This window comes from Cydia splendana, chromosome 2 (genome assembly GCF_910591565.1).
Source record: "Cydia splendana chromosome 2, ilCydSple1.2, whole genome shotgun sequence".
In the NCBI taxonomy this organism is placed as follows: domain Eukaryota; kingdom Metazoa; phylum Arthropoda; class Insecta; order Lepidoptera; family Tortricidae; genus Cydia; species Cydia splendana.
The window spans coordinates 21,154,766-21,298,944 of NC_085961.1; the positions used below are offsets into that span (position 1 = coordinate 21,154,766).

At 36.9% G+C, this 144,179-nt stretch overlaps 1 protein-coding gene and 1 long non-coding RNA gene across 2 annotated transcripts; both read right to left on the bottom strand.

Annotated features, from left to right (window-relative positions):
- Positions 1-9,677: 9,677 nt before the first annotated feature.
- On the bottom strand, positions 9,678-112,341 carry LOC134805068 (peroxidase-like). Its single transcript, XM_063778355.1, has 15 exons — positions 112,191-112,341; positions 45,476-45,689; positions 44,026-44,070; positions 42,613-42,803; positions 40,962-41,138; positions 38,257-38,286; positions 37,066-37,262; positions 35,494-35,692; positions 31,260-31,457; positions 29,836-29,986; positions 28,278-28,454; positions 24,587-24,737; positions 22,124-22,325; positions 12,454-12,562; positions 9,678-9,858 (listed from the first exon to the last, which is right to left on the bottom strand). The coding sequence occupies exons 2-15, from the start codon at positions 45,682-45,684 to the stop codon at positions 9,780-9,782; spliced, it is 2,115 nt and encodes a 704-aa protein (XP_063634425.1). The 5' UTR covers positions 45,685-45,689; positions 112,191-112,341; the 3' UTR covers positions 9,678-9,779.
- Positions 32,012-33,509, bottom strand: LOC134805544 (uncharacterized). The gene is made up of 2 exons (XR_010146318.1): positions 33,326-33,509; positions 32,012-32,198 (listed from the first exon to the last, which is right to left on the bottom strand). It is a non-coding gene; the product is annotated as an uncharacterized LOC134805544 (long non-coding RNA).
- Positions 112,342-144,179: the final 31,838 nt, after the last annotated feature.

The window sequence follows — 144,179 nt, forward strand, 5'->3', positions numbered from 1 at the left end:
CACATACACACGCATGGGGGTAGTTCGCGACAACTGCTTTTTAGGTCGTTCAAAGAAGCTATCGATATTGTTTCCTGAACGTTTCTTTGCGATGGCTTGTTTAACTTTGAGACCAAGCGTACCCTCTTCATCGCTTGATTCGTCTTTATTATCATCCGGGTAGTAATAGTTCTTGAAAGTATTTTCAGTGAACTGAAACAATATAAAACAATAATTTACACACTGTCTACAATCTTGATAATTAAAACACAAAGAACACAAGTGAAAACAAAACAAAGTAAGTTACGGTAATAAAAGACATACTTACATCCATTGTTGGGTCTTTCTATAAACACTTAAACACTTCACTGTTGAATTAACACTATATTTCTATATACTGCAGTAGATACAAGGAGCTCTGATACAGAGGACTGCCACGACAGTAATACTTACTCAAAGCCATTTCTCTTCGGCTTTTATACTGTGATAGTGAGCATGATACAGTATCGTTCAAATCATGTCTCAACAGGTTCATCTAATACAGACGCTCTCTTTACTAAAACCCAAATTCAAAAGCATAATAGGAAACAATAAATCCATTGTCAGTATAAAATATAATAGATGTCTACCAATAAAGCAATTATGCTGTTATAACAATGAATACCGACACACAAGAAATGCCGACGTATTAGACTAAATCATGTTGAAACCAGTTGACACGTCTCGTTATTTTTTTAAAATCATACAAAGTAACATGTCTCAACAAGTTCATCTAAACAGACGCTCCCTGTACTCAAACCCAAATTATATCCACATAATAATCCATTGTCAGCATAAAATATAATAGACGTCTATCAATAAAGCAATTAAGCTGTTATAACAATGAAAACAAGTGCACAAGAAATGCCTCACACGCCTAGTTATTATTTTAATAATACAAAGAAACAAGTAGCTACGAGTTTACTTTCTATCGTGTTACAAAGAACATAAAAATGTATGTGAAAATAAACTATATAGTATTAGATAATGAGACATACTTACATACTAAGTTTAAGAAGATAGAATAGTTTAAGAATAAAAAAGGCTACATTAGGTTGAATTGCATTTATCGCAGACAAAAATAATGAGTTAGAAATAGGTAAAACTAAATAAAATAACACAATACAATATGCACAATATAGGTAAGTATGTATACGATATGTAGGATGCTTTAGTTTGGATAGGTAAGAAGTTTAGGTATTTAGGTTAAAACATAACTTGAACGAAGACTAGGTGAAAGCAGGTTAGTTTGAAATGAGAAGTTAGGTTGATTTTAGTTAGGTTTGATCAAGTTAGGTTTGGTAAAAGAAGGTTTAGGTTAGTTTAGGCTACCGACGGATTACTTGTGTAAATTCTAATTAGGTTAGGTTAGGTTAGAACTGTATTCCTTATAAATCGAAATAGCTCCAAGAGGTTGTAAGATAATAAGATAATGAATCGCAAATAAGTACCTTTTGCAAATACCTATCGGTAATACCTATTGCAAATACCTATCGCTAATACCTATTGCAAATACCTATCGCTAATACCTACAGTATAATACACACATAAAGAAGGCATGAATGAAGACGTCGGTGGGTGAAGGGTCCATCCAGGTAGTATGCTCGGTAACACAATAACGCGCCCGAGTCGAGATCGAACAATAGAAAAGGGTCGATAAGCCTATTGTTACCGTGGTGAGCAAGGTGTATTGTTTAATTAGCGTATTTCGTAAGTACCTGAAGGAGGCGCCGGGCACTGCTGAGACCTAGCGCAATCAATTCAAATGGGGGGCTTTTTTTTTTTTTTTTTTTTTTTTTTTTTTTTTTTTTTTTTTTTTAGGTTCAGCGGGGGCGGTGGATCGGCCCTGGGGTCAGGATCGGTGACCACTGAGAGGTGGGGCCAGAATCGGGGAATAGTTTCTACTTGCGATGCAATGGTTATGCGGTTACACCTGAACCTTCCTCAATAATCACTCTATTGATAAGTGAAAACCGCATGAAAATCCGTTCTGGAGTTTTTGAGTTTATCGCGAACAAACACACAAACAGACAGACGCTGCGGGGGACTTTGTTTAATAAGGTGTAATTATAGTGATATAGGCATACATACTCGTATATCGATTTTAGTATTTTGATCAACAAACCAAGCACTTTCATTCAAAACAGTGCCATTTGATGAAGTGGAACTACTAATTATGACCAGAACGGGATTCTTTACGAGTAACAACGCATATTTCAATTTTGGCGATTTGTCCTCTTCGTTATATTTGTTAAGGAAGTATAGCGAGGGAATGCTGCCATCATCTGTGGCCCAATGCCGCGGGGGCCTTTTTTAGATTTATTTTAATTTAGATTAGTTTAGTTTTCAATTTTAGTTTTAATTTTAGTTTTTTAATTTAAGATAGTATATGGTGTTTGATATGTTCGAGTAGAAAATTAGAACTTTATTTAAAAAATGATTTAATATTCGTTTAAGGAAGTAAGTTCTGAAGAAACATTTGTGTTAAGGTCTAGTTCTGATGATGGGTTCCATGAGGTCCAACTCCTCAAATATTGATGATTTCAGATCCAGACCTTGAAACTTGAAACGTATACCCGAACCGCAAAATTGTTTAGTGACATGACAGTTTGGCCAGGCAGATAAAAAAAAACTAAAAATTTAAAAACATAATCCCTTTTTTTTGCCGTGTCTCCACTACCCTAAGGTTGTCTGGAAGAGATCGCTCTTTAGCGATAAGACCGCATGTTGTCTACCATAGTTTAAGTTATGCTTAATTTGTATATCATGTTCTTTTTCATATTGGTGAGCAATAAAGAATATTTGTATTGTATTGTATTAAATTAATCTTAAAAAAAGTAAAACCGAGTTTTTAAAAGGATATAATAAAATATTATCCGTTTTATATGGGCTATACAAAAAGGGTTTTATTTGGCTTGGCACCGACTTCAAGCGTATCCGTTTTCTAGCGCATATAAAACGGGATAATATTTTATTTTATCGTGTTGAAGTAATTTAAGTTTTTTTAAGATAATTTTTTTCTTCTTTGACTTTATAGCGATAATTAAAAAGAAAAACAATGAGAAAATTTTAATTATTTATTTTACGGCTTATATACGAGATCCATAGAGCTCGCTGAAAAACAGACCGCTAGACGAATAGATAGATGGACGGCGAAAGCTCAGTAATAAATAATGGCTTATTATTAACCGGGCAACTAAAATATTAAACAGGAACTTTCATTGGGCATATAATAATATAATTTGGCTGTGCATTAATATTTTAGCGCCATAAAAAATATATTAGCCTCAAATATAAGCATCATATTATTAAAAAATCTGGCAGCAAAATCAAGCCACCCAAAAAAAATATAGGGAACTTAAAGTGATAGGTTGGTGACTAAAATAATAAAATGGCAACTAATATTGTAAAGCGATCATAAAATTTAGTTGTCATCTAGTTGTTCACACCTAAGTAATCAACTATAGTCATAACTGAGCATGTCGTTTCAGCTAGGTAGTATTTTAACACGAAAGCAGTTAAATTTAATGAATATTGGTCACTTTTTACACAAAACACCTCAAATTAATTTACCAATACGTAATGGTCAGTATACTTGTAGTCGAAATTTCTAATCATGAAACGCCTAATGGCCATTATACCATTAGATCTTTAAATTTTTAATTACTAATTTCAATAGTTACCACTGTATTCTGCTAGAGTCAACAGATAGGTGCGACGACGAGCAAAGCGAGGAGGAGCGTGTTAGGTTGACCGTGTAATGACCAAACAAAATATTTTTAAAGAACTTCATTTTTGAATTAATAGATAGCCGTTTTCTTTTTAAAATGTGCTTCATAAATGGTCTCCAATATAATAAATATAATAATTCAGTTGCCAAATAAATACTTGCTACCTGCCTAAAAATAATCAAAAGTTGTAACGGCATTAAAATACAACTCATATTGATATATTTTAAGGCTCCGTTTTTGTTGCCAAACTATTAATTTTAGTAGCCATTTTTTTTTTAGAACTACCCAAATTCGATTATTTAGTTGACCGGTTAAATACGTGCCATAAATAATGTACCTACGAAACCCTTCAAATAAATTCAAATAATACAACAACAAGTAGGTAAAGTATTACTGTTTATTTAATAATAAAATTCGTCAATACGATCCGGTATGCACATTCGTAATCAATCATACTTTAACATAGGTACAAGACATAACTTTTATGTAGGTACAATAAAAAAAAACATACACGCGAACATGGAACCTCCTCTTTTTGGAAATCGGAGTAAAAAAATCAATATCTACTCACTTAAAATGACACGTTTTCCCACATTTTTCAATTACTTAAAATCGATAACTAACAAACTATGTAGGTACCTACATATACCTACATAGTTTATTAATTATCTATGAATCGTCATCATACTATCTGAGCTTAATGGTATTTATGGCGTATTAAACTTTACTATGAATTAGAGCTTGGCAAGTAAAGTTATTGAAAAATAGGGGGAAAAAATAGAGTGCGTAGTTGTTGAGTAGATACTCAACACCTGGTGTGCAATGGGCTAAATGGTCTTCCTTGTTCGCTTGAACAGTACAATAGACATTTCTGTACTGCCGGCCTTTATAGTAGTTAATTGTACTAACACAATGCACGTACTTGTACAGTCATTTGGCAGCACCTTGGTAGCTCAAATATCTAATGGTGACTGTACCACCTATTTCACAAAAATGCAAGTGGCAAAACATTTACACAAATAAGTTAAATATATAGTTAAATATCAAATGGCTCACTCGTCATACATAACGTCTATATGTACATACGAAACTATTTCAATCTCGTAAGGCCCACCATACAAAATTTTCTTATTTTTTATTTGAACCTTTGTTAAATTAAAACTAAAAATTATTTATTCAATCAACAGTAGTTTACATGGTATATAAAGTGATGGTACCTCTTTTTAAGTAAATCATTACCTGTGTTAAGAGGTACTGCTCTTAGATGGTAAATTTAAACATATTGATGAATAATAATCAAACAAGAACTCTTTATTATAGTAAAAATTAAAAATTTAATGTATCGCAAATTATAACAAAAAATATCTCTAGAAGGATATTAAAACATGAAATTAAATTTATACAGCGTGTTTTAATTGAATTAAGTTAACTTCGGGGTATGGTTAAGTACGTTAAGAGAACTAAATGGCATAGTTACATACTTTGCAAAAAAAAAGTTTAAAAAGTCATTAAATGTAGCATATAGCGTTGTTGTAACACCGGCATTACATTTATGAGTTAAACAATTGAAATCTGCGACATATCAATGTCAATTCGAACATCGATCGACCGAGATTGTACTTAAGTTTAGTAGCAAATGTATGAACTCATTCTAAACACTAATCAATATGTAAACCGGCCCTAAGGCAAGTGTACACACTTGTAGAGGTCTTATAGGAAAAAAATAAATTATTGATTATCTCCGAAATGGAGTTAATTAGAATATCGGTGTCTTTGAGAAAGTTACTTGATTAAAGCTCAGGAATGCACCCTTGAAATTAACGGAAATAAAAAAAAACACGGTGTATATCTATGTAGGTATGTACTATCCTTTTCGTATTAGATATGACATTTGTGTATAATATGTAAATCAGTATTAAATTTCAACAACGTTTTGTACTAAGTTTTCAATATTATGATATGTTTTTGTGGTATGTAAATTAGTAAATTTGTTTGAAAAAGCAATGAAACCAAAGAAATGGTACTTTAATTGGTTCATGAAATGTTCCATTTAGATTGCAACGAATATGTACAATGTACATTGTAACGTACATTGATCCTTATGACTTTAAACTTATTAATTAATACCAAAAATAATCTCTTAATTTGAAAGTACCGATACCGATACGAATGCTGCAACAATAAAAACATACTTACCTACTTTTACATAACAATCATATAGGTAAATATTTCTCATTTCTTCCTTGGAAAAAGAAATAATGGGAAGAGGGCATATATTATGAAGGCAAGATATATAAATTCCTTAAAACTATTGGGTGGTACCCTCAAATATTACAACTGATTTGTTATGTCAAATAATAATCACAACCATTGGGTAACTTAGTGTTTCAATAAATCTAGGGACATTAAGAGCGCTATTACATTTCGGCGTTGAGCGAGTTTAGGTATTTTACGCGCTGCGGCAGGCCGTGCGAGCTCAGTACGCCGATCCCTTCTACCACACTCGCACTACAATGATGGATTAAACATTCTTGATCCTTCGCGAAGCATATTGAAATCAACCATAACAAAACTAACTGTACTTAACTTTTAAAGTTCTAAAACTGTTATTTGGTAAGTACGAAAATACTAAATGCAGTGCAAATGTACATAGGGGCTGTTCATAAATTACGTCATCTATTTTTGACGATTTTTGACCCCCCCTACCCCTCAAATCATCCAAAAATCAAGCTTCGGATGAATCTGTTTCCTCCTACGTCATGTTACCATCATCCGATGTCCAGACCCCCCCCCCCCCCCACTCCTCCCATTTGAAACGACGTAATTTATGAATAGCCCCATACTCGTACTTATGAAGGTATATTACTCGAAAGAAATTATAGGTACCTACTCGCTTATTTACATGTTTCGTCATTGCATTTGGTACCTATAGGTTGTAAAGTTTGTATCAACGAGGGTTTAAAAACGAACTGGTACTGAGGATCTGATGATGATTAAGGTGGTCACGGATACCAATCAACCATGTAGTAACATTATTAGGCTCGTTTGATTCGTCTCAACAAGATCTTTGACACTGAAGATACACAGGGTCTGATGATGGAGCTGGAAGGTGGCCACGGGTACCAGTCTATCATGTAACTAAACAACTTCGTGTTTGGGCTCGTTTGATTCGTCTCAACAAGATCTTTGAGACAAGACAGTACTCAGGGTCTGGTGATGGAGCTGGAAGGTACCATTACCAATCAACCATGCAACTAAACCACATCGTGTTTAGGATCGTTTGATTCGTCTCAACAAGATCTTTGACACTAGGTGATACTCAGAGTCTGATGATGGAGCTGGAAGGTGGTCACCGGTACCAATCAACCATGCAACTAAACCACTTCGTGTTTAGGCTCGTTTTATTCGTTTCAACAAGATCTTTGACACAAGATAGTACTCAGGGTCTGATGTTGGAGCCGGAAGGTGGTCACCGGTACCAATCAACCATGCAACTAAACCATTTCGTGTTTAGGCACGTTTTATTCATCTCAACAAGATCTTTGACACAAGGTAGTACTCAGGGTCTGATGATGGAGCGCGAAGGTGGCGACGGGTACCTGTCAATCATCATCAGCTCCATCATCAGACCCTGAGTAGTATCTTGTCTCAAACATCTTATTGCGAGGAATCAAACGAGCCCAAACACGAAGTGGTTCAGTTACATGGTAGACTGGTACCCGTGGCCACAGTCCAGCTCCATCATCAGACCCTGAGTACTAACTTGTGTCAAAGATCTTGTTGCGACGAATCGAACGAAGCCAAACACGAAGTGGTTTAGTTGCATGGTTGATTGGTACCGGTGACCACCTTCCGGATCCATCATCAGACCCTCAGTACTACCTTGTGTCAAAGATCTTGTTCCGACAAATCAAACGAGCCCAAACACGAAGTGGTTCAGTTACATGGTAGACTGGTACCCGTGGCCACAGTCCAGCTCCATCATCAGACCCTGAGTACTAACCTGTGTCAAAGATTTTGTTGCGACGAATCGAACGAAGCCAAACACGAAGTGGTTTAGTTGCATGGTTGATTGGTACCGGTCACCACCTTCCGGATCCATCATCAGACCCTCAGTACTACCTTGTGTCAAAGATCTTGTTGCGACAAATCAAACGAGCCCAAACACGAAGTGGTTCAGTTACATGGTAGACTGGTACCCGTGGCCACCTTCCAGCTCCATCATCAGATCCTGAGTACTATCTTGTGTCTAAGGTCTTGTTGAGACGAATCAAACGAGCCTAAACACGAAGTGGTTTAGTTGCATGGTTGATTGGTACCGGTGACCACCTTCCGGCTCCAACATCAGACCCTGAGTACTATCTTGTGTCAAAGATCTTATAGAAACGAATAAAACGAGCCTAAACACGAAGTGGTTTAGTGGCATGGTTGATTGGTACCGGTAACCACCTGCCGGCTCCATCATCAGACCCTGAGTACTATCTTGTGTCAAAGATCTTGTTGAGACGAATCAAACGAGCCTAAACACGAAGTGGTTTAGTTGCATGGTTGATTGGTACCGGTGACCACCTTCCGGCTCCATCATCAGACCCTGAGTATTATCTTGTGCCAAAGATCTTGTTGAGACGAATCAAACGAGCCCAAACACGAAGTGGTTTAGTTGCATGGTTGATTGGTACCGGTGACCACCTTCCGGCTCCATCATCAGACCCTGAGTACTATCTTAAGTCAAAGATCTTGTTGAGACGAATAAAACGAGCCTAAACACGAAGTGGTTTAGTTGCATTGTTGATTGGTACTGGTGACCACCTTCCGGCTCCATCATCAGACCCTGAGTACTATCTTAAGTCAAAGATCTTGTTGAGCCGAATCAAACGAACCCAAACACGAAGTGGTTTAGTTGCATGGTTGATTGGTACCGGTGACCACCTTCCGGCTCCATCATCAGACCCTGAGTACTATCTTGTGTCAAAGATCTTGTTGAGATGAATAAAACGAGCCTAAACACGAAGTGGTTTAGTTGCATGGTTGATTGGTACCGGTGACCACCTTCCGGCTCCATCATCAGACCCTGAGTACTATCTTGAGTCAAATAAATACATATAGAATGTCAGGTCGTTTCAAATATTTTTAATCCTGTCCGGTAGTTTATTAAACTGTACCATTATAAATTATAATACTATAAAAACAGTGCTAGGATCAAAGTCTCTCGTTGCGGTTTACACGCACACAGTATAGCGTTTTACACGGCGCCCGCCGCACACAATGATAAAAAACCTCGTCGTCGCCGTTGAAAATGTGCGGAGCCGACCGACACACGTCCTGCCTCTACAAGCTCTGCCGCGGCACTGAGCTGGCGCAGCGCGCGTCATCGGTAATATAGAGTAGTTTTCAAAAAATTGCCAAAAAATTATAGTAGAATTTCATAAACACTAATGTATACCAACAGTATAAGCAAACGTTGCAGATTGCTTGAGTATGAAAATGACTTCGATATTAAGTAGATTTTCGTAGGAATTGACACTTGTTTCGGAGAGAAAATCGAGTTCGTTTTACTTTGATTTTCTCTTTCTCAAAGGTATGTAGGAAAAATATAGTTTGATATGCCTAAAGTACAGGGTATTAGTAATACAAAATAGCCAGGTTTAGCAGAGTAAAATTCTCAACATTTCCAAATAAGAGCTCGCCATTCAGTGCTTCACAGGGTTTTTCGGAAACGACCTTCAGAAAAAAAATCATTACTAATTTAATAAGTCCTTTTTCTAATATTTACAACGAAATTTATAAAGATAAGAAGACGCTTTTACTGGAACAAGTACTCATTGTTTCTAATAATGAGCGCAAAGTCCTGAATTTCGTCGACTAGTATCATTAATTTTGCATTATTTCGACTTTTCTTGTAAGAGCGCTCTTAAATACAACGCCCCTAATAGGAAATAGTTCAGTGAGGTCTACTGTCATGTATTTCATACATATATATATATTTAATCTTACATGTTGCTCACCTTACACAATTTATCAACCGAATTTTCATTTGAACGATCCGGTGGGATCCTTCCATAACGAGAGATCGATAGATGGCAAGTGGTCGCACGGCATTAGAGGGTTTCTGCGGAAATCAAAAAGTGAAATCATTATGAGTAAAATCGATATTTGCCAAAGTAACGATGATTTAAAAGCATTTCTACAAGATTAGAAATAATGTTGTGTAATACTGTAGTGTCTGTGTAATGTAGTGAAATCTTATTATAACCACATCGATGAAAATTAACCATATCTGTATGTAATATAGGGTCAATTTAGTTACGATAATTTGGAATATTCATAATCGATAAGGTAATACAATAACTACACTCGTAATATCTAATGTCGTGATTTTATACCTTATTTAATACTGATGAACACCCACCTACTATCCACTTAAATAACAACATCTAGGGTTTCTGCTTGAGAATTCTCGAGGCGAGAAATCTCGAGAAATTTCTCCTAAGTCGAGACGGAAAAAAAACTCAATGCCTCGAGAACTCGAAAAATAAATATTAACATATCTTATTATAAGTAAAAAGAAAACACGCGTATAAACACGTGATGAGTCTATAGTGTTATTATTTAGGTAGTTAAATAAATGTAAACAATGTTTTTTTTTTACATTTTCATGTAATTAGAACATTTATTAGGTAGTTAACCAACCAAATAAAAAACTGCCTAGATCCGTCCCCTATCCTATCGTTCTGGCTTCAAGCGATTTTCATGTTTTGAAACTTTTTAACTGTCACGACATGTATTTTTATTAAAAAACGCTTTTAATAAATTATTGGCTGTTACTTATGAAAGCAAAATAATGTAAATTATCGAGGATGATTTGTAATTGTTACATATTTGCGGCGATTTAATTTTCAAAAGTGTCTTCAAAAAAAAGACACGTCAAAATCGCTTATCTTATTTCTAATGCTAAAAAACTAATTATAGGTCCATGTAATAACAAATATAGTAAATTACTATTGATAAATCAAATCATTCCGATATATTCCTAGTAGCAAAATATCACAATTTTAGCAGCTTCATTTTTACGTTGAATATTTCGTAGAAAAACTTCTGTAAGTTTGTCACATCGAGTTAAATTTATTGACTTGAATATTCTTTCCTAATAAAATACCATAGGTATTGTGGTTTGATTACATTTTGTTAAATACCTAAAGAAATACACTATAGCATATCACGGCGTTGTTGAATTTATGATTGTAAAGTGCAATTTATGGTAACTAAAAATTTACCATGTTTGATTATTGATCTCACCTACGATTCCTATGAATCAGATATGAAAGCAAAAAAATTAAACATAACATGGTGATTTTTGAAACTTTCAAAATTTCTCGAGATACTCGAGAAACTCGAGAAATCTTGGTCGGGAATTCCCGTGCCTCGAGAAACTAAAAAGGTCGAGAAACCAGAAACCCTACAACATCACAAAGCCACGAAAATACGTAGGCTGTGTCCTACCTTCAAATACATCAATGATATTCCATTCTATTATAAATGTCAAAAAACATGCGATTGGTGTCCTACTCGACCTTAGTAAAGCCTACGAGTATGACAGAGTTTAGCATTAAATTTTCCTACGAAAACTGTATGACATCGGCGTGAGGGGCTGCTTAAGAGTAGATTTCCGCCTATATTACGAATCGTACACAATTTCCCGGTATTCCGGATGAATCTTTACGAACTTTAAATACCTACAAATTCTTGTTATCAACAAATTGTTGTTGTGTGTTGTTGTGTTATTCTTTACAAAGTGTTGTTATCACCGGCTTTACTAATATGTTTTTTTTCTGTTTTTCTCAATAGAACTGAACATTTCAGTCATTATGGTAGTTTTAGCAACGTAGAATAACTATTGGCTTAGAAGAAAACCGGGAAAATGGCGGTACGACCTTAATAAATTCTTGTAGCCTTAGATCCTTTAGGATAAAAACGAGCAAAAACACAGAGACCCAGCTGTGGGACTCGCACTATAAGATATAAAAGTGGTCCAAACAGCTGTCCTGTTTTAACTATGAGGATTTTGAGGAAATATGTATTAGGCAAATATATAAGATTATATTTCGTAAGCAGTTCGGTTCGATATAGTCAACAAACTTAATCCTATATCTAAACATTTTAGGACTGAGATTATCTGTAAACGCACGCCCACAATTTTCTATTGAATTTAAAAGTCCAGCAGCGAAACATTTATGTTCTACGTCTGTGGGAATTTGTTTTGAACTTTTAAACATCTCTAACCGAATAGGTACAGAACTATCGAAACTGCTACGAAACAAGTATTACACAAACGGGGCTCAACTAAGGAAAACTAAGGAATTAGAATGGCAATCGAAAAAATATATAATTATGTTACGTGTAATGTTAGAAGGTTAATTAAACTCAAGTTTCGTTACCCGCCAAGTAGTGAAGTATGGCGCGGCCATACATTGTGCAGTGTCCAGTCTGTGTGAACTTAGCTTGATCGGAATATGATAATAATAAAAAGTAATGTACCCGTGAATGGGTTCCAGCAGGCGTTCTACATGACATCAAATCTCTCCAAACGGCCTCTACGTGTTGGATCCATATCCCCACGCACGCCTTATAAATGACCGGGCTCGAAAGACCCGAGAGTTTTAAAACGGAGATAAAAAGTAATATTTTAAACTTGAGTAGAACTCACCCGCTTCTAATCTGCTCGAAGGCCTTGGGCTGCATGATGTGGATGCCGTCGGCGTTGTCACACAGCAGCCGCGCCATCGAGGCGCCGCGGCGGATACTCTCCAGCTGACCTGTTACAGCAAAAACATTTTTTTTAATACTATGTTGGTGGCAAACAAGTATTCGGCCGCCTAAAAGACAGAGGTTATGGTGTGGACGCGTGCAAGTATGAATAGTAAGTATTAGGTATACGCTTTAACCTATTTATATTTATAAAAGTTTTTTTTGTCAGGTTCAAGTTTTCATTGTAGGATTTCTCTAAATTCCCTTTATTGATTCTTTTTTCGCGATCATAATATTTATTATGTGTTCCGTTCTACGTCCGAGGTGTTTATTGAGAGAGTTACGCCGCAGTCGGCCGATAGATGCCGCTAGCGTCTATGTAGTCGCTCCGCCTGACGCCGTGACGTAGATTCCGCTTCCCCACCTGCAAACAGAGCTGCACGCGCGCCTCGCTTCGCCGCCATTACATTGTTGCGTCGACCGTCTTAGCCGAAGGTCCGTATATTTCGTTGGTATTTTTTGCAGCATGGTTACGTGAAAAGTTAATTCATTTAATTTCTATCTATCTATAGTGGTTATTAGAACTTCCGTTCAAGTTATTCGTTTATCTAAAGTGGCCTACAACGTTCGGATTCGTTAAATTTTATAAACATTTAAGGTAAACGGCCCCAAGTTCGTGTTAGTACGTTATTTCGTTAGTTTTGTTTCTGGAGCAAATAATAAGGAATTCAATTATTTTTTATTCTAATTATACATATGAAAAAAATCTGTATTATTTAATCTCTTCAATAAAGTAATAACCAATATTTTAGTAATTAAACTGAGAGTAATACGACGGTCGAAACTGTCAGAGGGCCGCGAACAGCTGTGTTGTATGCGTGCACTTTTTTTAGGCGTAAGGTGCGCGCTCTCACTTGTTAAGCTTATAGGAAGGAAAAGCTAAACCCATTCGAATAAAAGTTTCTGGGAGTGTTTCTGTGGGTTCCTTAGTAATTGATTTGATAAGAAAAAAGATTGAATATATGCGTAGAAATAACTTAAAATTGCAATAAATCGACTCACGAAATAGCGGTCATTTTATTTTTCGTGTGTCTCCTATTTCGTGCCACTAACGAATCAAGGATTTTCTAGATACATTTTGAGTGCTTGTTTTTAAATATAACAACGAAGATAATTAAAAAAATTAATTAGTAAACAATTAATGTATTTCATGAAGTTTCGTATGAGCGAAATTCGGTATATGTTTTTTTCACTAGAATTCTCATAAAACGAGTTTGAATGTGACCCGAGTTAAAAATTTTAAGGTATATTCCACGTATATTCTCATATTAACTACTAGCACAATTTTATTTATTATTCAATTTATTTGATTTATTTTTGTGTATGTTTATATTTAACGTATAAGATAGTAAATTATTTTTTGTAAATAATTTTTATTTTTTAATTTATTGTAATTTGTAATTTTTATTTTATTTATTTAAATAGTTTGGCTCTTAATCACGTATTAAAGTACCCATATGGTTTACAAAGTCTTAATTCAACCATTAAAGACGACGAGTACAAAAAACTTTAAGCTAGCTCTCAATTTTTTTTTTTTAATATTATTTTTAATTTGACCATACAATTATTCGTAAGTAGGTAAGACCGTTAAATATAAATGATTATCAGCAAATTATCACCAATTACTCTAAGAAAACTTTATGCCGAAACAGGGGACACGAATTCACGAACTTAGGAGCTGACCTAAATTTGTATCACGAAATGGGAGCCAAATAAGAGGTTCACGACAAAATTCATATAAAATAAAGTTTCAACTAAAACCCTACAGTTTATACATTAAATTATCAACAAAGAACTAATATAACTTATTCAAAAGCTTTCAAGGTAATGATATGCTTAGTAATATTTAAAAAAATATACAAACTCTCAACTCACTCTCAAGAGCCTTAACCTGCCGAAACAGGGGCCCTTTACCTTAGTTAAAAAATTTCCGATCCTAAACTTGTTCGTTCTAAATATGTTTTATTTCGCCAGAGGCTCCTTTTAGTCCTTTTAGCGATCTTGCGAACGGAAACTTTGAACAACGTTTTTCAAATCTACCCACTTTTTTTACGAAATTTTCCATGACTGCTTAAATTGTTACCGTTAGTCAGTTTTTACGTAAATCTATTCGCATTTCCGAGATTAAAGTAGGAAATGCGCCAGTTTTTAACTAGTGTTTTCTAATACAGTTAAATATTTTCATGATGAGCGGTAACGCAAGTCGCTCCGCGTCCGAGGAGAGAGATCGCGCTTCGAGGTCATCGTGCCGGCAGCAGCGAGCGCGGCGCTCGGGGTCCAGCTCGGAGGACTACCGACGTGCGCGCAGCCGGAGCTGGCGCTCCAGCACGCGGGCGTCGGAGCCCGCGCGGCGGCGCGAGCGGAGCCGCGCTCCCAGCAGCGCTTCGCGGCGGTCAACGACTTCGGGACTGGAAAGGAGGTTTGAATTCCTTTCGAACCAACTGGTGAGCCAGCTCAATGACATTTTAGCCACCCAAGTGTTCGAGTCTAGTAAAGGAATACCGCCCCCGCCCGTGGCGCTGCCGACGCCGGCCGCGTCGGGCCCGGCGCCTCCCACGACGGTGACGGCCGCCACGACGGCACCGCCAGCCGCGACGGTGTCTACCGCTACGATGGCGCCACCTACCCACGCTCAGTCCGCGGCTACGCCGCCGCTGACTTATATGCTACCGTCCACCATGACGACGCCGGCGACTACGCTGATCCTGTCCTCCGCGCCGCCGCCGGCCGCGGTCCCGCGCGGCACGCTGCCGGCGCTCCCGGTCCGCGTGGTCCCGATTGGCGCGCGCGCGCCCGTGCCGGTAGCTGCGACACAACACGAGCAGATCGCTGATCTCTCGGTCTCGATCAAGGAGCCCCTCGTTGCCAAGGCGAATGCGGAACGGCTCGCGAGGAGCTGTGCTCTATCGCGCCTCGACTGCCCAGAATGGAAAGCGGTACGTTACGCGGACACTCAGAAGAAGTACATAGCGTCCCCGGGCTTCACCGAGGTGCTGATCAACGAGGAGCTGCGTCGATTTGAGGGTCCCTCGACTTCGCGAGGCTCGCGTGCAACCCAATCGGAGCGAAGCTTCGCGGCGCTCTCCAATGCGGTAATCGCGCAAAATGAAGCGCTCAACGAGGCTCTACAAAATTTAATCGAGTGGTCTGGCACGCCGGAATCTGGATCGCCTGGCGCACTCTATAATAAACTCAAAGACCTATTCGACAATGAATCAAATTACAAGGTAATCTCTCACGATATCTTACAAATAGTCTCCGGGAAGCGAGCCGAAGCCATAGCGGAGCGAAGGTTTGATTTACTGCGATCGATCAAGGATAAATACGTAAGAGAAGACATAGACAAGATCCCTCCTACATACGAATACATCTTCAATCCGGAGAAACTGTCAGCATACGTGCAGAAGATCGGTGGCATCGATAAGGTGGGAAAACAACCCTCGCATAACTCCTGCGCTCGCCAGCGCTCCCCTGCTCAGGCTCCGTCCCCCAAAGACAAGGCCTTTCGCCGCACTGCTAATAAACAAAAATCGGACAAAAAGCCCGCCGCGCATAAAAAAGCTCGAGACTCCGGGTCTAAAAGGAAGGGGTCGGGAGGAGATAGCTCGAGACGCCGCGACACTCGTCGCAGGAGATGACTTCCGAGAATTTTCAGCTGGTTGTTTGCAACACTTCCGAAACAGTTGGAAAAAATTAAAAGCTCCGAATATAATTCTAGATTTGATTTCATCGGTACGAATCCCATTTATCAAAAAACCCCCGTTGATTTTACCTACACTAGATGTCCTTCACAAGTTTCGCACTCCGGAATCTCCTCAAATGACAGAAGAGATAGAAAACATGACCCGGGAGGGAGTCCTAGAGCATGCTCCGCTCACCCCCAGCTACATTTCACCCCACTTCCTGCTGCGGAAGAGCAACGGAAAAGTAAGAACTATTTTCAATCTAAAATCCCTGAACCAGTATATGAGAACGTCCCACTTCAGACTATTCAATCATTGTCACATGCACAACTTTCTACAAACCGGAGACTGGTTAGCCAAATTCGACTTGAACCAAGCATACTACCATGTCCCTATTCTAGATCAACACAGATGCTTCCTTCGGATAAGCTATCAAGGTCGGCTGATGCAGATGACATGTCTCCCGTTCGGAATATCTGTAGCTCCGAAAATATTCGCGACCTTATCAAATTGGATAGCGCACTTCCTGAGATCGTGTGGCCTTCGCGTAGTAGTCTACCTAGACGATTTCCTAATAGCGAACCAGTCGAAGAAATCCCTTCTAGAGCAGGTATTGATTGCCAAATCAACCCTAATAAATTTGGGCTGGCAAATAAATTACCAGAAGTCCGTCATGATACCCACTCAGATCATAGAGTTCCTAGGCATCACGTGGAACACGCGATTCAACTCCCGGTCTCTGCCAGCAAAGAAAGTAAGCGCTCTGCGTCGCGACCTGCAGACCTGTCTTGCTGCCGAGTCGCTCACGGTGAAGAAGACCCAACGTATCCTGGGCCGTCTCAACTTCGCGAACTTCGTGGTCCGCAGAGGAAGGCTACACTGTCGCAGTCTCCAACAATATCTCGGACAGCTACGGAAAGCCCCGTGTCACCTCCCTCCTCGTCTTCCGCCTGCAGTTCGGCAGGATCTCCAATGGTGGATCGACAACGCAACTCAACAGACCCACATTCACGAGGAGGTAAGAACGACGAACTTTATAGTCACGGACGCATCGGACCACCAGTGGGGAGCAGTCGTCAACGGAAAGCCGTTATGCGGTCCGTGGAGCCACCAACAGAAGAATTGGCACAGCAACCTCAAAGAGCTATACGCAGTATTCGCTGCGCTGTCAATAGAAAGCCAAAGCTTAAGGAATTCCCGGGTGGTGCTACAGACGGACAACCGGACCGTTGTAGCATACATAAAAAACGAAGGCGGGACCAAGTCTCTTCCTCTCCTACAGCTGACGCGAAAACTTCTAACGCTAGCGGACCGCCTACGGGTCAATCTGGCCCCTTACTACCTACCAGGTCGGTACAACCCCGAGGCCGACGGACTGTCAAGGGGACACTTCGTAACCGAATGGCACCTGCGCCCAGAAGCCACGGAGAAAATCTTCGCGCGCTGGGGTACCCCGTCCATCGACCTCTTCGCCTCCGAGAGCGCTCACGTCGTGCCACGGTATGTTTCAATCGATTCGCTCGACTCGAACGCCTGCTATCACGACGCATTCAGCAACTACTGGCACTACGACCTGGCGTGGATATTTGGCGTCCAAAATTCGGCTCTAAATCTGATAATGGGTCTTATCAACAGTCTGACTGGACTCTACTAGAAGCACCGGAACAGAATATAAGCCCAGTATTCTGGATACGTCAACTTATTAAAATTACAGAAAATGTCAGGGAACACTGCTCTAACTTATTTGTATCAACCAGAGCCCCATCCAAGCCTGCCTCGCCCACGATGATTGGAGGTTGGCTTAAACGTCTCTTAGCAGAGGCTGGTATTGAATCAACTCCGGGTAGCTTTCGATCCGCGGTATCATCCTTAAACTGGCTGGAAAAATATCCAATCAATGATATTTTAGCTAAAGCTAATTGGCAAAACGAATCTACCTTTAGACGTTTCTACCATCGGGATATCCGCGGATCGGACGCGAACTCAACTGAGAAGTCTCTGTCAAATTTATTTAAAGTTTGATTCTAACCTAGGGTTACATTATTTACCAATTACCTATAATACATAATTATATTGAGTTACTGCGATTACATATGTATGTTACAAATACTATGCGTATGTATTATTTTCCTAGCCAGTAAGTGTAGCCCTATCGCTCGCGCGCCCGCTGATTCGCCACCAGGAGATAATAAACAGGTCTCAATAAACACCTCGGACGTAGAACGGAACACATAATATAAAAATTTTACCTTCCAATAAAATTGATATTATGTTTCCTGAGACGTCCGAGGTGAAAGTAATGTCTTCCTGGTAGCCCGTTTTATACCGACGGTACTTCTCCTCAACAATGTAATGGCGGCGAAGCGAGGCGCGCGTGCAGCTCTGATTGCAGGTGGGGAAGCGGAATCTACGTCACGGCGTCAGGCGGAGCGACTACATAGACGCTAGCGGCATCTATCGGCCGACTGCGGCGTAACTCTCTCAATAAACACCTCGGACGTCTCAGGAAACATAATATCAATTTTATTGGAAGGTAAAATTTTTATATAATCTCCAAATGATTTGTGTACCTACGAGTATATGTATATATATTATTACACCTATATGTTCGATTTCATGGAGCGGGCACAATCGCTAAGCAAAATCGGTGATCTCCTTTTGACAACTATTACGAGTATGACATGACTTTAACAAATTTCGTATCAGAAGTCTAAAAATTGGTTTCTAAGCAAGAGACTATAAAAGCATCGTCATTTTATTTTTCATATATCGCGGAACTCTTGTTTTTTTTTGGCAAAGATAACATTTCTATGATAAGAATAACAAGTAGGTAAAACCGTTTTAATAAAAAAAAGGTGCCCGTTGTTTGAGTGAAGTACCGAAGTCTATAATACCCTTTTTCGAATCACCAGGCCATGAGGCCATGACATAGTATTTTAACATAAAACTAGCTAGCAAACTAGCCTTATGGTAATGTCGCCAACTTCTGTCCCTTTTTCAGTCCAAGAAGGTTCTAGGAGGACGGTGGAAATAATTATGTCTTTTATTAAAAGATTAATTTAAACTAACCTACCTCATTTGTTATCATTAATCATTAGGTACTAAGAATTATTAATTAATCTTAATTTGTTATAGCGGTTATAATAGCTACTAATAAAATATTAGAGTATTATAAAACAAAGGTAAGATACTGAGTAGATACTTCGGTTTTCCAATTTTATTAACATTTTCGTGTAACCGCCAATCTGTCTAAATTGATTGCAAAGCCTTCATAGGTAATAATAGTAGATTGTTAACCAAGGGTTGAAAGGCACCCATTTCTGTCGAGGTAGTTTGGCGCTCGAACGCAGTGAGAGCGCCAATAGTCCGAGACGGAAATGGTGCCTTTCACCCGAGTTAAACACTCTACTTTTCATATCGAATGCGAGGAAACCAAACAAGACAAGGCAATTTCGCAAAATCAGTAATTGAAGTACCCAATATACCTACGGCCATGATTTTTTTCCTTAGGACTTACTTGCAATCGGAGACTTTACATGTGTGAAGATTAATAAACCCTAGCGAAAATCATTCAGATTGCAATATTTACGAAAACACACATTTTTTAACAAACTGCAGTAATTTTAAAATGATTTGTTCATTATAGGGTGAAAATCAGCGGGATTGCCTCATACTTTTTAATTTTATACTTTTTCGTTCTAAAAGCCGCCACAGACTACCGGACCGCACCGCGACCTTGGTACGCCGCACCACGCAATAACATAATAAAAGTATTTTAAATATTAAATAACAATGTAATTAATAATATAAGAAATTTTTATCTTGTATTTTATTTTATTTTTATGAATATAGTGCTAAATAACTTTAAAAACCAATTTAATATCGTACAAACGTTTAACTGTGGCTGTATAAGATTCTGCCTTTGCTCATTTACGCAAGTGTAAGGTTTAAAAAAATATTTATGGTGTATTCCTTTTGGTTCGAGTCTTATGAAATCGAGTAAATAGAATTCAACGAAAGAAATTAAGAATAATTTGTTTTTAACAATTTACTTTCATCGTTTTTTATAAAAAAAAGGATCAACGTGGGATTAGTAAAATTAAACAATTACCAATTGTTACAGGCGAGGAAATAAAGACACTATTTTTCCATTTTGTTTCCACCCAGTTGTTCGTGGGACGGGGACGCAGGGAGTACACCACTTTTCTGCGCTAGAGCATAAACGTATCACTTTCTGCGCACCTTTTAGAACAACAACGACCCACTTTCAGAGCATGAGATATGAAAAATATATTAATGAACATTTTCGGTAACGTCACGGTCATAAATCATAAACATCTATGTATAGGTACACGTTTTCATCTTATTACAATGAGATAAGGTTAAAATGTATATATTACAAATCATTGGCCTTGAATGTAAACGTTTTTTTGTTTTGAATGTAACGGAGGCGTTATTAATAAAGAAGAAATAATTTGTAGGGAAAGGATTACAAGGTTCATAACGATAACGTGGTCGACGGCGCGAATTAAGATCACTTCGTTCACTTCTAAGAAGGGTCGATGTTACTTAACTATCCGCGAAATAGGTTTTGTTATCCTTTTCACCCCTTTTAATTCCGTAGGTATATTTATTATGTTGGGGCTTATTTTTAGTAGAGGAGCTGCGATTTCATGTAAATAGTATTCAAGTTGGTACCAAAATCATTGGCCAGTAAGGTCCGGGCTTAATTTGTCCTTATTTTCTTTTCTTCTCTTTTTTATATTATTCCGAGCCGGCTGAAGTACTTTGCCAAAGAGATAAATTCTCGTAACCACTTCAATTATTAATCTTATCAAAGCACTTTTCATAATTATATCCAGCTGATGACACTTTTATTCCGTGCAATTTACTTGCTTTTATATCCATCACAAAATGCAATAAAAATAAGGAGATTTCAGGAATTGAAACATTTTATCCCGGACGATAGTACGTTGTATATTGCTACGAGTACTTATACTGTGACTACAATCGAATCTGTTCGTATTTTCCACTGACCGAACTTTCTATAGGTTTCAGCGGCGATTAAGTTTAAATGAAGTCATACTATATACAAATAGTGTATACATATAATATGGATCTATATCCATACCATGGGTATACTATCATAATACACCTACTTATGTTATACACTTTTTATCTGTTCATTATTAGAAAAAAAGATTATCCATTAGTTGTTATGGATAGAGTAAAATGTTACATATAATTATAACGTGTTTAAGTATGTACCTGACATAGGTACATAATCAGTGGGTATTAACTAACTACAATTTCTATTAAGAAGTGCTAATGCAATTTTGTACCGAGATGTCATATTGTGAATTCGGTAATATTGGACAATCAGGGATGGAATCGACTACTTAGTATAAATTGTTCTGAAACCCGTTGTTGGCCGCCTATAATTGAATCTTTTGTTTTAATTTGATCAACGTCAAGGCACCGAGGTCCGAGATAGATATTATTTCATTTACTGCCTATCAAAGAAAGTACTTTAAGACAACTGGATTTAAAGTTTCCAACAGCAATTTTGCACTTTTAAATAAGTTTTTATCTGATTTCTAAGTATATATTATCTCAAAGCAAAGATCTGTTTAAATGTCACGTATATTTATTTGATTTACTTAGTTCAAGTTCTAACTATCGCTGGTAATATTTTGTGAAAAATATCTGAGTGAATTCGGAGAAGGCATAAGCTAGCGAGAAATTGCGACGTGACGACCGTGACCTTGCGTGGGAGGCAACACTTACGTTGAGTCGTACAGTAAATTAGATTTCAAACTCTGTAAAGGTACATTGTCACAGAGCTATTAATATTCTATGTGGTGCAGTTTCTATGTTCGTGCTTACTTGGCGTGAAGGCGGTGACGTGGTCAGCGCCGTTCTCGTAGAAGAAGCGGTCGCCGACGCGCGTGCGGTAGAACTGCTCGGTGAGGATGCAGAGGAACGTGGGGCCGGCCTGCGCGCCCGGCACGTTGCGCTCCAGGGAGCCCGCCACCACCACGTCCATGTCCTCGGGGCTCGCGTACAGCTGCTCTAGCACTCGCACGTTCTGAACAGGAAAACGCAATTTTAGATTGAAGTTATTCCATAGCATAGTATTACAAAATCAATACATGTACTTCACATATTCACAATAATCGTTTAGTGCCTGCTGGCATGTTGTGCTCAACATCCTACTTACTTGTAAATTAGTTTGGATGTCGATTGTTAATATCTACCTGTCAACGCAAATCAAGGCCTTTACATTGTCGAGACGCCTGCCTTTGATGAAACAAAAGTGCTGATTTTATCGAACGCACGTAACTCGATTTTGCCTGAATTATAGCTTCAGATTTTTTTTTCGTTTTTCTGCCGCTTTTGAAGATTTAGATCCTCGTGTTTAATCCAAATTAATAGGAGATTGGAACATAATTTTGTTTAATTTGGTAGGTAGGTACATAAGTACATAGTCTGTTGTTGTCATTTTTAGGGTTCCGTACCCAAAGGGTAAAACGGGACCCTATTCTAAGACTCCGCTGTCCGTCCGTCCGTCCGTCCGTCCGTCTGTCACCAGGCTGTATCTCACGAACCGTGATAGAACAGATCTGATGTTGTATTTCTGTTGCCGCTATAACAACAAATACTAAAAAGTACGGAACCCTCGGTGGACCAGTCCGACTCGCACTTGTCCGGTTTTTTTTAACTAGGGTACATTGCCACGTAGGATTTCAGAAATAAAGTTTAAGAAGTGAAGGCCATTTACCCGTGTAACTTCAAACAAGCTCAGCCCCTCAATTGAAAATGTATAAAATGTAAAATTATTCAGAAATGGGAATCTGCAAATGATTCTGTACACGTTTACGGCAGACTGCTCCCGACTCGGTGCCTTCTATTGGCTAAACGTGTTCAAAGTGACGATCAAATTCATTTCAACAAGATTTTCAAAGGGCTGGTGACCAGAGGGCTGGCCACTATTTCGCCCAGCGCATTAGTATAGCCATACAGCGGGGAAATACGGCCAGCCTTCTGGGCACCTTGCCCATTGACGGCGATCTAGACCAATTTTTTTATCTGTAGATTTTTAAGTTTCATTATGTTTGTTTATTTCTTTCTTTGTATTTGACTGTATTTAAAATAAATTATATTACATTTAGAAAAAAAAAGATTTTCAAATCAATTTCTACTCGATTATTACAAAAACGACGAAATCTGGGTTCCTTGAACATAGATTTAAACTATATTTATTTCACTATATAAGTAGTAAATTACAGACATTTAGACTTTAGACGTGTCAAATCCCTTCCCATTTTCAAAACTTTTTTAAAAAGTCATTACCTCTCGCTGTATTAACTTGCATTTATTTATTGTATAATATATGTACCTATGTATGTACCTATATATGTACTATATTAAAGTATATAATTCTTTGCGTCTTCAGTTCATTGAATTATCTATTCCCAATGGCCAAAGTTTTTAGTCGTGTACAAGCTTGCCTTGTACACGAACCCTGTAAAATAAGTATTTAACATAATGCTTAAGTTTAATGTTTTAATAATTTCGATCTATCCTAAAATAAATAAATTGGCACCATACTGTCCATGATTGTGGAAAAAATTGTTTAAATTCATTAATTATGTTGAAACCACTTGCAGTATTTCGTTAAACATGTCGAAAGCATAAAAGTATCCTTAGTATCCTTTGCAGGTGTATTACAGTAAATGCCAATGTTTTTACGCTTCATTTAAACTATATTTGGGACTACAGACTTAAAAATAAAAATCAAAATAGATAATATATCTTAAAACGTAAGGGAGAGACACGTAAATATAGTGCCGATAGATGCAATCTAATGAGAGCTGTCAAAATTGCCATACTCACAAATTGTAAATTTGTTTATTGAATGACAGCAGTTTGATACATGCATTTTGCAACTCAAATTTTGAGGCCGATTCGAACACACCCTGAGATCAGAATGATATCTGAATGATGTACTTAATTTAATTATCGTGCATCACGCTCGCGCCAATACACAGGTATAAGCGAAATGCATTATTGTTAAATGACATAATTTGGATGACATTTTAATGTCAGTGTACGTTCAAATTGGCCTGATCATTTCACAAACATTCAAATGTTTCAGCAAATAAAACGGGGATATTTGTAATGTTTTGCTGCAAGAAAGGTTGCCAGAGCTCAACGAGGGTGCGGGGTTAACACTCCGCTAAATAGTTTGGGGTTGCAGGCTACCATAGACTACGGTGACCGCTTGCAATCAGGTGGGCCGTATGCTTGTTTGCCACAGACGTAGTATTAAAAATAGTAGCGTCTCACCTCTGGGGATATGTAGTCGGTCATGTCGTGGAAGGTGGCGGGCACGGGCAGGCCGCACGCGGCGCGCGTCGCCGCGTAGTTGGCCAGCCCGTGGTCGCGGCCTCGCTGGATATCGGTCGCACGCAAATCGCCTCCGACAGTGTTGTTCCGTCTGGCAAACATTTTTCAAATTTAATTCATGCATCCCGATCACAGTTGCCAAAGCAATAAGGTACACAGCTACACACTATTTTCAAATTCCTACTGTTTTCTGTTTTCGGGTATCCTATTACTGCATAGTTTTATCACACCATGTCCATCATCATATGAAACACAACAGTATATTATATGAAGAATAACACTGTACATTATAAGTACCATTGCATTATGAAAAAAATATGAATATCTACTTATAAGGTAAATTAATAGTGGAGCAAAACAGAAATAGCATAACGGTATGGTGATTCGGAAATATACACTTTAAGAAAAGCGCGATGATCATAAAAGTTTTAAAAAGGCTTTTAAAATAAAGGAGAAGAAAATTAAGTTGTTATTTTGTTCAATCGTCATATTGTCAATAAGTTCATTTACAAACAAGATATACTTATACAGTAATAGGAAATTAATAACTTGCTTAAATCTAAATAAAATAGGCCCTTGAGGCATTGTATCAAGGATGCTGGCGGCATTTCCTCGCTGTATCGCAATGCTGATACGTTGTGCGAGGTAGCCGCCAGCTCTTCGGTCACCAGTTAACCAGACGCTTCGAGATTTCTGCGAATGCGAACAACTTCTGCGCGTGCTTATCTATAAGTAGGTACATTTATATTTTTACAAGTTAATCTAGGAGCGATCACTAGTACATGGGAAAAGTATCGATAGTTGAGTTTATCGATATAGAAACTCCCTACCTGTCATTTAATTTTACCCCCTAAAATCCGATGTCTCTCCATGACTTAGCACTTTAAATTGCAGATGTTTATTTTAACCCAGCGGATAGAATCATTTGCTTCTCTAAATACAATACAGAATCATTTTTGGCGTATATTTAGCTGTGTGTACATATAACACCTTAATTACATATTCGTGTTTTCCTCCCAGGCGATTGTTTCCTGCTCACACGAGTCGAGTTGTATAAATATGGAACAAGGATTTATTTACTCGTCTCTAAATTATTAGGTACAGTCACCTGCAATAATATGTTACACAACGAAGCCAGCAAAAATATCTGACACGACCTTAGTAAAGTTGTAGAGCCATAAGAGCGTGTCACATATTTTTGCGGCCTTCGAAGAGTAACAATTATTGCAGGTGACTGTACAAAATAATTATTGTTCGTGCTATAAGATGAGTGTTTGCCAGATCGTTTGTCAGAAATGTGTAGATGGGTAGAAAGGCCCTTGCCTAACAGTTGTGGCCCAATTAAAACTTTACAAGTCGAATTTTTTTCGAATGTAGGTTAGAAAGCCCTTTAATTTGGCGAGTGTATAATTAAAAGTTTTCAGGGCATGTTTCCAATTAGTTGAGTTATTGAGGAACGGAGAAGATATCAAAAATTGATCGGCAACTTTTTTACTAGGTCGGGCTCGTATTGCGGAATGCTCAGACATATCTAACGTCGGGTGAGAATACGTTTGTGCCATACGCCACTTACATTGGTTTGCAGGAGAGCGAAAAGAAGCAAAAAAAATTTTTTTTTCGATAAGTTTTTTATTTAGGAAATATTGAACTTATTTATCATTTATACACATATGTTTACTAATTATAGTACCATACAAATTTTGTAAATATAGTGGTAATCATAAAATAAAAGCATTTTTAGTATTGCCATAATCCGTTTTTGATGAGTAAATGTTAAACGTATAATGTATGATATGACACAAACGTTTTGGATATGTCACACTTTTGTGATAATTTTCTATTAAAAGAGTGTAATTATCCTATAGCAAAATGCGGATATGACACAACATTTTTCAAAAATAGTTTTTTTCAAAAACCGATTACTGTTCAAATAACAAGATATAGTACTTGTTGTTTATGGTTTCGAGCGGGTGATGGGAGTAGAAGTCAAACACCTTATGTGTGATAGTATAAGAACGTATATTCTCTAAATGCCTGCCTATATATACACGTTAGGTTGCGCTGACACAAGCAATACGCGTTTATGTCGCAGTAAACCAAAGCGTTACTGCTAAACACTAAAAGTGGACAATCGCCATATTACACTGTCAATTATAGCATATTTTTTGTTATTTTAGAAATTATTAAAAATCGATTTTGCCAAAAATGGATATGGCACAAACGAATTCTCAACCGGCGATAAGATAAAGGGGTAATTGAATTATCGGTTAGAACCTCGCTAAGCGCCTTTGGGGGCATTCAGTTTATTTGAAAGCGATAGGAGTAACAAACAGTACTGCACAAAAGCGGGTACTTATGAGTTATTCAATTACCTACTTACAATATATATACAGTGGTACTACTAAACGAAATTAATAACTACTCATCTTCTCTAATTTTCTTTTAAATAAAATTCAGCCGAACCCTCTAACCCCCTAAATTTCCCCCTAAAATCAGAAATAAGCAGTTTCGACTTATTCACAGTGTTAGTGATGGTACTTGCCATAACTATTCCAAATTTCAGGTACCTACATCAAACGGTCTTTGAGAAAAACGCATTTAACCGATTTGCAAGACCGAAGTGATCCCATAAGAGCACCGTGAACAAAGTTTTGTACGGTGCTCTAAAAATCACCAGAATGTCTAAAATTTTGAGAATATTTATAAACCTTAGCCAGGGTCCGAGCGTCCGGCAGCTGTTCATCGGTGGACTCTAGAGTGATAAGGCAGCGGAGGTTTGTAAAACCGGTTAATAATCGGAATAAATAAGTAATTTTTAAAGGAACATGAAACACCGAGCTTCATAATTAATTTTGAAATAAACCATTATATTCTATTAAAAATAGCTTGAATACGTCAGCGTCAGAACGTACAGGTGCACATCAGGCATTAATTAATTAGGGAATTTATTGAATAAATAAATTGAATTGAATTAATATCTATTTTGAATAGGTTCCTTATTAATGCAGACTAAATGACAGGCATGTGCATAGCGATATCTATGCACTATCTATGCACATCGCCCTGAAAGTTGTGTATCCGATCTGTGGTAGTAGTGCGGAGGTAGTACTGTAGGGTTACCAGATATCCCGAATATTTGGAGACGTCCCGATTTTCAACCTCTCAATCCGGTCAGGTCCTGAAATTTGGGAAATCGAATTCCCCTGAACTTTGAATGTAGTGTCCCGTAAAATAGGAAATATAATCTAATCTGATAACTCTATAGTCAGTAGGCTGCCTGTGGTAGCTGTCTGCTGTAGGAAGCTTTATGGAGCTAGCATCGATTCCTGCCCAACACGGCTCATAGCTTTACAGTACGGCCACAGAATAAATAATAGTACTAGGTACTGAAGACTCACTCTCTAACAAAACGCGTCTGTTACGATCAGGACAGGTATGGCCGCTAGGTGGCGACAGCGCCACGCGCGGCTTATGGCTAGCCACCAAAATTGGTGTGGAACGAATGTACTTTTAGCTACCTGTAGCAAAGCGACGAAATCGCGGAGTGAGCCACGCCTGGTACGGCGTAGCGTAGGGAAGTCACCCTTACATGCAATTTATGTCGTAACATTTGATTAAACTCGACACTCACTTAAACAAGAACTGTGTCATCTCGCTGGTCCAGAATTGGTCGCTGAAATCCACCTGTTGCGTTGCCAAGCCCCGAGCCAAGTCCTCGAATGTATTGCCGATCTCCAGAAGCAGGGGCCGATTGAACCAGTCACTGATGCGCACCGCACCATGTAGTTTGCGGTTTTCAGATATCAGCCTGCAACATAATAACTAATTTAACTTCTTTGCTCGAAAAGATGTTTATGCTTAGGCAATGCTAAGAAAAACATCTTCGAAAGCTGAAGAAAACAATCCTATCAGGTATATTTTATGATAAATATTTTTCACTTTTAAATAATTTTAATCTATATTGATATCTAAAAATCGGGCAAGTGCGAGTCGGACTCGCGCACGAAGGGTTCCGTACCATATAAAAAAAAAACAAAAAAAAAAGCAAAAAAAAACGGTCACCCATCCAAGTACTGACCACTCCCGACGTTGCTTAACTTTGGTCAAAAATCACGTTTGTTGTATGGGAGCCCCATTTAAATCTTTATTTTATTCTGTTTTTAGTATTTGTTGTTATAGCGGCAACAGAAATACATCATCTGTGAAAATTTCAACTGTCTAGCTATCACGGTTCGTGAGATACAGCCTGGTGACAGACGGACGGACGGACGGACGGACGGACGGACGGACGGACGGACGGACGGACGGACAGCGAAGTCTTAGTAATAGGGTCCCGTTTTACCCTTTGGGTACGGAACCCTAAAAATTAACTCTTGAGGAGTGTCTTTTCAAAAGGGCTTATTTCTCAATGAACACCATAGAAAAATACACTCCTCACTTATTTTCTATTATATGTATGTGTATCAAAAGTATATCTATCAAGCATATTTTATTTTAACTTACGGCGCGATTCGGGAAATGAATTAGAGATTCACTAGATAGGAAATAGTAAAGATATGTGACGTTCCACGGCAAAAGGTACCTTATGGCCGCAATAATATTATTATTGGAGCGGCGTTAATAATAGCGTAAACGCCAACCGCCATAAGGTACCTTTTGCCGTGGAACGGCACATATCGTTACTATTTCATAACTAGTGAATCTCTAATTCATTTCCCGAATCGCGCCGTTAGTCACTTTGTAATTATACTGTGTATGTACATACGAATTGTCTAAGTTATAATGGCTGATTTACTGAGTGCTCGCGCTTTTTTTCCATTTTTAGGGTTCCGTACTCAAAGGGTAAAAACGGGACCCTATTACTAAAACTCCGCTGTCCGTCTGTCACCAGGCTGTATCTCATCAAACGTGATAGCTACTAGCTAGGCAGTTGACATTTTCACAGATGATGTATTTCTGTTGCCGCTATAATAACAAATACTAAAAACAGAATGTAAAAAATATTTAAGTGGGGCTCCCATACGACAAACGTGTTTATTTTCCGTTTTTGCGTAAAGGTACGGAACCCTTCGTGCGCGAGTCCGACTCGCACTTGGCCGGTTTTTTGTATAGGTAATATCATGATAAAAACTTTCCGGTTTCGGTCGTTCTACTTTCAGAAAACTACACGGCTGGTATAATGTACGTACTGAAGGAAGCCGCGGATGAGCGTGTGGAAATGTCTGAAGGCGGCGGTAGCATGCTCGTCGAGGACGGACGGGTCCACGTTGGGGTTGTAGTCGTTCTTGTAGCCATGCACGCCCGGGTGGATCAGCTTGTTCTTTATCATGTTCTCAGTGCCTGCACAGATAAAAGCATATACGTAGATACCAACCAATGCCACGCGTTTAGAAAAACTAACCGAGGTTTTTTCGTACCTATGTTTACATTTTAAATGAATATACCAATGATAAAAGTGGCAGAGTATCTACCTTATGAAATTTCGTACCAACAAGTCAATTGTTGGATTATACCTAAAGAAACACCCGTTGGTATGGCACAACTTATTAGAGGAACTCAATACAGCTTTTAATAATTAGTAGGAATACTAGTTAGATATATAATAGAATGAACGAAACGAAAGGGATACTTAAAACGAGCTTTTGAAATAATTAAATAACGTAGTTCCGGTACATTTCAACATAAGGTATAGGTAAACCAGAACTTTGGGAGTATTGTCAAGAGGGCGCTCGTTTTCAATTTTATATAGCAACAATTTGTATAGTGGGGACAATGGAAATTGGCAGATGATTTTTGTTTTATTCCGACAACTTTAATAAGTGCGAAGTTTGATGTTTGGATATTTCTTCGGTTTTTACGCTATAAAATTCGTGAATTTTACGACGTATGACACATAAATCAAAATCATCGAAATCTATTTTCTTTTTTTGTTTTCTTTTTTTTAATTTTAATTCCGCCCTTCGCCCTTCGCTAGCAATCCGTGATGCCGATGCATGCGATACACCTAATACACAAATCAAATTATTACAAGACATCAACCAAATCGTGACGACCTGACTATAGTGACATTTGTCCATAAGTTTGAAACTTACCCGTCAATTCAGGTGCTAATTTCGTTATGTTTTCTAATGGAAGAAATTTCTCTCCCGCACGTTTTTTCCCAATAAATAACTATATACACTATTTACAACTTTTTTCTCTGTAAAATCTTAAAATTTCGGCATGATTATTGCAGTCTAATAATAATTCACACGAAACTAGACAAAGCAATGTTTACATTGTCAATATTGACAACTATCATAGAGGGTAGATGTTGTCTATTATTAAAATTGTTGCCATTGCTAGAAATTAGTACCAACAAATTTCCGTAACATGGCGCACCCTCAATAGATCCTGGTTCACCTATAATTCTAGTCTTTATAACAGATTACTAGTTGCGTTAGACTCAAAGAATATTGGTAATTCTTTAACAACTCAATTTTCATTGTTCTTGTCTGTAATTTTAAAAATCTGTTGGAATTATAGCTGAAGTAAGGTTATAAGAAAACAATGTTCTGACCCAAGCATCTAATAGTTGATTAGCATAGTGTCACTCATGACAGCCAAAGCTTACCAAGAAAGATGGGCAAGTATTCATAATAGTTGATATGCTGGTACTCGGCGATGTGGATGCGCCGGGCCTCCTGGAACACGGTCTCGTCGTCCCAGTGCGGGTTGAGGTACGCGAGCGCGTCCGCGATGCGGTTGTGTTCGCGCAGCAAGATAATCTGCAGCACCGTCAGCTGAGGGTTCTGGTTCATACGGACGTCACCTGATAACAATTTATTACTAGTAGTTCGCCCCGAACTGAGAACTCGCGGTTCGACACAAAGATCAATTGAATGCAGTACTTAGTCCGAGATGGGCATTTCGTAATTGATTGATCATTTTCGAAATCTGCTCCCCCTAAAACCTATAAAACGACATCCATGACGACTTTAAGACATTGTGCATGGCCGCCATTTCGGAATCCAAAATGGTCATCATTTTCGAAATATGCGCCCCCTAAAACCTATAAAACGACATCCATGATGACTTTTATGACATATTGCATGGCCGCCATTTTGGATTCTTAAATGGTCATTATTTTCGAAATCGGGGCCCCCCTAAACGTATAAAACGACATCCATGACGACTTTTATGACATATTGCATGGCCGCCATCTTGTATTCCCAAATTGTCATCATTTTCGTAATCTGCGCCTCCTATTAACCTACAAAACGACATCCATGACGACTTTTAGGACATACTGCATGGCCGCCATCTCCGAATCCAAAATGGTCATCATTTTCGAAATCTGCACCCCCCTAAAACCTACAAAACGGGGACTCCCTCTGGTCGCATAACAAATTTTGTCATATTTTTAATTGTCATAACACTTTATGCATAAAATTGTAAGTCATAAAAATCTTTAGTCAGAATTATTCCTGAGCATAACTGGGGTTTTGTCATAAATGAGTTATGTCATAATTTTTATAGTCATTAATTTAATTCGCATAAAATTTTAAGTCATCTGCTTGATGTCCATAATTGTTTTTCATTCGAAGTATTGCAGTGCATAGTATTAATATACAGGATGATTCATGAGACGTGAGCAGGACTAATCCTGCACACTCAGTAACTGGTAATTGATCGATCACCGTCGTATTTAGGAGAAACAACCACACTTTTTCCTATTTTTTAACTTTTTGTTGAGGGCAAATTTAATTCTCAACAATCATGGTCACCCTACAGGACCTAATTAATAAACATAAAACCTCTTTAACCGTAATGGCATTTTGATTATGAAGAAAATAAACTGTCAAACTTGAGTGAGATACGAGTTATCAAAAGTAACCAGACCGTGATGACAGTAATGACATTCAATTTGACACAGAATATCGGTTGTTTAGTATTCTAATTTTAGGGTGACCATGCATGTCGTAAAAAAATTAATAACTTTTTTTTTGCAACATGACTAGAAAATTAACGTTAACCTCACTAATACTGATACGAAACAGTTGCTTATAATTAACGATATGCGCAGTGTTAGTCCTGCTCACGTCTCCTGAATCACCCTGTATAGACATAAAAATTAAGTCATATATTTAGTGGTCATAAATTATGACCACTAAATATATGACTTAATTTGTAACATCTATGAAAAAAACATATTATGACTCATAATATGTTTTTTTCATAAATGTTACAAAGTATGAATAGTAAATATGTATGGTTGTGAGCAACCTATGAAGCAAATATTACTTTAGTCATAATCATAACCACACAAAGACCGTATAAAAGAGGAGATCAAAGAAGAGGAGCCCCCTCCCGTAGGACCGTTTCTCCTGAAACGGTTTTACAAGAGAAACTAATCTTAGTAGATAGGTTAGGTTCGTTAGGTTTCTTTAGATGCCCGAAGGGCAAACTACGCAGAAATAGAAGCCCCGCGTGAGCGGGGCTCCGTCGAATTAAGTGTTTGAACGGAGATTAGGGAAAACGTTTTTTCAAAGAGTTGTTGAGAGGCTAAAATTAGTTTCTTAAATTATTTATGTAAACCATTATGGTTGAAAATTATTATGCTACAAAACGTTATACGTAAAAACATTATAAGTATCGATAAATATGATTTTAGCTGGTATGACTTTGATTCATTATAACAAAAACCTATATGCACAAAAAATATATGACAACTGCTGAGTATGTCATCAAATATTATGGCTAAAAATGTATGACACAATATAATATGACTTTTCATTTGTATGCGCAATGATGATTATGACACAAGTTGTTATGCGCTTCAAAGATATGACTTAAACTTCTATGCAACCCAATATGGACCCTATAAAACGTTATCCATGACGACTTTTATGACATAGTGCATAGCCGCCATCTTGGATTCCAAAATGATCATCATTTTCGAAATTGGGGCCCCCTAAAACCTATAAAACGACATCCATGACGACTTTTATGACATAGTGCATGGCCGCCATCTTGGATTGCACAATAAGCATTATTTTACAGTGATTCTGATTATACAGTTTGACACAAAAAGTGTATTTATGTCTGGGATAAGAACGATCAAAAGTATTTCGACATCGAGTAATTATTTATAAATCTAAAAAAAAAACAATATTATCAATGTGTAAACCGAGCACTTTCATTTGATACCAAACTCGACCATAAAAATTTCTTGCAAATAAAATGACCAGAATAGCAAGACCCCTCACAAATAGCTTTTTAGCATTTTAAGTTCTTCTAGCTCAATAACCTCTTGATCGAGCATGCTCAAAATTTAATGACTAAAATTTGATGCCTCAACTATACGTTCACCTAATTTAAATTAAATTAGAACAAATTTACTTATGTTCTTGAGTATCAAACTATCCTCTGATAGTTCAGCTTAAAAACATCGAAATGCCGGGACGTGCCGCTAGCCAGCCGCGTGTCCCAAGTCGAATGTAAGAACTTCGCTTCGCTTCGCTCGCTCGTTCGATTAAGTCGAAGTTATTATCCTTTTCAAAGAGTTATTTTGTAGGTATAAATTATATAATATGGTTTAGGTATTTAAATACCTATCTACTATATTGAAATAACAATGGGCTTCTTTTATTATTTTAATTCAAACTGATTACCTAATTGAACAAAGTTTTAACCTGAAATTGCTAATTTGTCGCTCGTTCAACTCAGTTATTCGGGCACCATTTGGATCCAGAATTTAAATTTAAAAAAAGCCTTTTATTTCTTGCAAGTAAATAAGTCTACACAATTTTTACATAAAGTTTTTATGATACTACTATTTACACTTATAATTTCTAAAACACTTTTGAGAAAAAAATATTTAATCTACAAGAATCCCTCCGCAAGTGAAGGCATCCTCCGAAGATGCCCAGTTTGCTCTTGCTTGGGCACCAGCTTGGATCAAATTTTTATTTATGTTTTATTCATTCATCATTATCATACTTTCAGTCAGGAGGCTCGCAAATACAGGAGCTATAAGAATAGATAGTGTTTTAATTTGGCGCTCTAATCAGCTGAGGGCAAAAGTCGTGACTGACAAAATTGTATCCCACTGTAAGTTGTAATTCACAAAAGATCTGTATCAAGCTATCCTTATCCTAAGTAGTACAAATCAAACATATAAGTTGAAAAAAGGTTAACCAATACTAGGCGGCCAAGGTTATTTCAGTTTATAAGGTTAACCAAGTTCCTGGGAAAGATAGCCGCAGCCTCCGAGGTACACTTAACGCCCCCATATACCTGCCAAGTAACAGGGCTCGTTGGGCGACTGCGCAAACTGGCACGCGATTGTGACATCGGGGTCCTGCGGGGGGTATAGTCGTTCGATTCGTAACTGGCCCCGAACGACAAATCATTTGTCTATTGTTAAGGAAAACGGCGCGTGCTACTACCTGCATCGGTCACTTTAACGGGTTATTGAATTACAACTACTATGGATATTGCAATAAAATTGCAAAATGAAAAAATGGAAAAATAATTTGCCACTTCGTGTGTGTCTACCACAGAATAAGTAATTACTGAGTGCCGTCGAGTCGAGCGCTACAGAACCAGTCTAAAATGTGTCATCGAGATGCGTAACAAAGGCTCGTTATCGGAGAGCGCACAGTACACTGGTTTTTTGAGCGTTGGACTAGCCCGCGCTCAGGTGCCAATTAGAATATATACGACCCTTTTTTGCAGATCATTGGCACGTGCGGTTTTACTTAACAATAGACAAAGGATTACCCGTTCTGGGCCAGTTACGAATCGAACGACTATACTGGCGGCCTCCGTGGTACTCATGTACTATCGTCCCCGGTCCCACATACCTGCCAAGTAGCAGGGCTCGTTGGGCGACTGTGCGGACTCGCAGGTTTCCGTCACGTTGGGGTCCTGCGGGGGGTAATCGCGGCCTCCTCGCCGCACCGTCGCCATGCGTCCACCGCGGTACTCCCGCAGCGGCGCTGCTTGTCCGATGCTGCTGCCGTATACTTGCGACAGATCCATGTACGAGGTGACTACTGACAACTATATAATTAAACAAAAAATACAGTAAGTATGTGTATGGTTATTGAACCAATATATTATATACATACAATAGTGGACATATATTCTGTTGTTATGCTGCCCTTAAGTGTACTAATAGCTACTTATAAATAAATGCAACAAAGTTTCAGAATAATAAGATCTGAAGCTGAAAAAATGCAATACTTGAATATACAAAAAACTAAGACTAAAATTATACGAGTATTTGCCTGTAAACTTAATTGACACGCAACGCACCGCGGTAATTAGATTAAACTTGGCATGGATTCTTAGGTAAATTAGGTATATATAAAGTGGTAATTCACATTTTTGTATGGCTACTTACAGAATAAGTATTTATTTGAAGTAATTACCTAATGTGACATTTTTATGTTAAAAGATTTTTAATGTTGGGGTGAAATGTATTTTGATTGATTTCGAGAATTACGTCGAATATATTCAAGAGCATTCGCACTTCGACGGTGATGTACTTTTAAGGATGACTCATGTTAGACCGGGCCGGAACTTCCGGCGCTTACTTTTCTATGACATGACAGGCGATCACGTGATGCATCCCATAGAAAAGGATGCGCCGGAAGCCCCGGCCCGGACACGGCCCGGTCTAACGTGAGTCATCCTTTATATTCATAGCAAATTAGACCAGAGTAAGGTGGCAGCCATACGAGTGAGTACTTACACCTACATACCTACGTCATTTGGAGGTTCAACTCTGTCTTATTAATAAATCAATAAATAAATTACCTACCTAGATAAAGTACCTATTTAGATCTATCCAACTTTTCAACAAACAAAAGTACTTATTTAGGTTGAACCTGAGTATGAAAATCTGGAAAAATCATACGGCTTCGTTAAGGATAACAACAGTAAATCCGCTTATAATCGGATTTGCTAAATATTTTAAATGAGTTACGAAGTTTTAGAAACCGCTGTACCTACAAGTGAAAGCAAAGTTAAACCCAAAAGGAGATGTTATTCATGTATATGTATATTTCGTTTGTATTTGTTATTCAAGACAAGATTCAATTCAATGCAAGAGGTTTTGGAGTCCAAATTTGTAAATATAATATATTATTTGTAAAACAAGTCGGCTCTAATCTAGTCTGTCATTAGTTACTCCTCACACAGGTACAGGAATAGTTAGAATTCATTAAGGAACATTCATTAATGAACCGCGCAATTATAATATGCGCCCGTATTTGTAACTCTGTCATTATTAGAAATCTGATAATAGTGATAATAGTCGTAGATAGGTAAGAGTTTCACAATGGAAATTTATATTATGAATAGAGTATTCCAAGTTCATGAATTCATTGATGAAAAAGGATTTGAAGATTAATTTTGAATTAATATATTACCGGGGCGGCAGGAGCTGCCGGTGGCGTGCAGCCCCTGTCCCTGTCGGTCCGGGTCCGGACGAAGTTCAAGCACTGCGTGCCGTAGGGCGCGTGCACGGGGTCGCCCGGCGGGATGAGGATGGGCCGGCACTGCGGGTTGGTGGCCGCGTCGGGCGCCAGCTGCCCGTTGTCGTCGCAACACGTCAGCGGTTCCTTGTCTAAAACATTTATTGATGTAATCTTCAATTTTCAAAGACATGCCCAATGAAATGCAAACTCAATAAACACGCCAAATTTTATAACAAACAAATGGAAGGTTAGACTTACACCGATGAATAATATATATTGGTTTATGTATGTAATAATTAATAAAATATTACCGTTTTCAAAGAAAGATTTCTATATGTTGTATTTTTTTAGTAATTATTACAAAGGTTTTTTGTTATAGCCTCTTAAGTCCCAAAGTTTTAATTTTGTTTTAGAATTGGGAACATGATCTTATTTAATAAGAAATTGCAATAACATTTTGGAATAAGACCCTTTTAAGGGCCTCTGGTACTCAGGAAATAGTTATTTTAGTTCATTTAAAACAATATATAATCTACTTTTTTTTTAATACATAAGTTCTGTGCAGTACTTTTCTACAAATTGAAGTTAGTAGTAGAGGCAGAGATTAGTTAAACATTATTTAGTGCTTTACCTCTGTTGTGCAATTAAAATATTTAAAAAAGTTTTAAAATTATTCAAAATTATATATTATGGTTAAAATGAATACATGAAATACAAACTTATAATAAAATCAAATTAGGAAATTATATATAATGTATGTACAGCAATCAGCAAATTACTCCTTGTACGCTTGCATAGTAAGAAGCAGTGATTTCTGCTCATAATATATGAATAATGTATTGAATAACTGAATTTTATTAACATTCAATGATTTAAAATATACATAAAAATCAAGTAAATGTTTAATAATTCAAACGTACCTAAACAAATAAAGAAGCTACGGAAGCGAACGAACTGGAAGTCAATTAATTCGCAATCACAACTGGCGCCTAATCCCGGACCGATACAAACACAGCGCGAACCCGGGACCGGGAGACGTCCCTACGACGTCGAGTAAAAAGAAAAGCGACCAAATAACTCAGGACCAAACAAACACACATGAAAAACAAAACACAAATATTATTTGGTATATTTTTTACGTACTACCGTGGCATGTGTCGTTGTCGTTGTTTTCTGAAAATAATAAAAAAAATGAGATTTTTGCAGTAGGTACCTAATGTTGTATTCTATTGTTTAGGTACATACTATTGTTACCAACATGCTCGTATCAACCTTTACAGTACTAATGTACTATTAAAGTAAACTGACGCATATGGGCGTGTATTTAATGAGATTATCTCAGGTTATTATTTTACTTGGCTCTCATCAAAATTTCACATAAACATGTCTGACTTAAAAATAATATTCTACAACAACTTTATGTATACTCATATCAAAGGGAATTTGAAATAGAGAGTTACTGTCATGGTAAATTATCTCAGCTACAGTACATTTACTGCCATCTTTCGACAGAAGATTAAAATTGTTAGAACGCCATTTGACTTTGATCATTATTCTTTCACTGATAACTTGTTAAATATTAATATTAACGCCATCTACTCGACCAAAGGTATGGTGCAATCTTTTCGAGCGATGGCACCATAACCTTTGGCCTACAGTCGAGTAGATAGACTTAATTCCAATATTTAACAAACTAACACATATCAATGAAAAAATAAGGATCAAAGTCAAATGGCGTTCTAACAGTTTTAATCTTCTGTCGAAAGAGGGCAGTAAAATTACAGTGGCTACATAATTTACTTTGACAATCCGCCTCTATACACTCTAATATTCTCTTTGCTCAATATCTAATTAATTCTGGATATGAGTAGGTAAAACCATTTTTTTGTTTCAGACATTGTCGCTGTCCTGGGTAGAAAAACGGATCGAGCTTATGTTATTATGTCTTTCTCCAGAGAATGGTATAATTTAGGAGGACGAGTGGCTTCGTAATTGACCATCATTTAAGCAGCTTTGCTTTTGTTTGTCTACGCATTTATAAGAACGCTTCTCAGAGAATGTTCATCTAACAATTTGTATGAACGCAACTGCTGCTGATGTTTCTAAATTATAATTCATAATTTCATAAAATGAGCACACGACATGATTCTGGTAGTTTAAATCTGCCACTAATAATTCAATGAATATAATTATGTATATTATTACTATGCAAAGAATTTCATCAAAGTTCAATTTATTTGGCAAATATTGCTACGGGTAAATCGAAAGGCGCATCTAAATCTTATGAATAAGTAAGTAGTTAGGTATAACCAAACTAGGTTTTAAGCAACATAATAGTTAGAGTTTATATAATAAAGATGAATATAAAAATAAAAATAATGATGTGCGGGATAAAATCATTATCACTACACCTTATAAAACAAATCCCCCGCCGCGTCTGTCTGTTTGTGTGTTCATATGTTCGCGATAAACTCAAAAACTACTCAACGGATTTTCATGCGGTTTCCACCTGTCAATAGAGTGATTCTTGAGGAAGGTTTAGGTGTATAATTTTTTTTTTTTTTTTTTAACTCGTGCGAAGCCGGGCAACTCGCTAGTGAAGTTATAAAAGCGCAGGTAAATGTATAATCAGTTTTCTAAAACGCAGGCTTTTTCGAACTTTAATAAGTTTAATATCTTTACTACAACTTAATTAATTTAGTACCCTTGTTAGTTATCAAATCTGACGATTACAAACAAAAACCTTATCTACTACGCTACGAGTACGTCGTGGTCGACTATAGGTAGGTATGTACCTAAACAAACACATCTTTGTGAAAATTGTGAATGACTCTAGTGTATAGTTAGCGAATAAAATTTTCACAGATTCTCCATACATGTACGGTGACTGCTATAGTTATTGTATTGGCCACGGCAAAGTAATTGGCCACTCTTAACAATAAGACTTCTATTGGCTTGTTTCTTTCTGATTTGTTTCAAGCGGCCAGTTACTATGTAGTGGCCAATAACTATAGCAGTCACCCTATGTTCGAAAGATCGGTGCTAAATATATTTTGTCAACTATAACAGCGGTGTACCTTATCTTTGTCCGTAAATACCAATTTTCCAAAAAGCATTATTACGCGCCCGTTACTTTAATGGATTGGTCGTGCCGCCAAGGAAAATAAAAAGGAAAGTATGTTGGTATATACCAAAGATTACGCTCAGGTATAGCAACAATGTATGTATGTAAAACATGCATTGTAGTCTCTTGCAATAATACCTTGCACAACTAAGCGCGGTAAAATATATGCCACAATCTTAATCAAAAGAGTCGAATAAAGCACGCGCTTGGTCTTGTGCTTGATACTTGCAGGTAGGTACTTAACAACTGTTGATGAATAGAAATTTGAAAAACAAAAAATGCGAGGATATAATTGTGAAAGCCATTATAAAGTTTTCTTTGTTTCATCCACGAGTTTATTAGCGAGAGTTAATTACATCTACATATAAAATAATTTCATTATTACTTAGCCGCTGTTATCAATTATTCTTATTACATGAAAAAATAACATCCTGAAATCCAGTATTATTAAAAGCTTCAATAAGCTTGGAGATTTATTTTGTCCATACAAAGTTAATGAACTGGTATTACAGAACAAATTTACTCCGATCCTCAATTATATTTTTAATCAAGAGAACTCATTAGATATATGTTATGTACCAAGTGATTAATGAGGCCATTATGTATAATGCCCGGGCATTATGAATCTTTACCTTGTAGAATAGATAAAAGATGGACGGATGGATGGACTGGAACCAGGCCCAGTAGTTCAGTATTGGTACTTCAGACACCCAGAAATACTTACGAGTCTGAGTAACCCCAGCCGTGAGCGACATGTCGTGCGTGATGATCTGGCCCCACTGCTGGGCATTCAGGTTCCACACCGGGTCTACGAGGTTCTTGTCAGGGAACAGCGCCAGGCTGATTGTGCGCGGGTTTGGCAACTGCTGCCCCGTCGAAGACACTGGCCAAGCGCTTATACCTATTTACAAATAAATTCAATACTTAAATATACTCTGTCAAACCATTTCCGTCAGTAGAAGAGCGGCAAATTTAAAAAATGTAGGCGCGAAGAGTAATCGCCCCATAGAAAATTAAATTTGAATTTCGCGCCTTTTTCTACTGACGATCTTGTTTTACCATCTATAGTTTATATTTTTTTACAAATTAACTACAAGGAAGGTAGAATAAGCGATTGTAATACTCGTTTGGAGCAAACACGCGGTAGAACATTGAGTTACATAATAGGGTAACCAACGACATCCAACGTGTATGCACTGCTTTCTTATTAAAGCTACCTACTTGATTAAGGAAACCAGCAATTGTGCGTAGTTTACTACACTAAGCTAAGCACATCATATTATCAAGTAAAGTAGTTGTTCCGAGAAAGGTTTATTGTTTTGCTAGGCAAGTAGGTATCACTATTACTCCCGTTTCTTTAAAATCAACTGATTACCAATAATTGTAATGTAATAGGTCTGGTGTGTGGGTATTATTATGTGAACTACAAAATACAATTTTTTTTTCGGATACACCACATAAAAACTTCATTTGTGAAAATTTTCTGGAATTTTTAAATAGATGGAAATTCTAGAAAGTGACCATAAAATTGCATACAACCTACATTTTGGAGACTTTCCATTGTGTAACCGCCATACTTTATCGAATTATGGTAAAACAATAGGAAAAAAACTTTAAGACATTATATTTCCTATTGTAAAAAAAGAAAGATCTCAAGATTCTAAAGTAAATAGAAAAATATATATATAACTCAGAATGAAAGAGGATTTTTTTTTTGAAAAATTCTCGATACAAAATTTCAACCACCTCTCAACCCGCTTTGAGGGAAAATTTTAAAGAACAATGAGATTATTTTTCTTTTATTCCAACAATATACCTAATGTCATAAACTTAAAATATTACCACTTTAGCAACAAATTCACTAAATAAGTGAATAGCAAAAAACGTAATTAAGCGCAGTTAAGAAACTGTTTAACTATGTCAATTGTATTGTATTGTACCTACTTAATTCGCACACATATACTTAAGTCTATAGGATACGCTAACACACTTTCATGCATCTAACTTAAATAGAAATGGCTTAACTGTCGTAACACAATGGAATCAATTAACTTTAAACTAAGTACAGACTATGTACAATTTTTTTTCAATTCACCCAAATGCTAAGTTGATAATCGTAAATGCTATTAAACACTTCACAATCCCGTCAGGAATAAATCGCCATTTAGGTAAGAGTAGGTATAGAAAATTTAATTTATTTAGCAATTAATTAACTTAAACGACACATTTACAAGTTTATATTTAAGTACGTGTAATTTGGATTGAATTAGCAACTTATTAGCAACTCGGATGATTTTATTCGCAAGGTGGCAATTATGGCTTGCTGTTTGCTAACGAATTATACAATTCATTTATATCTCTCTGTTTTCACTTACCGTCTGCGTAGTTGAAAGGCAATAATCGTCCATAGGGCGTCTGCGGCATGCCCCACACGGGCCGCTGGAGGTTATTGCAGGAACCGTCGATGCTTCGGTACCGGGACTGTCCACAGAACGGCGGCGCGAGCCCGCATGTCAACCCTGAGATATCCACTGCGTTTCCCAAAGGAGGTGGCGGATTGTTGAAACTGCACAACAAAAACTTATTAATAAAAATAAATAATTTATTTGTATGTACTTACTCATCATTTACTTGTGTGCCAATCCAGAAAGGCGACATCAACTATTTTGATTGGTTCTTAGAAACCGTTACCTACCTTATAAGTACCTACAGTGGAGTAAAAGTATGCACTAAACTCGAAGAGAAAACATTATAAAAATCTAAGTTAGTCCAATAAGAAATGGACTGAACACTTTCCACTTTCGCAATCTCGAAGTACTAGAGCAAACTCAATTGTAAAGTAAGTAGCGAAGCTTTGTAAAGTGAAGGACACCCTGGCAATTTTAAAGTATACTTGAACATTTAAAAGTTCTAATTTAACTGATCAAACTAGGTACTTACTAAATTGCTGATAAACTTATTTGATTGGTACCTACCTACGATTAGGTTGAATTGTTTTAAATGGCGAATGTATTTATGACTTTCTTGTGCGAATTCATTTACTTGAACTATTTATACATATGGAGCATTATCTATGAAAAGGGACCTTATTGTCGATGGCGCTTACGCCGCACAGCGTCGCGCGGCATTGTATTTATATCGGAGCATCGCTAATAATGGCGTAAGCGCCATCGACAATAAGGTCCCTTATCATAGATAACGTCACATATAATGATACGAGTCAAGTTGGTACATAATTGACTAAAGTGTGCTTGTGAGCTTATTAAAATACCCCTCATGTAGCCCAGTAGAAAATTAAATGTCAGGCCACGTCTTTCGTTACGCAAAACATTTATTTTGTTTAGAACATGCGACATGCCGTGGAGAACGTTTCCATAATTGCTTTAAACATTTGGCCTCCTGCTTGTAGAACCTGCGTGCCATATAACATGTAAGCTGTACGTCGCTTAACTAGGCCCGTACATAAACAGAAAACCAAAACCAAGTTGAAAGTAAAGCATTTTTCTTAGGTACTTGTTATCAAAGTCTTGGCTTTGTTTAACTAGCTAGGTATCGAAAAATCGGCACCACTTAAAATTCTATATGTTTTCTATCGCTATTGGTTTTCCTGAGTGGATACACAAAAAGTTTACCGGTTCTATCCCGAGGGATCTTAGTGAAATAAGTTGTTGCACGCTGAAATCTTTTCCGATTATTATAGGAATTATTTATAGGAAACATCCTGCAAGGGTAGTTAAGTTTTAGTAAGATAAGAGTTAATCACAAAAGTACAAAAAGGGATTATTAACCTGCTGTGTGGACTGCCGGCCTGATGTCCCGGTGAGGCTGGTCCGCTGTAGACAGAAGGGAGTAAACAACACAGCACATGCAATACCCAGTTAAAGTGCAATATTATATTTAGGTACAACATCAAGCCTGTTGCAGACACAATTTAATTTTTTGAAAATTTTAATAACAATGATTAGATACTCGTAATGGGACAGGATAATCAACTTTCCTGATAAACAAAACTCTAAACTTTATTTTAAAATATGCTAGTAAAATATCAGCAATTTTACAGCTACGTAAATTTAAATTTAAATAAGCGCTTATTGTTTGCAAAGTTTTTCTTATGAGGGTTAAACACAAGATTTCCTAGCTGAACGTATTTATAATGTCTGTAACTTATTTTAGCTGGATAAATCGCTGCATCAAGAGAATTGTGTCCACAACCTGGCGAGAGACATGTTGGTCCTTCACAACGTTTAAGGAATGTTAAAGTACATTTCGTCGGTCATTCTTTTAACATTCGGTGCACATGTGTCACTTAATTTTATTTATTCAGTAGTACCTATCTATTAAAAAAAAACTGGAATTAGTGAGGATAGCTTTAGTTTGTAGTTGAGTGCGGCGACGTTCACAATTACGATTCAGAAGCAGCTTACGACATTTTTGATGACTGCTTGTGACCTAACGACCAGACCAGTATGCTCACATTTTTGAAAATGGTCATAACACACCAGCCGTTAAGTTTTACTACGCTTAGCGCCACTTGCACCATCCCACTAACCCAGGGTTAAGCGGTTAAACTAAAAGTTAACCCAGTGTCAAATTGTACAGGTAGCCATGTAAACTCCAGATTTAACGGATTAACACCGGGTTAGTGGAATGGTGCAAGTGGCGCTAATAAAGGAGCGCATTTAAACGGACATACCTAATCTACCTAAATACTTGTAATACCTAATTACCATTTTAAAATATTGCGATTTTGCCAAAAATTTTAACGTAAGGTCGCTCTATTTTCAGATCAATCTGCAGCATCACATCGCATTCTATATTAAGTACGTGCACATACACACTTTATACAGCAAAGTTATATCTATGTGGATACTGTACACATTTTAGGTCTAAGAATATCCCAATCCTGTGATTAGTCAACATGTAAAAGTATAAATTATTTACAGTATTAATATTGTAAAAGGCGGTCACCTTAATGTGTGTACTTATTGAGTGTGTCAATAGTGGCAGACAATGTTATTATAACGTGTTTGTTGTTCCGTGGCTACACGATAACAATTTAATGGTTGCTTATATATGTATAGATTATAGTTCAACTGCTTAGTGAGTACCTGATAAAATTAACGTGTTATTTGTACAAAAATGTCTTGACGCAAAGTTACACCAAATTGTTTGTTTCTTTGTCTAGGAGAATGGATGCAGAATATATATTAATGTTGTTTGTTTTTTAGTTTTTCTCACCCAAATCCGTTTACAGGTAACCTAGCTGGCAAAGGAGAAAACGCAGAGACCGTGCCCAAGGCAGCGTTAAATTTCTGTACTGGGCTTAAAGTGTCCTGCAGATAATAGACCCGAGCGTTTGCCGACGCCGACGCGCCGCCGTCGCCGTGGTAGCCCTGGCCGCGCGCAGCGCCGCATAACGCCAGCACTATGGCGAAGACCCTCGCCATCGTACCTAAAACAAAAAGGATCGTAACTTAGTAAAAGTTAAACTTTACCGTAAAGCGTAACATTTTAGCTTTTATCTACACAACATTCTCAAAAATGTTTTTGTTATTTTAATGCTCTGAATAGAACACTTGCCTTGCTCATTTTAAAGACTAACTGGCTCGCGAGGTTTTGCTTTCATGTAAATAAATATTTATACCTTTTCGGGCCTTTGCTTTTAAGAGCTTTTATAGCAATAAAGTTATGTATAAACATTTAGAATAAAATGTCATTTGTTAAAATGTGATACCTACTTATAAAACTTTTGTTGCGTTAAGTGTAAGTATGCGATTTATTTTTACAGTCGACGCCAAAGATATATTTACATTTTTCGCTTTATTACAAAGGATTAAAGTACAAAAATGTAAACATAATCTTTGACTTCGACTGTACCTACAAAATTTTAATATAAGTCACACAGTTGAATTAAAAGTAGATAGGTATCTGGCTTAATTAATTCTTGTTTTTTTCAGCAAATGTATTTTGACTATAGAATGGCTTATTATTTTAAATAATCTTAATAGGTAATTTCCCTTAAGTTTTAACTATAATTTATCACGAGGGCAAAATTGCTAACTACGGTATATGACGACCAAGGATTCCTTTTTGGACCCGATCTCTTCAAAATGCTTAATTAAAATTTGAATTCAAAGTTAAATAAAACAAAAGACAAACCTACGGTTAAAATGTAAACCCGTCGTAAAATTCAAACTTTAGTGGTTAAAGCCGGGCGTTACTGAGCCGGTGGGGATCGGGGATGTTTACCTGCATAGGTACCTTTAACACGGCTAGCTGCAATTCCTAGTTAGCTCCAGTAATGAAATTCGCCGGCATCCAGGCATTCGGACATAGACCCCGTTACGCTTAACGCTTTCAATACCAAATATTTTAACAATAACGTTTGTGTCATTGTAGTACAGCGGTCGCACAGGCTTAAGGTTAATTTTCGCTCATGTCGTCTCGGATATGAGTGAATATGGTATCGATGCATTCAGTGTAATGCCCTGAACACAAATATATGAGATGACAAGCGCGAAAGTGGTGGGGGTAGTTGCTGTGACGTCATAAATTCGGCAGTACAAACTTTTTTTTTATTTTCTTTTAAACATACCATGAGGGGTACCAAATGAAAGGGCATTGTGAGTAGATCACAAATATATAACATACTGTACCATTTTAAATACTTGGCCTAACAAATTATTAGTAAACGTTCAAACATTTCACAATCCACAGTTAATTTTCAAGGGCTCTAAATTGAAAATGGCTAAATGGATTAGTCCAAAATACATACCCAATGACTGTGAAAACACGCATTTTTGAGTTTTTATATGTTTTCCGAGCAAAGAACGGTCTGCCAGATATTAATAATTAGAGCTTATGCCCGACATAACTATCGTTTTCCCGGACATTAGGAAACCTTCTGACACATGCAATCAAATCAACACTATCTGATTAAGAGCAACAAGTAGGACAATGTTGGGCAACTTAGATACACATATAAATGTATAAAATTGTGCTAACTTCAGCACAATTTAATTACGTTAGGTTTCATTTGAAGTAGTTAGCTAGACTACATGGAGAATTGTAGTACTTAATAGGTGATCACAATTGATCAGCACTGATTGCATTACAGTGTGGTACAATGGCTGAGTAACTTGGAACAACCACTGCCAAAATAACATATTTTATTATAGAGACTAACTCAGAAAGCACAAATTGTTGAAGAGAAACTTTAAAGATTCGTTTACATTCCACTGTAAAGTTGCTAAGCATGGTTATAAAACATAACTACATACGTTTTTATATGTTTTCCGAGCAAAGCTCGGTCACCCAGATGTTTGACTTTTAAGCTTTTAAGTGATAATTTAGAATTCATGATAAATATTGAATAGCGTTCATCTGAATTTGACAGAGAGCTATGTAATGTTTTAAGTACAGTTATTTTTGTGGTGTTGTAACATTTAACAGTTGGCGTGGTGAACATTTTTGTATATCTCGATAGCAAAGTTCATTTAACCACCTTGGAACACTAGAAAAATCAAAATTTCACTTTTTTGGACTCTTTCGCTTGCTCAGGTATTAACTAATAAGTCAACTAGACGTTACGTTAGTATTCATTTTTCTTTAAGTTTGCGAAAAAACAAAAGGAAATTATTATAATCCAACGAAGCGACAAAGGGTAGGGAAATATGTGAAGTTGATGGTAACTCGCTTCCGGGTTCCTGCCCACGCATAAGTAACACACATCGAGCCGACTCTAAAACATCAATCAAACCAAACCGTACACGTTAGGTTAATCGATATTTTCACGGAAGTGATTTCAGGAAGTAGGTTTTACGTATGTAACTTTTAACTGATTATTTGATGGATGAAGGGAATATTTTCTAAAGGTCTAGTTTGACAAAGTGTCTGAAATATTACATGGTATAATAATTAAAACTGGGCACCGTACCGAGCGACTACGACTAAGGTCATTATAAAAATATTATGAATAAATAAATCACATTAAAACTTTATTTCCTACGAACCTAAATTCAGTTGAATTGCTACTATTATTGTAGCTTTGAGTATGATGAATGATGATAACACTTAGGTCATTTATCAAACTCGCGAGCAATGAAGGGAAATGTTTACAATTTCTTTACAAAGGACTATTATACTGAGGACGAGTAAAATATTTAGTTAGATAAACCGCAATATTACGCAAGCAAGCATGTAATATGTATTGCCGGTAAGTCTAGCTTCAATCTAATTTTCATACGCTTGATGTGTCACCGGTCTCCTGGTGGACCAACTTTAACTGCTGTAGGAATAACTTTACTAATTTAAATGTCATCAACTGGTCACAGAGTTGAACTCCATTATACGTTAGTATTAACGAGTTCGACTACTTGTACTTATAAGAGTCTAACTTGGTTTCATACTGATGTTGTTCTTAATACTCCCATTTATAACGTGAGCATAGAAAAATGTGAAATGGTTCATAACTATTTAGACATAATTATAATGTAGAACCGATGTGCACATTTTTCGTAGATCAGATTGGACGACAAACAGATTGGAAAATTTACAGTTTTAGACTTTACATTGGTTTGCTGTTCATATCTATCCGTGTCTATTTATAGCATACTACCAACAAAAATGAAAACTATACTATAATACTTTTAACCCATTCACCCTATTCACCCATTCTTGATAAAAAGGTAATTTCGTTAGTTTCGCAAAGACAAACATTTTTGCTAGCAAGCCGCTTAAAAAGTGCCGCCGTTTAGTGCCGCCCTGTTTGGTGAAATATATATGTCGCAGTCGGATCGTATAATCCGCCGTATTACATTACGGCTAGCCGTTTTCAAAAACAGGGGCGTTTTGAAATGCGGCGGTTTAACGATTAGCCGGATTGAATGCGGCTGAATGAGAATCCGCCGGAATGTATTCGGCGCCATACGTTCTTCAACACGGCTAGCCGTAATGTAATACAGCGAGTCATTAGCCGCCGCTTTGACAGTTTATAGTTCCCATTTTTAACACCCGTGGCGCTGCCTGACAAACGCTGGGGTGTCCATCAAATCTGGAGTTCGTCGGACTGTTTCTTTTCAAAAAACATTTCCATCGCAACTTAACTAGACGGAGCCCCGCTTCGCGGGGCTCCTATTTCTGAGCGGTTTGCCCTTCGGGCATCTGAAGCTACCTAACGAACCTAACCTATTGATTAGTGAGACGTCCGTGAAAACATTACACTTTGGGGAAAAAAGCGTAGGTAGGTAAGTAGGTTAGGTTCGTTAGGTAGCTTCAGATGCCCGAAGGGCAAACCGCCCAGAAATAGGAGCCCCGGTTGCGGGGCTCCGTCTATTTAAGTTGTGAAGGAACTGTTTTGGAAAAGAAACACATGTAGTGCGGTGGGACCATGGTAAAAATAAATTAAATTGCAAACATTGTCAAACTCCGGTTACGTAGGCGACCGAAAGAACTGGTCACTCTACAATCTAAAATAGTAGTACGATGCGGCTAAACGTAGGCCGCCTTATTGAAGAACGTATCGCAATGACAATCCGGCTAATCGTCGAGCCGCCGCATTTCAAAACGCCCCTGTTTTTGAAAACGGCTAGCCGTAATGTAATACGGCGGGTTATACGATCTGACTACGACATATATATTATTTTATCTGATAGTTGACAGCTGTCAAATAGTAGGAAGTCATCGTCACACAAAGTTCACAATGTCCTTTGTTGGCGGTTCTATTTCCTTCGCTACGCACTTCGCACCTAGCTAATAATATATGGCCCGGGCCCGACCCACATCCATCTCAATTTTTCATCCGGCATTACCCAACCATCATGTTTGCACAATAGTTATTAAACAATCTTAATCTTACTTTATCATTTACGCCAAATGCGCCGAACAGCAAAGTAATATTCAAGTAGGTAGGTACAGTCAAAGTAAAAATATGGGTGTAGACAACTTACTCAAAAATATGTCCCATAGTTCTTAATTCACTGACATAAGAGCTAGAGACATATTTTTGAGTATGATTTGTGCACCCATATTTTTACACTTGACTGTACCTACTTACCTCTGACAGCAGACAGACTTAGGATGAAAATTCATTTAGTGAATAGGTATTCATTCACTAAATGAATTTGCACTGCAAATGGAGACTTGTCGCGCGTAGTTACTTAAGTACTAAAAATACGTGAGTAAAACCTGTTAATATAATATTATTGATTGATCTAAGGACTACCTTCATGCACAAAATACTTAGTTCATGCGTGCCAAATATTTTATGCTTATTATACCTATTATCTATGAAAACCGGCCAAGCGCGAGTCGGACCACGCACCAAGAATTCCATATTCAGACAATTTTTTTCACAATTATTATATTCTTTAAGATTTTCACACGCTTAACATTTTAGGTTTTTATGTCAGTAGGTTTTATGTTATTTTAGGTCAGTATATAGGTATAGTCTGTGCGGAAAGAGAAGAGAGATGTATATGGGATCCAATACATTCTACAAATCTTCTCTTTCCGCACAGACTCTAGTTTTGGAGATAGGTTAACTCTATTTTACATAACTTACAAAATTATTCAGCTATAAATTATTAAAAAAATATATTTGAAATCCTCACAAGGAGCTATTTCTTTTGATACTTAAACAAAACTTTGCATAACTTGTTTTTTTTTTGTAATTTGGTCGCCGAGTGTAAATTTCATTTCATTACGTTTACGGTCATTTGCAATTCTATGTAACAAGTAGGGTAACCATGAGACTCGGAAAATGTGAGTTAAAAAATAATTAACCTTTGGTATGCTTAGGAGCAGATCTGCTCCATATACAATACAATACAATATACAGGGTGTTTGGTACATCGTTTGCCAAATTAAAACGGCAGATAAGTTGAGTCATTTACTATCTTCCCAGGCCTAGAAATTTTTAATTTTGCGCACGTTATTTTTCCAGCTCTATGCCAGTTCTTCGTAATTTTCTAATTTTTACTTGCGCAGTAGTAAAAAAAACCATGGGCAATTTTTTTTTCTAGGCATGAGTAGATAGCAAATGACACAACCTATCTGCCGTTTTAATTTGGCAAACGATGTACCAAACATCCTGTATATATATATATTCAACTTAAACACGTATTTATTATGATTGCTATATAAATGACAATTTTTTGACAGGGGCATACGAAAGGTTAATTATAACGAAATACGTTTACAAATTTTTTAATGTTCTTACGTACAAGTGTTTAACTAAAGTTACAGAGTATCTACACATATTTCTGTTCACGACTTATGAATCATGTGTACCAAATTTCAACTCGATCAAATCAAAGCCAATTAGCTGTGACAGACGGACAGGCAGACGGACAAAAGAGTGATCCTATAAGGGTTCTGCTTTTCCTTCGAGACAGAACCCTAACACATTACTTGCAGCAATAAACTGCTGTGACGCCAAAATTATTTTTAGTTTTTAAGATTATTATTATTGTGTGTGTGTGTGTGTGTTGTATGGGCCTTGGTTGCCTGAAAATTAAATAAAAAAATATTTTTTCTACTCGTCGACTATAATTCTTGAATTAAGATTTCTTATACCAAACTGCAATTGGGTATTTTTAATGTGTGGGCTCCCAACTCAACTATAATATTCATTTCGATACAGTTATGTCAACTATAATGAAATTGACTAATCACAGCTCGCCGCGATCAAGAGGACGAAACAAAACCATAGCTCAAATTAATTATTTATTTTAGGTTGTATAGTAGAAACAATTGGTTCATAAGTCAGAAACGCGCATGTGACACCCTTAATATAGCAACATCCATTGACTACGAAAACCACTTAGTCTCCATAGGCTACGGTGGCCAAAATCAAGAAAAAACTGTCTAAAAATTGAATTTAGCGCGGAGCAAGTACCAGGGCCTCATGAGTTACGAGAAGGTGTCGTTGACCAACCCGCCGTGGGGCGCGGGGCACGGCGGCCGGGTCGCGTACGAGTATAAAGGACATGAAGCTATCGCGGCTGTTCGCGTATCTTAGCTGTATACTTTTGGTTTGTTTACCTAAATGATTCGTCTAGTTTAAAGTATTATTTTTGTTGACGCGTAGAAAAAGTATTGTATACAATAGTGATATAATCAAGCATTTCAATCTCGTACCTTACTTAGACAACTCAGCAAGCTTCGTTGTCTAAACACGGTACTCGACTGAAAAGCTCTCTATTATATCACGATTGTATAAAATACTATTATTTGTAACGGCTCTCTTTCAGATTCCCTTGCTTTTTAATATAAGTATATGAGAAAAATTTAACTACGTAGTGTAGTGTAATGTAGGTATATTTTATAGTTTGTGATTTTATTTTATTTCTAGGTTTAACTTTAGTTTTAATATTGTAATATTATAATTTAATTTAATTTGTTTACTGTATGTACCTATACATTTATTTAATAAATTACAAGCCAGTAAGTAATTTACTTTATGCAACTGCACGAACGAACGTCTATGCAGCCACAAGTCACATGTTGGCACTAATCTTTGCAAATCAGCAAGGGCGCTAGTAATAATTAACGTTTGCGAAAGTGGATGTAAAGGGTATGAGTGCATGAACAATATGGGTTGCTGCACACAAGTTACGTGTTAGGATTTAAGATAAATTGAGTTTGAGCAAAATTACGACCAACAATGTTCTTAAACAATTGCATTCCATTAGATGGAAATATTTCCTTTAGTAGGGCTGCTCCAAATTCCAGCAAGATGGCATTTCAAGTACCTATGGCTAAAATAAAAATTTATTACTGTGTAGCAATCTTACTATGCTAAGGTATAGAAAAGTACAGCACTTGCGTTCGCTTGGTTAGTCCGTCTAGGATAATCGTGAAAGTAAAGCGATGTTGCAAATTAGCATATTATTGGGACACTGATTCGGGGTAAAGATAAACTGGTCTGGCAGAATGTTGTGCCGGTTCCGTCTCGCTGCCAGTACCTTAGTATGGCTTTAAAATATCCAGATATAGATATTGCAAGCGCGAGCTAGAAGTCAGTGTTCTCGATTTAGTCACAAGTGAATGCAGTCAAATTCCCACAGTTATAGCTAACTACACGGTTATCTATCTACAGGTATCGTGTGAGAGTACCATATATTATGTGATTTATGTAGTTTCTAATGAACTAACAATAATCACCTTATATAATTCTTTAAAACGAAGCCTTAAAAAGTTTTTACTAATTGTCCCTCTATTTCTTTTACTCATCAATTCAAAGAAACAAACAGTTTTCATTGAATAACTAGGTGTGTACTTACGGTCCCATTTACAGATTTGCAAGTGGCGGAAAGTTTCCAAAAACTTAGAAAAGTTCTCAGAATTTTCAGGAAAATTATACAGAAAACAAAGGTAACTTTCATTCAGTCTCTTATTGAGAGGCAAGTAAAGTTAGGACTGGATTAAAAAAATAGTAACGGAAAAAAGTCAAGAATAACTTTGAAATCAGAAGTCTTTTTGCGGATCCGTTTAAATGGACCTTTTTACCTAGTTAAGAACTTAACCGACAATATGTTTACAATAGAACATCAGTCGTTGTGACTATTAACAAATATCATATCTATAGGACTAATGCGCGATAAAATATTGTCGTACATACTATATCGGAGCTGCGTCACAGTTGCCGATATGTTGGTATCGGTTCTGATAGATAGACGAGACACGTTAGTCATCATTAACTTAAGAGTTATCCTCTTGCCGGTGGAGTATCTTCCAGCTTTCCCTATCTTGCACCAGCTCTTTGACTTTTTGATACGACACGACCCCTACTTTTTCTTTCACTTGCTCCAAAAAGCTGCGTCTGGGTTTTCCTCTTCCCCGCTTGCGTCCTATCCGCCCCTCCAGGATAGTTTTAAAGAAGTGGTCGTGTCGTATTAAGTGTCCAATCATTTTTCCGCGTCTTTTTGCAATGGTGTTCAGGATAGTAAGCATTAGTAAGCATGTGTAAATATCAATCGAAAACATATATTCATATACTTCATACACTTCATATGCACCGACATATAATTGGTGCCTACTTTATGTGAAACCGTGCTAGATCTCATCTGTAATCTGTTGGCCGTTTGTCAGGAATGTTTTTGCAAGCACTGTGTAATTATTCTCGTACGAAATTGTCTGTAACACACATAGCTCTGTCGAGCCAAAAGAGTAAACAACAAACAAGGTCCCAGAGAACTGTAAACGCCATTTCAATTAGTGTATTCTAAGGTTCCAAAATGCTATAGAGCTTAGCTTGGAGGTAGACTTTAAAGTTTTATAGTCTAGCTGCAAGCTAAGTGAAGTATATTAGAAGCGGCTTAACGTAGTTATGTTAAGCCGTTTATAATATATTTCAGTATATTTTAACAAATAGAACCATATATTCAATATGCCAGCTTTTATTTCTAATGGAGAACTTTGATGATTAGATTGAGGCATAGACTGCTTAAGGTTCCGTCACACAGGCGCGTTTTCCGGGCGGGGCGTGAGCGCGGCGTGAGCGTTTTATATGTAAAAGCGTCCTGCAGTGCCGTTCTCTCGACTATTAAAGGGTTGTCGATTATCAAATCAAGAGTGTATTAAAAGAGAAGGATAAAGGATGACTCACGTTAGACCGGGTCGTGTCCGGGTCGGAGCTTCCGGAGCTTACTTTTCTATGACAGGACAGGCGATCACGTGATGCTTTCCATAGAAAACGATGCGCCGGAAGCTCCGGTCCGGACACGGCCCGGTCTAAAGTGAGTCTTCCTTTAAACAGCCAAAAAACTTTGACATATCCAGCACGTGTTGGGATGGTGTAGGCAAATATGAAAAACGGGTCCGTAAGTAGCTGTCACTGAATGCGCTAGGAAAAAACTGCCTGTCACTCCTACAGAAAATAGAATAATAATTAAAACTGATAATTATTTAAATTAAAAGTAGCTTTATATTCTAGTAATCCTAAAATCCAAAAATCCTTATCAATTACAATTTTTCATTTGAAGATTACAGTTTTTTTTTCGTTACACCCTTTATTGAACCATAGGTCCAAAAATATGAAAAAAATTGTGAAACAAAAGCTTAATAAATACTTTCAATGAATCAGGCTGTTTGTTTCTATGGCCATAGGTATTTGATCTCCATTATCAGAATAACTTAATTTTACCATAACATTGCATTCTCTATTACTTAGGTAGAGTTTCCAGCTTCATCGGATATTGGGAACTCTAACCTAAAAAGCTAAGTAACAAACACGCATTTGGAGCTTATAAAATCAAAACATATTACATATTATTCTTCAAATTGCACCGTAATATCGCAATGATTATAATTTCGATAATTAACCACAAATTCAAATGCAGATCACGGAGTTTCATGCAACATTCCAAATGCCGGTCTAAACCGAAAATATGATCAACTGCACCGCGCCGCGCGCTGGGGCCGCTGGGGGACCGATGCAAGTTCATTCAAATCCGTTTACTCTTCAGTTCTATTTCCTCGTATTTTTATAAAAAAGCATTGAGTAGACAACATTCTGCCTTTTGTCGGATCCGGAATTGATTGTTTGACTTTTATAACTTTATAAGGTGCCAACCTAGCTACGTAACGTTGATACGAAGAAGTTATTTTATTTTTAGAAGCGGTGGTGGCCGAGTGGATATGACGTCCGACTTTCAATCCGGAGGTCGCGGGTTCAAATCCTGGCTCGTACCAACTCGTACCAATGAGTTTTTCGGCACTTATGTACGAAATATCATTTGATATTTACGACTTGCTTTTTGAAACCTACATACATCCGCGAAAAAATTCAAAGATGTATGTGAAGTCCCCAATCCGCATTGGGCCAGCGTGGGGACTATAGCCCAAGCCCTCTTGCGGGTGAGAGGAGGCCTGTGCCCAGCAGTGGGACGTATATAGGCTGAATTATTATATATTATTATATCTTAGATAAAACTAAATATTTGTGTTACTTATCTAAAAGAGACGTTGAAAAACATCTCAAATAGGTAGTGTAGTCAGTAATTTTGGTGCAGTTGTTTAATAACATTTGTACTTTAATAAGATTTCTCTCAGATGAATCCGTCAATTAAGCGTAGGTAAAGATGGGTCGCGGGTATTTACCCAATTTACCCACCCAGGTAAATACCCGGTAAATACCCATCTACCCGGCATTTACCCGTATCTACCCAAATGGACGGGTAGATTCATTTCTTGTTGCACATGTCGATTTGTGTTAAATTGGAGATATAAACCGAGTTAATGTTTGTAATTATTGTGTGTCATTTAAAATGAAATGGTTTTATGAAACCTGCAGCTGTACCCAAGGAATTTTTAGTATAATTTTGATAAATTGAAAAAAAAGGCCGACATAAGAGTATTTTTTTTAATTTGAGTAAATTATCGTACTTATACGTTGATAATACATATTCGAAACTTCGGTCGACGGGGGGTGTGGTTGGGGGGAGGGGCGTAAAAGTGAACTTTTTCATATTTCTTGGAATCTGTCATTAATATCGAAAGTGTTGTATGTACTAACTAAAGTAGACAGAATTTCCTACAAAAAAGGTTATATACGTTTTTGTCCTAAAACTAACTGTATTTGACTTATGAGCTTCCCAAGTTGTAATACTGCACAATTTTTTTTATTATCATTCATAAGTAGTCTTTATTTTCATCTTTCTAATAGATATTAAAAGCGGTTTAAAATATTTCCGGAAGCCAGGGAATGATTTTACACCATTTTCATAATTGGACTGATATGTTAAAATCGAACTTCACCTCATAACAATCTTTTCGTAATTAGTTTGAACATACATTTTATGTAACATTATAAAAAAATACTTAAATTAATCTTATTTATACTCAAATACCATTAAACACATCAAATTTAGAAGAAAAACGAAAATACCCGCGTATTTACCCGCGGGTAGGTAAGGCGTAGGAAATAGAAAATTTCCTCAGTTTTTTTTTCCACCGCAAACATTAAGTAATTTATAGGGTTCGAGGAAATGGCTATGATTTTGCGGACTGTGGTATTATTCCGGCGCTATAAGAGCGTGTCGGTAACAAATACTTTAGTAAACAAATTTATTGGTTATTTTATTACAGCAAGAACAAAGCGGAAAGTTGTTTGTGATATACGACCATTGTTGCTGCCGCGGTCAAGCGATAATAGCGTCATGATTGCGAGAGCCTTCGAGAGGCGATTGTGTTTTATGACCTTACAATTATTATATCACGCAAATGATGTGATAACCAATGATAACTTACAATTTTGCTTTCTTTGACGAGATTTCTGCATAATTATAATTGTGAATGTTGAAGTTTTATTGCAGCTAAAAATGTGTATCGGTAATATCGGTATAAGTAGGTATATAGGTAGTAAATGAGTTCTAATACATTCAATGATGTTTAATTTAGCGAGACTATTTCTTACTAAACGTACTTAATTAATATAGGTACTTAGTTTATTTAGTAACACAGAAAAGTTAGTTAACTGAAAACAGCCAATGGATATAAATTCACTTCAAAAGTGTCCAATTATTTATGCAAATAAACTAGAAGAGAAGAGAGAATAAAAATGTTAGGAATATGAGAAATATCGGTCGTAAAAATGCTTTGTGGGCCAACTTTATCGATTGTCATTTAGGTTATATCCTATCACCGTTCGTGCTGCAAACAGATCATTATATTTACTGCACCATTCTACGGCATTGATATTATCGTATAGACACAATCAAAACGATACTAAACCTTGTTTGTGTTATTTACGCTCTTTTCATAAATAAATAATGTTCTAAATTACTAATTAACCTTTGCTATTTGTTTGCGTGTTCAAAAGGACGAATAATAATACTCGTACCTAAGTCAAAAAAGAGGACGCTGTGAAAAACCAATCTTAATTAAAGTGGCATTCTATGAAACTTGCTAACTATGTAAACAAACCGCCATATTGAAAATGTCAAAGAATGATGAATTTACTAGTGACTTTTATTTACATTGTTAGCAAGTTCCATAGAATGACACTAACTATAAATATTTTTTACCAAATTATTTGATGTGTTGTTTTCCTTTTGAAGGGCTTACCTTAGCTGACACAAAAGGCTTAAATTATATTTACGACATTTACGTATCTATAATTTTTGCTCTACTAGATATTTTTTTTTATTCTTAACGGATCAGCAATTAAATGGTCTAAAATTTCGGTTTGGCGCAATCGGGATCAAGGTTTGTTCGTCTAGGTGGGCGGCGTCCACGGACACGTTGTTTGAATTAATTGCCGCAAAAACAACACTGTTCTCGTTATCAAAGTCAATTATTTGCGCAATCCAGATAATCAATTTAAATCTTTAGTGAATAAATGTGCAAGTATTACAAATACCTAATTGATCGAAGACATCGAAGAGGTTTTTCTATATATGTAACGCAAAACTCATAGTGAAAACACAGACAGCTTACTCAAAAGGTATACAAAATTATGTACCTAAGCGCCATTTGCACCATTCCACTAACCCGGGGTTAACCGTTTAAACCTGGTGTTACCATGGTTACCAGTACAATTTGACACTGGGTTAACGGTTTAACTGCTTAACCCCGGGTTAGTGGGATGGTGCAAGTGGGCCTTAGGCTCACCCACAGGAGGCTGAGTCTCATACAAAATCGAGATCTAAGGATTCTCCAAATATGAAACAGCATCACGAATTTCTGCCCAAGTATTGTTGGATAATATTTATTTAACTGCAGTCCGGATTTAAATTTCAAACGGCGTCGTCATTTTACAAACTTGAAGCCGTTTGTAAATTGACGGCGGATTCTTACAATTTGCCTGCGACAGATACACGATTCCAAAAAGTTCGCTGGAAAGAAAATCGAAACAAAAAATTGACATAAGTATCGGCCTCGGCTCACCACCGCTTGTGCAACACGTGATGTTTAATAATTGTATGTGAGCACATGATAACATTCCATCAACGATTATTATTTCATGTTGGCCATTACCTTTAATGGAATTACTTTATCTCGTTACGAGTAATAATTATTCTGTTGTTGAAATTATTTCATCTATTTCACAATTGGATTATACAATTAATTTGCAATGTTTGCTTATTGATAATTATAGAATTAACTTTGGGCAACAACAACTACTACTATTACTATGTAATACTAGACTGTACAAGTGACCTTATCTAGCCCATAGCACGCGGCCCTAGCAAGGTCAATAAATAAGGATCTAACTAGGTTCTGTTTATTATACAAAATGCTTAGTTTCGTCGCTTAGTACCCTGGAATCAATACCCATAACCTGCCACTAATCACCCGTCGTTTTCAGCTCATAATACAAATTTATATCGTTTTAACCATACCATACCATCAACCGGGGTGAATATTACGGGGGGTGTCGGGGAGACTATCTTGATCCGAGAGTGAGATTTTAAAGTAATACCGGGTGTGGCCTTTTTAACACGAGCAAAAAATTTAACCGTAGGCTGTATTCCTCAAACCAACCAACATTTATTAAGCGACTTTTAAAAATTATGGACTTTATACAAATTAAATATTACCTTTAATGTAGGTACGCTGTCATCATTGTAATTGACGTTGCTTGTCACGCTGTAAACATAACCAAATTCGCAATACATTGCGTCTTAGAATAAACTTTAAAGTGTTCTAAAAATCAAAATACAAGTATTTTATTACAAGTTATTTTTAAAAGTTGCTGAGCAAATATTGGTTTGCCTGAGGAGTACAGCCTACAGTTTAAATTTTTGCTCGTGTACAGGCTACACCCGGTATTTCCATGAGCGCCACAAATATATAAATATATACTTACCTACGTTTAGGTTACCTACGGTTAGAACAAATCAATCTTAAATAATATAATATTTCTTAAGAATTTCGTCTAAATATATATATTTATAACAGGTCATCCCTAGTCGTACGTGATATAGTAAAATAATCATTGAAATTCGGGAATATTACCAACCTATTTAAAAATAATATAGGTAGGTATGTAGGTAGCTAATTAATTTAATTTGTTCAATATTCAATAAAGTTAAATTATTAAAATAATGATAGTAGTGTAATCAATGAAAACGATGCCACGGGCAAAGTTTAGTTAAACGATAAAATGAAATCGGCTCACGTTAACTAAGGGACAAGAATGTCTTCATATCGTGACCGTGCCATTATAAAGGTCACCGCTCACTGAACCCGCAGTGTGAACCTTTTGTTACGCCACTAGTCAACGCAGCAGTTGCTACTTGCTTTAGTTTTCATTAGAGCCGGATATGGGAACTAAACCGGTTCTGATACGCTCGGAACTGTTGCTTTCATTCATTAGCTAACTACGATACGAGTTCTACTACTATTTGTAATGTGAGTCAAGGCCATTGTTTATAGGCTTTTTATCGTTTGTATATATTACACGCACGAATAAACTAATGTTAGGTAGGTAGGGTACGTACATTACCCCTACGAATACCACCGACGACGTGACCGGTTGACAAAATAGTGCCATTATGGCAGTCCTTCTATCCGTTGTAACGTGGGGAAAAGAAAACGAGTTAAATAAAATATACTGCCAAAACGACAGGTAGAGATAGATCATAATAATTTTAAATGGCTTATTATTAACCGGGCAACTAAATATTAAACAGGAACTTTCACTGGGCATATAATAATATAATTTGGCTGTGCATTAATATTTTAGCGCCAATAAATTTATATTAGCCTCAAATTTAAGCATCATATTATTAAAAAACTGGCAGCAAAATCAAGCCACCCAAAAAAATTATAGGGAACTTGAATTGATAGGTTGGCGTCTAAAATAATAAGTTGGCAACTAATATTGTAAAGCGATCATAAAATTTGGTTGTTTATATATTTGGTACATATACAGAATACCTAAGATACCTATATACATAAGCTTTAAATACTCCATTTTTAAATAATTTAAATTTAAACATATGCATACCTAGTACTTTAAATTGACAAATTTCCTAATCCACAAAACACCACAAGTTTATTTACCAATAATACCCTGCTATACTTGGTATACTTATAGTCGAAATTCCTAATCATGAAACACCTAATGGCCATTATACCATTAGGTCTTGAAATTTTTAATTACTAATTTCAATAGTTACCACTGTGTTCTGCCAGAGTCAAAAGATAGGTGCGACGACGAGCGAAGCGAGGAGGAGCGTGTTAGGTTGACCGTGGAGTGACCAAACAAAATATTTTAAAAGAACTTCATCTTTAAATTAATAGATAGCCGTTTTCTTTTTAAAATGTGCTTCATAAATAGTCGCCAATATAATAATTCAGTTGCCAAATAAATATTTGGTACCTGCCTAAAAATAAACAAAAGCTGTAACGGCATTAAAGTACAACTCATATTGATATATTTTAAGGCTCCGTTTTTGTTGCCAAACTATTAATTTTAGTACCCATTTCTATTATTTTAAACTACCCAAATTCGATTAATTAGTTGACCGGTTAAATACGTGCCATTTTAAATCGTTTTAGAATAACGTGAATAAATTGCTGCTTTCTAAGCATACCTTGTAACATTGTGTGATACAACTGCAACTTTTCTATAGAATTCGACGCTGTACATAATAAACGGAGACCGAGGAAATTAAACGAGTTTCACTTATATAATCTTAATAAGAGGTGGGCACAAATTTTAATATAGCGAAGCAACAGGAAAATACTATTTGCGTTCTGATAAACGTTGTTGATTCCTATTGTTCCTTTATAGTGAGCAGTTTTTCTTCTAACGAGTTTACCATCAGGTCAAGGACTTTTTAACCTGATAACAACTGCAAACAAGTTTTATACTGAAAAAATAATTTATTTACATACAAGGTATATACAGTGGTACTACTAAACGAGATTAATAACTAGCTTAAATCTAAAATAGGTCCCTGAGGCATTATACCAAGGATGCTGGCGGCATATAAAAACTGCTATTTTGCGGAAGCCCCCTCGTAATAAAATAATTTGAGTCGTACTGCAAGAAAGCTGCGTAAAAGTAATAGAGTCTGCGCACTGCATGGTTCACTAATCATAAGAAGTGCATGGTAAGTATGTCTAACATTGTTTTATGCTCTTTACATATTTTTGTTTTGTAGTTTGAGCTCAATCTTGATTAAAACTTAGGTATATTTGATTTTGGTCAGCAAACCTCTTTAAACTGGATTGCACCGTATCTAATCCAGATTTAATTCTTAACATATTTTTGAAATCAGAATACGCCTGTTACTCTTACTCTTTAAACAATACATCTATTTTCACTATTAGGTATCTACCTATCATCAATACGATTACTGGGTATATTTACGTTAGACATCCTATACCTCTCCGTAATGTACTGAACTGCCTGCTTATATTATCGTTGGCTATCAAAACCTCTAAGCTAAGGCATGCTTTCTACGGCCATAGCTTTTCGCCGATTTTGCAAAAATAATACCTGGTATAAAAATACGTAAGCGCTACTATAGGCTATATTTTTAACTATAAAGTACTACCTACGCCATACATTTTCTATGCAAAATACAAATGAGCGTCCCATACTGTGGGCAGTATTTCAAGCTTATAAAAACCAGTGTTTCTACAGTGTTTAAACACTGTAGAAAAAAATTAAATCAGACAAAAAGAGCCCAAGGACCATTGAATCTCTCGGACGAGGTACAAAACAACATCAGAAAATCATTGGAAAAAATAGAGTCAAAAAGTAATCTACAAGAAAAATACAATCTTCTAGAAAAAACGTTAATTACAGTATCCCATAATATTACCTCAAGCAACAGAGAAAAAGATAAGATTGGAGACAGGGCAAGAACTCTCATGCAAAAAAGGAAAACTCTGTTGATGGAGAAGAAGACAAGGAAAAACGAAATTACACAAATCAGCAAAGACATAAACAAGGCTATCAGACACTATAGGAAGGAAAAACAAACAGATGCATTCGAGCACTACATACAAAAAACAGGCGCAGTCAAGAAAGCTTTTAAAGATATGAGAGAAATGGTTACATGGATACCTAGTTTGAGATCAAAAATGGGGAAAAAGGAGTCGAAACGGACCTCAATCCTGCAAGTAGCTACAGAGTTTTACAAAGACCTCTATAGTGACACTAACCAAGAGTCTATTGTAGAATTGCATGAAAACCCTGAAGAAGGAACACTTGAGGTGCCAAGAATCCTAGAGAAAGAAATAGAATTTGCCATAAGATCACAAAAAGCAGAGAAAGCGCCTGGTCCAGACAAAATAACAAATAAAATATTAAAAGCCACTTTAAAAGTAATTTCTAAACCGCTGACAAGTATCCTTAATGAAGTATTAAGGACTGAAAAAGTACCAGAGCAGTGGAAGAAATCTACTATTATATTACTACATAAAAAAGGGGACAAACAATCGATAAATTATTTATAGACCTATAAGTTTAATGCCAAACCTACACAAAGTATTCTCAAAGATTTTACTAAACCGGCTATCGAAGACATTAGACGAAAACCAACCAAGAGAACAGGGAGGATTTAGATCTAATTTCAGCACTATAGACCACATATTTGTAGTCAAACAAATAATCGAAAAACTAACAGAATTCAGGAAAATATACTACTTAGCATTTGTGGACTACAATAAGGCTTTCGACAGTTTAAAGCATGCGAGCATATGGAGCGCCCTACTACAGCAAGGAGTAAACAAAAAATACATTCGGATTATCAAAGAAATATACAATAACTGTACTTCGGCAATCCAACTTGAAGCCATGGGAACAGAATTTTCTATCAGCAAAGGGGTGCGACAGGGGGATCCATTCTCACCAAAATTATTTTCAGCTGTGCTAGAGCACCTATTTCGAAACCTTAACTGGGATTATCAAGGCATAAACATAAATGGTAAAAAACTTAGCCATCTGAGCTTTGCGGACGATCTAGTGCTATTTGCGGAAAGTGCCCAATCACTACAAGAAATATTAGAGCAACTCGCTGAGCAAAGCTCTGAAGTAGGACTAACAATGAACACAGAGAAGACCAAGGTTATGTCAAACTACACCAAAAATCTTATACTCGTCCATGGAAAAGAGATTGAATATGTCGAAGAATACACATATCTAGGACAAATTATAACAGGTTCAAACATGACGAGTAAAGAAATTGAAAGAAGAACTGTTAGCGCATGGAAAGCCTACTGGTCATTGAGAGACATTCTAAAAAACCAAGATTTACCATTGTCTTGCAAATCAAAGGTATTTGATATGTGTGTTCTACCATGTATGACTTACGGATGTCAAACCTGGGCAGTAACTAAGAAAGATCTCCAAAAATTAAAAGTTTGCCAATACAACATGGAAAGATCAATCTTATCTGTAAAAAGGAAAGACAAAGTAAGACTGACAGAAATTAGAAAGAAAACAAAAATTAAGGATATATCAGTGACTGTAAAAATGTTAAAATGGAAATGGGCTGGACATATGGCAAGAGAAGGTAAAAATAAGTGGGATAGAGAGGTAGCGGAATGGTATCCTAGAGATGGAAAAAGGAGAGAAGGGAGACCAATAATGAGGTGGTCGGATGACAACAAGAAGCATGCGGGACCAAATTGGGTAGGGACGGCGAGGGATAGAGAGCTGTGGAGGGAGCTGGGGGAGGCCTATGCCAAGAAGGCAGACTGAAATAATTATTAAAAATCAATGACATTAAAATTATTTATTAAACTTAATAAGGAAAAATATTAAAACTAATTGATATAAATGATATGTGAATTTATTTAAATGTAATATGTACTGAAATTTTATTTTTTTGGTCAATAAAGGCTATTCTATTCTATTCTATAAAAACCAGACTATATAGACGTTGTTTTGTCAATTCTGGAATATTTTAACATGTTACCCGATTCATTGTGACTCTCAAATAAAGTAGAAGGTAGGTTTTTTACATTAAACAACTCAATTGTACACCTGCAGGTAAAGAACTTGCACCCAACCTTCGGCGTAGCGGAAGCGATCATGACATTCGACACGGCCTTTTTGTATGCATTCGAGCCTAGTCATGTCTAAACGAACAATTAAATCGATTTGGAGTAGTATTTACTCCATAATTTTTAGCCTACGTTTTAATTATAGGTACTTTTCAAGGCTACCTTCTATATTCATGTAGTACATATAAAAGTTAATGCATGTCAAGGTCAGTCTGCCTTTCGTTTTACTTAATTTTTAACAAACAACTAAAATCCAGGGTAAGTAAGTAATTAAGTATCGTAATCATATGACAGGACAAACTGCGAGTAGCTACTTGTTTGGCTGTACGGGTTATAGCTATAGCTCTGCAGGTGAGTGGTTTTTGGATTTACTACCAACTAGATACAATTGCTACTATACTGGGTTAATTTTACAATTTAATAGCGCTTGTACCCAATACCAGATTCCGAAGTATATGGCCCCGTATAAATAATGAACTTTAAAAAAAAAACTTTCAAGCAAGGGACGAAGTATGAAGATTCTTAATTTAAAGTTGGTACTTCTTGGCTTTATGCAAAGAAAGCTGAGGATATTATCAACAGAACTCTTCAAGTTCAGTACGTACCTACATACATTTCTCCGATATTGCGCGAGAAACTTATGAAAACATAGGAGTGTTAAGTAAAGTTAGGGTGCATTTCCAAAGATGACCTTTTGTACCTTTCGAAAATTAAGAAGTTTTTCACTATCTATCTCCGGAAAAATCTAAGTATGCAGCGCTAATATACCAAATGACAAATAGACCCTGAACTGAATGCACGATGTATCACGACATATTATAAAACAGTTTGTGTGTATGTATGTTCGCGACATTTAAACTCAAAATCTGCTGAACGGATTTTCATGCGATTTTCACCTACCAATAGAGTGATTCTTGAGAAAGGTTCAGGTGTATAATTTGTTACGATTTTATGTAACCCGTGCGGAGCCGGGGCGAGTCGCTAGGATATTCATATTATTCATACCTAGTTTAAACTTAGCCGAAGAAACGACGTCGTTCGTGACCGTAAGACCAACAATATTCATCAAACCTTGATCCTCAACAGGAGAACGAGATACACAGATAAACTGTGTACCTGACTGTGTGACTGTGTGTGTGTGTGTAACTGATATAATATCAGAAGGACAACTTGCCCTTGCCACAGAAGGATAAGGTCATGTACACATACAAGTCGATTCCTACAAGCACTTGTACGTTGTGCCAAGTTGTGCACAAGTTGAAACTAATTGTAAATAGATTTCTATTGGAGAAGTTGAACAAGCCAGCCAAGCCACGTGTAGTTATTACCTATATTAGACCCATTTTATAAAAGGATTATGGGTAAATTGTATTTTTAATTTATTTAATCGTATGGCAAGATTCGAGTCGCTTAAAGTATTAGAAAGTAATAAAGAATTAAAGAACTATATCCAATGTCTTGGCCCATAGGGCTGCGTCTTCACTAGGAGCGAGCAAGTCTTCATGGTTACCAATAAACTTTCTCTTAGGGCAGTCGACTGTTATGTGGTGGATAGTCTGCTTTGGAGCTCCGCAGTCACACTCTGGCGAGTCTCGCCACCCGCACTTGAACATATAATCGGCACATCGTCCATGCTCAGTTCGAAGTCGGTTGATCTGGCACCATTCCTTTCTGGGAGCCGAAAAACATCCTGGCTTTTTTGTAGGGTCGAAGTTCGAGAGGGATTGTCTAGGCGGATCTGATATCCAGTCCTTTCTCCATTCCTCATTTTTATTGAACCCACATTCCCGCAGAGTTTTTGCTGTTTCGTATGGTGGGTTCCGAGATTTCAGGCGGTGCTTTGGTGGGTGTAGGAACTCTTGATAGACGGGTAGGTTTGGGTGCTGGACTATTTTCTCACTTTCCCTTACCAAGGCGTGCTGTCTTCTGAGGTGAGGAAGTGGAATGTGGCTCAAAGCTGGCAGCCAACGAATAGGCGTCGACTTGACCGTCCCCGTTATATACCTCATGGTATTTCGCAGTTGGACATCGACCTTTTCAGTGTGTGCGCTGTTTAGCCAAATTGGAGCGCAGTATTCCCCTGCCGAGTAGACCAGGCTGAGTCCAGTCGTGCGCAGAGCGTCCGCTGAGGCTCCCCAAGATGTGCCGGTTAATCTGTGCAGTATGTTATTTCGGGTGCCCAGTTTCTTACCTAGCTTGCTTAGGTGGGGGTTGAACGTAAGGGAGCGGTCTAGTGTAACACCTAGATATTTAGGGTGTGGTTGTAGCAAAGAGCTTTCCCTTCAAAAATAACGTTGGGTTTGTATGCAGCCAGCTTATTGTTTAAATAAGTGGAACGCAGACACTTCCGTTTTGTTGGCATTAGGCCGCAGGCGCCATATATTGAAGTAGTTTGTTAGCTCTTCTAGGTCTTTGCTAAGGGCTTGTTCCGACTCCTGAAATCCCACGTGTTGGTGTGCAACGGCGATGTCGTCGGCATAAACAAACATATATTGTATTTTTAATGATTTTTAGGGTTCCGTACCCAAAGGGTAAAAAACGGGACCCTTTACTAAGACTCCGCTATCCGTCCGTCCGTCCGTCCGTCTGTCCGTCCGTCCGTCTGTCACCAGGCTGTATCTCATGAACCGTGATAGTCAGATAGTTGAAATTTTCACAGATGATGTATTTCTGTTGCCGCTATAACAACAAATACTAAGAGTACGGAACCCTCGGTGGGCGAGTCCGACTCGCACTTGTCCGGTTTTTTATAACTTTATGGTATATTTTGTAGGTACTTCAAATCACGAGCCCTTTTGACCCTAGTTGACTTAATATCCGATTTTTTGAAGTGAAAACTTCTTTAGCGGCGCTGTGCACTTTTTGTGATGGGGAAAAAATGTTAAACTCGCGAGAGCGTAAGACGTGACGTCACGTGTCATTGACTTTTTCTTTATTGATTTAAATGCCATCTAGTGAGTTTCCTGGTATAATATGACTCGAGTACTAACAGTGATGTGCTTAGGGGTTTCAAGTAATGCGACGAAATAACGCTAGATGGCGTTAACCTCAATTATACATAGTGAAAACTTCTTTAGCGGCGCTGTGCAATGTCATTGAGTTTTCACTTCTGCCGGCACTCCCGGAGTGCAACCCGTTGTTTTTTTTTTAGTAAAACACCATGACGAGCACTCATAAGCCCAACTGTTGTAAGTTTTACTTCAAATTAATCATGGTCTAATAAAACATGGTCTTCCATTCCCAGAGTGACACGGGCCTACGTCACAATAACATTGCCACTTTATTTCAACATAACATGTTACATGGGTACATTATACCTATGGTTAATAAGTTAAAATATTTCTTTATAATTTTATAATTTTCATTTATATGTATTTTAGCTTAAATTTTACAATAACACGTCATTTTTAATTACTCGTTAGCAATATCTTCCGATTCACGAAAGAAATTTCAGACTTTCGGGTAATTCTGTTTATACTACTGGCAACACAGGATAGCGCTGTGCACATTTGACAATTCGGATCTAGATAACTTCATGCCCTGACCGTCATCCTTGTCGAACGCGTGTTAATTGTTATTTCCTTCTCGCTCAGTGTCAGCAGTCGCAGTGTTTTCCAAACTTTTCACGTCGTAAGCTTGGTAATTAATGTGTAACTGTGAATTAGTTTTTCAAACGTTTGTCTTGTATAGATAAATAAAGTTTAATTTAATACATTCGATTTGTTTTATTTTACTATGTTTCTACATGAATAACTTAAAATTAATGCCGTTAAAATAATTTTCACCGTTGGTTAAAATTCTCCCACATTTCAAAGTTTGAGAACCTGTAAACAGCATGATGACGTAGGCGCGTGTCAGTTAGGTCATACGCGAATCTCGGAATGGAGTACCAGGCGGAGTATATTATTATACCATGAAATTAATTAAAGAAACGATCAGGGGGCCGATTTTTGAATTTCGATCGTTCGATTTCGTCACTCGAAAATCGGTGGAAAACGGCGCTATGCTAATTTTTGAAATACAAGTGATAGAAATTGGGGATCTAGTGGCATTGACCACTCGTTTTCAATTTTATTAGTAGAATTTAAATGCCTAGTAGTGGAGATATTATTGCACGAAATACACGAAATCGAGTGGTCGAAATTCAAAAATCGGCCCCCAGTAAGCCTTTTGATGCGATGATTAGAGGTATCTCATGAACCCAGCCCACCCAGGGATGCGTTTTGTAGGCACTTCAATTTAAAAAGCTTACAGCGGAACTTGATCAAAAGGTGAATTCTAAAATTATGACGTAATTAAACCATACAATTCAATTGGTGTCAACATATGAGTGTATTCACTTCCAGCAGAGTTAATAATTAGGTACATCACCTTTATATTGTATAATTGTGTCTGGATTCATATCAGCAACATAACAGTGTTTTTAAGGCGAGGATCTATCAGAATATGTTATATTGTAACTCTTATTATTAAAAATTAAAAATATCTTATTGTATTATATTTGAGACCTTCATTGGGGTTGATTTGGGTAACTGTTAAATAACAGGGGGTATTACTGCAATGTTCTGCCGCCAGAGTGCAGGACTAAGCCAGCTATTAAACCATAGAGTAACTTATACATACTGTGCCTCAAACTGTTTTTTTGACAAGTTTTCACAGACAATAAAATATGACATTGATGCATCAAGACGGTTTGTTAACAAGGGCCTACCGGGAAACGCGAAATTCGAAATTTAGACATCTTCCTCTTTATCGCTCGAATATGCAAGAGTGATAGAGAGGTTAGGTAACGAAATTACGATTTTCTTGTTTCGCGGTAGATCCCCTGATTGTGATGGATTGTGGTAGTAGCGCCCCCTATGCGGAGTTCGCGTAATATTCCCTATTGGATGAATTTCGCTCGATAGGAAAAAATCCAAAATGTATCTCTATTTTTCACATTAAACCTCATTTTATTTCGACCGTAGATACATATGGCATTGCCGGCGTCATTCTCTAATTAGGTATATTACGTCCTCTCAAAGTTCTGTATCGCTAATAAACGCTGAACAATTCGGGTGACATTATCACCATTTCTCATACCAGACAAAATTTATGATGGTTCCTCGCCTAGCAGTCATCACGTGTTGATGAATATTCATGAGGGGCTTGCTGCAGCGATGCACACGAGCGTGCCAGAGCACGACCGTCCAAAATCCCGCGATCAAAACAAAACAAGAACCTACCTGCTTATTTATCCTCATTTAGTTTACTTCGCTTCAAAAATCGGCCCAATCAAATACCAATGAGTTTGACTCTCACACGGAAAGAACTGTACAACTACATATCATTTTCAGGTGAATTCGAACGTACCTACCTACGCTGATATCAGAATAGATAACATCTCAATTATGTAATTCAATTATCAAGCATTTCGCTCGTAGTTGCCCGTAAATGTACTGGCGCGAGTGAGATGCACTATAACTAAACAACATCATTCTGATGTCAGTGTACGAGTATTAGGTGCGTTCAAATTGGTCTGTTTATAAAGTTTTGTTTTATATCCGACTCATGGTCAAGAGTGTCAAGACCATTGTAGCGACATCTAAATGCACAGACTGTGTTATATTAAACAAGGGCTTTACACGGTCGCCGACAAGCCTTCAGACCGCGTGGCCTTGGTCCGTCCCGGACCGTGTAGACAGTTGTTTCCAACAAAATTTGACCAAAACTGACCAAGGACAGACCAAGGTCAGACGGTTAGAAGACTTGTCGGCGACCGTGTAGCAAGGGCATAACTATCTACTTATTACGAGTAATGAGATCAGATACGGCTACTGATATTGTCTGTATCTTTACGAGTAGGTATATAAAAGTAAACAAACAATTTGTAAATTTTCGGGTAGTTATATCATTTATTGGTTAACCATATGATAACCAACCAAATACAAAGCGCCTAGATCAGTCACTGATCGACCTGACATTATTTGATCATGTAATGTTTTCATCTACCCTCAACTAGCTTAAGGAGCCATTTGAGGGTAGATTTTGTTTACATTTATTTAAATACCTAAAGATACAGAGTATAACAGCAAACATCACTCAGGTAACCTGTAAAACCGGACTACGAGACAAAACATAATATTAAGTGGTTGTATTCCTTCGACCAAACTTTATGAGCTCAATCAATGGTTTTATTTGGCAAAAAAATGACTTACTGAGTCAATAAAGGGAAATTGCAACGTGCGCAATATGCGGATTACGACAGATTTTAATGACGTGCATATGACGTTCATACGGTCCGCATATGGAACTGGTTTAATGTTAGCTCAGTTTGAATGACTTGATTTTTATTTCATAATACGTTTTATTACATTTAGTAACTCCGATTCCGCGAATAAGCAAGGTATAAAATAGGACTTTGGTGACATCGCTAAGACATTTCTCTTATGGAGTCCTTTTTATTTTAATTTTAAATACATATATGTATATATTGTGAATGTATCACACTTACAGAAAATATCCAAGCAAAGGCTTAATTCTATATTGAAGAGTTGTACATACACAAAATGATTTGCCCCCAAATCAAGCTCCTGATATTATTATTTTACGTGCTCCTTCCCTCCCCGTAAAATAGAGATTCCGCACTTTCCGGAGGATAATATATCTCTCGAGTAGTGTAGTAAATAAAGGTAGTGGACCCCGCAGTAATTCCTCAGCCAGGAAAAACTTCACAGTATGATAAAGTATCAATAAATAAAAAGTATTGTATAAATTTCCAAAGAATAATAATAATAGTTAGAATTAAAGTAAATACCTAGTCTTAAATCGTTAATATCTTTTTACGGAAAAATGCTCCGTTCAAACTTTCTTCACCGGACATATTCATGTAACGTATTGCAACAATATATGAAATATCAAAAAAAAATATCCCAGCAGAAATACCAATATTAATAAAATATATTTTTTGGCGTGTCTTGGACCGGAAAATTGCTCAGTCAATTTTTTTCATTTGAATGCCATTTTATTGCCGTTTTATACCTATAAAATGAAAATCTAAAAAAATTACCATGTAACTATACTATTTTCAGAAATTGCCTTTTTACTCGCTTTGGAAAATTTCTCTATCCATTTTATTTATTGAATTAAGTTTACAGTTTTCTTTCCATTCAACTATAAAAACATCCAAAAAAATAACGAGCGTATTAAAAACTAAACATATCGGGAGGAGTGTGTAGGGAGTGGGGTGTACAAGTGGGGTGCGGGAGCGGTACCGGCCGGCCTAAATCACTAAATGCACTGCACTTAACTGCTAAAGCAAGACGGTACATTATTGTGTAGCCGCGGAATGGATTTATCTTCGCTTTCAAAATTTCGGTGTTCTGGATGGTATTTCTTTTGGATATTTGGGATTTAAGTGTATACGTGACTACTTAGTATATATTTAAAAAGAAATCAGGCTGAGAAATTTTCCGCTCACAGTTTTTAATAGATCTATAATACATACATTTGGGTACGCATTTTTTTTGGATTTTCTTACCCACTACGCCAAATTATATTTTAAGATCATATAAGAAGAAAAAAAATACAGAGAAATTTTCCGATGAACATCGAAAAAAGAAATTATCATAAAAAAATATTCTCATGTTTGACAAAAGTTTTAGATTTTTTCTAGTATCACATACTGATAAGTACAAATAACTTATTTGGTAAAATAATTTTGGACTGAGGAATTACTCGGTTCAATATATTAAATAGATTTGTATTTTTACGTAAAAATACCTAACTTAGAAGTGTTTTTTTTGGATATTTATATGTTAGTTTCGGCTCATACTATACAATAACCAAGCAAAATTTCATCGACTGAGAAATTAATGCATGGGTCTCCATACAACAACTTGCTTCATTGACTACACTAGAGTACAAAACTTGTTAGGAAGTCTATACCCACCTATTTCACAGTTGGAATCATTTATTTACAGCCAAATTGAATAGATTCTATATTTGACTCGGAGGCCAATTCGAACTTACATTTTGACAGCAAAATGATGTCATTTAGTTCTCATTCGCCCATGCGTCTCGCTTGCGCTTAGTAGGTAGCCTTACCACACGACTGCCTTAGCAGTCTCTAACTGATATATTCGCCGACGTCTGCGTAACTTACCTTTTATAAATCTCGCTTACACTAATATACGAGTAGGAGCGAGATGCATAGACAGTAACGGCGCGATTCGGGAAATGAATTAGAGATTCACTAGATTTGAAATAGTAAAGATATGTGACGTTCCACGGCAAAAGGTACCTTATGGCGGCCGGAATAATATTGGAGCGGCGTTAATAATAGCGTAAGCGCCAACCGCTATAAGGTACCTTTTGCCGTGGAACGTCACATACCTTTACTATTTCATATCTAGTGAATCTCTAATTCATTTCCCGAATCGCGCCGTAAGTTACGCACACGACACGCTAGTGTATATGTCAATGTCAAACTGGTGGTAGCCGTATAGGCATATGTATAGATAAGTACGAGTGAAATGCACGCGCAAATGATTACTATGACATCAGTTAGATATAATTTTGAAGTCAAAGTTTACGTTCGAATTAGCCTCTCGGACAGAGTCCACACTATCCACAGTGGGAATTGAATGTTTTATTCACGTGACGCGGGAGAGTGTCTGCAATCGAATAAGGTATCACGACACGGTAAATAATATATTGGAATCTGAGTTGTTCGCACGAGAAGTTACACGCTTGAGGAAATCCCTCCACAATGACGAAGCTGCAAACGCGTTCAGTACTTCGCTGAAATTTAAATTACTAGACTTGGATCTATGTAGCTAAAGTACTAACTTTGTGACACTTTGAACTCAATATTAAAATGACTTCGACACTGTAATTTGTACGTGTGCAGCTACGGCAAAGTTTATTACTTTACACTTTTACATAAAGATAGACTTCTCATATATTATTACGATAGCTACCTATTAAAACAATTATTTTATAAGTTCGGAATATTAAAATTGTGACATATCGCCGTACATTTCACAAAAGACTCAATTTATTCATCGTGATTGTATTGTGAGTAGGTAATTTTAGTAAATAAATGAAACATTTTTCTCGTATTCGTATATACGAGTATAAGCTACACTACATTTTGGTCAATACAAAATAGTAGGTACTAATTTTTTTTATAGAAAGTGTCAAGCTGAAGAAGCTTCGGAACTTATGTACGAAATATCATTTGATATTTGTCAGTCGCTTTTCGTGAGGAAACCGGACTAATCCCAATAAGGCCTAGTGTCCCCTCTGGGTTGGAAGGTCAGATGGTAGTCGCTTTCGTAAAAACTAGTGCCTACGTCAAATCATGGGATTAGTTGTCAAGCGGACCCCAGGCTCCCATGAGCCGTGGCAAAATGCCGGGATAACGCGAGGAAGAAGAAGAAAAGTGTCAAGCTAGACAGCTTGAAGGGAGACCCCTTGTACAGAGCTTCTCTGAAGTGTATGAAAATATTTAGAGTACCGTGGTTTTGTACAAGTTTCCAAACACGATAGTTTAATTTTCCGGTATCCGATAGATCTGAGGCAATTCGGCTATCACTTCGCATTTGGATATCCAGACATTTGAAGATACTAACTTCTTCTAATAATGAAATAGGAAACCAACACGATTGGAGTACTTATTATCCGACCAGCCTTCTTTGAGATTATTTAAACGAAGTTAGGTTGTGCTAGCCATACGATGTTTTGACGAGTACAGAAAACATCTTAAGGGCCTTATCGGCGGATTGGACATGGAGAACTGTGAGTTTATACATATTATTATATTAAATTTCCGACGAAGAATATTTAGGGCACAGCATATCTCACAATTGTGAAATTCACAATAAACTAAGTCAGACATCCTTTTGTGTTAGAAGCTTCGCGTGCCAATGCTGTTCATCCCGACTCCTAATTAAGATTACAATAGTCATTAGAATAACGACATTGTAGTCTTTGGCATGTTGTTGTAGTGTTTCTGTGTGGTTAGACTTATTTATTCTAATTTAGTTGTAATATAATAAAGAATCTATTCAATTTGACTGTAAATAAATTATTCCAACTGTGAAATAGAGGTGGGTACCTATAGACTTTCAAACAATTACTTACTTACTCCTCTGACGCAGCGACCCAAAGTGTGTCTTGGCCTCCACAATACACAATTACTTACATATATAATATTATTTTAACTAAACAGATTGAGGAACATATGACCCTAGTTGATATTGCTATAAACGCTACAGGAATGCTTACGATGAACGGAATAGTAACAACTCCGCGATACAGCCGGTTGACGATTTTTTTAATCACAATAGCATCTAAACTACCTATCATCTGACAATGTTTCAATTGGGATGCGATGACTATTTTTTTACGTGTTTGGATGGCTGCCATTCCTCATCCTACCAACAGAGCGGCAGCTGACGTCTACAGGGGTAACGCCAATTCCGACGGCAAGCGACAGCAACTTGTTTTACTCGTCATGCACTCATTTGATTCAGTGTAAAATGGTGCAAGTTTAAATTGTATCATTGGTATCTTTAAAAGTTAGTTATTAATTTAGTTTAGCCGTACCACTGTATGTATACCTATATCATTTAAGTAAATAATAGTTATTTGTTTTACAAGGGGGCAAAGTTGTTGTTTAACCGCTCGTGCTAATATTGATACCCGAGCAAGCGAAAGATTCCAAAATTGAACCACGAGCGTAGCGAGCGGTTCGAAAAATGGAATCTTGAGCGTTGCGTAGGTTTCAAAGCACGAGGGTTAAACAAAATTTGCCCCCGAGTGAAACACAAAATTATTCACCACACCAACCCAAAGCAAATATTAAATGTACTCGTAAAATATCAAACAAAATCAAACCAAATCAAATCCAAATGAATGTTATTAAATATTTATCATCCAAAATCATCATTTAAAAGTCAATTCTACCAGCATTTATAAGAAAACAACTCAAAATTTGCATTTGATTACTTTGCCTCACATGTGAATAAAATGCAACTTTGCTATCAGTTTTTGAAGTGCAACGTAAGCCTTTCCGAGCTGGTGTGGTGAAAATGTATTTTAAGCGTTTAGTACATCCAGTACCTACTTATTATGAATATGTATCTCTAGATAAAGCATTTGAAATATTACCCCAATAATAAAGCTCTTAGAGTTAATTTGTTAACTTAAATTGGATTTCTTGGTTAAGATAATTATTGCTTGAAGGGCATAAAATCAAGGTGAGTGCTAGGGAGTTGAAAGCTTGCTACCAAAGTGACTAGAATAATTCGTACTTCAAAAATACATGGATATACAAATGTTTGAAGCAAGCGTGCTCCTTGAAAACTATCACTGTCTCGTCAAATTGAAGTCAGTTTTAATTAAATTAAATCTGCCAACAGAGACAGCAAAGTGCTTAGGAATTTAAAGTGAAAAAGGCTATTAAATAAATAGCCTCACTTGGAGTGGACCTAACGGATGACTCACTCTAAACCAGGCCGGGGCCGGGCCGGAGCTTCCGGCGCTTCGTATTCTATGGAAAGCACCACGTGATCATCGATCAGCCGTCATAGAAAATGACATGTCGGACACCTCGAGTCATACTTAAAGCTAATAGTTATTTGTTTTACAAGGGGGCAAAGTTGTTGTTTAACCGCTCGTGCTAATATTGATACCCGAGCAAGCGAAAGATTCCAAAGTTGAACCACGAGCGTAGCGAGTGGTTCGAAAATGGAATCTTGAGCGTTGCGAGGGTTTCAAAGCACGAGGGTTAAACAAAATTTGGCTCCGAGTTAAACACAACATTTTTCACCACACCAACCCGAAGCAAATATTAAATGTAAAATATCAAACAAAATCAAACCAAATCAAATCCAAATGAAGTTTTTAAATATTTATCATCCAAAATCATCATTTAAAAGTCAATTCTACCAGCAAACATAAGAAAACAACTCAAAATTTGCATTTGATTACTTTGCCTCACATGTGAATAAAATGCGACTTTGCTATCATTTTTTGAGGTGCAAATTAAGCCTTTCCGAGCTGGTGTGGTGAAAAAAAATAAACCGGTGACTTGTAACATATGATAAACGTCAATCAAACTCGTATTTGTAGGTACCTACAGCTTCCAATTTATGAATGATACGCTAGGTACATTGTATTCAACGGTTACCGATTACGTCTTGCTCGGTTAAGTAATGAGAAATTTGATTGCATCTGATTTAATTTATACTTGAGTATTATAATTGGTTATTTCTTGGGTAGTTAACTTCGATCATTAAATTAATGAAGGTACTTTGACTTGTAATGCAGATCAAAAGAAATACATTTTTGTGTACCGCATCTTAGACGGAACTTCTTAGCTTAGTCGTTTATTGCAATTATTCCAATATCAAGTATGGAGCGCAATTCTGGTCAACCACGCATATCCTCGTAAGACCCAATGTGCATTACAATGTACACTCTGTTTCAATCTAATTCGAACCTTTTGAAGACGAATAAACAAAACATTTATTCACATACAATATATATACAGTGGTACTACTAAACGAAATTAATAACTAGCTTAAATCTAAAATAGGCCCTTGAGGCATTGTACCAAGGATGCTGGCGGCATTTCCTCGCTGTATCGCAATGCTGATACGTTGTGCGAGGTAGCCGCCAGCTCTTCGGTCACCAGTTACGTCAACCAGACGCTTCGCGATTTCTGCGAACAACTTATGCGCGCTGGGACCCCATGGACCTAGAGTTTCAACACCAAATGGTACAAAATGGTACTCTCTACCGAGGCTCTTATATTTGTTACGTTTTAGAATTTCGGCGCTTTCCGCCGCTCCGCCCGCTTTTACAGTAGTCCGTTGGAGGTGGAACGGTGCCAGTGTGTCTACGCAGGTAGCATCCCACACCAACATCCGTCCCAAGCTCCAAGGAACTAAGGACACTCCATCGGGCCTCTTGCCATCATCTCTGATAATGCCAGTCGGCTCAAGAAGAGCAGGCACATTGATGGTGGCAAGAGACCGACGGACTATGTCATTAAGCGACGCATGTCTCGAAAAACGGCCTGCACTTTTTTGACAAGATAATCCGTGGTGTCCCAGTCGGTCCACGTCCGTGCCACAAGAGCATATGTGTGGCGTACACACCGAAACCCCGAGTCGCAAACCAGTCGCCAGTCTAAGGGAGGCCGGATCCAAGAAAGTACCAGTATTGGGCGAAGGATGGGCATGTAGCCAGTAACCGGCTTCCCGGGCTCCGACCGCCAAAAGCCTCGCGCGGTCTGGACCTGTACAGTTGTTTAGGAGAGTATTGTAAGTTAAATCACAGTAAACATTATCCCAACTCCTTTGTGAATTTGGGTTGTCTGGAAATTGTTTGCCTGGGCAAGCAATTTTAAAAGCATTTTTGGCATCCTCAAAGCCCGCAATCTCACAGTTTGTGGGCAAAGCCCTTAAGATATTTCCTATGAGACCAGACGTGCTATGAGTGGACGCCAAAAAGGCTGGGGAAGCCACACTGGAAATTTTGCGAATTCGAAGACGAATTAAAATTGCATTTCTTTTGTTTCATTGTTTTCTAAAACAAACGAAAGTCGCCCTATTTCATGTACTATATAACAAGGTTCAAAATAAAAACTGGGAAACGTTGTATGGTGGGCTTTACGAGGATATTGCATGTGTTAAGTGCATTGAAAAACCAATTAAATCTTGGAATTTATTGCGCGAGAATACGATAAAAAATGTAATGTGTAAACATTCGAAAACTTTCGAATTAAGCGCCACCCCACTAACCCAGGGTTAACCGGTTAAACCGTTAACCAAGTGTCAAATTGTACTGGTAACCCTGGTAACTCCAGGTTTAACCGGGTTAGTGGGATGGTGCAAGTAGCGCTTAAGTTGTAATGCGTGGTAGGGCAAAATAACGGATTTATCTATGGCTTAAATATTTCTGGAAAGGCAACTCTAATGTTTGAATTATTACGTCATGCTTTCCGGCAGAACCACCTCTATTTTATTAAACATAAATACATCAGAAAATTTCCAAACATTTGAATATACAAAGCACCACTTTGCAACTAGGTTTACAAGAAAACTAGGCATATAGATTTTTTTCTAAATGGAATATCCTACCTATAGAATTTTATAGATATATTATAGATATTTTGTGATATGTACATATTTATGTTTATTAAAGAAGAGGTGGTTCTGCCGGGGAGCATGACGTGAATTATTATGTACCAAAATATCCTATCATAATAGTTCCGGGAAGCGTACCTATATACTTAGCAACGGATTACTCAGGCTTAGTAGAACATTCTAACAATATTGTAACTTCCTCGACCATTATAAGTATTCTAACTACCTACATATTTTGACTTAGGGAAATACAGTTTCAACGCATCCCGACAAATTAACCTTTATATTTTTTATATGTTATAATAATAATAACCCCGCGGGGGCAGCTTGTGGCGAGCTGACGGTGAGTGGCGACACCGCGGACCCCTATTCCAGAGGGCCCTGTCATCTGGCCCTCGCCTGTGTGCTTGCCTTGATTGGCCGGCCAGAGTGGAGTCGCAAGAGCGGGACCTATGCTCCAGGTTGGAAGTGTAAAATGTCATAACGCCGCCGGCCTGCTGAAGGGATTACCGGGATCTGGCTAAGGCAGACTCACCTCTCGACAACCTCACAGCCACTCCAAAGTGTTGCCCTGTTGTCGCACTGTGCGTGCGGCCATTGCGGGGCCCGCTCAATGAGTTGGCGAGTCACCACCTGTCATTTACAATTTTGAGACTGATTGTCACGGCAGGTGTCCGCTAGTCTCTCCCATAGCCCATTATCCAATCCATCCAACTTTCAAATCTATAGCCCATGACCTTAGTTCCCATCGCAGCACAAAAGTGCTGCACTGCAATAGTCTTTGCACCTGGCGGGAACCATCTCCGGATGTATCACATTGTGCGTTCAGGGATGGTATCCGCCACGTGTATGTCGTGTATCCCTTCTTTTAGATTAAAGTGTCTAAAAGGGACTCTGCGCTGTTGGCTTCGGCCCCACTTACGCCTCCCAAAGGTCCGGGACCCCATGGTCCCGAGATATGGAAAAGACATACAAATAATAATAATAATAATAACCCCGCGGGGGCAGCTTGTGGCGAGCTGACGGTGAGTGGCGACACCGCGGACCCCTATTCCAGAGGGCACTTTCATCTGGCCCTCGCCTCTGTGCTTGCCTTGATTGGCCGGCCAGAGTGGAGTCGCAAGAGCGGGACCTATGCTCCAGGTTGGAAGTGTAAAATGTCATAACGCCGGCGGCCCTTGAACGGATTACCGGGATCTGGCTACCGCAGACTCACCTCTCGACAACCTCACAGCCACTCCAAAGTGTTGCCCTGTTGTCGCACTGTGCGTGCGGCCATTGCGGGGCCCACTCAATGAGTTGGCGAGTCACCACCTGTCTTATACAATTTTGAGACTGATTGTCACGGCAGGTGTCCGCTAGTCTCCTCCCATAGCCCTATATCCAGTCCATCCAACATTCAAATCAAATAGCCTATGACCTTAGTTTCCATCGCAGCACAAAAGTGCTGCCCTGCAATAGTCTTTGCACCTGGCGGGGACCATCTCCGGATGTATCATATTGTGCGTTCGGGGATGGTATCCGCCACGTGTATCCCTTGATTTTAGATTAAAGTGTCTTAAAGGGCCTCTGCGCTGTTGGCTTCGACCCCACGTACGCCTCCCAAAGGTCCGGGACCCCATGGTCCCGAGATATGGAACAGACATACAAATAATAATAATAAGCCCGCAGGGCAGCTGCCCTTTAACACCTTTTGTGGCGAGCTGTTGGGGAGTAACGACCCCACGGACCCGAGTGCTCCCGAGAGTCGGTCAGGGTCTCCGTCTCCGGCATGTCTTCGTCGGTCGGAGTGGACCCCAAGGGGACCCGCAGGACTCTCAGCTCTGGCTTGTCTTCATTGGCCGTCCAGAGAGGAGTCGCTAGAGCTATATGCTCCAGGTGTGGAAGTGTTAAAGGGCATAACGCCGCGAGTAACTTCGGAGAAAGCGCAGCACTACCTCTCGACACCCCTGAGTCGCTCACGCCGGTGTTGCACCTGGCCGTCTTTACGATGGCGCTTCAGGTGCCCATCTAACGAGTGGCGAGTCATCGCCTGCCTCGATAACTTGTGTAAGCAATGTTATGGCAGGTGTCCGGACTTCTTTGCAATAGCCCAGTCTTTTTTCCACCCAAACTTAAACCATAGACCAGTACTCTGTCCATATTCTTTACAATAGCTTCCAATGCCTGCTGAAACCGGTTCACGGGTATCTATTGATGTACCCGTGAATGGGTTCCAGCAGGCGTTCTACATGACATCAAATCTCTCCAAACGGCTTCTACGTGTTGGATCCATATCCCCACGCACGCCTTATAAATGACCGGGCTCGAAAGACCCGAGAGTTTTAAAACGGAGATACAAATAATAATAATAAGCCCGCAGGGCAGCTTGTGGCGAGCTGTTGGGGAGTAACGACCCCACGGACCCGAGTGCTCCCGAGAATCGGTCAGGGTCTCCGGCTCCGGCGTGTCTTCGTCGGTCGGAGTGGACCCCAAGGGGACCCGCAGGACTCTCAGCTCTGGCTTGCCTTCATTGGCCGTCCAGAGAGGAGTCGCTAGAGCTATATGCTCCAGGGGTGGAAGTGAAAGATGCATAAGACGCGAGTTGGCACAGTGGCTGGTAACAGCCACTGGGTAGAAAGCGGCGCACACCTCTCGACACCCCTGAGCCGCTCACACCGATGTTGCTCCTGGTCGTCTTTACGACGGCAGTTTCAGAGGCCCATTTAGTCAGCGGCGAGTCACCGCCTGCCTCGATGACGGTGTTAACATTGTTATGGCAGGTGTCCGGACCTCTTTACAATAGCCCAGTTTCATTGTCCACCCAAACATCAATCCACCGGTATACTGTTCACTTTTTCTACAATAGTCCCAATGCCTGCTGCGACCGGTTCATGGGTGTCTATTGTTGCGCCTGTGAACGGGTTCCAGCAGGCGTTCTACATGACATTAAAGCTCTCCAAAGGGACTCTACGTGTTGGATCTGTATCCCCACGCAAGCCTATCAAAAGACCGGGATGTATAGGCCCGTGAAATCCAGAACGGAGAAACAAAATATCGTAAAATGGGGTGAGTAGGTGCAAAACTGACATTCAAATCTCGATAACATTTTATTTTTACATATGCAAACTGAATGGTGTATATAATAAGTGTTCCGGACGTTTGTATTTTAGTTTTTATTTTATTTTGGGTAGTTCCATTTCATAACTTTGACGATAAACAGGAAATCCCACCTCACCCCGTAGTCCCTCGTATTTGGGGTGGGTTGGGTTTTCATACAAAGGTGATTTTGGAAGATTGTTGGATCGATTTTTATTTATTATGAGTATTACTATAGCTCCATTTTAAATTGAAATACATTATTTTTGTAGCAGTAGCCTTAAAATCCCATCTCAACCCCCTTTCATCCCTTCTCTACCCATTCATAACCCAACTCTCCCCGCGAACCCTACTCACCCCATTTTACGGTAATAATAATAAATATTATAGGACATTTTTACACAAATTGACTAAGCCCCACGGTAAGCTCAAGAAGGCTTGTGTTGTGCGTACTCAAACAACGATATATTATATATTATATAAATACTTAAATACATAGAAAACAACCATGACTCAGGAACAACTATCTGTATCATCATACAAATAAATGCCCTTACCAGGATTCGAACCCGGGACCATCGGCTTCATAGGCAGAGTTACTACCCACTAGGCCAGACCGGTCGTCCCTATAGGTACCTAACTCACTTAGTTATATCCAGCTGCCAGCTTACACAAAGGGACAATAACTGTATCATCATCATCAGGCTATAGTAGTCCACTGCTGGACATAGCCCTCCCCTAAAGAGCGCCATAGCGCCCTGTCCTCAGCTTGCCGCATCCAGCATCTGCCTGCAGTCTTTCGCAGATCGTCATCCCACCTGGTCGGAGGGCGTCCTACACTGCGTTTGCCGAGTCGCGGTCTCCACTGAAGAACATGTTTACCCCAGCGGTTTAATAACTGTATAATTATGTATAACTGAATAAAAGAGGAACGCCTAAAAGAAGTAAGGAACTCGCAAACCGAAGTTATTTCGGGGCGTCCCATTAGGAATTATTTGTTTAATTGAGCAGTCATCACCAGAGATCAGATATTTGAGTGATTATTTTCAACCTAAAAGTATGCATTAGCTTAGAAAAGCGATGGCCGGTATGAAGTTATAAATAATTAATAGTTCCATAAAAATAGACGGAGTGGTACTACATTATACATATACCTAATTTTATTTATTTCTAATTTTTATCGAAAAAGTATACCTATGGATCGATGTTGTCTGGAATATTTTTTTTTATTATGCCACACGATATCGCCACGATATGTAAGCCACATTTTGAAAATTGTACTTTTACTGTTTTGACAATTGAAATTTTATTAATATATAAGTTTTGTTTTTTCCTCGCAAGTGTATTGAAAAACGCGAATGAAACGCGTGTGCATTGATCATTACACACATCAGCTTTCTTATTGTGCCTGTGCCACAATATCGCCTCGTGTGTAATGACCAACGTAGCACACTTGTATCACAATGTACTATAAACCCCTTTGGTTTTAGTTGGAGGTAGCTAACTTCAGTATTAATAGAAACCGTAACTTTTGGATGTTTTAGATTTAAATCACCCTCATAACAAGACTAAGTAATTTCAGCCAACTTCGAGCGCCTCGGGAAATTAATATTTTGTGACCAAAACTCCAGCTTCATATTTCATTGTTATTAAGAATAATTTGGCAGAATTTTTTTAGCATGCTTAATTAATACATTGTATTTTAGAGGTAATTATAAGTTTTTAAAAGAAAATAGCGTTAATAAATAGGTAGGTATAGGTACACAATTGCATACAGAGGGTCACTTACTAAATGTTGGGGTTTTATAGTGTCGAATTGATATTCTATACGACATTAACATTACTTACTAAATAAATTAGTTCAACAAAATGAAGAAAAACATATATAGGTAACTCATGAAAATACAAAAAATATGTCCTAAACCAACTCAACTTTAGCTCTTATTACAACGAATAACAACCTAAACAATACTGTGTTTTTGCATACGTCGGTACGCGATCCATAAGTGAGTCAAGATTTAATCGATTCAGCGGTCCAGCAAATTCTAAGTGCTTTCCTCAACTTCCTCGGCCGCTACTCCCAACGCGTCCGTACGACGAACAAACGCCTCACAATAACGGCCCGATTCGAACTTTAAGATACGTCAAATATTACGGCTAGATACGATATGGATTGGATATATTAATTATGTCAGTGTCAAATGTGACGTTTCTTCAAACAAAAACGTCACTTTTGACACTGACATATCAAATCCATAAATCGGGCAGCTAGTGAAGGGCCAATATTGAGCGCGCAACAATCGTTTTTTTCGGAATGTTCCTACATGCAATTCATGCAATGCCTCTTTAGGTATTGGGTGACCCTATTGGGGAGATGAGGTAAACTAAGGTTAACTTTACAACACCGATTTATTCCGACTCCATATAATATATTATCAGAAGGTTACGAAATGGATTTTACACAAGGTCGGGACAAGAACCAGGCGGCGCCGCGATATCGAACTAGTTAATTAAGTATGTGCGCACTGTATGCCTTGCGCTGAGCGACTGACTGGGCTAAATGCTCCTTCGAACTGTATACTGAAAATGCTGACTCTAAATTGCGTCACCGCCATGTCCCTACACCTCTATGCATTGTTGAGATGGCAAAAGATCAGTAGATACAGAATCTAATTTTTATAAACTTGATTACAATCATACGTGGGCCATACTGAAAGTTTCTGGATTCTGATATATGAGACGACTTATTTTTTTCAAGTGGCCAGTTCCAGGAATTTTCAGTATGCCCTAAGTAGCTAATAAGCCTCCTGATATGCTCCTTCAACAAGTAAATATTTAGGCAGCTTAAGGCCTTCAAAGGCGTTTCTAAGTGTTATCAACGACCATGACCGTATACATTAAAAACGTCGCCCGGGCGCCCGAAATTCAATATTGTAATTAAATGCCAGCCATTATTTATAGGAAGGAGGAGTTTCCACTGTCGTTCTGGAGACTGTACTGTAGTAGATAAAGGTGGTTCTTCTTGCTCGAATTTCATACAAACTTTCTTGGCACCATAGCTCCTATTATATAGGGTTTCTTCACTTGAATATGTAATGTTTGGGTAGTATATATATTTCTGTCTACGCATAACGTAAAAAAATACAATATTTTGATTAATATTATTAAGAAAAAAGCCTTTGAATATTGGTAAAATTTTGCCCATTGTTGTTTGTGTGAGTGATGCTTATAGTACGAGTATAGGTGTAATTCTAACATGGCGACTTCATTTGACAAGCACTGATTTTAAATTTATCAAAGGTGTAACACACAGATTACCTGTGTATTTTGTTTTATCTTCACTCAATAGAGGGAGATATATTTAATGCACAAAGCATGTTACGAGTATACTAATTTAAGAGTCTCCTTTCTGATATAATTTCATTCCCAGATTTAATATAACTTATATTATATAATAAAATACATTTATATAACTATACATTTAATAGAAAGGTCAGCCCAAACAATCATTCGCGTAACCGTCGTCCACCGAAAAGCCTTGTGAATTCTGCTTTCGTTTCGGCAGAAATATAAATGTTCTCTGGAAAAGCCTATATTTATTGTAACAATGACTTTTAAACTAAAGTAGCTATATTTTTGCCAAAATTATATATTTGGAGAAAAATGTCAACTTCTTGTAAATAAACAAGATTTTATATAATATATAAAATCTTGTTTATTTAGAGACACTGTTGAGTTAAACATGATTTGGATGTAATATTTTTTATAATTTTCGCCAATATCAACACATCTTATGAAACTGTTTGTATTTTGGGAGAAACGGTGAAAATCCACTATTCGTGCACACTGCCGCCATCTTTTGGCTGATAATCGGCATCCCATCCCTAGACATCCACCTTAAGGAATTTTAAGCTCTTTATTTCACTATTTTTGACATAGATTGGAGAAAGATTAGATTTTCTTTAATAAAATAAGCGAGCAGGTGTCACTGACATACGAATCCGGGTAAAGGATACGGATACGATACGCATACGATACGGATACGATACGGATACGAATGCAACTCGCCTCCGGCTCCCTGCGTCGGTACTACTTACAATACTTACATAGCCTGTATTGTAACTGTAACTCTGTGTAACTCATAGGGAACTCACAGCACCGGTCGTATTGAAGTTCAAATTAAGCACATTTGTCTCAGATTTAGAGAGTCAAAAGTAGTATTGGTTACCTTGGGACAGACGAGTGCTGCCTTAGGTATGTAGTGCGAATAGACTCCTTGATTCAGTGCAGTACTTCCGCGTGCTTTCACTGACCAAGCAATCTGCTAATTGCACCCACCGCAAAGGGAAACCCTACGTGGGGTTGTACCTCCGGCCGCGTGGTTCGACAGCCATGTCCGCAAAACCACTGGGACTATAGGGAAGTTTGTATTCCACTTAGTTCGACCGAATCACGAGAAATTCTAAAATATCACTTCTTTCTAGACAGTTAATTTGAACACATATTTAATTACACAAACGGGTCTACCGCGATATAATTTCATTGTTTTTGTCTACCCCGAACATTTTTATAAACTAATTTCGGGTAGTTAAGTGGTGTTTTATTAATATCTCCGTTGACATTTGTTGGGACGTCAGTCTTTCCGTGACCACAGCTGGTGCAACTCAGCTGAAACGTCGGAATTAAAAAAAACAATGAAATTATATCGCGGTAGACCCGTTTGTTTAATTAAATATGTGTATAAAACGCGAGAGTTTAAAGTGTTATAGTTAATTTGAAGTAGATACAGCAATTAAGCAATAGCAAATAGATGGATTTCTTATTGTAATTTGATTGCTTTCGACTCACTATCTAAGGCAGCGGTCGGCAACAAGCGACCCGCGGGCCGCATGCGGCCCGCGAACCTCTCACTTGCGGCCCGCTAGCCCCCCTGGCTATTTTGTATGTAATATTGACAAACGACAATGTCTGATAAAGTCACATATTAACGAAGTGCGGCCCGCGTCAACTTTGTTAACTACTATGTGGTCCTTAGCTGCTAAAAGGTTGTCGACCGCTGATCTAAGGAATAAAAAGAAATCAAAACCGCACAGAGAAACAATGAGCAAGGTCTGATTGAGTTTTGTCACTCTTGTCCTGCGAAACCCGACAAGCTCGCGTTACTCTAAGGGTAAGGTACGGGTAAGGTAAGGTAAAATTATTCATAAAGGCATTGGCCTTTATGAACACATTACACATTTAACATTGGAATTGTCCAATGTTAAAAAAACTCACGTCAATTTGATCTCTTAGGTAAAAGAAATTAAAAAGCAAAAATATAACCAGAGGCAGACCAAGCTAACTCTGAAATAACGATTAAATTATAAATAATTATTTGACGTCTAAAATAACACTTACACAGTCTGTGTCACCGGCTGTATCGCGGTGAAAAGATCGTCACCAGATGCTTCAGAAAGTGTATCGCAGTAGTCAGACGAAGCGTCTACCAACGAATTAAATCGTCAGGTCCTTATTTAACCACGCTGATAACCTGTCACAACAATAGTGTTATACATTGTTCCTTCATAATAGAGGTATACAGGGTGAAGGATTTTATGGTACTTTCTCAAAAGAGCCAAAGATATTTATTTACTTACTACATTATAACAAAAATTTAAAGTGTTTAACTAGGGTGAAAGCACTAATTGCTGACTTGAACTGTTTGCGATTTCACTCCGTTGGCGCTTGAAAATATGAATGTAGTCAGAAATCCGTTGTTAAACAATCTACTAATACTAAGTAATAAAAGATCCTTAACAATACAGTGGAATCTAGAATTCAATAGAAATGTATAATCGCTATACGACCTACATTTTATAAAGTTAGTTACTTTTTACATAGGCTCTACTAAAAACCTGGATCACATTTTGGATATCACAGTAGGTGCAATAAAGACGACCTACTCTTGAATTGATGTACATAGGTGTGGCATTTCTCTGTTTACCTACTTATATCCAACTACACAAATTTTGTTATTCAATATCAATATCCTTTTACGAACAACAAACATGTATGTAAATTAGATTTTTTTGTTATTTCAAATACTAATAAAAATATAAAGAATCAATGTTAATGTCAATGTCAAGTTGGGTAGCGACAATGTTGCATAATTAACTTTTTTCATTATTTTCATTCCAACTGTATTAAGTAGAGTTTAAGATTAGAGTTAGACCAAGAAAAGTCTGCAGCGGTTTTGATAGCCCACGCAGTGCAAATGTTATTTGAAACGTCATTAAACGTCTATGAAATTATGACGTACAAATAACACTTGCACTGCGTGGGCTAACAAAATCACTGCAGACTTTTCTTGGTCTGACTCTGCCTATTTTATATAAAGAAATTCTCCTCTTTTGTACAATAATTTAACAAATAATAACATATCTAAGACTCTAAACAAAATTTAGCCTCTACCTAAATTACTGTAGCTAGAAGATATTCAGCAGTTATTCAATTACGCGCCTCGTCATAAATAATACATGTGTACACGCCGCCTGATGACAAATAAGATGCAAGCAACAAAGAAAACATGCGATGCTAATTAAAGATAGATCAAAAAGAAAACAATTTTCTTAGAAAAACGCAAATCAAAAGATCAAAGACAGAATTAAGTACATTTTCAGGGCAGGGCTTGCTCTACGCTTCTAGTAAAGACTAACGATTTTGAAACAATGTACGGTATGTACGGTGTTAGGGTTCCCCCACATATGTCGATGCAGAATCGTCAAAATCCGATAGGAAAAAGCTTTGTCTGCGCAATAAGTTTACTACTATTTTTTACCTAGTAGCGGGGTCTTCTGTCACAAGTATTTACAATACTTACTAGGAGATTCCAAGCATAACTAATTGTGAAATGTTGTAATCCAAATAAACAATTTTTCATTTTCATTTTTCATTTTTTCAACAAGAGCGAAAAGTCGTCGTTAGGCTAGGCTAGGCTCGCATCGGCCAGCGCCTGCCGACGCGTCGACCGGTTTTTCGCTCTTATTGCGCGGACGCGGACATAAAACTTTTTCCTATCGGCTTTTGCCGAATGCGCGTCGATATATCTGGGGAAACCCTTATGCTGGGCATTTTGACACTGACACATTTTACTTGGCTAATGAAGAAAAAGGGGGGGGGGGGGGGGGTAATGTTAACTAGAGTATGTACATACTTACTATATGTATAACTATACACACGTTTAATTGTATGTTTGTTTATCATTGTCTTTGGCACGCCTTACAGCCTAAAAGACTTGACTGTGTTTAAAGGATGATGTATCGTAAAATTCGTCTCATATGCGTTCTCAACTGTGACCTATTTTATATGAGGACAATAATAATAACAAGTACCCCAGATCGTAGAAAAGAGTTTTCCGGAACTTATGTACTACCTACGATATATCATTTGATATTTACCTGTCGCTTTTCGGTGAAGGAAAACATCGTGAGCAACCCGGACTTATCCCAATAAGGCCTAGATTCCTCTCTGGGTTGGAAGGTCAGATGGCAGTCGCTTTAGAAAATAATTGTGCCTTGCCAATTCTTGGGATAAGTTGCCAAGCGGACGTCGCGTCGAAACGCGAGGAAGATGGTGATGATCCTCATTTAACAATACCTACTTTAAATAGTCTGTTCGAGAAACGGAAAACGGTGAAAAATAGAGATAATACTCCTAAAAATACGTGTGATACCTCATTAGATTCGTAATGATGTCTAGAAAAAAGTATTCGAAGCGTGTATTAGCACACAAAAAATTACAAAAGTTATTAACAATAAAAGGGAGAAAAAAGTAGATTTTTCTTATATCCCAAATATCTCAAAAAGTATTAATATTTAAGAAACTAAAATTAATATTATAAAAGAGGAGGATATTTCCAATCAAACATTCCATACTTCCAGAACTGATTCTCCATTATTTATACTTTTTATTCAACGCTGAACACAGCCCTCCGCGCCTCATTTTCGGGAAACGCGCGCGGCGTGAAAAAGCGGTTACGTAACATTAAATATAATTTTAAAGGTATTAAATATTCATTGAAAAATAAAATAAAAATATGGTGTATTTAAAGCATGTCAACAAATGTAATACTTGTAGAAATTTATCTTAAAGTTATTTTTTCAACAAGTTAGGCAATTGTTAATAACAAAAGTTTCTCGAAATTCCTTCTTTATTGAAAACGAAAAAAAATGTATAAATAACTATTGTAAAATTTGCTCGCTTTCTAGGACCCTTCTCATATACATGCTTAATAACGTTATAAAAGTTCTGAAAAAATTAATAGTTTGGTTATAATATTGTTTTATATTTTACAATTTTACTTCAATTTTCTATGTTATTTTTAACTTATTTAAAGCAAAGTATTAACTTTATTAAAACTTTTATAATGTGATCTTATTAAGCATGTATATGAGAAGGGTTCTAGAAAGCGGCAAAACTTTACAATAGTAATTTATACTTTTTATTTCGTTTTCAATAAAGAAGGATGTTCGAGAAAATTTTGTTGATTAACAATTGCATAACTTATTGAAAAAAATAACTTTAAGATAAATTTATACAAGTAGTACATTTGTTAACATGTTTTAAATACACCATTTTTTTTTTAATTTTTCAAAAAATATTTAATATCTTTAAAATTATATTTAATGTTACGTAATCGTTTTTTCACGCCGCGCGCGTTTCTCGAAAATGAGGCGCGGGGGGCTGTGTTCAGCGTTGAATAAAAAGTATAAATAATGGAGATACAGTTCCGCAAATAGAATGTTTGATTGGAAATATTCTCTTTTTTTATAATATTAATTTTGGTTTCTTAAATATTAATACTTTTTGAGATATTAGGGAAATAAAAAATATGTACTTTTTTCCCCCTTTTTTTGTTTATAACTTTTGATATATTTTGTGTGCTAATACACGCTTCGAATACATTTTTCTAGACATCATTACGAATCTAATGAGTTATCACACGTATTTTTAGCAGTATTATCTCTATTTTTCACCGTTTTCCGTTCCTCGAACAGACTATAATACGAGTACAACGATAGTTTAATTTATACCAGCCTCACAAATGTTTGTGTTAAAATAAGGGATCATGCGGGCGAGTCAGTAGATAAACTGTTAGGTAATAACCTAATTAAATAGTTCACTCACTAAAGGTTGGGTGTAATTTAATTTCCGCTAACTGTCCACGTTAATATATGTATGTATAAGTACAATATGACTACCTATACCATGCAAGACTTTTTGCACGATAAAAACCGATTAATATATACTAAAATATTAGAGCTTGCCTTGATTAGGAATAGCTACTTGTGTATTCAAGATGTCCAAAAGCGAAGGGATCCAATTACTTTGAAATTTCTTTTCCGTACACGGTATACGATTTTTACCAAATTAGCGAGTAAATAAATGCCTTTCATGTATGTATTTATATACTTCCAATAAATACGTATAAGTTAAAATACCTAAACGAATTTATGTATTAATGTTTTTTGAAACAGCGAAGTCGAAGATGAAAGAAGGACACAATTAAAAATGAATGGCGTGAATTGGTAAGAAATGTAGACTAGGTAAATTTGAAGAACTTGATACTATATAATTATAATACGAGTATCAGACATTGATATGTCTTTTGAGTCGTCTTATTTTCTAGAATTTTTATAAATATACCTATATTTGGACCGAGGAGAAAGTTACAGGGGGGAGGAAAAATGAAATAGTTACCTACTAAGTACCTAATTTAGTTCTTTTGTGTTGTCATACACACTACCACTGGACAGACGGACATGATGAAACTATAATAGTTCTGTTTTGCTATTTTGGCTCTGGAACCCTAAAGATAAGGACTTGAGTCTGGACCAAGGATGTTCGCATCCGCATCCGCATCCGCGGAACATCCGCATAAAATCGATGCGGAGCTCATGCGGATGCGGATGTCGACCAAGTCGGTAACAGGAACGTCTTAGCGGCGGCGTAAGTGCTAGGTAATTTCGTCATTATATATAACGATATCGTCTAGATCCCGAAAAGTCGGCCAAGTTACTGTTTATTAAATAAAACGCACCTATATTCTTGCTCAAATACTAAACGTTACGTTTTTTTTTAAATAAAAATGACTAAAAATGTAATATTTGACGTTTTTAAAGTACCAAATCTTGACATCCGCATCCGAAGATGTGGGGCTTTAAATATCCGCATCCGTATCGGCATCCGCGGATGTCAAAAAATCTGCATCCGCAACATCCCTGGTCAGGACCAACATTACAAATGGTTAACATTTTTGTTACGGGGTATTAAAAAAAATCCGCTCGAGGGCGTAATATAAACCAGATTCTAGAACACCTACGTATTTTCGAATACAAACACGAGTGATGAACATACTTATTCAACCGCACAACTTAGTTAAGGGAACTTTAATTGAAAACTTCAACCAAGAAATACACCGTCTGGAAGCGTTTAGATTCAATTCCAATTTTTATATCAAATATTCATTCGAGAATTGATATCGTGGCGTGGCAGTTCCTAGAATCTTCTCTTGCCATTTTAAACTTTTATTTCTAGATTCCAGTACAAAAGCGAATTCTCAATTGGTTCTGTGTAGTTATTGGATATTGGCGAGATAATCGGCGCAAGTAAGTACCTAATAGATAGGCAATTTTCGGGGTATTCCCAATTGTTACCACTTTAGCAATTTTTCCCATCTTTTGCCAGTGGTCATATTTTTCCCAGAAGTTTTTTAGTGTTCAATATTAATAAAAATACCTTGATAAATATACAAAGGGGTATAACTGAGAGCTCACGCATACACGTCCTGTTCTGCCATTCTACCGTTCAAAAACATTTCTCCCGTTTTTGCTAAAAATCATGTGACAAAATTGTAATAAAATATTTGTACTTAAATACTAAAATGTCGGCCAATGTTCTAAGTATCATAATAGCACGTGTATCCATAGATAACTAAATAAGTATGTTGACATATACGTATCGTACGCGCACATCTGGCATAACTATACATTGACCTTTCAGGACCTAATTCCGAAACAATCACCTCAGTGCCGACGTTCGCTCCGCAAAGGAGGTACCTCTAGCTTTAGTAAATAGGTAGCTTTATTTGCGATGTAGGTATTGCTTTCCACCATTTTCCTCAGTCTCTTCTTTTTACTTGGAGAATACAACGCAGTTATGGTATGGTAGAGGTTATAAAATTGGCATACAATTGAACGCTTTTCTAGTTCACGAAATTATATTTAACTCAATCGGCCCATTAGTTTCGGAGCAAATTTTCTGTGACAGACGGACGGACAAACTCACGAGTAATCCTATAAAACATCCGTTATTTTTTGGTACGAAACCTTAAAAATAGATTAAAATCGGCTCTACCATTTAACTGAACAATAGATGAACAAATACACAGATATAGAGAGAACCTCTACACCACCTCTATTTAGCGTAGAGCGTAGCCTATTTTAAAAATACAAACATTGAAACATTATAGAGCTAATAGAGAGAACCTCTATACCACCTCTATTTAGCGTAGAGCGTAGGCTATTTTAAAAATACAAACATTGAAACTTTATATTATCTAACTTGTAGACAGATGGTCGCAAGGTAAAAAATCTACCCACGCGTACACCACATGAAATTAAATAGCTACTAAAACTGCAAATTCTAAGAAAAGAAAAACAATATTACAATTCGAGTATTGCCGGAAGGAGTCGTTAGCAGTGGAATCGCTCGCAGGTATTTGTATGTGGCCGTATTTGTAATGATTTTCTTATATGTAACCGATAAGGTATTTTTGGGCCACCCGCAGACTTACCTAAGTACCTACCTACTTGTTATCAATACGAAAGGTACAATATGCAACGAACAAAATCATTGGTCACGCACATTTACTTACTTAGCCCATTTCATTTTATTACAAATACTGAATAGTAATTAATACAAGTAATTCATAATGGACGACCGGTCTGGTCTAGTGGATAGTGACCCTGTCTGCTAAGCCGATGGTCCTGGGTTCGAATCCCAGTAAGGGCATTTATTTGTGTGATGAACACTAATATTTGTTCCTGAGTCATGGTTGTTTTCTATGTATATAAGTATGTATTTATCTATACAAGTATGTATATCGTCGCCTAGTACCCATAGTACAAGCTTTGCTTAGTTTGGGGCTAGGTTTGTTCTGTGTAAGATGTCCCCAATATTTATTTATTATTATTTATTTTATTATAAGTAGGTATACAAGTATATACCGCGATGCTCGGAAATGCAATGGCGCGAACTACGGTCCTAATGAACCGTAGACCGCGCCATTGCAAAATAAACTTACTCGTACCTAATGTTTTAAATATAAAAATTATGATTGTGCGTTTTATGGTACGTTCGTTCGAGACAGATATTAGGACACAAGCACATATACATACATACCTACCTTCGAAACAAGAGGGTGTGTTCATTAATGTAAAAACATGATGAAATAGATGTAAAGGGGAAGTTGACAATGACTTATTTGAATGAATGACGTTGAAATATTTTCATTGTGCTAAGGAATATACTTATTGGCAAGCATGAAACATATAACCATATGCTAAGACCTACTTGTGATATTTTTTGTTCTAGTAAACATAACGTTCATTTGACGATTTGACGTTCATAAGCGCATTGTAATATGCCTACTTGAATAAACTATTTTTATTTCCTATCATAAAAAAGTAAGACATATACCTACATATATGTAAGCTACACAAGAAACATGTTTTCGACATTTAACTTACCTATATATCGTGTTCGATCCAAAAACCTGTTACTTATAATGACAATAAGCTTATGTTTTTGAATAACAGGATTTTAATGGTGTACAGTCAAGTGTAAAAATATGGGTGCACTCATCATACTCAAAAATATGTCCCATAGCTCTTATGTCAGCGAATTAAGAACTATGGGACATATTTTTGAGTAAGTTGTCTACACCCATATTTTTCACTTAACCGTACATGTAAAACCAACTCACCATCAATTTATCACGCTCTAGCTCTAGCATTTATTGACAACCAGTAATTGACCGAGCGAAAGTGAAGTGTGTTTATTTTTATATTTGTTGTTACTCCGCCCCCTAACTCATCTACCTACTTATTGTCTTTAATATTGCTCAGCAGCTTAAATCATTTGCGCTCTTTTGAAATAAATAAATGCATATAAAATGTATTGTTAAAAAACGTAAATGATACTGCAGATTCACCGTCATTAAGAAACCTGTGTGTACACGGATAATCAGTTTGCGGCGTCACAGAGAGCTTTGCGTGAGATCGATCGATACGAAAGCCTCAAGCTTTGTAATACAATTCTCTTACCGAGCAAGTTATCTCAAAGGAACCACTGTAAATGTGACCTCAAGGCTTGTTAAAGAAATAAATAAATATATATTTTGGGACAATATATACTGTGGGTACTAGGCGACGATAATACATAGGTACTTATATGGATAAATACATACTTGTATCTAAGTTTATATACATAGGTATATAACACCCATAGCTCAGGAACAAATTTTCGAGATAAACAGACAAATAAATGCCTACCGGGATTCAAACCCGGAACCTCCTTTGCTTTCCTCCCGGAAAGCTTTGTAGGCAGGATCACTACCGTACCGTCTAGGCTAGAAGTCCGTTCAGAAATCAAATCTCTCTTATTAGTACTTACTGGTAAATACGGCCGAGGTGCGCTCGGTGAGCAATGCAGATATCAGCTTAGATTACAGCACCCGCCACTCGTTAGCTGCTATATCTAAACTAAGAGCTTGCCCCGGAAAAATATTTAGGCTACAAAACCCCTCCAGTTAGATTACTATACATAGGTACTTGTTACTAGAGTACCTACTACTTATAGCTCCAGTCTCTTAGCTCACTAATGGTGTTGCCACATTGGCTGTTAAAAATGTTAACATCGTGTGACAGGGACAACATGATAGTATTGATAGTGTTTTATTATGTGTATTATATATTACCTAACTAAGGTAATGCTAAAAGAAAGGAATTATTTTAGCTATTTATATGTAGGTACCAATCTTTCTATTTATTGTCTAGGTAAGTTTGTTCGTATTCCTACTAGTACTTTAATACCTCTTTTTACCATTCTCACCTCCACTGATGAACAGTTGGAAGATGCCCGTATAGGTACCTACTACTAAGGCTTAGTAAAGCAAAAGTACTACCTCTGCCTCTAATCAGTTACCTATATACATAGGTATGGACTTATGCATTACAAATTCCCTCTTAAGCTATACTTACTTACTTATTACTTGGTTGGCGCGGTGACCCAAAATGAGTCTTGGCCTCCAACACAAGAGCACGCCACTTTGATCGGTCCAGGTATCCCGCCAGCTTTCGCCGACGCCGAGCTCACGGAGATCTGCCTCCACTCTATCTGCCCAACGGTATTTAGGACGACAAATAGGACGGTGCCCAGTTGGTCGACCCTAGTAGGCCCTTTTGGCTGCCCGATCTTAACCCATCCTTTCGAGATGGCCAAGCCAGCGGAGACGATGCGCTTTGGTCTCACCTATTATATTCGGCTCGGCTATCAGATGTTCTATTTCGGCATTCTTTCGGATCCTCCAACTGCCACCGTCTCTTTTGACGGGTCCCAGAATGTTCCTTAACACCTTACCTCTTAAGCTATACTTTGGGCTTTTTTTAATTCAACGACGAGGGAATAAATACAATATTCATCAAAGAAAAGACAGGCCTTAAAGGAGCTTTGTTAACAGAGTGCGCGACTAGGTACATAGGCTGCGACAAGTAACTTAACCTAGTCTTACTTCCTTGAAAACTTGTATTCTTGGTTTCAATATGTATGCATTTATTCAATATGTATGTATTTATGCATTTATTTTTGATTGCTTGTTTTTCTTTCGAATTAGGGTCAGATTTTATTTTGTTTTTGTTTGTAAATTCTGTGTGTATTTTGTAAACTCAGTTCAGTAATTAAGATACCTACGCTGTTTACTTCACTGTCAATTTATTAAACGTTATCGTCAAGGTAACCTGCTTAATTTTTTTTTTATTTCGCGTTAAGCCACAAAAAATAAACCATTGGTTGATATGTTATAACACTTATAACTGTAAAAGATATATAAAGTTTTAAAAAGATTTAGCGCGAGTATTATGATGGCATATAACATAATAAACAGGTATCTACTTATCTTGGCGAAACTTCGTGATGTTGTAACAAACAAGCCGGTAGATTTTCCTTACTAAAGTTGTAACGTGGATTTAATCAAATTGGGTCAACTAATTGACGTATTCATTCACCTCCATTTGAACAAATTAGTACAAATCTCCTGCAGCTTCACAATACGCATTTGACGTTGTTTTTGTACATTTAAGGGGCCCACTGATTAACAGTCCGCCGGACGGTATCGGCCTGTCAGTTGTTCGGAACTGTCAAAATTTTTTCTAACTGACAGGCCGATACCGTCCGGCGGACTGTTAATCAGTGGGCCCCTTTAGTGACTTGACATCAACAATGTAAGGCCAATTCGAACGTACACCTGACATCTAAACTATATTTGAATCGTATAAGTTAATATTTAATATCTGTGAGACCGAGCTTTGCTCGAAAAACATATAAAAACTCAAAAAAAGCGCGTTTTCGCCCCGAAAACCTCCATAGGTATAGCAAATTTCATCGAAATCGTTAGAGCCGTTTCCGTGATCCCCGAAATATATATATAGAAGTAAATAAACAAGAATTGCTCGTTTAAAGGTAAGTATTAGAGATGATGAAGATGCAGACTCAAATGATATCTTACGAACGTAACAACACTACACTATAAATATAGTAAAGATGAAAATTAAATTAAATCGCTGATAATTTTTTATGATATTATATGATAATTATTTCGAAATTCGGCATATTGATGAAAGATGATAATAAGTCGTATTTTATTGTAAAAAACAGATAGATTGATTGAGTAATTTGATCATGCAGCACACTCGTAAACAACAGTGCGATTTAAATAAATGGATTTCATAATTTCATACATAAGTACTGTACTGGATAGGATAGGTAGAACCTCATTTTACCTTAATGATAAAGTTATGGGATGTTACATATTACCTACTAAAGCGATAACGACATTTAATTGATATAAACGTTACGATGGGCGGCGTAAAAAATTACAACATACATATATGTACCTATCATTATTAATTGGATTACACATGTTTACTCACTGTTACATAATTTCTTACATCTAACCAAGCTCATTTCCCTATAAGAATTCACACGCAAAGTAAAGTAACCGCTAACATAGAACGGAAACTAGGTAGGTACCTACATTACGTATCATCGTATCTCGTTATAATGGAATAAGCACGCAATATCCACGACAAATGAACAGGCGGAGTAAGATTGATGTGGTAGGATTCGGCAGATAGAGAGCACATTACATGTGCGATTACAAAAAAAAAATGCTACGCGAACGAGGCACAAGGTTACAATTCAACAATATTTTTTAAGAGATAAGATGACACAATTTGATGTATATCATATCAACCACAGCTATGTAACTTATTATTATTATCGAATTTTTATTCTTTTAAGTATTAAGTATAAGAAAAATAAGAGCTTTAAAAAAATATATTTGTTTCTCGCTCCTAACTCTTATAATAGGTAATCAAAAACCGAAGAAGGGACATAGATATGCTATGGTTAATAATTATACATCAAGTTGTGTAAAAATAGATGTACAGCCGTATTCGAACAATGAGATACGTCAAATACTAGTACATATATATATTGAAACGATAAAAAATACGTCACTTTTGACACTTGTTTGACACTGACATATCTAATCCATATCGTTTCAATATCTAGTATTTGACGTATCTCATTGTTCGAATACGGCTGACTTTCTATAGTAATGTTAAGAGAGGAAAATAAGGACTACGTTTGTATGGAGAAGCGATCATCCCCTTTTCTCTTTAATGTTTTATAAAAAGTCTCCATACGATAGTCATGTTACGAGCTGTTGCTTAAATAAATTGAACCGAGTTCCAGTGCACGTGATCATGCGTTCAAGGCTATCGGTGCGCGAAGAAAGGCACAGTGAGTAAACGAACTCGTTTACTCTCTTTTACGCAATACCTACGTTAAAATATGGGTGACGACTGTCAAGACAACATGAATAAGTTAAGCACAGCTGCTATATCTCAAATCTGTTGCTTAAGAAAATTGTTATCTTAAAATTGGCTTAACAATAGCTCCAAGCATTACGCGGGTTTTAATGCGAATCAAATGATGACAGTACAAACCAACTTTAATATTGGAAAATACAACAAAGATCGAGTTATTTTCTTTATTATTGCATTCATGATAGTATCACACACATAATATCATTAACTTGTAACGCAGAGAGTCCTATTGATATTGTAAATAATAAAGATGTTAAATAATAAATTAGATGTAATTTATAATGTAAAATTTTGACAACGAACAAAAAAGACAGACAGTTACGCATGACATTTTTATAGAACAGCATATTAAAACACAATTTAAAAACTAAGTATGAAATTACAGAATAAACAAAATACAGTCAGTACTCTGGCGCCAAACCTCTTTTGACAATTCTAACAATTCATTGCATTAAGACGAGTTGTTCTTGTGGACTTTGTAATTTGATGCGAGTTAGTAGGGATTGTGTTAATAAACGTAAATAATTCTTTTAAACAGATAGCAATATTTTCTTGCCTCATTTCTCACGTAACATCTCGTTGAGTGTATCAAAACTCAAACGTACTCATTATTGGCAAATATACGGTTTACGCTCAGTGGTCTTTCCAATATCTAACTCTAACAGTTGTGACGAGTTTTATTGGGCCTTATTCGAGATGTATAACTGTCAGATTTCGCATCCACATCAAATCAACTCTTGATTTAAGAGCTCATCAACGTGCACACTAGCGCCACTGGTAAATAATCGTGATCATTTTAAATTTAACGAAAGATATTTAAAAAAGGGGGCCGCTACGTACTGTATTTTGTATTTAAGTACCTTTTGATTACATCAAACTAGTTTTTATGTTGCTAGATTCGTCGATCTATGAAATCAAAACAAAAACGGCCGTTTTAACTTTGGACGCATAGATTGACGAATCCAGCAACATAAAAACTAGTTTGATGTATTCAAAAGGCACGTTGATGGGCTCTTAATCGCATGTTGATTCTATCAAGTTTTGATTCGATCAACTATGAATAATATCATTTGGTACAACCAAAACTCAGCTCTGTACTCGGGGTGGTTCGGTTTGGTTTGGTTGTCACCTAACTGTGGATTGCCAATGTCAAATTTTGACAGCTGCACGTATTTGACAACTCACAATTTTTCCCACATCAACGGGAGATCAACTTGATACGCCAGTTAACGCTAGTCGAATAGGAGTCATTATCGTCGTAAAATCCAATACGCTTGTCTGATTGCGGGAGGTTCCTTTAAAGATGTCAATAAGTTATAATCGTACCTTTCAGGTATTCATTAGCTATTCTCGGCGTTTGGGTTATTGAAATAAATGTCTTTACCTTATCCCAAATATTTCCGTCGCTTTATTTTAGACATATGGTCTTATTGAATAAATTTTATTTAGCATCATGTAAGGATGAAAATATATAATGTATCAAATCCTGTTGGTTTTCTCTGAGCTTTTGAACCTGAGTATCTAGGTACTTATTTTCTGAATCCGTATAAATACATAGCCGTTCACGCCCTTTAAATCTTTATGTTTCCATTCCATTCCATTTTATAGATTAATGTCTACAGGCATGTCGCAGTCGCAGAGTTCTCTTTGGGCGATCCTAAAATAAATGTTGTGGGATAATCTCATACAAATTGAATTAGTCCCACTCAAAGCTCAACGAGGCTTGTTTAGGTACCCACTAGACGATGATATATTTAATAAACAGATAGATAAATGCTCAACATCACGCAAATAAATTCCCTTGTCGGGTTTCGAATCTGGACTTCCTGCTTCATAGACAGAGTCCGTACCAACTAGGCAGAGGGGCCGTAAATAGGTAGGTACCCTGTAGTTTATCCAATTTTAGGTTTTGTATCTATCGTACTTACCTAAAAATATGAAATAAGTACCTACCCTAACTTGTATTGTGTAAGATCTAACAAACGACCACACACTATTTTCTATTCCGCAAATGTGTTAAAATAATATATGTATTTTTGGTCTTTACTGTTCATACTTAATCTAAAAGATATTACTATGTGTTTGGGGTGATACTTATTATAGATGTAGGTATTTATTTAGGGCCCTTTGGGCCCGTATAAGAAGCTTTACGCAGCTTATTATGATTTTTAAATAAAATTAACATGATTACTCTGAAAGCTTGGACGATAATGATAATACATACCAACATTTATATTGACCATGTAGGTAGATGTTTAGAGATATAAGTTCTGGTGATATAAGAAAAGAAACAAATAAATATATGTAAGTAAGTATCACTACAAGAACTAAAAAAAAATAATATGTGATAACTATTTTCTAATACACATTTATTTGAAAAATTTCTTACAAAAGCTGACTAATCAGACCTAACATGGAACTTTGAAAGAGGACGTACTCGACGTAATCAACCCTGAACCGCCTTAGACAATACATGTTAAATCTGGGTTTACCCCAAACTACCCATTTGTCTCAATTTATTCCGACAAAGAGAGATCCCGTTACTAGTAAATTACCTATATATTTCGACCTTCGTCACGAAAAAGAATACCTTTTGGAACGAAAGAAATGTAATGGCGCGTAAAATTCAAGATATTCGACACAATACCGCGAGGGTAACGAAAAATTATATAAGCGGATCTCTCCAAATTGTACTCGTAATGTGAAATGGTTTTGGAAGTTTATTTAAAGATGTTCTTACGCCCTCATGCTCTTATTAGAATGGTCTTTACAAAGTCAAATAGGTTTTTTCTACTCGTCGACTGTAATTCTTGAATTAAGATTTCTTATACCAAACTGCAATTCGGTATTTTTAATGTATGGGCTCCCAAGTCAACCATAATATTCATATCGATACAGTTTAGTCAACTATAATGAAATTGACCAATCACAGCTCGCCGCGATCAAGAGGACGAAACAAAACCATAGCTCAAAATAATTATTGATTTTAGGTTGTTTAGTAGAAACAATTGCTTCATAAGTCAGAAACGCGCATGTGACACCCTTAATATAGCAACATCCATAGACTACGAAAACCACTTAGCGTTGCTTGTTAGTCTCCATAGGCTGCGGTGGCCGAAATCAAAAAAACAATTGTCTAAAAATTGAATTTAGCGCGGAGCAAGTACCAGGGCCTCATGAGTTACGAAAAGGTGTCGTTGACCAGCCCGCCGGGCCGAGCCGGCCGGGCCCGTAGCAGTATGAAGGTATCGCGGCTGTTCGCGTAAATCGCGTATCTTAGCTTTTGGTTTGGCTTGTTTGTATGATTCTACTAGTTTAAAGTATTATTTTTGTTGAAGCGTAGAAAAAGTATTGTATACAATAGTGATATAAGTAATCAAGCTTTTCAATCTCGTACCTTACTTAGACAACGCAGCAAGCTTCGTTGTCTAAACACGGTACTCGACTGAAAAGCTCTCTATTATATCACGATTGTATAAAATACTATTCGACCAAGGGGCCAGTTTTGTAGGTACATACAAAATAAATTAAAAGAAAACAGTAAGAAAGAAAATACATTTATTTAACGCCACAACATATTACATATGGAAAAGAAGACATACAGCCATAAAAAAAAACATTGGACGCTAAAATAGGACCCCCACTCAGCATAAAGGATGACTCACGTTAGACCGGGCCGACCGGCCTTCCGACGCTTACTTTTCTATGACAGGTGACAGGTGATCACGTGATGCTTTGCATAGAAAATGAAGCGCCGGAAGCTCCGGCCCGGACACGGCCCGGTCTAACGTATGTCATCCTTATAATGCTGCGGTAATTGTAGGTTTGTGTAAATTGTACTAAAAACGTTTGGATGAAACCAGATTAAAATATTGAAAGAATTTTAAGCAAGGGACTTTTAGATCTATTTATAAGCTCCGTAATTTATTTAAAAGCAATATAATTTATTCAAAAAGAATTATCGATGCTTCTCTCATATCCTAGTGACCGTATCCAAGTTTCCAAGTTCGTAAACATATAATATTATGCATATTGACTAAGGACCCGTTTCAGGCGTGGCTCACTTCGCGATTTCGTCGCTTTGCTACAGGTAGCTAAAAGTACATCCGTTCCACACTAATTTTGATGGCTAGCCATAAGCCGCGCGTGGAGCTGTCGCCACCTAGCGGCCATATTTGTCCTGATCGTAACAGACGCGTTTTGTTAGAGAGTGAGTCTTCTGTACCTAGTACTATTATTTATTCTGTGCCCGTTTCAAGAAAGCGCAGTTGGATGTCGCAGCTACACTTTTTATTAATTCTAAATAGGTACCTACGTACTATGCCTGAATCAAAATCATCTGTCCGATGCAGCAATAAAAACGAAATAGAGTTCGATTAAAAACCGGACCGCCTGTTGTTACCTAGTCTTAAGCTTGTATTTCGCTTTTTGTAGGTATTTATTTTTCTAACTTTATGGTGCAATAAAGCATATTTACTTACTTACTTAATGTACAGTCAACAAAACTATTCAAGCATTGTTATTTAATTAAACATGTACGAGTACCTACCCACTTAGGTATATATTCAAGTAAGATCGCAAAGCAACGAACTGAAGATATTAATTATTTGTAAGAATCTAATAAATATAAGAATTTGGCGGAGCGAATTTGGTGAATAGTTTTTTGTGTTGTTAGTTTAAAAGGTTAAAACGTCAGAATAAGGTAAGATGACGCTTACAAGTACATTTTTAATAGGCCGAGCTAAACAGAATTTCAATAGGGTGAGAGAATTCCGAAACCTAACTCAGCTCAAGCAAGTAGACGTAGTAACACGTATGTACTTAGGTACTATTTGTATATATCTAGATAGCTGCATATTACCATGAATATACATATTTATATATATATATATATATATATATATATATATATATATATATATGTATTTATTTCTTTATTTCACATATTACCATCACAAAGTAATTACATTTTTGATCATCTTTAGCGCCAGGATGCTAAAAGATAAAACCATCTTTAAGCTTCAATTGATCTTGAACTCTTTTCCCTCTTGTTTATAGGCAGGTATTTTCATCTCTAGTAAACAATTGATTAGATAATACTTACTACTCCTCTGGCGCAGCCACCCAAATTGTGTCTTGGTTATTAGATAATATAAACGAATAAAATGTGGTCATTTTTTATGAACGCTGATGAAATAATTTGTCTCTTGACGGCCCTTAATACTTCAAGAAATATAACAGCGAGCTAATATAAGCCGCCGGTCGTAAATCACAAATAAAAATATCACGAAAATAAAGTCCTCCTCAAATGAATTTTCATTGATAAATTGTATCATGTTTTATTCTTTTTATAGAGAGATAGGGATAGGGAAGTATGCCCCCCGACGAAACGGCGAATGTCAATGATAACTTGATTGACGGATTTGAACTTTCCAATAGCGACGGAATGTATGCGGGAAAGGACGCTCCTTCAACTAGGAAACCACCGACCAGTGTCATAACAGGTCATGGACTTTTTAACAAACATCTCTTTATAACAGGTGTCACAGACAGTCCCCTATGCCGTGGATGCATGGAGCAGGAAGAAACAGCCTCTCACGTGGTGTTGGAATGCAGCGGAGTGGCCCCATACAGGGCAAAACATCTCGGATCTCCGAGAGACCTCCCCGAGGTCCTACTCAACATCAAAGGTTTGGTGGGATTCCTCGAGGAGCTGGGCTGGCAGGACTAGCCCACCCCCTATCACGCAAAATAGGCGCAGGACGTCGAGTTGCGGAAAATCGCCCGTACCTACTACAATACAATACAATGTATGCGGGACGGTCACTCAATTCACCATTTGACCCGGCACGGCAATGTAACCGACTGCAATACAGCGCTGCATTCGCAAATCGAATGTAGCGTTTAATAACTCCGGTGACACTGACCGAATTTCAAATAGGTACATTTGTTTTTGTCACAGCAGCTATTATTTTAATAGACAGCATAAAACTATTGTAGACACTTTCTCTCTTCAAGCAACTGAATGTCCTGTTATTACAGCAACTGACGCGAAACGTTACGTGACTATTTGAATTTTCAGCATGTAATTATGTACAGACGGAGCAAAAAAATCAATTCTTAAATTTAATTTAAGAATCGATTGAGTCCGATCACATACAAGCCAAAAGCAATTTAGCAGCATTATAACACCTAAAAAATTTTTTATTTTTTTTGCAATTTTAGTACGGCTATAATAATGCAGCTGCAACATTATTATCGGTTACGTGTTGTGCAGTGCATTCATTGCATTGTGCACATTAAAGAGAGTTTGCAAAATGATAAGAAGTAATTTAGACCGATTAGATTCGGTAAAACTCGCACTTATATTTAAAATATGTACAGTATGTGTCCTTTACAATTATTATCAGCTGTGCCTGTTTTTATTACAAGCTTTTACTTAATTTGCCCTGTTGGTATGTATGTATGTTAATGTGGGTCGAATCTGGGAAGCTAAATTAAACCCACTTCCCGATTGAGCTAAAATTTTGCATACTTACCTACTTATGTAAATCGGATGACAATGCAATATTATGATGACAGGGAGCTGATCTGAAGATGGAGACAGGCCCTGCTGTCTCCATCTTCACTCAACTCTTCACTCACTGTTTTATCATAGAGTTCCCACGGCCACCAGTTTTCAACATTGGCTTGTACCTAGTAACTAGTTTTACTGCATGGTTATTATATAAACCTATGAGAAAGAGGTATAAATCAATCACCGTTTAAGGAACGCTAAGCCTGTGTCAATTATATTAAGATATAATCGTTAAAATAAATAGAGAGTCAAAGCACTACAAGTAAACGGAAGTTGAAACCCCTTATTTCGTACGTTTCATTAAAATCGGTCTACTATGCTCACATCCACTCACTAATGACGTATGGTGTACTTATTTGGGGATGCTCTACGGATGCCAATCGAGTGTTTATTAAATTATTATGCAAAAACACGCAATACGAACGCTAGCGGGTGTGAAGCGTAGACATACATGCAGAGACCCTTTTGTGACAGATTCAATAAGTGAATTTTTTGACATACTTAACTATATAATTTATATTCGCATACCTATTCTTGGCATTGTCTTTGTTTATTATTGTTATTATTTGGCGATCCTTCTCAGGTGAAATCTTTCATTATCTATAATTAATGATATTAATTTATTTAGATTATCTATTAAGTATATAAATATATTTCTGACGATCACAATATAGATTCTTATAAATTGGCATTAATGTAATTTGTACTGTAATCATAAATACTGTGTTGTGAAATAAATAAATCTAATCTAATCTAATCTAATCTAATCTAATCAACAGTGCCAATGTTATAAGGTGAAAAATGTGTCAACGTGTTAATGTTCTTGACTGTACCTAATAGTCTAGATATATGTATATAGACAACCATATTGATTTCAATGGGTTTTCCTTAACGACGACAGTGTAACATAACGGTAGAACAGATAATATTAAGCTATTTACAATGAGTTGTACAAACCCAGGCGTCTTTCACAACGCGTTTCCTACCCAGCCGTAACCGTGTCGAGGAAAAACGTGCGAGTGAAAAATAATAAGGCATTGTATTAGTACTTGTAACAGATAACCGCGATTGACATTGTCTCGGCTTGACAAGCCTTTGTAAGCGAATTACAACCGTGATAATCGCGTGCCCTGCAATGGAAACGATACTGCCTGTATTAATTCGTAGCCATTTTAATCCGATTAGGTTCTCCAGAACTGTCCGATTGTAGCTTATTTAATTTGTCACGGTAAAATTTAATACGAAATGATTAAATTTATTTAAGTGCGTAAGAAATGTATATCAAACGCAATAACAATAAGTATTTACACTTTTAGATTGATATGGATTACTGAAGCACTTAGGTGCATCTTGAAATATGAAGTAGGTATTACAATAGATAACTTCCCACTTTTAGAAGTGAGAACTTATTTGTGATAATACCTAAGTACTTCAATTTGTACTTACGAATCATCAAGATATTAATTCTACGAGGTTTTCTAGGCTATTAAGGTATTAAAATAAGACACAGTCATCTCCTGCTAGATCATTAAATTGCTTCAGAAGTTGGATTTACTAATTATACAGAGTCATTACTCTGTAGAAGGTAAAGAGGCGTTACTTAACACTTGCTATTGCAATTCGATAGGTAGGTCCTTCCGTCAATCTTATCTCGTATATCTTATCTGGTATCTGCTCTGGGTATGGTTGACTGGTAGAGAATGCCTTCTGGCATTAAGTCCGCCATTTGTACTCTTCATTTATTGTGCAATAAAGTTTAAATAAATAAATAAATATATCTTATAAGAATATAATATTAGAATAGTAGATTGTTAACCAAGGGATGAAATGATGCCTTTCACCCGAGAAACACTCTACTTTTCATTTCGAATACGAGGAAAGTAAAATGCATGTTTTTAGGGTTCCGTACCCAAAGGGTAAAACAGGACCCTATTACTAAGACTCCGCTGTCCGTCCGTCCGTCCGTCTGTCACCAGGCTGTATCTCGTGATCTGTGATAGCTAGACAGCTGAAATTTTCACAGATGATGTACCTATTTCTGTTGCCGCTATAACAACAAATACTAAAAACAGAATAAAATAAAGATTTAAGTGGGGCTCCCATACAACAAACGTGATTTTTGACCGAAGTTAAGCAACGTCGGGCGGGGTCAGTACTTGGATGGGTGACCGTTTTTATAGATAATGGTACGGAACCCTTCGTGTGCGAGTCCGACTCGCACTTGGCCGGTTTTTTTTAAACATGACAAAGTATACATTTTTCACCACACCAGCTCGGAAAGGCTTACTTTGCACTTCAAAAACTGATAGCAAAGTTGCATTTTATTCACTTGTGAGGCAAAGTAGGCAAATGCGAATTTTGAGTTGTTGCAAATCTTATGTTCGCTGGTAGAATTGACTTTTAAATGATGATTTGTAAAAGTGTCTCTGTGGTCTATTTGCTGAATAAATGTTGAAGTTGAAGTCTGATTCAGTACGTCAAACATATGTTTTTATTATTTAACTTTAAACCTTAAATAACCTTAAATGTATTAAAGGTTATTTAACCAATAACCTTTAATGTATTAAAGGTTATAGCATTGAAAATTTCTCATTTGCTATTCATTAACTGAACAAAGGTTGTATTAATCAAACAATAACAGTCGGCGTATTATAGATAGCTTTATCCATCTTTATCCACGTGATAAAATAACTGTCACTTTTTAACACCGTGGGATAGAAAGTGACGGACACCGTTTTATCACGCTGTCACGTAGACAAGAACGACCATCATATCCGTACAGGTTAAACATAATAATTAATAAACCACATGTACCTGTATAGTCATTCGTTTCGCAAATTCAGGTTAGATATTTTCATTACAATGTTAACTATGTACATATAAATGTATAATATTTATTTGATAACTCACGTCTAAAGCAAAGACACAAACGATATAGTCATAGACGGAGGCAACAAACAGACGGAAGCATTTTACAAAGTCTATTTTATTATTTTTTAATAAGTATACGGAAAGACTCATTCATTTCTGTTTTTTTATGCTAGGTTAGGCAATATATTGTAAAATTAATTAAACTTTGTTAACTGATAAAAATGTGGGCGGTGTGGCGTCTCGTGTGGCACGAAACTGTATCTTGGAAATACCTACGGACGGACGGACACGCTACGCGCTAGTGTATGAATGAACGCTGCGTATGTTCCGTCTGGTGTCGCATCGAGACGCGCGCGTGGAGCGTACCCATTCAAGATTTTTTTTTCACAGACTATCCGATTGAAGATTGTTTGGAAGAGATCGCTCTTTGGCAATTCATATAGACTGTCTATTATTGGAAACACCATTAGTTATTTATCAGGAGTTTCTTTTCTCTGCAGCATGAAGTTTGTATGCAGCATAAGTTTGTACAGCTAGTATACAAGGCTGCACGACACTTTTTGCCGCATATATATATATATATATATATATATATATATATATATATATATACAATTGAGTACCTACCGTAAAATGTGCCTTCTTCGCTCCCCACTATATTATTGTGCTCCAACAGTTTTTATATAGATATTACAATATATCACTCATTTAAGTGTTACAATACCACAACATAATTATCTTAAAATTATTTTTAATTTCTATTTTTAACCGACTTCCAAATCCCAAAAGAAGGAGGTTATCAATTCGGTTGTAGGTAGGTTTTTTTTTTGTTTTTAATGTTAGTTACTCGTTATTATTAGAGCAAAGTAGGCATATTTTACGACCATAACTTATATCGTAACATGCAAGCAGCGGTATGGTGAGAAAAATGCGACTTAGGCCACGGCAGACAAATCTGTATCGTAGGTACCTAGCATGAGAGCCTGAGGCTGCTCACATGGGAACACTGCCGGCTACTCATATAGGACCACTTACAATCTTAAAGAGGGCTTACCTACCTAGTTACGTACGTACTTGTTTGGTAAGAATCTAATAATCCTTATTAACACGAGCAATATACCTAATCTATACATATTGATATAATTTTTGACGTAAGAAAACATGTAAGATATTACTGAGAATATGGACGGCAAAAAGGTAGATTTTTGTTTGATGAATTTATCTTGGTGGAATGTATCAACATAAATGAAATATGATTGTCATGAGATATTTAGAAAAGTTACATTACCGTCAAACGGGGGAAAAATAGACTGGTGTATAAAATGAGACGAAACCTAGTAGGCATTTTGATTACCTATACTGGCAAAACCGTTCACTAGTAATACGTTGGTTAATTCACTGTCAATTCACCCGCAGGAAGAACACGTGCATAGAGCTACCGTAAAAATTGCTTGTTTCTATCACAATTTCTCATACAAATTATATTCTACATAAGTGCTTTAAAACTGGTGATTTTATTGTGCTGTAAAACACAGTGTGTCACGACTTTTGTATTACATTATCCTCAATGTGCACACCCGTCCACCCGACCTCACTTTTTCGCCGACCGTTTGACATTCATATTTCCCCAATAATGCCACAATGCCTACCTACCTTCACGAAAAAAAAATCTATTTAGTAGGTACTCGGCGCGGTTCCAGTACATGTCATCTTGAAACTTAAGTCATTGTCAATAGAGGTGACAGCAAGGTGTCATCTATTGGGCATTAGCATGTCGAGCACCAGTACGTTTACCTTAGTAGGCGGTCACTTTGGGGTAAATCGAGACGGTGTCTTAAGTTACCTCAATGTGTCCCAAGTTTAATAGGTAGTTACCCTTATAATTGATTTTCTTGATTTTTTTTTTCCAAAAAAGGCACCCGATAGGCAACCTAAAAGGTAACATATTAAAACAACTGCGATTTTGCAGATACCTAAGAAGTACAAAAATTTTGCGTAAATAGAAATATATTTTTTTTTTTATTTTAAAGATGTTTAAACATTTTCGAGACGATTATTTTTAGAGTTCCGTACCTCAAAAGGAAAAATCGGAACCCTTACGCCTTATAGGATCACTCGTGCGTCTGTCTGTCCGTCTGTCACAGCCTATTTTCTCGGAAACTACTGGACCAATTAAGTTGAGTTGGTACACATATGTAAATTACTGACCCAAAGAAGGACATGTAACGTAAACCAATGAATTTTAAACATGGGGCCCACTTTTGGGGGGTAAATGAGAAAGTTAAAAAATAAAGTTTTTCAAACTACCTATATCGTGTTATATATCAAATGAAAGAGCTCATTTTAAGAATTTCAAAAATATTTTTATTTTATAATTTTAAAATACATAGGTAAGAAGGTATTTAAGAAGAAAGCAAAAAAATGACCTTTCCCCTCCTCCTTTATCTCCGAAACTACCGGATCTAAAATTTTGAAAAAAATACACAAATAGTTCTTTACCTATAGATGACAGAAAAACCTATAAGAAATGTGCAGTCAAGCGTGAATCGGACTTAATGTACGGAACCCTTGGAACGCGAGTCCGACTCGCACTTGGCCGGTTTTTTGTTATGTCGATTTTATTCCAATAAACATATTCAATGTGAACGCACCCTTACTTAACTTGCTAAACTTAGTACACTTTTTTAAAAAGTCAAAGCGGTCCCAATATGTATAATTACTCTGTAATTACCTACTTCAAAAAATCTCACCAAAACGTTGGTGTCTAAGCTTACCCCACTCCATTGTCTAACTCGGGACAGAATAAAAAATAAAATAAACAAAGTTTTACTAAACAAATTGTATTTAGGTTTGCGATAAAATAAATATCTACATCACAAAACCTACAATGTAAAAAGTGGTTTAGATAATCAGTTTTCTTTTTACATATTTTATATCTTAAATGTAGCAAAAAATATCCATAGTTCTACTACTAAAAAACATCGTTACATAACATTAAAAATCTTATGCATTTTTTTTATAATTAAGTACAGGTGTCTAAATGAATGGGAAAAGTATCTCGAATGGGAACCCTAGATATGTTTATTTAGTTGCGTAGTAATCCAATCACTTACCTAGAACTAATAATTGAAATCGAAGCACAACCACTTTCGTCACACGAGAACTGCCTAAATATGTTTTTAGGTACGTACTGTAGGTACTGTAAATAGTATGAGCTTTACGCGGGTGCCACGGCCGACACGGCTTGCCGAGGACTAAGCCGTGCGCACGAGCAAGCTACACCTTTATACAGCGGCAGCGGGGGTGAAGCCGATACTCATATTAATAATTTAATAAATTAAGTCAGGTGACTAGTAAGTCAAATACTAGTTGACATGAGGTCATGTAGGCTGTAGTCCTGGTCCAGAGAAAGTATTGTTGAAACATTAAAACTTTAGTGTATAATATCAGTAATTGTTAATGAAGACTAAGAAATTAATTAGTTAATTTATTTATTTTAGAAGTTTACTCCTGAAGAATCGATTTTCGTAGGTATGTAAGTCCGGGGTATGAAAATGTATGGGGAGTAACGTTTGATTTTACTCCCCAAAATTAAAAACGGCGAAAAATGAAAATCGAATTTTCATTATCTGCCTCTCTATCGCTGTTGCATATTCGAATTATAGAGAGGCAAATAGACGAACAAACGAACGTGGTGGTGGCGGTAGATCCTCTATAGATACTAATTAATAGTACGACTCAATAGTAATTAGTAATAGTACCTATAACTAAGTGAAATGGTTTCTTAAAGAAATAATAGTACATTATTGTCGAGGCTCGGAAGTAGCTACTTGCAGGCTGAGGATTTGTATTAAACGGACGACCTTGGGAGTCCGTTTAAATGAATCCGAAGCCAGCAAGTAGGCTTCCAGCCGAGTCATATATAGTGCTTTTCTCAAAAATGGTGCAAGAAATACAAATATAATAGAAATATTTCACAGAAGCAACGTTCTCACGTATATATTTTCACAGAAAAAAGTAGAATCAATTGAAATAATTAGCTTTGCCGCCTTTTATTTTTTTAATTAAAAAATAAAAGTGTATTTTTCTGCCGAAAATACGCCAACCTATTTGAGACAGCTAAATAGTCGCGGTACCAACATTATAATTATAAGTAATAATCATCTGTTTGGCTGTTTAATGGGCCTGTGCCTTCATTTGATATGGCCATTTTAACTTTTAAAAAGTTTGGAACACGACAAATAATGGAATTTGTATGCAACATTGCAGTCCCAAAATCGAGACTGCAATGTTTTTAACTTTTTAATTTTCGACTGACCATAAACTCCGCGCTTCGCGACCAATTTTTTAAACGGCAAAGTCGACTTTGCCGTCCATTTTTGAGAAAAATAAATTAAAAGTTTACTTTCAGTATTTTACGCTGATGCCTAAAGCCACGCTCATGAGTAGTCATGAGGTTTCCTATCAGGGCTTTTTTCTTTTTTTTTTGCCGGAGTGGGAATGCGTTTATGCACGGTGTGTGGGACTCGCCGCTCCTTTCCCCTCTCCTGGCAAGAGAGGGGGAGAATTTGGCCCTACCCACTAAACCCACTCCGGCGTTTCACCCTCTCTGCCGTTCGTGAGGGCGCACTGGGATCGACTGGGATGACATTCCACCACGGTTCCTATCAGGGCTGCCAGATCGTAGAACTGGATACGAAATTCGTATAATCGAATTTTTTCGTATCTATTACGTATAGTTGGTCAATCGGTATAATTAGATACGAAAAAAAAAACACCGATGTCTAACTACCGACATACTTTAAAAAAAACAGTGTGCCAATAATGTTATACGATTTAATGGAACGGCAACTACTTTAAATACACGTCAACGCGGGCAATAACCGCGAAAATTTAAGTTCGCGAATTGCGGGAATCTTTCTCTGTCACTCTTATTATGCCTTCATTGGAGTAAAAGAGAAAGATCCCCGCAATTTGGGGCTTACCGCGAAAATCGAAATTCGTCAGTTTTAAAAAAATCGGTTTAAATTAATAGTTTTTTTTTAATTTTGTACTCGTATAATGCAATCGAATTTCGTATAATTGCGGGCAGGGCAAGATTTTTATGTACTGGCAGCCCTGTTTCCTATTGCTGGGTCATTCTCAGAGAGCGCGATTTTCGGGCGTCCGTCGGGCATAATCTATACATATACATATAACTAGTAGTTCGCCCCGAACTGAAAACTCGCAGTTAACCAAAAATTATTACAGAGCGATTGACTTTGTTGCACCTACTTAGGTATCGTATGTATAGTGCGACATAAAATAGTAGAAAATAAATGAGAGCACCACTTTCTACGTAACTGTCACATTTTGACGTAAAATGCTTAAAACACATGGCAACAATTTAGTATGGACATTTTTGAGTTCCATTTTATTCAATTTCTACTATTTCATGTCGCACTATAGGCGGCAATAAGGCGGCAATGGATCAAAAATCGCCTGGATTTATTGCAAGGTCTGTGGAGCCCTTGACTGATAGATTTAAGCAAAGACACAGAATAATTAATAGTACTAACGTACAGAAAGGAAACTTCCTACAAAAACGAAGTTTGACAGCTGTTCAGGGTCGAATCATGCTGTCCCTTTCCAATATATGGCACTATCCCTTTCGGCTATTTAGGGTTGTCAAAAATCAAGTGATTATCTTATCTGTGGTCGTGCACGCAAAAGGAAGTCGAGTGGTGCCAACCCTAATAATTGCTCGGAGCAATGCTGAGCCGAGCGGAGCCTAGTTTGACCGAAGTCAGGAGTTTCGCACCCCTGGCAAAGAGTAGTATGTATAATATATAGGACAAAGAGAGCTCTCTCGTGGAACTTTTTTGCATCCATTTTGAAGTGCCATCTGTAATTCTTAACCAGAAATATCAACGTCAATATCAGGGCATAAATAGCGTCTAAGAATGTTGCGAACGTAAAAAACTTTGAAGAAAGGCTTCAGGATATTTATTAATACACGAAAACAGATTAGATACTTTTAAATTGACTGTTGATGTAAATAAATTACCTATCATACACGGCTGGAATAATACGAGTAACACACAATTGACCACAAAACACAATTACACGCAGCAGGTTGTGAATCTACCCGCCATAATCATTCAAATTTTTTGGTAATAAAGTTCTCAGCAACTGTGATGGTGTATGAAAACTTTGTTTCATTTAACATTGTAAAACTGAAAGTATTTTTATTTATCTGAATGATGTCGTAGTACAGACAATAAATGGGGTGTATTTTGAGTTTTATTTGACAAAGTTGTTTTTTTGTGACAATCGCCTCCATGGCAACGATGGCCATAAATAATCTGTTCTAACAGATGTTTTTTTGTTTGATCCATGCCTTAGATGCAAGACTTTTAAGACGTTCTGACGAAATAAAGTGACCCATATTAAAAAAAAAAGTTTAGCGTTAAGTAATATAGATGTCGCTATTTTTTCGAATAAAGTGCTTTATATACGACTGTCCCTCCCCTAGATTTATGTCATCATAGAAATCATAGAGATTAAAATAAACTGTATCTGTGCTAAGCCGAAATATTTCCTGTCAAATGTCAAATACCTATATTATGTTTATATTATTTTATTTTTATATTGCTAATTTTATTTTTATCTTGCTAATTATTTCAAAAAGGTAAATTTAAAAACGATATTATAAAAGGGCAAACCGAGCACTTTCATTTGATACTAAATTCGACCATGTTTTTTGCAAATAAAATGACCAGAATAGCTAGGCCCCTCACAAACAGCTTTTTGGCCTTCTAAGCTCTTCTACCTCAATAATCCCTTAATCGAGCCTGCTCATAATTTAATGACTAAAATATAATGCCCTCAACTACACGTTTACCCAATTTCATTTAAATTAGAACAAATTTACTTAAGTTCTTGAGTATCAAACTATCTTCTGACAGTTCAGCTTAAAAACATCGAAATGCCGGGACGGCCGCTAGCCAGCCGCGTGATCCAAGTCGAATGTAAGAACTTCGCTTCGCTTCGCTTCGCTTCGCTCGCTCGTTCGATAAAGCTGAAGAGGGTCGAAAGTCTGTACATGGAAGATATTCAAAAAAAAGTTGACTAGGGATACTTAGAATCGATAACAGAACACGTTCCAGCAGTTTTTAGAATTTTTGTCTGTTTGTCTGTTTATCTGTTTATCTGTTTGTCTGTTTATTTGAACGCGCATCACGTGAAAACGGCTGAACGGATTTTGATGCAAACTTTATTACTCTGTCGAGAACATCCCCGGCCAGGTTATAGCGTATAAAAATTCAACCCCTAAAAGGGGGGGTAGCCACAACACTCGATTGACTTAAGTTTGCCCCTGAATCTTATGGCGCTACATAGGAAGGAGGGGCAAACTTTTTTCAAATATGTGCTACCACTATAGAGTACCCTGATAAACTAACAGATGTCGCTGAATTTAATACGTGTTGACATGAATAAGCCACCGAGGAAGGATTTTGCCAAATTAAATCTAAGTTTAGAAGAGGGGTACAGATATCAAGAAATTTAATTTAATAATTATATTGATTTAATAATACAACAAAATTAAACGACAGTAAATTAAATGCCCACCACGTCTAGGGGGCACCAAAACCGTAGGCGAAAAAACGCGCAGGCTGTATCAGCATTGCAGTCGTCGTGGAGTAGGTACCTACATACATGAAACTTTTATACGTGTACGAGTGGATCCAAATCCAAGCTTTCCTCTTTCGCAGCTGGGCCTTCTGCCTGGCTCACACTTCGCCAATTCAATTCACTTGGTCAATTCCAAGCTCTGCTTTCTTGCATCTTTTCTGTATGAAAACAACCTCGCTGAGACCCTTAAATATCGAGCCCTATATGCGAAGCTAGGCTGATAAAAAACTGTCCCATCCCTTCTCTGTATGAAATCCTGGATTCGCGCCTGGTTGGGACTAAAAGTAAAAATGTACAACTGTCTATCAAATTGCGTTTTTTATATCGAAAAATTTTCGCGCTCGTTTTCAATCACTTTCTAAGATGTGATAATGGTGACATTCGGGTGGCGACTGCAGCAGCATTACTCTGTTGCAACGTTACTGCTGCAGCACTGTCAATTTTCGTGATAAAATGATGTGACTGATTTCCATAAGTACTAAAAGTAAAAATGTACAACTGTCTATCAAATTACGTTTTTATATCGAAACATTTTCGCGCTCGCTTCGCTCGCGTTTTTAATAACATTCTAAGATATGATAAAAGTGACATTCGGGTGGCGACTACAGCAGCATTAGGGACTCTGTTGCAACGTTACTGCTGCGGCACTGTCAATTTTCGTGATAAAATTATGTGACTGATTTCCATTCTCAGCTGTAATACGGCAATGAACGTCACTCAATTTACCAAAAAAATTCAATGTAATCGGATGACCCTAGGGAGAGGGGACACCATGGTCTAGAAATGCTTAGGGCATCAAAATATCTTAAACCGGCACTGGTCGTTTGCGGAGTCAAACGATTTGGGAATCGCATTTCATACGCATTACCATACCATGCCTTCCCGAAAAAAATCGAATCATTCGCGAAAGTCTCACAACGCATTGAGGTTACAAGGGGCACATGGTCTTCCTCAGGAGTCTGAAGAAGACCACGGTGAGTGGCGCTCTAGCCAGGCAGGCCGCATCGCTTTCGCTCGCGCGCGTATACCTTACTGTATCGTCCGATATACACCTACTACTCTGTCGTTTAAATCACGTGTAAAATTTGAATAAGGGCGAAAAAACTATTGATTTTGGAGTGTAGTTTTATTTAGTGGTACCCTAACTGTAAAATATTTTATCTGGACTACAGTCCTCTAGCATATCCATATGTCAACTTTACTTCAAGTTCCGCCTCCAGGGGAGAGGGAGAGAAATTAGGTTTAGAAATTAGCCGCTTACTGATACAGACCGAATTCCACGCGGGCGGAGCCGCGGGCACAGCTAGTATCTTTATAATCATCTATAATTTAGACGCAGTCATATTTTTTGGAGGTAGTATTAGTTTCATTCTACCTGTTACAGTTGCTTTTTGGGCGATAAAATTGTTAAGAACCATTAATTAATAAAATTGGAAACCTGTTTTTAAACTGTTGTATCTTTGCGTAATCGAACGAGCGAGCGAAGCGAAGTGAAGTTCTTCGAACGAGCGAGCGAAGCGAAGTGAAGTTCTTACATTCGACTTTGAACACACGGCTGGCTAGGGGCACGTCCCGGCATTTCGATGTTTTTAAGCTGAACTATCAGAGGATAGTTTGATACTCAAAAACTTAAGTAAATTTGTTCTAATTTAAATGAAATTGGGTGACCGTATAGTTGAGGGCATTATATTTTAGTCATTAAATTTTGAGCAGGCTCGAACAAGAGGTTATTGAGGTAGAAGAGCTTAAAATGCTAAAAAGCCATTTGTGAGGGGTCTTGCTATTCTGGTCATTTTAATTGCGAGAAAGTATAGTCGAGTTTGGTATCAAATGAAAGTGCTCGGGTTGTTACACATTTAGAATGTTGCTTTTTTAATTTAAGATTTTTTTCAAAAATGATTACAATTTTGGAATCCAAGATGGCGGCCATGCACTATGTCATAAAACTCGTCATGGATGTCGTTTTATAGGCTTTAGGGGGCGCAGATTTCTAAAATGATGACCATTTTGGATTCCAAGATGGCGGCCATGCACTATGTCATAAAAGTCGTCATGGATGTCGTTTTATAGGTTTTAGGGGGCGCAGATTTCGAAAATGATGATTAATTTGGAATCCAAGATGGCGGCCATGCACTTTGTCATAAAAGTCGTCATGGATGTCGTTTTTTAGGTTTTAGGGGGCCCCGATTTCGAAAATGATGACCATTTTGGAATCCAAAATAGCGGCCATGCAGTATGTCATAAAAGTCGTCATGGATGTCATTTTATAGGTTTTAGGGGGCGCAGATTTCGAATATGATGACCATTTTGGAATCCAAGATGGCGACCACGCATAATGTCATAAAAGTCGTCATGGATGTCGTTTTATAGGTTTTAGGGGGCGCAGATTTCGAAAATGATGACCATTTGGAATCCAAAATGGCGGCCATGCAGTATGTCATAAAAGTCGTCATGGATGTCGTTTTATAGGTTTTAGGGGCGCAGATTTCGAAAATGATGACCATTTTGGAATCCAAAATGGCGGCCATGCAATATGTCATAAAAGTCGTCATGGATGTCGTTTTATAGGTTTTAGGCGGCGCAGATTTCGAAAACGATGACTATTTTGGAATCCAAGATGGCGGCCATGCACTATGTTGTATGAAGTTTTAGGTATAGTGCTACAAAGTGTTGGAATAACATACCGCCACCAATCCGAATATTAAAAAATAAACCTCAATTTAAAAAAAAATTACGCCAATACTTACTAGAAACACAAAAACGAAATGCTTAAACTTAACCCCACCTCTCACACCATTTACCTGCCGTTACCTATCGTTACCTATCGCTGCCTGTCCACTTGCGTTCACATCATATTAATCTTATATATAATACTAAATTACTGGTATTTAACTATACGTCATACTTTGTACACACACACATACACACACCGTTACTCGACACATACTATTTATGTATATTCTATTTTTAACAAATATTTATATTATCCACAATTACAAATATACAAATACATATAAATACATATATATATATATATATATATATACATATTTCATACATACATCGACTAGCGCTGCACTGGTCGTTCATAACTGTAGGTTTATTTAAGGTTCTGACGGAAGATCAGCGCTGCGGTCTCCGCAGTATTTTATGCTGAGTCAGCGCCTATTTCTTTACCACAACACATGACCCTCTACTTATGTAAAATATGTAAAATATGTAAATTGCTATTATTGCTATTAGTGTAAAATTGTATGTTGCCTTTTAATTTTTTTTGTCTCTTTTTGTTAACTTTCCTTTTGTCTCTTGTTATTATTTATTGTGTCACAAAGCATGTAAGTTGTGGTTGAATAAAGATTTTATCTATCTATCTATCTATGTCATAAAAGTCGTCATGGATGTCGTTTTGTAGGTTTTAGGGGGCCCCGATTTCGAAAATGATGACCATTTTGGAATCCAAAATGGCGGCCATGCATAGATAGATAGATAGATAGAATATTTATTGTATATCTTTTTGTTACAAATTATGTCCGCTTAGCGGTTGTGGGTAAAATTACATATGTCTTAAAGATCTAGTAATGTAATCTATGTGTATATTTTACATATTAGGTTATGGAGGAATTCAGAATTCATTCATAACAAAGGAGCCCTAGGAGGAATTTTACGCTTGCTGACGCGTTTACCCCTCCCTAGCTTATCTATATATGGCACTTCCCCGATTCTTGTGCTGAGCAACATTGGGTTGAATTGACCGTATCTTGTGTACGTTGGACCTGGAGTATCTAACCCTTGAATGCATAGTTTATCCAGTCTCCGTATCATATCATGGTGTAGATCATGTACTCTTATGTGCCATGGGTCTTCATCAAGCATTTCCCATAGGGTAGATGTTGGAAGTGATCTAGGGAAGTTGCCAGCCGACTTTAATGCCATTCTGTACTGACGCTCAATTGATTGAAGGTTCGTCTTGCTAATTCTAGGAAGTAGTTGTACTATACCGTAATCGATAATAGGTAGTAGGCATGCTTGAATCACGGTTAATTTTGTTTCTATATTTACTTTAGAATACCATCCGATTATTGGAGAAAGCATTCCTCTCATACTTTTAGCTCTAGCGATTACCTTCTTAACATGTTCGTTCATACTAAGTCTCTTGTCCAGTATCACGCCCAAATATCATACGCTTTCCTTATATTCCAGTACTGACCCTTTAAGCTTCACAGTCGGTTTGTAGCCTTTTCTCGAAGTGCTTCTGGATTGTTTCCTTGTAAACATTATACACTCGGTTTTATCCACATTGCACTGTAAACCCCATCGTTCATAGTAGTCTATAATTTCTTCAGCCGCCCATGTAGCCCTTGTCGTAGCATGGTCAGGTGTTTCAGATGCGTTTAATATGCAAAGATCGTCCGCGTATTGGGAGAGCATTTGTCCCGCGATTTTTGTATTCGGTAGGTCGTGCACGTAGAGATTGAATATCACTGGTCCCAATATAGACCCCTGGGGTACACCGTTGGGCACAATTTTTTCTTCTCCTGTAACCGTTCTGTATTTGCCTCTTATTTTTCGATTGGTAAGACAGTTTTCAATAAGCTTGATGACGTTATTTGGTATGTCAGCATCTTGGAGTTTACGTGTGAGTCCTTTATGGTTAATAGAGTCAAAAGCTTTGCTTAGGTCGGTTGATATCATGGCTACACTGTGACCCTCAGCCAGTGCGTCACAGATAAACTTGGGTGTCCTTAGGATCTGGGTGCTGGTTCCTTTACCGCTCATAAATCCGTGTTGGAAATTGGGAATTAGTACACTGCATACATCCATTACTGCATATATACATTCATTCATTATTCTTTTGTACATAATTCGTTCACAGATTTTGCCCATTATGTTTATTAATGTGATAGGTCGGTATGACTTAGGGTCTTTGTGATTTTTTCCTGATTTATTCAAGAATATACACTCGCCAAGTTTCCATTTGTTTGGATAGTATCCTGTAGACAGTACATAGTTGATAGCTTTTCCTAGTCCTTTCCAAAATGCTGGGCCGGCTAATTTAATAGCATCCACTTTAATTCGATCGGGACCTGGAGCTTTTTTATTTTTAAAACTGAATATCGCCCTCTTCTGGTGATGCTTCTTCTAGTGGTTGAAATGGAGTTGTTATTTCAACTCCAGAATCAGTTTCTGAGATTATAGAGTCTTTGACTATAGCAGCATCAACTAAGGTATTTATAGTGTCAGTTTCAGTCGTGCAACCTGGTAGCATAGGTAATTTTGGAATTGGTTTTTTAAGTGTTCTTTGTATTTTCCACAATTTAGCTCTGTTATCATTGTTGCTCTCGATAATTTTCTTCCAGCCATTTTCCCTGTGCAATTCCAATGATGTTCTCACTTGTGCCTTAGCTTCGTTATAAAGTTGTTTTGCAATAGGGTGACCGCGTGTCTTTTTAACGTTTTGTTTTAATTCATTTCGCCAGAGTATAAGGTTTTGATTATTAGACGGAAGACTATCTTTCTGTTTTATAACCTTTTCCGGTGCTGTTAGATCTAAGGCATTGGTGATTACATCCTCAAGTTTTTGAATATACATTTCTAACGCTCTGTCGTTTCCAATAGTTTCGTTTGGATCTAAGCCATCTTCGATAGTTTTTTTATATAGTTGTTGCGTCTTCTTGTCAGTTAGAAGTAGTTTCATACATCTAAACTTCTGTATTTGTAATTCTGTGGGTAAGGTCATTGTAAACAACCACGGCATGTGGTCTGATGATATCGACTCGATCTACCGGCAATCCTCACCAATTTCATGTTGCAAGGAACCAGTAACGAGAGCGACATCTAGGATTTGTTCGCCAGCGTAGTTTGGTCTTGAAGGTTTATTTGTATGAATTAGTTTGCAGTGACCTTCATCAATGTATTTTTGAATAGCTAGTCCTGCTCCTACCGTTCTGCGATGTTTGAGTGTTCTCATTTTTAGGTTCAAATCACCAATATTGATGCAGTTATCGTCTTCAAGTAGGTGTTGTGATTCTCTTTATGTGCCCGTAGGAGAGGTGTGGTATATGAAGCCCCCTAATCGCAATTTGGTTTCCAGTTGTATGATTTGTACATAGTTTGATTGCGACTCCTTCTATTTTTCTTTCGCCATCGTCAAACCCAGGTATAAGCTGTATTTGGTTCCATCGCAGACCTTTTATTATATACATAGCTGTGCCTAGGTGAGGTTGTGTCGCATCAGTCAGTTTGTCATAATTCGATATAATAATTCGACGCTGGAAAGGATAAATTGGATAAGTGACACGCAGCTAACTTTACGGGGGAGCCAAAAAACTGCAAGACTTTCTAAAAATAAATCATTAATATTCCTAATGATGACGTATTTCCTAAATAAGACATTTTATATGGTTATAGTGATGTATTCTACATTGTCTTATTATTATTTTACCTTCAAATGAGTTATTTAAGAATTTAGTGTCGCTTAAGCAAAATGATCGTAAAAATAAATTTAGGTAAATTTATCTTACCGACATATTTCACAAGAAATTAGTCAGGTAAAAAACTCCAAGGTAAATTTTGTGTCAGAATTGATCGAGTAAAAACTATCTTATTGCAAAGTATGCTAATTTTATAGTCAAGCAAAAAAGTATATACGTAAAATTTTCCAAAAAACAAATCAAGATAAATTATCTAACACTTTTTAGGGAGCAATTTCAAACTCGATAAGCTGCTTATGCGACACATTCAGCCTATGATACATCTACATTCTATGAGTTTTATAGTTATCAACCACAAGGAAGATTGTCATACCTACGCATATAAAAAAACGCCCTTTAAGGAATATGTATAGCTTTATTTCAAATAAGAAGTTATGTAACGAGTCTTAAGATAACAAGTGTACCATTTCTATTTGAGATCAAAATTGCTTAAAAGGGTCAACTTAATTATGAGGTAGGTACAATGTAACAATGTGAAATTTTTATTTGAAACCAAAATAGGAAAAAATATTATCTCGTGTTTTCATACCTTAGATTAATAATTATTTTTTTCCGTTACTTGGCATTTTCTGATATTATGAAAAATAACAACAAAAAGAAAGTACTTAAGTTAAAAAAAATACTAGGTAGCTTCCAACAAATTTCAGGTAAAATGGAATAAACTACAAAATTTTTATATCTGAAATTAGGTAAATAATGATAAACGCCAATAATTCACATTTGACAGTTAAGTAAATTTATCCATATGATATAGAAAGCTATTATTCGGTCAGGTAAAAATAGTTAACCGACAGTGAAAGGTTAGTTGTCATAAGGCAAAATTATCCAAGCTAAGCTTAAGCTGAACTGGCAAATAAGTAAAAAACTCTAAGGTTCATTACATCGAATAACTTTTCATCTAATCTCCACTTTTAAAAAAATTGTTGTAAACTAAGTCGTTTAGTAACTTAAATGTACCAGTGATTCTCCAAATCACCGACTGGATAAGCGACACTAAAGTAGTCGGATGGGTACGAAACCTAGTCCATTCGCTGCAGAAAAATCTGGCGATTCCAACGATGTATATAACTCAATATCTCTGATAATGTCGCTTATCCAATTTCTCCTTTCCAGCGTCGATATACATGTAGTTGTCAAAATCTGTATTGCATTCATTGAGTTCTACTATATGAGGCTCATATTTTTGTATTAAATGTTTGATTTCCAATTTTTTTTCTTCAATCCGCACACATTGCAATGTAAGATGCGAAGTTTATTTATTTTAGCTATTTGATTTAAGTTATGCATTTCGGTTATGATCATTGTCAGCTGCTCAATTTGTTGCATCATTTGCTGTTGCATTATTTGGAGAATGTTTAACACTTTTTCCAAGGTCACATTGGTTTTTCCTTGTGTAGCTGTCAATGTAACATTTTGTGTGTTGTCTGACTGTTGTCTTGTTGTTGTAGTATTTATAGTATTAGCATATGATGTTTCCGCTCGGGATGTTGAAAGTATTTGATTAGATATAAATATGTTGCGTTGTTTATTAGCATTTATTAATTGGAGACGTCTTTCACGCTGCCTGTTTATATCTTTTTGGAATAGGGGACATTTGGCTTGTCTTGTCGTGTGACCAGGCTGGCGGCAGTTTGAGCAAACCTGTGATGTGTTACCTTCGTTGTCTATTACGTTTTCAGTGTCACTGCGGGGTTTCATACCACAGTGTGCTTGTACATGGCCAAAATTAAGACAACGTTTACATTGTGTTACTGCTGTTATCTTTACTTTCTACTTTTCTATTTTTGATTTTTGACAGAGTATTGGCGAGATGCATTTTATATCACGCGTGTCTGTGTCCCCATTAAATATGAGTAGGAGCGCTGAGTTTTTGAGCGGTACGGCCCGTTCTGCTTTTAGACCATATCTAGTTTCAATGTCATGTATTATTTCCTCTTCGGTATATCCACTTGAAAATATACCTTTAGCAACGAATTTTTTCGACGGACGCCTCTCGAGCTTTGTTCCATGCGTGTGATATTCAAAGTCTGCTCTGTTTTTCAGTTCATTTATAAGTTGACATCTGTTTTCAAGGGTCTTAGGCGTGTAGGTTATCTTACCCGATTCGCGGTCACATTTCACGCCACAATTAAATTTTTGAGCGAGCTGCAGAATTTCTCTAAATATTGTGGCGGAATCCAACCATAAGTCATTGGTGCAGATTACTGTTTTTCATTGTTAACTGTGGGCTTATCTTCCGTGTGTTGGTTGACAACTACAGATTCACGAGCATTTTTAGGCTCCTGGGGACGCCTTCGCTTTGCTGTCTTAAATTGGAACGACGGGCTTGTTCGATGTTTGCGTTTGCTGTAGGTGCTTGAGTCACTCGCATAGTCATCTGCCTTACGCTCACTTTCTTCGGCCACTGAAGTTGTTGGCGGCCATGCAGTATATCATAAAAGTCGTCATGGATGTCGTTTTATTGATCATGGTCATCATTTTCGAAATCTGCACACCTGTTTCAAATAAGGTATAGGTAGATGCACCCAAGTAAGTCCACAACATCTATATACTATCGAAATGTACTTTTGATAGTAGTAGTACGAAATGTAATCTGAAAGGAATCAAGTAATATATATATTCCTGTAATCGACATTGATTCCAATTACTAGTAAGTACTTAATTGTAATATTCGAAAAAATTATTCCTGATTCCTCAAATGGAATTGTACTTAGTAATTCGGTATTGTTAGATTACAAAGTAATCTGGGAATCGGTAATCAGATTACAATGTAATTTCAAGTAATCGTGGAATCAGGAATCATTTACGAAATGCCCATCTCGGACTAAGTAGCACTGCATTCAATTGATCTTTTTGGCGAACCGCGAGTTCACAGTTCGGGGCGAACTACTAGTTTATATAGTTTTACAAAATAAAAGCATTCATGAAATAAAAAATAGAAATTACTTTCTCCCCTAGTCTCCGTCAAATAAACTCCGTCAAATTTAGGTTGGAGTTGAAAAAAGGCATATTTTATCCCGATTTCACTTCATGGAAGTAAGTAAATGTTATAATTTTCCTTTTCTGGCTAGCTGTTATTAATAAAATAAATAAATATAATTAAATTTTTCACATCCAGTCTCTCAACTCCATAACAATATTTCTAATGTCCATCGCCAATCTCTCAACTCCAAAGCAAAAATTCTAAACTCCATCTTGGAGAAAAAACAATAAATAAAATAAATAAATAATAAATAAATATTAAGGACATTTTTACACAAATTGACTAAGCCCCACGGTAAGCTCAAGAAAGCTTGTGTTGTGGCTACTCAGACAACGATATATATAATATATAAATACTTAAATACATAGAAAACAACCATGACTCAGGAACAATAAATATCTGTATCATCGTACAAATAAATGCCCTTACCAGGATTCGAACCCGGGACCATCGGCTTCATAGGCAGGGTTACTACCCACTAGGGCAGACCGGTCGTCAACAATGGCTAATAACATGTGAAGTAATTGACATATTTGTGGTACAAACGCAGACAAATGATGTACCTATAAGGCTCAGTCATTCGCGTTTTACAAATAATATAGCAATAAGAATAATATCTAAAATCAAGACGGAGTTGAGGCTAAGAACAGCTTTATCTGAGAATGACCCTGCTATGATGGAGTTACACAGTTGCCCGTCGCCGCATTCATTCGTGGCACCTGTGTAATAATCTGATCTGATTCTGTTCTGATTCTGATTAGTATTACACACTTTACAGAGGTGCTCGCACTTACTTATTTGGTGGTCAGTCAGCGAGATTTTTATTTATTAATTTAAATAAATAAATAAATAAATAAATAAACTTATTTGGTGATCAGTTAGCGAGATGCCTGATGCAGTTTATTTCACACGCACTAATCAGCAGTATCATATCAATATCAAGACCTTAACAGATTTTAAAAAAATTCTATGGTCTTGGAATATATATAGAGCATACCTGGGCCGTCCAGCAGGAAGACGTCCTACCGGACGCCCCAGATATCGCTGGTGCGACATGGTGGAGGCGGACCTGCACGAGCTTCGAGTCAACAATTGGCGAGAGGTCGCACAGGACCGAGAACAGTCGCGCTGTCTTTTGTCGGAGGCCAAGTCTCATTTTGGGTCGCTGAGTCAACGGAGTGAGTGAGTGAGTGGAATACAATGAGTTTTTTAAGTGACCATTGAGATTCAGAGACTGAATTTCTGTACAAAATCGGCTCGTATGTGATATGTCTAATATTCGAAAATCCCATTTTAAAAACCAGTAGTAATTTAGAATTTGTAACGCGAGCATATAAATAAGTAGTGATTATTAATCATAGATATAATATACAGAGATACCTTCCAAGCGAGCTGTCAGTGGGACCACTTTTGTTTAGTGTACGATTAACAATGAGGCCCACCTTGCTGTAGCCATGTCGATAAAGTCATATCGATAAACTATCGCCATTTCTTGCAATTATAATTTTACTTCAAAGGTTTAACGATACCTAAAATTAACTAAAACGCTTTTATTCTTTATTGTGGTTATCAGATCACAATTTTATAGTCACGCCCCAGCAGGGAACCCAGGGAAAGATCAGATATTTAATTAAAATACATGAATACCTACAAAAATAGGTGTTCCGCACTAATTGAATTATTTTATTATATTATAATATATGAATTATCCATTAGCATTGCAATTATGTTTATGTTTAACGAAGATAATGAAGCTTCAATTAATCGCTATTGCATTCCGCTGTGTAGCGTTTATCGATATATAACATGATTAAAATCGACTTTTCGCATCCCTAAAAGAGCACACATATACGTTTTTACACACACATACACAACCACACACACATATACAACCTGGGTCTACCTAAAAAGGGGACACTTGGATTTGAAGTCCATCTTGTCAGCAGTATGGTTGTCCTTTTTTGACAAACGGCATTTTTAAAAGAGCAAGGAGAGAGAAATGATACTAGTTGCTGCGCCGTCAAAGAGAACAGACAGAGTTGGGGCCTTGTTATTAATGAATTGACTGAAACACGACCGAAGAGTGTTTTAAATCGACACGAGTTGCGAATTACCTTATCGCACGTGTATTGTACAACGTTTTACGGTACATATATGGCGCTTAAAATTTTCGACATAGAGTCTGGCTAGCCAAATTTTGTTGACAGATATTTCCTTGTTGTATCACCAATTGTCTATGATTTAAAAAAAAAGCTAAAAGTCAGTTGTCAATTTATGTCATTCATTCAAATTGTTTGCGGATTATAAGTGGTTTATTTTAAATAATATTAATAATGATTATACCGAGTGAGGTCCGCAAACTACTATTTAAGCTCGTAAACAATTACAACGATGTACGAAGTCGACGTGAAGCGTTGTATAACGAAAAACTGCAATGTTTACAAGTCGTAAACAATTTAGTAGGTTGGTGCTCTATATATTTTGATACTTTAAGTACTAGTTCTAACATTTGATTAAGTATGTGAATTTATTAATACCTAAATCTCATAAACAGAACAAGTGTATAAAGAAACGGATAAACCAGAAGTTCTGGAAAATATTAATAAAATCAAAACATTGGAACGTAAACATGTGTGTTTGTCGTTGACTGTACTTTACATAGTGGTAGAAATGATGTGCACTGACTGAGTGCACGTCAACGTATATTTCCTGGGGTACCTTACGTGTGCACAGATAATCAAAAATATTTTCTAGTATCAAAACCCATGATTTTTTGAATTTCCCGCCAAAACTTTGTGTATTATTTCACTAGCCAGACCTACGCACGTATAGTGCTAGTTACCGCACTAGGGCGGTAAATTAGCACCATATTGTATACTGTAAATTATATTTCTCACTATTTGTTTCGGCTACAAATATAATGACCACCAAAAAATACTTTGGTACCCTAAATAAAAAAATCATGCTTACCAAAAAAAATTACTGAACACCAAAAAAATAAGGCCTAAAATTACAAAAGTACCACCGTTTTAATTACGACTGCACTTCAAATTGTATTCAAATACCAAATATATTAAATGATCACCAAAAATCATTAATGATCACCAAATCTTGAAGACCAAATTAATGCGATATTTTCACCTAAATAAACCACTATGATTACCAAAAAATTTATACATATTACCAAATAAAGTAAAATGATGCCAAAATTACTAGCCCCTCCCGCTCAACCCCCCGTTCCCCGCACCGCATACCTACCTAACCTAACCTACTTTTCTAATAGCATACCTACTGAAATCTAATAGCATACTGAAATGCTACTAGAAAAGTAGGTTAGTTTAGGTTTGAACTGCTATCAGTTAAGTGGGTTAGGTCAGCACTGCAACCCTTACATAAACGAAATATTACTAGAAAAGTAGGTTAGGTTAGGTTTGAACTGCGACCTTTACAGAAACGAAATGCTAGTATAAAAGTGGGTTAGGTTAAGTTAGAACTGCGATCCTCACAGAACCGAACTGCTATCAGATACGTGGGTTAAGTTAGGTTAGAACTGCGACACTTATAGAAACGAAATGCTTATAAAAAAGTGGGTTAGGTTAGGTTTGAACTGCGATAGAGAAACGAAATGCTACTAGAAAAGTGGGTTAGGTTAGGTTGGAACTGCGACCCTTATAGAAACTAAATGGTGCTAGAAAAGTGGGTTAGATTAGGTTTGAACTGCGCCCCTTACAGAAAAGAATTGCTACTAGAAAAGTGGGTTAGGTTAGGTTTGAACTGCGATTCTTACAGAAAAGAAATGCTACTAGAAAAGTGGGTTAGGTTAGGTTTGAACTGCGACCCATACAAAAACGAAATGCTACTAGAAAAGTGGGTTAGGTTAGGTTTGAACTGCGACCCTTACAGAAAAGAAATGCTACTAGAAAAAGGTGACGAAGTGGATTAATTAATTTAATAGGATATTAAAATATTAAATATTTGCACATTTTTAATTAAAATGTGCTTACAATTTTGGTTTTCATTTACTATTTTTGGGTTTAGTTAGGTACAGTGATTATTTTAGAGTCATTTGCTTTAATAGGATAGCAACATTTAAAAATTTGGTTATAATTTTACATTAAAATGGATTTCTAATTTTGGTGGTCATTTACTAGTTTTGGGTTTACAATGATTATTTTGGTGTCATTTTATTTAATAGGATAGCAAGATGTAAAAATTTGGTTATCATTTCACATTAAAATGGGGTTTGAAATTTGGTAATCATTTACAATTTTTGGGTTAATAATGATTAGTTTGGTGTCATTTCCTTTAATAGGATAGTAAAATGTAATAAAATTGGTAATCATTTCACATTAAAATGGTGTTATAATTTTGGTGATCATTTATTATTTTAGGGTGGTAAAGTAGATTTTTTTGGTATTAAATTTTACTAAATCTGGTGATCAGTTAAATAGCAGCCATTTGTTTCTACGAAAAGAATAAACTGTAAGAAAGTATGAAGGTATTGATATCAGAAAAGAATTTATTTTAAGGTTAAATTCTTATTGTCTCTAGTAAATTTGTACAGCAGGCGTATAATATGTATACTTAATGATAATTAATGATATTATCTGATATAAACGAAAAAAACAAACTACGTCAAAAAACAGCTGGAAATTGCTGGAAAAAACAATATTAAATTATTTACTTACTTTGGAAATATCTTAAAAACATACACAGCAAAACAACGTGAGTCATCTGCAAGTCTGTTGCAAGCTGCAAATAACACGTATGAGTTTTTCGTTAATATAGGCAAAAGCCTGGCCGAAAAAGTCCAGGAAGCCGATTTTTGAAATTCAAGCGCTCGATTTCGTCACTCGAAAATCAGTGGAAAATAGTGAAATGCTAATTTTTGAAATACGAGCGATGGTGGTATTGACCACTCGTTTTCAATTCTATTAGTAGAATTTAAATGCCGGGTACTGGAGATATTAACTATGGAACGAAATACAAGAAATCGAGCGGTCGAAATTCAAAAATCGGCCTCCAGGGCGATTCGTCCTCACCCCCTTGAAACAAAAAAATCTTCCAAATCATTTGTGTTATTAAATACGGATGAAGCTGAGGTTGAAAGAATCATCATGAGCTTAAAAGATGATTCTTGCGGATGGTTGGGATGGCATCTCGAACAAAATAATAAAGACCTTCAGACACATCCTGGTTCCACCGCCAACACACATATTTCATAAGTGCATCTCTGAAGGAATATTTCCGAAATGTCTGAAAAAATCCGTTGTAATCCCTATGGTACATGGTAGAGTTAGACCAAGAAAAATCTGCAGCGATTTTGATAGCGCACTCAGTGCAAATGTTATTTCAAACGTCAAACTTCTATGAAATTATGACGTATGAACTATGAACTTGCACTGTCAAAATCAAAATCAAAATCAAAAATATACTTTATTCATGTAGGCCTAGCAACAAGCTCTTATGAATCGTAATTAATCTTAATCTAATTATCAGAGCAATTTATTGATGTTAATATTATTCCATAATAAAATTGGATTATTATACATATCAAATTTAACACTAAGAATTTCACAAAAGGATCGTCAAACATTAAAAAGATTGTATAAAAAAATACTAGTCTAGAATTTCTAGAATAAAATCTAAATGTCAAAAAAAAAAGCATAAGTAACAAAAGAAGTAGATAGTATTACATCGGAATATCCATTTCCTCATCAATAATCAAATGTACCTAATAAATAAATAATCATTTCGAATAACAATTAATCCCACGTTGTAATATCATTCATGTAGTCTTGTGTGGTATAATAAGCTTTAGAAATAAGTTTACGCTTTACATAATTCTTAAATTTATTAATAGATAATTCAGTAATATGGTTTGGAAGTTTATTATAAAATCTTACACATTTACCCATGAATGATTTTTTAATTTTATGGAGCCGAGTGAAGGGCACTGCGAGCTTATGTTTATTTCTAGTATTAATATTATGAATTTCACAATTTTTCCTAAAATTTACAATATTTTTATGTACATACAGAATATTCTCATAAATGTATTGACAGTGCACTGTCATTATGTCAATTTCCTTAAATTTATCTCTAAGTGAGTCTCTATGGTTCATTTTGTATATTGCTCGAATAGCCCTCTTCTGCAGAACAAAAATGGTATTTATCTCTGAAGCACCGCCCCACAGTAAAATACCATATGCCATAATGCTATGGAAGTAACTAAAATATACTAATCGAGCTGTTTTCACGTCAGTTAAGTGACGGATTTTGCTCACTGCAAAAGCTGCAGAGCTCAGTCTATTCGAAAGAGTAGCAATATGGGGACCCCACTGGAGTTTAGAATCTAAAGTTATAAAATGCGTGGGCTATCAAAATCGCTGCAGACTTTTCTTGGTCTAACTCTAGCAAAGCTCAAGTAACAAATCATAGACCGATTTCTCTGTTACCAGCGACATCAAAAATCCTAGAAAAAAATATTAATAATAGACTTGTACATATCTGAAGAAACATGCTTTTTTGGAAAAGACGCAGTTTGGTTTTAGGCCCGAGTTATCAACTGCAGATGCTGTACACGAATTGACTGACTATTTAGTTCAGGAATTAGACAAGGGTAACAAGACTAACAAGGGTCCATGCCGCAGGCCGAACTGTTGGACGGGGCATTTTATGATTGGGCCCTTTATAGGTTTTTATGCTGTATTTATAGGTAGATACTTTATTTAATTAATAAATTAATTATTAATTCTAATGTAATTAATTTATAATTCTAAGGTAATTTATTTAATTATTAATTCTAATGTTCTTTAATGTAATTTAATTTGAATAAAGTTTTCTTCTATTTATTTCAGGGTAACAAGACAATTGTAATTTTCTAGGACCGCGCAAAAGCTTTTGACACTGTTTTTACTTCCATTAATCGCGAGCTGCCTAGACGGACGTACTTAGGGTTGCCAGATGATCGGGATTTGGCGGGATTCTCCCGATTTTTAGCATGTGTTTCCGATTCCCGACAAAGTAAAAACTGTCCCGAAAAATAGCTTCACGTTATAAAACAATAATTTCATGTTCCGAACTGTCGTCGAGCGAGCGAGCGACCCGCGTTGATTATTAGGTTTTTTTTGTTTGTTCAAGATCTCAAAGAATTTATACTATTTTTATATAAAAACGTCTATGGGCAGAGCAGCAGACGTAGTGCCAATAATGTAAAATATCGTTGTTTTTAATACAATTACTTTAATTTGAATGTTTTATTTTTCCCGACTTAAGTCCCAAAATTTATATTTTTTCCCGATAATAGCTCCTTTCGATCTGGCAACCCTACGTACTCAGTGCGTAAAAATAGATAAGTAACATCATCAGTTCCGATTTAGAAAACACATCTTTTGGCTTGCCACTAGGAAGCGTTTTAGCCTCGACCTTATTCTTAATTTATATATTAATGACCTATGCAATCTAAAAATAGACAGTGGTAATCATTTCCTATGCAGATGACACTGCCCTACTTTTTTCCGCAAAATCAATAAACGAGGTCTACGAGTACGCACAACGTGGATTTAATGGTGTAACTAACTGGCTAAAACTTCATCTACTAACACTGAACTCTGACAAAACGAATTTTATAAGATTTTCCATGCGGAAAACAGATCCGGTCGCACATAACCTCAAACATTACGCTTATAACTGGAAAGAAAAATCGAATAATCTCTCTTCATGGCAATCTCTACCTATTACTGACAAAATTAAGTATTTGGGAGTCATGATATACGAAACCCTCTCCTTTAAAAATCACATTGAAGCATTGTGCAATAGAATTCGAAAGTTAATGTTTGTATTCAAAAAACTTCATTCAATCGCAGATCCAAATTTAATCAAGCAAACTAGTATACTTTGCTCTATGTCAATCGATAAGTACTAACTTACTGCAATTCTTCCTGGGATGGCACAGCTAAAACTACACTACTAACCCTAGAAAAAGCCCAGAGAGTCTATTAAAAGTAGCTACTTCCCGCCCATTCTTATACCCCCTTTATAAATCATGTGAAGTACTAACTGTTCGTCAATTAAGCACAACACTAAAGCAGCACGCCAGAGCTCCTTTCAACACTGAATAGGTATAGAAATAAAAGGGACAAAGATATGATAGTTATGTATTCTTTTTTTTTTTTTTTTTTTTTTTTTTTTTTTTTCATTCAAACCGTACAAAGAAAACACTTAGATTTTTGTCTTTTTGGGCCCATTTTTGTACAACAGGTTAAATGCAACACGTAGACTTATACCCACTTAGCTATGCTTGTTGTAAGAATACTCTACGACGCACTCCTCAAAAAATTACGTACGATGATATAGAGAACTTACTAATTCGTAAAATGATTAGGTACCTTCTGTACTTTGATATTGAATACTTAGGAACCTACTTTTTTGTTAAGGGGATAAGACTTATATTGTGTACTAACTTATAGTTTATAATGGCTACAAATATAATGACCACCAAAAAATACTTTGGTACCCTAAATAAAAAAATCATGCTTACCAAAAAAAATTACTGAACACCAAAAAAATAAGGCCTAAAAATACAAAAGTACCACCACTTTAATTATGACTGCACTTCAAATTGTATTCAAATACCAAATATATTGAATGATCACCATCTTAAAGACCAAATTAATGCGATATTTTCACCTAAATAAACCACCATGATTACCAAAAAATTTATACATATTACCAAATAAAGTAAACTGATGCCAAAATTACTAGCCCCTCCCGCTCAACCCCCCGTAGCCCGCACCGCATACCTACCTAACCTAATCTACTTTTCTAGTAGCATTTCGTTATGCTACTAGAAAAGTAAGTTAAACTGCTATTAGTTAAGTGGGTTAGGTTAGGTTAGCACTGCGACCCTTACAGAAACGAAATGGTACTAGAAAAGTAGGTTAGGTTAAGTTTCAACTGCTACCCATACAGATACGAAACGCTACTAGAAAAGTGGGTTAGGTTAGGTTTGAACTGCGACCCTTACAGAAAAGAAATGCTACTAGAAAAGTGGGTTAGGTTAGGTTTGAACTGCGACCCATACAGAAACGAAATGCTACTAGAAAAGTGGGTTAGGTTAGGTTTGAACTGCGACCCTTGCAGAAAAGAAATGCTACTAGAAAAGTGGGTTAGGTTAGGTTTGAACTGCGACCCTTACAGAAACAAAATGCTACTAGAAAAGTGGGTTAGGTTAGGTTAGAACTGCGACCCTTACAAAAACAAAATGCTACTAGAAAAGTGGGTTAGGTTAGGTTAGAACTGCGACTGTTACAGAAATAAAATGCTACTAGAAAAAGGTGACGAAGTGGATTAATTAATTTAATAGGATAACGATATATTAAATGATTGCACATTTTTAATTAAAATGTGGTTACAATTTTGTGATCATTTACTATTTTTGCGTTTACAATGATTATTTTGGAGCCATTTGCTTTAATAGGATAGCAAGATTTAAAAATTTGGTTATCATTTTACATTAAAATGGAGTTCTAATTTTGGTGGTCATTTTACTATTTTTGGGTTTACAATGATTATTTTGGTGTCATTTTCTTTAATAGGATAGCAAGATGTAAAAATTTGGTTATCATTTCACATTAAAATGGGGATTGAAATTTGGTAATCATTGACTATTTTTGGGTTAATAATGATTATTTTGGTGTCATTTCTTTTAAAAGGATAGTAAAATGTAATAAAATTGGTAATCATTTCACATTAAAATGGTGTTATAATTTTGGTGATCATTCATGATTTTAGGGTGGTAAAATAGATTTTTTTGGTATTAAATTTTACTAAATCTGGTGATCAGTTAAATAGCAGCCGTTTATAATTAAGTGAATAATTAAAAATTAATTAATATTGTCCTTCGCTGCCTGAAACACAGGGAATCCTAGTTCAGGCATTTATAAACCACTTGTCTCTATAAATTCTTAGTCTTTAAGAGTACTTCACTGTACATGACTGTACTATACTTTTCTCAATAAATTATTTGTATTTGTATCTACTTCGTAAATTAATTAAGTAATACTTATTGCTTTTGAACACCGCGCGACCATTATTATGTGTAAAGATTTCTACTACGTAACGGGAAATCAAATAAGTAGGATGTAGGTACCTACTTATTTGATTTCCCGTTAATATGTAGTAGAAATCTTTTCGGTGCCTTACGCCTTACCTATAGTTTATTTATTACATTATAATTATTTCAAGCTCCAGACGACGTATGAAACCATGTATAACAACCGTATCTTAGGTATAATAATACTCTGTGCGGAAAGAGAATAGTCATAGAATATATGGGCTCCCTTACATTTCACGACTCCTCTCTTTCCGCACAGACTCATTCCGAAATCTTATTCAATTATTTATCGTACTCTGGGAATTAAAATAGAAATATTTGGATACCCTACCGCCGTTCCATCTAGCCGCCACGTCTCTAGCACCCTCCAGAATATGCGCGTGAATCGCGGGCGAAGCCGCGAACGCGAGTGTGGAGTCGATTTCGCTGTCTGCGAAAATCGACTCCACACTTGCGTTCGCGGCTTCGCCCGCGATTCACGCGCATAGTCTGGAGGGGGCTTCTGAGAGCCGCCGGGGCAGCGGCATCGGCTGAAACCCTAAAGCGCCGCAAATACATATTATGCTGGTCTTACAAACAACCACATTTGCCGCGTTCGCGGTAAAAATCCTGGGACCGTGGAGTCGTGACGCTCATAATCTTTTTCAGGGCCTAAAAAATCTTTATTTTCAGGCAACTATAGGGACCCGTGCGAGGGTCTGTGGTTTGAATCGGAAACATATACTATACATTGACACTCCACGCCAAAGCAAGTGTTACCCTCTACCGTTCATGTATGTTTTTTTTGTGCATTGTAGATTCTGGCATCTTGTGGGCTACATTGGAAGCATAAACTTGACATTTACACTTCTCGCCCATAAACGCGTGGCATCTGTGCTGCTGCTGCCTGCCCCCTACAGTTTATGCTTGTTGGCAGAGCACTGGGCTAGCGATTCAGTGGTCGTGGGTTCAATTCCTACCCAAGACAGTGATTCTTTCCACTTTTAATTTGTTTGATACAAAATTACTAGAGATGCAACGGATAGTTGTTTGGCCGGATACCGGATATCCGGCCTGGACACTGGCCGGATATCCGGTATCCAGCCTGGAGACTGGCCGGATATCCGGTATCCGGCCCCGGGATATTCGGCCGGCGGAACTATACCTACATTTTGAGTTTTGCAGGTGCGCGTCGTGCAGGTTTCGACCTGTTTCGTAGTGAACGTTCACGCGGACACATTTCTAGGATCGTAACGAGTTTTATCATGTCATTACGTAGTAAGTTCGCTTATAGTTACAAGTGCGCGCGCGTATTTTTGTGTAAACAAATAAGTGTATTGTGTGACATTGATTACGTATTCATTTCTATCTACTGTGTCGTTAGCATAAAAATGGTTCGTCTTGATCGACAAAGTGACCCTTACGCATGGTAGGCAGCAAACGCCAAACAATTCCCAATTTTGGTGAAATTTGCCGAAATGTATCTCTGCTCACCATGCAGCAGTGTTTATAGCGAAAGACTGTTTTCAGAGGCTGGGCTTATCTATGAAAATAAAAGGAATCGTTTTTTACCCAAAAACGCTAAAAATCTAGTTTTCATACATCACAATTTGCCTTTGATGGATTTCCAATATTAAAAACAAATAACTCGTTTTTTTTCATGATCATCAAACTTAATTAAAATGGTTTTATTAAAGAAAATATTAAGTTAATATTGTGTTAAAAGAATAAACTGATTCGATTATGACCGTGACTGTTTTTTAGATTCCATTTTTTACCCCAAAATGTGTTAATTTTACTATCCGGTATCCGGCCGGATAGTAGGTCACTATTCGGTATCCGGCCGGATACTAAAATAACGGCCGGATAGGCCGGGTACAGGATAGTAACCGGATATCCGGTGCATCTCTAAAAATTACTCACTTAAGTAAAAGGGAGTTATATAAGCATAGGTACTAAAATAGCGAGGCAAATGCTAAATACATAACTACTAGAAAGTACGAGTATATGTCAATGTCTATCGTTTTGTTATTGTAGTTGGAAGGAACGCTTAAAGTTTGTAATTTCGTTGTACTTTTGAGCTGTTATAAACAAGAATATATTTCAGGTACGACCATGAGTCTGACATACTTACATACTTCCTTGAGTATTAAACTGTATACCAGTCCAGTGTACGTACATAACAGATTAATACTAGTAGCTGTAGGTGTCTACGCTCATTCATTTTAATTACCTGCTTTATCATATCGTTTATTGGCATCAGACATGGATAGTTATTTAATATAATGGATAGACACACTTAAGTTCCGTATTCGCCAAAAATGTCTGTGTAATGTGTGTAGGTACTATAGTGGCCCTGTCAATGTCACTTAATTTTTTCAAGCATTAGTGATTTATTAGGTAAAAAAAAACAAACTAATGACAATAAATTACATTACACATAATAGCGCCGTAGAATAGGTATGGTTATTTATAACATAATGTCCCCAGGGATGTAATCAGAATAGTTACCTGCTACTGTTTATAACTATCGGCTCGATTCGGAAAATGAATTAGATTTCTACTAGACTTCAACAAGTTACGATACGGATAATTTAAAGATATTTGTAAAATAGATATGTCAAATTTGACGTTTCCGCGATTCTGGAGGTCGTCTTGAACGATTTCGACAAGTTTTTGACTTAGATATCCAAGTCACAACTAGTCGATATCTAATGTAGATCTAGTTGATCTCTAAATCGTCTCAAGATCTTGTGATTATCTCGAAATCTGAATAGGCCTGTAACTCTAGGGATCGAATCGATAACTACTGAAGTACCACCTATATTAAGACTATACTAAGGAAATGTGCATTTGAATATTAATTAGAGATGCACCGGATATTCGGTTACTATCCGGTATCCGGCCTATCCGGCCATTATTTTAACATCCGGCCGGATACTGGATAGTAACATAACATTGCTTGATTTCGGAGTAAACAAAATTGGAATAAGAAACAGTCACGGGCATGCATAATCGTACTCGTTTATTATTTTAAAACAATTTAAACATTCCACTCATTTTACACACGCACTCATTTCGAACCTAGAAATAAGTCCGCGCGAACGTTCACTACGAAACAGGTAAAAACCTGCACAATGCGCACCTGAAAAACCGAAATATAGGTATAGTTCCGCCGGCCGAATATTCGGCGGCCAGATACCGAATATTCGGCCAATGGTCAGGCCGAATATCCGGTATCCGGTATCCGGCCAAACAACTATCCGTTGTTGCATTTCTAATATTAATCCTAACTTTTTTTTACATGAGAATAAGGTAACTATAAATACACAATTGACTGATTTTTGCTTATTTAGGGTCGGTTACACCAAACCGTCTGTCACCGTTAAAGCGTTCGCTAAATTTTATTGTATGGGAAGTTTCATACAACACTGCTGATTGACGTTAATCAGTCCGATAAATGTGGTTGGTGTAACTGGTCCTTAATGTGTTATGTATGAGGGTTGATGCAAGAACCACACACAAAAAAAGAATGCGTTTACGTCATAGATTGGATATTAGGTAAATATGAAAAGTCAAACAATGCAATAGCTGTGAAAACCTGTTGTTAAAGATGCCGCAGACACACAACAGAACGAAAGAATAAAATAATATAAAAATCATCAAAAATAACTGTAGGTAACGAAAGAAATGGACGATTATCAACGTTTTTGTACGCTCTACGTGACGCGGCGAATGATAATATTGACAATCCGTACCTATGACAGTTCCTCCAAATAGCTTTTGGATATCTAGATCTAATTTGGAAAATAATTGATGAAATAGGTTTTTACCGTATTTTTATTACTTATTATAGTAATTACTATTATCAAATGTATTTAAGTATCAAATAAAGTCTAGAAACATTTAACATTAATAATTTGACAGTTATTCCATAAGAAAAAGAACTGTCATAGGGTCATCATTCGATTCATTCGCCGCGTCAAGTAGAGTCTGTGCGGAAAGAGAAGAGTCGTGGAATGTATGGAACCCAATACTGCATTCGACTCTTCTCTTTCCGAACAGACCAATAAAAGTGAAACAAAAAAGCCATGAAGGCTTACCAACTAGCCGAAGAATTACTTAATGAATCGGTGGCAAGTGCCTACTTGAAGATGACTTAATTGGAGTTTACGTTGAGACCGCCTGTCGGGGGTTTCAGAACAAGATACATATTAAATTTCGAATTGCCCTCCAGCTGTTGCAGCAACAACCCAAGAACTTTATTATAAGCAAAGATACATTTTATTGCCTTTGTTATAAGGTACCTGGGTGGTTGCCCAAGTAACACAAAAGTAGCTGAATATTGTTTGAATAATAGAGCATTCCGTACTGTATGCTGAATAAGGTAGCTTTATAACGTCTGTATAAGCGCTTATACAGACGTTATACAGAAGGTTTGGGCGCAAAGTGGGCTAGCCCACGCCGCTTATTACTGAATAACAGTAATGTAATAGCTGTATAAGTGTGTGCCCACACATTGAATCGCTGAAGAACACTTGTATAGAGGCTGTCAAAAGCTTCTATACCGCTTTTAAACCAAAGTTTGTATAGAATGACTCAGTTAGTCACACGTTATGCAGCTTTTGGTTCAAAAGTGCATTGTTACAGAAAATATATTCAGCTATTTGTGTATGATTTGTCTTCCATTTTAATTTGTGAACTCGTGTCAAAGTGTAGTGTCTGTAGTGAATACAAAATAAGGAGAACATTACCCATATATTGATTTGATGTTTACATAACATCAATTTCATTGCGCATGCGACTTTACTGTTAATATATATATACATTTTATTTAAAATTTTAAAGCGCCGCGTAAATAATGCACTGTTTAGAAAGTAAATATAGAAAATGTAGTACTCCACTTTTAAATTTGTAATTTTTTTGCGGTGTTTAGATGTTTTAGTGATAGAAAATGTACTTTAACAAGTTATGCTACGATAAAACTAGTTTTATAAATGAATATAAATGGGTTTTTCAGTTCATTTTAAATTCCTATTTAATTTTAGAGGTTAGAATATGAGCAACCGTAATGGCGTCCGACTGTGCTGAATATAAGCTGCTGCCACAGCTATTATGTGCTAAATTTCTGAATAGGCATTCACATTATTCGCGTTACTAAGCTACATGTTAGATAATAATGGTTTTAGAACAACAAGTTTTGAACAACATCAGTATAATAGTAATTGTTTTAGCAATCTTAAAGCATATTAGGGTTCTATACACAAATGGTAAAAACCACATAGATCCTCACTAGTTTGATGAGAAACATTATAGGTATGTAACACGGGCAATATTCAATCCTACTTCCTACTAATATTATAAACGCGATATAATATTTAAGTTATATGATAAATCTGGGGGCACGGCAGACTACACAGTTATTTTTTCCGTTATCAGTTCCGACAAATATGTAGTAGGTAAAGGTATACGCAAAGATGTACGAAGTGAGTACGAAGATGTGTATAGTATGAGTATGGTGTGGTTACGAGTATGGTATTAATATGAATATGGTATAGGTGCGAAGGTGCGGGTATATTAGTAGCGGGTATCACGGGTATGAGTACAAGTATAGTTTGGTATGGGCAGTATTGTTTAGGTATGAGTACGAGTATAGTGTGGGATGGGTATGAGTAGACCCACTTGAAACCTAAAAACAGTCCGTTCAAAATCGACAGGAGAACCGATTTCGCTATATTTTAATGGAGGTGATTATTTTATTTTTCACATACCCAGTCCAGTCTACAAGTTTTGAATGCAACAATATCAATAACTAGCATTTGCCACCTTGTTTGCAAACTAGCAACAACCTTAAATGGCCATTGGTAAACTTTATCTCGTTGCAGTAAGGTATGCAAATGGTCAGTTAACAGTGTTTACAATGGTAGCTAGCAATTGTTTACGTCATTAAAACGACAATGCATCTTGTGTAAAATAACCAATCGAAGAGAATTGTTAAGAAAACTAAACCTCGATTTTTTAAATAATGGTTGGATTAAAGAATAAATACGCAAACTGCGTTCAAAATAAAATAAAAACACGCTCAAGCTCAAAGCAAACAGGCTCAAGTAGCACTGTTGACCGTGTATAAACTTATAAAGCTACGGAACCCTCTCCACCGCGCATTGGAAGATACTAAGCAGTAGTTTGAATAGCGCTGCTCATGGCGTTCATTTTGCAGCTTTTAGCAAGAAAAGATAGTATATGTGTACTAAAATCGCTATAACTTAAGTATAAGAGTTGTTTTAGTGTTTATTATTCAGACGTTATGTCTATAAAAGCCATAACTAACCCATATATGCAGCTACTGAATAACAAATAATATGTGGATTTCATTACAGCTTCCAGTAATAGCGTCCACCTTTATTCAAAAACTAGCATTAAAACAGAAACTGCAACCGCTTTTATACAGTTGAAAGTCTTCACCGACGCTTCTTTTCAGCATTTAGTAGCCACTATCACATTTTTCTTAATATTGTCTGCTTAATATCTCACGACACAAAATATATACAGCTAATTGCTGCTAATGCTGCTATTATGCAGCTTTTAGTAACCACAAATGCTTTAAGCTGAATAATGTCTGACTAACTGTGTAAGAAATAAGTATTATTCAGCCTTAATATGCAAAACCGATACTATGCAAAATTTATTCAGCATTTAGGCCCCACTAGGCCCACATATTTTCTTATTCCGAATTTAGTAATTTCCACCGCTTATACACAAAATTTATGCAATCTTAATTTGAATAAGATGATAATTTTACTCTATTATCCTGCTTGTGTGTTACTTGGGTGCTACAACAGCTTGAGGAAGCTGTTGTAGCAACAATCCAAGAACTTGAAGAACTTCATTACAAGGTACGACTACGACTAGGTAGGTAGGTAGGTAGGCAGGTAGAACTTTATTATACCAATTAAGTTATATAAGTTAATAACAAGTAAAAATTGGTAAATTTATTATTATTTTCAGTACCATTGGCAAATTGTGTTTTCAGTCGTCCGAGAGTTGGTAATAAATAAGTAAATATCTGGGAGACCACAGAACTCAAAAATGCGGGTTTTCCCAGAGATAAGACCTAGCTAGATCGATTTATCGCACACCCCGAAAACCCCCATATAGCAAATTTCATCGAAATCGTTAGAGCCGTTTCCGAGATCCCCGAAATATATATATAAATATAGGTACATATAAATAAATAAACAAGAATTGCTTGTTTAAAGGTATTCGATAAAATTTAAATGTTTACGTATAGTCGGACCGATAACACGCGGGTTCTTTGCTGCAAGTGCCATGCGACGTGGAACTACCCGAAACAGTACAAATTGTTTACTTTTATTTAAATACTTAAAGATCGGTTTAAAGACATTTTTCTACTAGTCGACTGTAATTCTTGAATTAAGATTTCTTATACCAAACTGCAATTGGGTATTTTTAATGTATGGGCTCCCAACTCAACTATAATATTCATTTCGATACAGTTTAGTGAACTATAATGAAATTGACCAATCACAGCTCGCCGCGATCAAGAGGACGAAAGAAAACCATAGCTCAAATTAATTATATTAGGTTGTATAGTAGAAACAATTAGTTCATACGTCAGAAACGCGCATGTGACACCCTTAATATAGCAACATCCATAGACTACGAAAACCACTTAGTGTTGTAGTCTCCATAGGCTACGGTGACCAAAATCGAGAAAACAATTGTCTAAAAATTGAATTTAGCGCGGAGGAAGTACCAGGGCCTCATGAGTTACGAGAAGGTGTCGTTGACCAGCCCGCCGTAGGGCACGGGGCGCGGCGGCCGGGTCGCGGGAATC

What these genes read in the sequence shown, in the direction of transcription:
- LOC134805068 (XM_063778355.1), bottom strand. Translation starts at nt 45,684, where the DNA reads ATGGCGAGGGTCTTCGCCATAGTGCTGGCGTTATGCGGCGCTGCGCGC. An exon ending in GGCTGGGGTTACTCAGACTC is followed by an intron (nt 38,287 to 40,961) that starts GTAAGTATTTCT and finishes TATTATTTTCAG; the next exon opens with AAAACAACGACAACGACACA. An exon ending in CGTCACCGCCTTCACGCCAA is followed by an intron (nt 12,563 to 22,123) that starts GTAAGCACGAAC and finishes TTGCTGTAACAG; the next exon opens with GTCAGCTGGAGAGTATCCGC.